Source organism: Salmo salar, chromosome ssa13 (genome assembly GCF_905237065.1).
Source record: "Salmo salar chromosome ssa13, Ssal_v3.1, whole genome shotgun sequence".
NCBI lineage: Eukaryota > Metazoa > Chordata > Actinopteri > Salmoniformes > Salmonidae > Salmo > Salmo salar.
The window spans coordinates 55154963-55299141 of record NC_059454.1 but is presented as its reverse complement, the minus strand read 5'-3'; the positions used below and the strand labels follow the sequence as shown (position 1 = coordinate 55299141).

The following is a 144179-nucleotide window of genomic DNA, read 5'->3' as shown; positions in this document are numbered from 1 at the left end:
TGCAATAGCACTACAAAAACATAATTCTTCAGGCACCCATATACAGGTTGAAAAATCCCTGTTAGGGGTATCATCTCACGCAAGACCAAGGGAGTAATCTATCTCATCACCTCCTCATGTGGAAAAGCCGACGTAGAACAAACAAAAATACAATTAAAACAACGCATAGCTGAACACAATCAGGTGTTTGAACATTGACTATCCAGTAGCAGCTCACTTTGTTGAAGCTAACCATCCAACCTCCTCCCTCAAATACACAGGCGTTGGGAGCATGTTACTCTACCAAGGAGAGTAAGTAACATTGAGATCCTACTACTACAAAGGGAGGCTTACTGGATATCCTGTCTAAAAACATTGACCCCTAGTGGTCTGAATATTGAGTTTGATCTCAGGCCCTTGTGAACAATTCTCTCTTTTAAGAACAAGTCTTATAAATTGATATATCCTTTCAACAGCTTATTTGCGTACACCTAATATGTTCCCCCTCTTATTGATGCTTATTATGCATTAAGGTTGAACCAAAAGATTACATGTAACAAATATTAATGAAATGGGAAACAATTAGATATGTGAAATTGAATTAAACAATGTCTGTTGATGCTAATATTATGTACAATATTCAATTATGTTTGTATGTGATAACAATAGCCTAGTATATTTAATATGCCATAAACCATTGTTTTTTTAAACATTTTCACTCAATTCATTCACAAGTAACTTAATCATTATGACACACCCCTCACTATTGTCATTGGTTGCACTAATTGCACTGTTTGTCAACATAACCTGTTTCAAGTATTCATGACATTACCCTGAAGACGGCACAGTGATGCCGAAACGTTGGTGATATACCCAATAAATGACTGGGAGTTTATATATGGAGTGTGCAACTCTCTTTATTTTTTATTGTTTATAGTTTATTCGCCGTTAGTCAGCACCTCCACACAAAATATTTTTTCTGGGTGTGCGCCAGCTCATGTTTTTTTAGTCACAGTTACCTTAAAAAAAAGGTTAGGGGCGTGGATCAGAAAAGCAGTCAGTATCTGGTGTGACCACCATTTGCCTCATGCAGCGTGACACGTAGAGTTGATCAGAATGTTGATTGAGGCCTGTGGAATGTTGTCCCACTCCTCTTCAATGCCTGTGCGAAGTTGCTGGATATTGGCGGGAACTGGAACACGCTGTCATACACATCAACCCAGAGCATCCCAAACATGCTCAATGGGTGACATGTCTGGTGAGTATGCAGACCATGGAAGAACAGAAACATTTTCGGCTTCCAGGAATTGTGTACAGATCCTTGCAACATGGGGCCGTGCATTACCATGCTGAAACATGAGGTGATGGCGGCAGATGAATGACGCGATAACGGGCCTCAAGATCTTGTCACAGTATGTCTGTGCATTCAAATAGCATCGATAAAATGCAGTTGTGTTCATTGTACGTAGCTTGGGGGGGGGGGGGGGGGGGTCAATGCTTTGCTGCACCTGACCATATTACCGGACAGTAATCAAGATAGGACAAGGCCAGAGCCTGAACAACTAGTACAGGTGGTTTTTGTTTCAAAAACGCAGAACATCTTTTTATAACATACCCCTCCCCATCTCACAAGAACTTTGTCGATATGACTTGACCATAATAATTGACCTTTCAATGTTATACAGTCGGAAGTTTACATACACTTAGGTTGGAGTCATTAAAACTCGTTTTTCAACCACCACAAATTTCTTGTAAACAAACTATAGTTTTGGCAAGTCGGTTAGGACATCTACTTTGTGCATGGCACAAGTCATTTTCCCAACAATTGTTTACAGACAGATTATTTCACTTATAATTCACTGTATCACAATTCCAGTAGGTCGGAAGTTTACATACACTAAGTTGACTGTGCCTTTAAACAGCTTGGAAAATTCCAGAAAATGATGTCATGGCTTTAGAAGCTTCTGATAGGCTAATTGACATCATTTGAGTCAATTGGAGGTGTACCTGTGGATGTATTTCTAGCCTACCTTCAAACTCAGTGCCTCTTTGCTTAACATCATGGGAAAATCAAAAGAAATCAACCAAGACCTCAGACCTCAAAATGGTAGACCTCCACAAGTCTGGTTCATCATTGGGAGCAATTTCCAAACGCCTGAAGGTACCACGTTCATCTGTACAAACAATAGTACACCAGTCTAAACACCATGGGAGCACGCAGCCGTCATACCGCTCAGGAAGGAGACGCGTTCTGTCTCCTAGAGATGAACTACTTTGGTGTGAAAAGTGCAATTAAATCCCAGAACAACAGCAAAGGACCTTGTGGAGATGCTGGAGGAAACAGGTACAAAAGTATCTATATCCACAGTAAAACAAGTTCTATATCAACATAACCTGAAAGGCCGCTCAGCAAGGACGGTTTGCAACTGCACATGGGGACAAAGATCGTACTTTTTGGAGAAATGTCCTCTGGTCTGATGAAACAAAAATGGAACTGTTTGGCCATAGTGACCATCGTTATGTTTGGATGAAAAAGGGGGAGGCTTGCAAGCCGAAGAACACCATCCCAACCGTGAAGCACGGGGTGGCAGCATCATGTTGTGGGGGTGCTTTGCTGCAGGAGGGACTGGTGCTCTTCACAAAATAGATGGCATCATGAGGGAGGAAAATTATGTGGATATATTGAAGCAACATCTCGACATCAATCAGGACGTTAAAGCTTGGTCGCAAATGGGTCTTCCAAATGGACAATGACCCGAAGCATACTTCCAAAGTTGTGGCAAAATGGCTTAAGGACAACAAATTCAAGGTGTTGGAGTGGCCATCACAAAGCCTTGACCTCAATCCTATAGACCATTTGTAGGCAGAACTGAAAAAGCGTGTGCAAGCAAGGAGGCCTACAAACCTGACTCAGTTACACCAGCTCTGTCAGGAGGAATGGGCCAAAATTCACCCAATTTATTGTGGGAAGCTTGTAGAAGGCTACCCGAAACATTTGACCCAAGTTAAACAATTTAAAGGCAATTCTACCAAATACTAATTGAGTGTATGTAAACTTCTAACCCACTGTGAATGTGATGAAAGAAATAAAAGCTGAAATAAATCATTCTCTCTACTATTATTCTGACATTTCACATTCTTAAAATAAAGTGGTGATCCTAACTGACCTAAGACAGGGAATTTTTACTTGGATTAAATGTCAGGGATTGTGAAAAACTGAGTTTAAATGTATTTGGCTAAGGTGTATGTAAACTTCCAACTTCAACTGTAGCTAGGAGTTTAACTTCCTCATCTTCCTCAATGGTCACACCCTTTATACACAACTTCAGCTGAGGTGTACTTCTTAGAGAATGTTTTTAAACCAAATACAATCCTTTTAGTATTAGATGTACAGTATTTAAGACCAGTTTATTAATCACCCATTCTGATACTGACTAACTGCTTATTTGGAATTTCAGTGAATTCACTGGCTTTGGGTTCTTGTGGCAGAATTGGGGTGAACTGTTGTTACTTCTCAAGTGTTATGCTCTGAACTGTGATGTTAAGCGTTTCATAGACTACTGTTATGTCTGCACCCTAACACAAGGCCATTGTGTTCTGGAACTGTTGCTTGTATAAAATAATTGTTGTGTAAACAATATGATTGTATTATCCCCTCCCACTATATAAGGAATATGTAACCGTTTACTCTTTGAGCTCCTTCCCTGACTGTGATCAGAGAGGGATCTACCTTGCAGCTACTCGTATGTTTTAAAGATTTACTATTATAATTATAAATGAGTCTCTGCCTAATCTTTGGATTGAGTTTTCCACAATAGGGTGCTGACATGTAGAGTGTGGAATAATCTAGTTTTGTGTAAGACCAGTGGCAAATCATTTGTAAAAATAGAGAAGTGTAATGACCCAAGGCTCTGAGGGACACCGCACTGTACATATTTGTTGTTCGAGAAGCTTCCATTGAAGAGAAATCTCTGGGTTCTATTGGATAAGTAACTCTGCAACCATGTGATGGCAGGTGACGTGAAGCCATCGCAAGTGAGTTTCTTCAATAACAATTTATGACCAATAACATCAAAGGCTGCACTGAAATCTAACAAGATTTCTTTTAACAAATCATCTGTCGTCTGAGTCAGTGCAGTACAAGTTGAGTGCCCTTCTCTATACGCACGCTGAAAGTAAGTAGCTGTTCTCTGAAAAACAGCATCGTATTTGGTCAAACACAATTCTCTCCATCATCTTACTAAGAACAGGCAGCAAACTGATTGGGCGACTGTTAGAGCCAGCAAAGGGTGCTTTACAATTTCTAGGCAGTGGAATTACTTTAGCTTCCTTCCACGCCTGTGGACACACACTCCTTTAGGCTTTGGTTAAAGATATAGCAGATAGGGGTGGCAATACAGTCTGCTATCCTTCTCTTTCGTTATTACTTCTATACAAAAATATGAGGGTTCACTGTTCAATGGAATTTCACTTCTAAGTTTTTCCACTTTACCATTGAAATAGTCATTGATATTATTTGCAATATCAAAAGTTGTTATAAATTACCCATTAACTTCAATAAACATTGGAGACTAATTGGGTTTTCTGCCCAATATATAATTTAGTGTACTCCAAATTATTTTCCTGTTGTGTTTTGTCATTTATCTTGATTTGGTAATGTCGTTTATTAAAATGTTTGTTAACTAAAGTCACATTTCTCAGTTTACAGTACTGTATATCAACCAAAGAGCTGAGCAGCCTGACTTGTTTGCCATCTCATTTGCATCAATTCATCATCAATCCAAAGGGCTCTAACAGTTATCACAGTTAATTTCTTAACAGGTCAACTGTCAACAATTTGCATGAATCATTTTACAAATATTTCCAATGCTGAATCTGGATTCAATTTTTCATACACATACGACCAACATAATTATTTTACATCTTCAACCACCTGCACTTTGTGACAACTGCTGATGTAAAAAGGGCTTTATAGATACATTTGACTGATTGATTGATTGATTGATTGATTGATTGATTGATTGATTGACGGACGCCACTGTGTTCATGGGGGCCGTCAATGTTGCAGATATTTTTGGTACCTTTCCCCAGATCTGTGTCTCAGCACAATCCTGTCTCGAAGCTCTACGGACAATTCATTAGACCTCATGGCTTGGTTTTTGCTCTGACATGCACTGTCAACTGTGTGACATTATATAGACAGGTTTGTGCCTTTTCAAATCATGTCCAATCAATTGAATTTACCACAAGTGGACTAAAATCAAGTTGTAGAAACATCTCAAGGATGATCAATGGAAACAGGATGCACCGGAGCTCCATGTCGAGTCTCATAGTAAAGGGTTTGAATAATTATGTAAAAAAAGGTATTTCATTTTTATTTTATTTTTTTAAATCGGGGGAGAAGGGCCTTGGTCAGGGAGGTGCCCAAGAAACCGATAGTCACAATGACAGAGCCCCAGAGTTCCTCTGTGGAGATGGGAGAACCTTCCAGAAGGACAACCATCTCTGCAGCACTCCACCAATCAGACCTTTATGGTAGAGTGGCCAGACGGAAGCCACTCCTCAGTAAAAGGCATATGACAGCCCACTTGGAGTTTGCCAAAAGTCCCCTAAAGGACTGTCAGACCATGAGAAACAAGATTCTCTGGTCTGATGAAACCAAGATTGAACTCTTAGGCCTGAATGCCAAGTGTCACGTCAGGAGGAAACCTGCCACCATCCCTACGGTGAAGCATGGTGGTGGCAGCATCATGCTGTGGGAATGTTTTTCAGTGGCAAGGACTGGAAGACTAGTCAGGATCGAGGGAAAGATGAACGGAGCAAAGTACAGAGAGATCCTTGATGAAAACCTGCTCCAGAGCGCTCAGTACCTCAGACTGGGGCAAAGGTTCACCTTCCAACAGGACAACAACCCTAAGGACACAACCAAGACAATGCAGGAGTGGCTTTGGGACAAGTCTCTGAATGTCCTTGAGTGGCCCAACCAGAGCCCGTACTTAAACTCAATCGAACATCTCTGGAGAGACCTTAAAAATAGCTGTGCAGCAATGTTCCCCATCCAACCTGACAGAGCTTGAGAGGTTCTGCAGAGAAGAATGGTAGAAACTCCTCAAATACAGGTGTGCCAAGCTTGTAGGGTCATACCCATGAAGACTCGAGGCTGTAATCGCTGCCAAATGTGCTTCAACAAAGTACTGCGTAAAGGGTCTATGTAAATGTGATATTTACGTTTTCTATTTGCAAACATTTCTAAAAAACTGTTTTTGCTTTGTCATTATGGGGTATTGTGTGTAGATTGATGAGGGGGAAAAAAAGATTTAATACATTTTAGAATAAGACTGTAACGTAACAAAATGTGAAAATGTCAAGGGGTCTGAATACTTTCCGAATGCACTGTAAACCCTTGATTGCCGATGCTATGCATTGGTCATTGAGAGGCTGTGAAGCCACTGGTCGGCCATATTGGCACTCCACAGTAGGATCAGTCTGTCAATAGGAATTAATGGAATTCTGCAGCGTCTCAATTAAATGTTTAAGTGAAAAAATTCAGTATTTTTTAAAGTATGTTTTGTTGTAATAAGGACAGTAACAGTCATCTCAAAAAAGTATACATTAAGGATTAAAGTCTCAACGTCAACAGTGAAGAGGCGACTCCGGGATGCTGGCCTTCTAGGTCGGAGTTCCTCTGTCCAGTGTCTGTGTTCTTTTGCCCATCTTAATCTTTTCTTTTTATTGGCCAATCAGAGATATGGCTTTTTCTTTGCAACTCTGCCTAGAAGGCCAGCATCCCGGAGTCGTCTCTTCACTGTTGACGTTGAGACTGGTGTTTTGCGGGTACTATTTAATTGAGCTGCCAGTTGAGGACTTGTGAGGCGTCTGTTTCTCAAACTACCGTAAATTCCGGACTATTAAGCGCACCTGAATATAAGCTGCACTCACTGAATAAAAAAAAAATATATATTTTGAACATAAATAAGCCGCACATGTCTATAAGCCGCAGGTGCCTACCGGTACATTGAAACAAATGAACTTTACACAGGCTTTAACGAAACACGGCTTGTGACAAAAATAAATAGGCTTTAACGAAACACGGCTTGTAACAAAAAATAAAAAATTAGCAGTAAACAGTAGCCTACCAAGAAAGTCATTGCTCCAGACCAAGCTCCCGTGCAGCAGCTCTATTTCCTTTTCCAACAGCCAGATCAATCGCCTTCAACTTGAAAGCTGCATCATATGCATTTCTCCGTGTCTTTGCCATGATGAGGGTGACAAAATGACTACCGTAATCAGAATGATGGGAAGTTTGAGCGCGCTCAATTTAATCTAAACAGTAAACAAAAAAGTTGTTTGACCTTAACCCGTTCGGCAATTTCATTGGTCTAATGAAAGCTTCATGCCGCCAAAAAACTGAGCACGTCACAGAATGTGTTTTTATTATTTTTTATTATTTGAAAGAGGGAAAAATCCATATATTAGCCACGTCATTGTTTAAGCTGCGAGGTTCAAAGCGTGGGAAAAAAGTAGCGGCTTAAAGTCCGGAAATTACGGTAGACACTAATGTACTTGTCCTCTTGCTCAGTTGTGCACCGGGGCCTCCCACTCCTCTTTCTATTCTGGTTAGAGCCAGATTGCGCTGTTCTGTGAAGGGAGTAGTACACAGCGTTGTACGCGATCTTCAGTTTCTTGGCAATTTCTTACATGGAATAGCCTTCATTTCTCAGAACAAGAATAGACTGACAAGTTTCAGAATTAAGTTCTTTGTTTCTGGCCATTTTGAACCTGTAATCGAACCCACAAATGCTGATGCTCCAGATACTCAACTAGTCTAAAGAAGGCCAGTTTTATTGCTTCTTTAATCAGAACAAGTGTTCAGCTGTGCTAACATAATTGCAAAAGGGTTTTCTAATGATCAATTTGCCTTTTAAATTATAAACTTGGATTAGCTAACACAACACGCCATTGGAACACAGGAGTGATGGTGACTGATATTGGGCCTCTGTACACCGATGTAGAAATACCATTCAAAATCTGCAGTTTCCAGCTACAATAGTCATTTACAACATTAACAATGTCTACACTGTATTTCTGATCAATTCGATGTTATTTTAATGGGCCCAAAACTTCTAAGTGACCCCAAACTTAACGGTAGTGTGTATGCATGTATGTATGTATGTATGTATTTATATATATTAAAAAGTTCCTCTCACTGTCAACTGTTTATTTTCAGCAAACTTAACATGTGTAAATATTTGTATGAACATAAGATTCAACAACTGAGACAAACTGAACAAGTTCCACAGACATGTGACTAACATAAATGCAATAATGTGTCCCTGAACAAAGGGGGGGTTAAAAAGTAACAATCAATGCAGCTGGTGGCCACACCAGATACTAAGTACTGCAGTGCATCTCCTCCTCATGGACTGCACCAGATTTGCCAGTTCTTGCTGTGAGATGTTACCCCACTCTTCCACCAAGGCACCTGCAAGTTCCCAGACATTTCTGGGGGGGAATGGCCCTAGACCTCACCCGCCGATCCAACAGGTCCCAGACGTGCTCAATGGGATTGAGATCCGGGCTCTTCGCTGGCCATAGAACACTGACATTCCTGTCTTGCAGGAAATCACGCACAGAACGAGCAATATGGCTGGTGACATTGTCATGCTGGAGGGTCATGTCAGGATGAACCTGCAGGAAGGGTACCACATGAGGGAGGAGGATGTCTTCCCTGTAACGCACAGCTTTGAGATTGCCTGCAATAACAAAAAGCTTTGTCCGATGATGCTGTGACACACCGCTCCAGACCATGATGGACACTCCACCAAATCGATCCCGCTGCAGGCACAGGTCTCGGTATAATGCTCAATCCTTCGACGACAAACGCGAATCCGATCATCACCCCTGGTGAGACAAAAATCGCGACTGGTCAGTTGAGATGGTCTGGTCCAGCGACGATGGGTTTGTGCCCATAGCCGACGATGTTGCCAGTGATGTCTGGTAAGGACCTGCCTTATAACAGGCCTACAAGCCCTCAGTCCAGCCTCTCTCAGCCTATTGCGGACAGTCTGTGCACTGATGGAGGGATTGTGTTCCTGGTGTAACTCGGGCAGTTGTTGTTGCCATCCTGTACCTGTCCAGCAGATGTGATACTCGGATGTACCGATCCTGTGCAGGTGTTGTTACACCTGGTCTGCCACTGCGAGGACGATCAGCTGTCTGTCCTGTCTCCCTGTAGCGCTGTCTTATGCATCTCACAGTACGGACAGTGCAAATTATTGCCCTGGCCACATCTGCAGTCCTCATGCCTCCTTGCAGCATAGCTAAGGCATATTCACGCAGATGAGCAGGGACCCTGGGCATCTTTCTTTTGGTGTTTTTCCAGAGTCAGTAGAAAGGCCTCTTTAGTGTCCTAAGTCAATAAGCTGTTAAGTGTCTTAACGACCGTTCCACAGGTACATTAACTGTTTATGGTTCATTGAACAAGCATGGGAAACAGTGTTTAAACCCTTTACAATGAAGATCTGAGAAGTTATTTGGATTATTACGAATCATCTTTGAAAGACAGGGTCCTGAAAAAGGGATGAGTTTATATTTAAAAACATTTTTTTTTTATTGTGGGTGTCAAGATGGAGGTGCAGCGGCTTCAACACAGCACCCCCTATCAGTCATCTAGTGTATATATAAAGTATTGGTTCCAGCTAGTCTCGAGCCAGACTGCTTACTTCCGCAATCATTGAGGTCTAGCTATGCAAGACTAGGTTCCAGCCACGATCGTGCTTGCCTGGAGATGTTTAAGGTTGTGGCTTATCCATCTCCCATCTTTAATAATCAAATCAGCAACACTAAAAGCTAGTTCAGTCTGCAGGTTAAAATTGGATGGTGGAATTTATTTGACATTCAGTTTTGTACAATAAAGGCGACACCAGGCAAATTTCTCACCAAACAATACAGAAACTTGACTGGAATTCAGCATTCACAGAGCATGTCGTTCTTTTTGTATATAAAAAAAACCAAAATAAGAAAGGGAAAAAAACAAATCGAAACATAATTAAATTGTAGGTCTTCAACACAAAGAAACAAAATCCCAAACAGGAAAGCATTTCAAAATGCTAAAAGAAGTCCTCTTCAAATGTCAATATTATGATGTATGTAAAATACTATTCACACTCAGCCGCTTCTCACAATTTACCTTCAAGAAAAATGTGCTAAAGCCACCAACTCGCTACAAATTAATTTAAATGGAGCATTTACAAGTTTGATCATACATAACATGTATTCATTCTCAAAACTGTAACAAATGCCCCAAAAATACTGTTGAAGGTAAATTCAGTGCTGACACCTCTCTCAATCTGTGATCTTCAACCCATCACACCTATACCTACAGAGGGCACTGAAGTGTTCACACAAGCCTCAGATCACTTCATATTGGACGGTGCAGCTTTTACACTGTATGGCAGGCATATCAAAAGTCCTTTTCATATAATATATGAACGGTTATATACACACACACACACACACACACACACATTTATAGGTCTTTCCTCGTACAAACCAAAAATATTTAGTACCTGACAAAAAACAACTTTGGAACGTCGCTATAAATGACATTAGTGCAAATGTCATAACACGTGGGCTACATATCATGAAAATAAAAGTTTCTACAGCCACCAGATGGTGACAGCGTGCAAGCCTAAGCGTGCGTATAAAGCTTCTACATCAAGTGCCTCTGTCTGTTCTCTTCAGTATATGAATGTCAAGCACACATCCGGTGAGTGTGTCTCCGACCTCCACAGCGCCTTTCCCACCCTGAGCCCTTACTTGGTAAGGTTGTTGTGTAACCAATCATCAAGCAGAACAAGTTGAGGGAGGGTGGGCCACAAGGCCAGGAGAGGGTCGGCGAGGCCCAACCAGGGTCGGAAGGAGGGAAAACACTTGGGAGTGGCAAAATAGTGAGCTAACGTTAAGTGACCTAAAGACGGGAAAAGGTGTGTGAAATATGTTGAATGAGAGTTAATGAAATCTCAAATGTTATATTTTGACTGTTTGTCTTACGCTAGATAGATGGTACAGTATAATAGCTGTCAACGGTCAAATTGTTGTTCATCTAACTCAGTGGTCTTGTTGTTAGTGCCCACCCTGAGATTGGAAGGTTGTGAGTTCGATCCCCGGCCCGAGTCATACACTAAAGATAAAAAACGGGAACACCAATGAGTCTCTGCTTGGCACTCAAGAGTTTAAGAGATCGATTGAGATTAAAGCCCTGCGATAGACTAGCGTCCTGTCCAGGGGGTGTACCTGTACATCAACCTGCCTCACGCTACAGAAATAGGAGATAGGCTCCTGCTCCTATGAGCCGTTCAGAGCACAAGCCAAGGCTCATGCAAGGCTACTTACTTATTTTGATGCTAAGTGAGAGAAATCGATGCAGATTTCTCAGTGAAATTATATGGAGGTTCAGTATGGCGTCACTCAAGTCTGTCAGATTTCATATATGAAATCCTGTAGGATTAATAACCATGAAATGTACTTGAATTAAATGAATTAACCATGAAATGTTAATGAATGACGTTTAAGACCATACTTTAAGTAACAGGCAACAAATAGATACGTTTGTTAAGGGGAAGGTGTTGGATAGTGGCAATAGGGAAAGTCCAACAGTTAACCTGTCATGGCGAAGTCGTAAGTATTAGCCACTTGAGGATGAATAGTCTTTAGCTGTGTGTGAGGAGGGGTGCATGAGCGAGGCTCAGAGGCAGCAGGGGCTGGCAGACCGTTGTAGTTCTAACTGGAGGTCAGCTGCACATGCTGTGGATGATGCTGCTTCAGGGCAGGAGGCAGACTGCTGGGGCTGGCGATGCCTGAGACATGACTCCCCTGAGCCCTGTGATGGACCTGCCTCCTCTGCCTGGCCCTCAGGCTCTGGGTCAGGGTTAGCATGGGAGGAAGAGGATCTGGCTTGGCTCTCTTCAACAGGAACACCGTTCTGAGTCACCGTTTTGTTCCCTTCAGCCACACTGGCCACTGGCTCTCCTTGCCCAGCCTCTGCTGGGTTGGGATTGGCTGGAAGAATGTCCTGGGCGGGTGCAGCGGTGGCATTGGCGGGCTGTGATTGGCTCTTCAGCTGTTTGTGGCAGAGGGGGCAGGTCTCCTGTACGTAGAGCCACTTCTTGAGGCAGCCAGCGTGGAAGAAGTGACTGCAGGGGGTGATGACGGCAGACTTCATGTCCTGGAAAGGGAGACAGAATACTGGTTAACTACTGAAGGACTACGGACAACCAGAGAAGAGCCCACTACAATGCCTGATGATGCTTTTCTGATAAGTGGAAGTATATTCCAGTACACATCCTTATTCAAACTAAACTATCATTTTTCTTTTTAAATGTTTAGGTAACTTTCCCAAAATTCCCAAGTTTTCCAAAAAACCCGGTTGGAGGATTGCCGGAATCAGCAGGGAATAAGCAAAAAATCTGGAATACCTCAACCAGGATTTCTGGAAAACCTGGGAATTTTGAGGAAGTTACCAGAATTTTACAACCCTAGTCAGAACCCATTTCATATCCCCTCTAGCCGCATTGTCCCCTTCATACCAGAAGAGGGCTATAAAACACTTTTATCAGAACAATAATGGTGCCCTCTCAAACAGCATGCACTCACACTTTTCTTAACGTACACACACCGGACACACACTCCGTCACCTGATAGCAGATAGCACAGATGTCATTGTACTGCTCCAGCTGCAGGTCGGAAGCAGTGGGCAGGCTCTTGATCTTGTTGACGGCGTCTCGGCGCATCAGGAAGCTCTGCCAGCCCAGCTGGGCGCGCAGCCACACGTTGTAGTAGGAGTGGATGAAGATGATGGTGGAGCCCATCACCGTCCACTCCCCGAACACCGTCTCAGACACGCCGTAGGCCACCACCACGAGCGCCACCAGGAACTCCAGCAGCCGGTAGGTCCCGTTCACGTAGTAGATGACGTCGTCCATGTTCTGTACGGGCTCCTTACGGACCTCCTCCACCATGAACAGGATGTAGATTAGCAGGGTGCCCAGCACCTAGGGGAGAAGGACATTGAGTGTGGGTGCTTTGTTTCACTTGTTTTGACACTAGAAGTCACTCTCACGTTGGGGCAAGCAGTTGGGGGGTCAAAGGTTAGGATCACAGGTAATATATAGAACAAAAGTAGTAAGGTTTGCGGCCTTCCTTTTTTCTATTAGAGATAGTCAATGCACCAGAACCACATTTCAACAAAATAATGTTGCTGGAATGCTGATCTTATAGGTTTCTACTACAGAAACCATTTCAGTACAATCTGAGATGGTGGGTTGCTGAAACCCCACAGGGTTTTCCATATTTCACAGGGAATATATACTCACAGGTGGCCAGGGAATAGTAGGCACAGATACGGGAGCTTACAGTCCTTACCGTGCCCGTCACATCCCCATCACGGACCTGTGCAATACATCTCAGCACTAACGGAAAAGCCATCTATCTACCTTACATATGAAACATTGCTGACATGTTCTTATGTCATTACTGCAAACAAACGGGCAAAGGATCCAGTGCACCAGTGGCTAAAAGGAACTCTTGAATTGGACAGACTACAGCATGTGTGTGTGTATGGGTGTATCCATGGCAACAGAGCTTGAGGTGTGTGTGTGTACCTGCAGTGAGGTGAGGATGCTGGAGGAGATGATGATGAGGAGCCAGAAGTCCATGTGGAAGAACTGGCAGATCATGTAGGCCATGTAGGCTGGGAAGACCAGCAGGAACAGGCACAGGCTCACGGCCCGGAAGTGCTTCCACAGGCTCCTGAACAGAGCGACAACCGACAGAGCTTTTACTAGGACAACGCCTCTGAGTGGCGTAATAAAGTTGTGTTGAACTGAATCATGTAGTTGTGGCATTTTGCACGGACTTCCATGTGAAGAGAGAGGCCTTTTTATATTATGCTACTGATCTTTTTCATTCTCGCTGTGGATGACACTATGGGCCCTGAAAGGCTTGGGCGATATAACGTATATTATTTTCAATACCCTCGCGGGGGTGCATGTTGCGCCACCACTTATAAGTTATAACAAATCCATTTATATTCAGCTCAGGTCTTCAGCTATGCATTTGGTTTGCTAACTTGCTAGTTGAGTGGCTAGATCAAGCTTCTTGGTTACAGCAGAGACATTCAATCCCCTCCTATTTTTGTAAAATATATATGATATACACTGCTCAAAAAAATAAAGGGAACACTAAAACAACACATCCTAGATCTGAATGAATGAAATAATCTTATTAAATACTTTTTTCTTTACATAGTTGAATGTGCGACATCAAAATCACACAAAAATAATCAATGGAAATCCAATTTATCAACCCATGGAGGTCTGGATTTGGAGTCGCACTCAAAATTAAAGTGGAAAACCACACTACAGGCTGATCCAACGCCTGGGCATGCTCCTGATGAGGTGGCGGATGGTCTCCTGAGGGATCTCCTCCCAGACCTGGACTAATGCATCCGCCAACTCCTGGACAGTCTGTGGTGCAACGTGGCGTTGGTGGATGGAGCGAGACATGATGTCCCAGATGTGCTCAATTGGATTCAGGTCTGGGGAACGGGCGGGCCAGTCCATAGCATCAATGCCTTCCTCTTGCAGGAACTGCTGACACACTCCAGCCACATGAGGTCTAGCATTGTCTTGCATTAGGAGGAACCCAGGGCCAACCGCACCAGCATATGGTCTCACAAGGGGTCTGAGGATCTCATCTCGGTACCTAATGGCAGTCAGGCTACCTCTGGCGAGCACATGGAGGGCTGTGCGGCCCCCCAAAGAAATGCCACCCCACACCATGACTGACCCACCGCCAAACCGGTCATGCTGGAGGATGTTGCAGGCAGCAGAACGTTCTCCACGGCGTCTCCAGACTGTCACGTTTGTCACATGTGCTCAGTGTGAACCTGCTTTCAACTGTGAAGAGCACAGGGTGCCAGTGGTGAATTTGCCAATCTTGGTGTTCTCTGGCAAATGCCAAACGTCCTGCACGGTGTTGGGCTGTAAGCACAACCCCCACCTGTGGACGTCGGGCCCTCATACCACCCTCATGGAGTCTGTTTCTGACCGTTTGAGCAGACACATGCACATTTGTGGCCTGCTGGAGGTCATTTTGCAGGACTCTGGCAGTGCTCCCCCTTGCACAAAAGCGGAGGTAGCGGTCCTGCTGCTGGGTTGTTGCCCTCCTACGGCCTCCTCCACGTCTCCTGATGTACTGGCCTGTCTCCTGGTAGCGCCTCCATGCTCTGGACACTACGCTGACAGACACAGCAAACCTTCTTGCCACAGCTCGCATTGATGTGCCATCCTGGATGAGCTGCACTACCTGAGCCACTTGTGTGGGTTGTAGACTCCGTCTCATGCTACCACTAGAGTGAAAGCACCGCCAGCATTCAAAAGTGACCAAAACATCAGCAAGGAAGCATAGGAACTGAGAAGTGGTCTGTGGTCCCCACCTGCAGAACCACTCCTTTATTGGGGGTGTCTTGCTAATTGCCTATAATTTCCACCTGTTGTTTATTCCATTTGCACAACAGCATGAGAAATTTATTGTCAATCAGTGTTGCTTCTTAAGTGGACAGTTTGATTTCACAGAAGTGTGATTGACTTGGAGTTACATTGTGTTGTTTAAGTGTTCCCTTTATTTTTTGAGCAGTATATATATATATATATATATATATATATATATATATATATATATATATATATATATATATATATATATATATATATATATATATAAAATAGTAATAGCACCCCTTATGTGCATATCTGGTAATACCCCGGTATGGTACAGAAATCTGGATACCGCACAACCCTAGGCCCTGGTCAAAGTAATGAGACATTTCCAACTCAGCCTGGAGTGTCTTACTTGTCCCGTGAGGCCCCCAGAGCCAGTACGATAGGGTCAGCTATCTCCAGCATGGACTGCAGGATGGAGGCCACCACGATGAAGAGGATGATACTGAGGAGGAAGGCTCGGTGGATGACCTGCAGCTCAATCAGACCCGTCTGCACAGCCAGGATCAGTAGCGTGATGCCCTCCGTCATTCCCCTGAGACGGCGAGAGACAGAGCGGGGAAAGAGAGAGAGAGAGAGAGAGAGAGAGAGAGAGAGAGAGAGAGAGAGAGAGAGAGAGAAAGAGATTCATAAATAATGTGGTGCTTTCAGACAAAAAAAAATAAAAATAAAATAAAAATAAAGGTTCCTCATTGTTCAAGCTATGGGTCAAATAATACACTTAACGGGCATAAACACACAACATAAAATGGGCGGGATGAGAATGCGGCTGACTGACCGATGCATGGTGTTGTCATTCATGAAGGCCCGGTAGCCCTGCAGGTAGAACTTGCAGAGGGTGAGGACGCCCAGCGCCACAAAGGACACGGTGAAGACCAGGCCCAGCAGGGAGTAGGGGGTGCTGCAGCACTCTGCAATACTGAGGGGAAAGGGAGAGAAGGGGACAGTAAGAAAACTCACTAAAACCAATTCAGAGATCATGCATGTATTTGTAATAGATGGCACGTCACATTCTCTTTGATTACAACAAACAGCCATAATAAAGGACTGAAATTGTACAATTTCAGATTACATAATGTTGTGTTGTGCAAAAGTTCAGGCAAAACAGGTCGACTTGGGTTTCCAACTTCTTGGATTCAACGAGAGAAGGGAAAAGGGTTTCTAGTGTTCTAGGAAGCAGTGCCCTGTCCCACCTGGTGAGGAAGAGGAAGAGCAACCTCTCTCTGGAGGTGGGCTTGTCGCGGCTACTGAAGTAGGTATAGATCTGCAGGGCAAACAGCACCAGCCAGAAGCACATGAAGAGGACGGGCAGAACCAGCTGGTTCCACAGGGACATCCCCAGAGCCAGCAGCCCATACACCTCAACCACCTGGGCACAGGAGGACATGGAAGAGAGGATGCCACAGACATTGTTAGCGATGAGAAATTAAAAAAAACTGACCGCAGCAAACTGATCGATTTACAGTCTTGTGTGTGAAAGAAAAGTGACAATCTCCTCCAGTCTAGAGCCAGCAAACACTTAGCAGGAGTGGAAATAATTCAGTGCCACGTAGACTCTTTTACCTGCACCAGCTCCCTGTAGGCGGTCTTGGCCAGGTTGTAGGGCACCAGCAGATTGGAGGCCAGGAAGTAGATGACCTCGAGGCCCGTGAAGATCATGGCGAAGCGGTTAATGAACACGATGGTCTCCAGGGGGACCAGGCAGAGGCGCGCCACCAGGGGGAGCAGGTGAGCAGAGAACAGCCAGATCCTCTTGGTCTGCATGACGCAGGAGCACAGGGTGCACACCACCAGCTGAGCTGGAGAGAGAGAGAGAGAGGCAGGGACACAGGAGGGACGGGGTTAACACACTGCGGGTGAACGCCCGGTCTGTAGGAACACACACCGTATCTGAACTGTGTAGTAACACGGAACAGCTGAATCTTAAAAGGGCGGGTGTTCCAAGATCTGACTTAAGAAGTCAAAATGTGCGACGCCCTCGAGGACAAATAAGGGGGGGGGATGCACCTCGAAAGCTCATTGAGGCCCGGAGCACGTGCATCTTTACCGCTACGCGCCCCATGTTAACTCTGATGACACAGTACTATAGCATGTGACTGCACTAGAAAGCTCAGAAACGTGTTATCACACGAGAAATGCGAGATGGAATGAGACATAGTGAAGCCATAACGTCAGATCCAGTCTGTCTCCAGGAGCTGGAGTGTGACGTCCCTGAGGCTGGTGACGACAGCACAGAGAGGCAGCATGTTCCCTAACACTCTAGGGACTAGGCCAAGAGGTCCCTGCCTACTGCTCTCCTGTGTTACTGGGAAAACATGAACCCTCATTGTGACCCGCCTGCAGAGAGTGTGTGAAGACTCGAGTGTCCCTAGAAAGCAATTGTGCAGTACAGAACTCATGGCTGAATGTGCGTCGAGAGTAGCCTTACCCAAACACTTGGCTATCAGACAGCTTATCCCACGTCTTTCAGAGAAAAGTAACAAGTACTTATGTGATTGAACCTAAAAAGGCCAAAGTTCAACAACTGTCCCAAGCCAAGTCAGCACACCGTGCCAAAGGGAATCATTGATCAGTCCCTCCCTCTTTGTAAAATGTTAGGGAAAGCGTTACTTAAAGTGGCACACCAGTCTCCTTTTCACCTCATTTAACACCTGATTTACTTAACAAAAAGGCACATCCCACCCCCAGCTGGTGGAGGTAGGAAACAACATCTCCACTTCGCTGACCCTCAACACTGGGGCCCCACAAGGGTGTTTGCTCACCCCCCTCCTGTACTCCCCGTTCACCCACAACTGCGTGGCCACGCACGCCTCCAACTCAATCATCAAGTTTGCAGACGACACAACAGTAGTAGGCTTGATTATCAACAACGACTAGACAGCCTACAGAGAGTTGAGGGCACTCAGAGTGTGGTGTCAGGAAAACAACCTCTCACTCAACAAAACAAAGGAGATGATCGTGGACTTCAGCAAACAGCAGAGGAAGCACCCCCCTATCCACATCGAAGGGCCAGCAGTGGAGAAGGTGGAAAGTTTTAAGTTCCTTGGCGTACACATCACAGACAAACTGAAATGATCCACTCACACAGAAAGCGTGGTGAAGGCGGCGTAACAGCACCTCTTCAACCTCAGGAGGCTGAAGAAATTCGGCTTGTCACCCAAAACGCTGACAAACTTCTACAGATGCACAATCGAGAGCATCCTGTTGGGCTGTATCACCGCCTGGTACGGCAACTGCAACGTCCTCAACCGCAAGGCTCTCCAGAGGGTGGTGCGGTCTGCACAACGCATCACCGGGGGAAAACTACCTTCCCTCCATGACACCTACAGCACCTGATGTCACAGGAAGGCCAAAAAGATCATCAAGGACATCAACCATCTGAGCCACTGCCTGTTCACCCCGTTACCATCCAGAAGGCGAGGTCAGTACAGGTGCATCAAAGCTGGGACCGAGAGACTGAAAAACAGATTCTATCACAAGGCCATCAGACTGTTAAACAGCCATCACTAACACAGAGAGGCTGCTGCCTACATTGAGACCCAATCACTGGCCACTTTAATAAATGGATCACTAGTCACTTTATACAATGCACTCTAAATAATGCCACTTTAATAACGTTTACATATCTTACATTACTCATACCATATGTATATACTGTATTTTATACCATCTATTGCAACTTACCTATGCCGCTCGGCCATCACTCGTCCATATACTTACATGTACATATTCTCATTCAACCTTTTAGATTTGTGTGTATTAGGTAGTTGTTGGGGAACTGTTAGATTACGTGTTAGATATTACTGCACTGTCAGAACTAGAAGCACAAGCATTTCGCTACACTCGCATTAACATTTGCTAACCATGTGTATGTGACAAATAAAATAGGTGGTCCAGGTAAGTCATGACATAACAAGTGGTGGGGCTTTCCTCTTTTGTTCTCTATCGTTCCTCAAGCAAGAGGGGAGGCCGATGACATCACGGATCCCCTTGAAGTTTGCAATGGTGTCTAAAAACACAAAATTGTTACAATTTTTTTTTTTTTCTTGAGTATGTGTACTTTACTGTATTTATACTTGGGATATCACTTTTCAACAGTAAAAGTGTTTTTGTTTTTTTATCACTGGAAGACGTCTAAGGGTGCTCCTGTTTTCAAATGGTCAAAGTAGCAGTGTTTAGTAACAGAGAAGGATGAATCTTCTCAGCATCTGAAACAGATCATTGCGTAACTGCCAGTCATTTCACAGGAAGGCTTCCTATTCACGATGACACTCATTTCTCACTTCTTCCTCTTTTGGACTTTCAGGTTTTCACTGAGCTCTGAAGCTAACACTATTTGTGGGCCGGCTGTATTTTCAGAAGAGGCAGAACCCACACCTCGGTAACATAAAACCTGACAGACACTAGTCGCACTACAGAACACCTGACACTCTTACGACAAGCAGCACAACAAGAAATATGTCAATGAGTGAGCAAGAAATAGGAAGCAAGAGCGCGGGGAAAGACAGAGGCCTGTCTGAGTTGTGTGCGCTCCCTTTGTACTGGAGACTGTGGTCACTCACTCTCTCACTCTGTAGAAGCACCTTTGGCAGCGAGAGAGAGCGAGGAGCTCTGCGGCAAACGGCGCCTCAGATCGTCAGATTATACAGCACCCACTGCCAACCTCCCCTCTCTCCTCAGCCGCGTACCTTCTGCTAGATCGGATGAAGCAAAGGAACACGGCCTTTTCCTTTGTCTGAAAAGGTTCTAGGGCGAATAAAACTAGCTCGAGCACTCAGAAGACCATTAGAATTGAACAATGGAAAGACAGGGAGAGAAAAAAAAACAGAGCAGACAGAGACAAAGATTGGCGTCGGATTGATAAAAGGATGTACAATTATTTTTTTATAATGTGAGTGAAGAAGTGTACAATCACCATGTTAACGCGTAAAAGCAGACTTCAGGGCGACTACAGAGTGACTCATAGATTCTCGGAAAGTGGGGTATTAGAAGTGTGAGGGTGTAAGAGGCTGGTACAGGACCTGTGAGACTGTGGCCCAGTGGGATTGTTTAGTGAGTTAACTATGAGGTTGGTAGTGAAGGTGGGACTGTGTTTAGTTACAGTGCCTTCAGAAAGTACTCATTCCCCTGGACGTACTCCACATTTTGTTGTCTTACAGCCTGAATTCAAAATGGATAAAATGTATTATTTTCTCATATATTCACACAATACCCCATAATGACAAAGTGAAAAACATGTTTTTAGTAATTGTAGCTCATTTATTGAATATGAAATACAGAAATCTCATTTACAGAAGTTTTCACACCCCTGAGTTAATACTAAGTAGAAGCACCTGTGGCAGCGATTATAGCTGATTCCTTCTGGGCAATTATATAATTATGGATTGTGCAACATTTGCCCATAATTTTTTCCCACAATTTTTCAAGCTCTGTCAAATTGGTGGTTGATCATTGCTGGACAATTGTTTTCAGGTCTTGTCATATATTTTTCAAGTAGATTTAAGTCAAAACTCTAACTCGGCCACTCAGGTACATTCACTGTCTTCTTGGTAAGCAACTCCAGTGTAGATTTGGCATTGTGTTTTAGGTTGTTGTCCTGCTGAAATCTGTATTAATCTCCCAGTGTCTGGTGGAAAGCAGAACCAGATTCTCCTCTAGGATTTTGCCTGTGCTTCGCTCTATTCTGTTTATTTTGTAAGTCGCTCTGGATAAGAGCGTCTGCTAAATGACTTAAATATTTTTTATTCTGAAAAACTCCCCAGTCCTTAACGATTACAAGCATACCCATAACATAATACAGCCACCACTATGCTTGAAAATATGGAGAGTAGTACTCAGTAATGTGTTGTATTGGATTTACCACAAACATAATACTTTGTATTCAGGACAAAAAGTGAATTGCTTTGCCAAATGTTTTTTGCAGTATTACTTTAATGCCTTGCTGCTAACAGGATGCATGTTTTGGAATGTTTCTATTCTATACAGCCTTCCTTCCTTTTCACTGTCAATTTGTTGTTTAAAATTCCCTGAGCGGTTTCCTCCTTCAACGGCAACTGAGTTAGGAAGGACGCCTGTATCTTTGTAGTGAGGGACCTTACAGATAATTGTATGTGTGGGGTACAGAGATGAGGTAGTCATTCAAAAATCATGTTAAAACACTATTATTGCACACAGAGTGAGTCTATGCAACTTACTATGTGACTTGTTAAGGAAATATTTACTTCTGAACTTGCCATAAAGGAGTTGAATAATAAAACTCAAGACATTTCAGCTTTTCATATACATTTGTAAACATTTCTAAAAACAGAATTCCACTTTGACATTATGGGGTATAGTGTTTCTAGGCCAGTGACAAAACAAACAATCTCAATTTAATCAATTTTATATTCAGGCTGTAACAACAAAATCTGGAAAAAGTCAAGGGGTGTGAATACTTTCTGAAGGCACTGTAGTTGCCTGTGAGGGTGGTGGTGAAGGTGGGACTGTGTTTAGTTCGTTACCTATGAGGGCGGTGGAGAAACGGTTCATGGACAGCGCCTCCAGGTAGAGCGGTCCCTCGTACCCGGAGTCCAGCTCACTGCGGACATAATCCCTAAAACAGGAAGACAAGACAGTCAGAGCTCAGCTCTTGCAGTCCCACCTGCCATCTTCCGTTCTCACTGGATAAACACAGAACCACGCCTCAGAGAATTCAACAAGAGTTATGCACAATCAAGGCCAGTAGAAGCCACCAATAGTCCGGAGACAGAATCATAATATGGTCAGAAAGTCACTACTGTAATACCGGTAACTGTTTTATGGAACAACTACAAAACAGAACTTCAAATTGCAACACTTAACGGCCTTTAAAATGATCTTACGAATACACGTAGCTCCTAGCTAACAAGTTGACAGGTCAAGGATTATTTTAGCTATAGTTCCTGTAGTGTGTCTCTCTCTCTCTCTCACCTGGAGACTTGGTGTCCGGCGAAGAGCAGCAGGGCAGTGAGCACGTACAGGTAGAGCTTCACCAGGTGCTGACGAGGCAGAGTCAGGAGCACCAGGCTGAGGATGTAACCTGACACACAGCAGAGACAGTCAGTCGGGACAGTGAATCGGAAGGAGAGGGGTCTGTACAGTACAGTACATGAAGTGGAACAATGCACAAATAAGGCTGTTTTTTGTTTTTTTAAAGGGACACAAATATATGTGCCTGCTTCAGCTGCTGTCGGTCTCACACATATTAAGGAATAGTTTATTAACACGGACGTCCACTACCGTTTAACTGGCATTCACTTCTTGAATAATCCGAAAACTGTTATTCCAATAATCTCAGAGGAGTTCTATTATCACGAGGACAGTGAAACCAATAATCCTGCCTGCCCTCCGCCATCTTGGTTGAGCGTGGCCTGCCTGGTTTAGTGGAGTCAGCAGAAAACGGTCCTCGGGAAAATCTCAATTGCATACTCCTCGTGTCCTCTCTCTCTTCACCTACTTCTCAAAACCCATTAGATAGGGGGGAAGAGTCAGAGGTCCCTCCTTTTGAGGCGGCAGCGAGGGGAGAGGATACGAGGAGTATGTCATTGAGATTCTCCTCTAGACAAATCATCAGGCACCAAAACGCCAGGGACTCGATTGGCCGACCTGGACCCAGCGTGCAACAGATCCACCCAGCCAATCCATCCTGGGGATTCCATTAGCAGACAGCTAACACGCCCTCTCCACCATCCTGCGCACAGACAGTGTATGTGTGTGTGTGTGTCAAACATGCAACTTAACCTGGTCAAACAATCATTAAAGGGCAGGAAGCATGACAACAACAGTGGGGGATAGGAGGCTAGTTAACCATTGAGTCTTGAAAGAGTGGTCAGTGGACTGAATCATTCTGGCATGACAACAACTACTGATATGATTCTACCTCCCATGAAAACCAAAATGATTATGATCCTCTCAGTCTAAGTGCCACGGGCCCTGACTGGAGTCAGTGTTCCCAGCCAGCGGTGTGTGTGTGTGTGTGTGTGTGTGTGTGTGTGTGTGTGGCCAAGTCAGGGTGAGCCAGCCTCACTGTGACAGGCAGCCAGGGTGACAGGGACGGGAGATTAGAGCTTTGTGTGGGCAGTTTTACCCTCCCTCTCTCCCTCCTTAGCCTGTGGCCACCACCGGATGCTGCTTATGTAATCCTGAGAGGAGGAGATGGAGCTATATTCTGCAAGCCGGCCAGGCCGTCACGTCACCGCTGTCAATAGGCTTATCTATGAGCCTCTGTTCTGGTCTGGATGCTCAGTCACAACCATCACAAAGCAGAAAACAGAGAGGTGCGGTGGTACGACGGGAGAGGAAGCACTGCTGACGATATGCCTCAAACACAATCAGAACCAGATAAAACATTGACTGAAAGAAGAAGTCCATACTGTAATCTTAAGAGTACAAGCTCTTACTTTACAGAGCCTGTGTTTGGTTAGTAGCCTAGCACCTTCCTTCAGTGGTGAATATGAGTCAGAGTGTTTAACAATGTGTGGGTGCTTTGGTTGGAGAGGCTCCTGCTCTTAGCTCGCAGCTGCACTCTCAGAACCCACGCCTCCGAGGGAGGGAGGGAGGGAGGGAGGGAGGGAGGGAGGGAGGGAGGGAGGCTACGCCCGTCAGGAACACAGCCTTAGACCACTCAGTCATTGTCACCTTACGGGTGCTGCGTTGGTACAAGCCCAAATATCTTAACAGGGCCTGAATACAAAAAGTAGAGGCCCAGTTTCCCAACAGGCCCAACTCACAGGTTCCTATCCCCACCTGACAAACTCAAGTCACGTGCTCCCCAGCCACCCCTCCAGACATGCTCACTGCTGAGGGGACATTAAGCCCTGTGTGTAGATAGTGAAAATAATGAACTGTGACTATAAAAAGGTACATTTAAAAAAAATAAATAATCCTGGGGCAAACTCTTTCACATAAAACTAATATGGCCGTCCTGGTGATATTGGCCTAGCTAGGCTTACTGACTCATGAGTCCATAGGGGAGTGATGGGCCTGACAGTATCTGTATAATGCACAGAGAAAAGCCTTCCGGCCATGGTCAGGGGTAGCAATGTGTATTAAAGGAGCACCTCCTGTTCCTTGGCCTGCGTTAGGTAAGCCAACAACACGGATGAGAAGAATTTGTTTAACAGCAGAGACAGCAATAAAACAGAGCCGTTAATCCACGGCCATGGATCCAGAGCCATTTGCTACACAAAGTCATGCACACAGGACAAAGAGTGGACTGATGTGAAATAACCATCAGTGCTGGCAGTATAAATACACTGCCCCTAATCGTCCATAAGCAAAACAGTTTGAGAAAGACTACAGCAATAGGCTACAGCAAGCGCCAAAATGATGAAAAACGCTAACAAGATGAGGTAGGGCCTCATGAGATATGAGATATTTGCTGAAACCTAGAAATACAGATAAAAGATTAGAGAATATCCTGCTCTCCCTCGGTCTGTCTTTTTCCAAGAGACATCAGCAGCACACACACACACACACACACACACACACACACACACACACACACACACACACACACACACACACACGTTCAGTCCAGTCCAGTGTTCTCTGCTGCCCAGTGTGTTCATCAGCAAATACCAGCCTCATTCTCTCACCCACCAACTTCAGCCAAGTATGCAAAGCCATTAAAAAAGACCACTGAGGTCAAGGAAAGTGTGTACACACACAGTATACATACAAAATACAAAGTTATCAAAAATTACAATAAAAATTATCTAAAAAATATGTAATTCCTTCCCGTTGATGATTAGCATATCTAGTGACTGCATTATAGTCGAGGCCTGTGAGCTGGTTATCATGGCCTGTGCCTCGTCCACTCCTTTCCCCTGGGAAGAGAAAGGCTTCTTGGAGGGGGGATGACTTCGTTCTCCTACTCCCTGCACGGGCCAGCCCCCACCCCCTCCCCCCACACACACACACACACACACACACACACACACACACACACACACACACACACACACACACTGCACACACACACACTGCACACACACACACTGCGCTAGCCCATCACACAGTGAGGAGACAGCCTTTAGCCTGCCTAAATAAGTGTCACAGTAACCAACCCTGCTGGCTGCTTTTCCCTCACAGACCACACTATCCATCTGCCTACTACACAATTACCCACCAGCCTGACCAGCTGATAACATGACCCCCCCATGCCTAGTAAAGTACACACAATGGCAAACCACAAAACAGTACACAATTCATGCATGGTGTTGGTTAAAGGAAAGACTCACCCATTTTGAACGTTATATCGTATCTGTGCATCTCGGAGCGAAGGGTGAATGCATTCAAAATGGGTGAATCTTTCCTTTAACTCTTCTGTGCACATTTCAAAGTTCATTATACCACCTTGAGCATCACGGAAAGTCCCATTAAAATACTTGGGTCTTGGATGGTATTAAAAAGCAGAGGTAAATGACAAAGGAGCTGAAAAAGTGTCTGAGCCAAAGTTTCACCATGACGACAAAGTTTTTTTTTAAAGTGTCGGACTGCAGGCAGACAGTTGCAGCAGCAGATGTCTAAGGTCAGGCCATATCATGATTTAATTATGAAACAAGCACCAGCCAACACCCTGCCTCCACTGAGCTCTTAGTGGGCCAGGCCCACTCTCAAGCAGAGCATAGACATACTGAATCAGAAATACTGTCTGTGCCCATGTCGACGTGCCATTAGAACTACAAAACTTAGGAGAAGCATGTTCACCCTTACAGTCAACGCTGACTACAAACTGTCAGACTTTATCCTTGTGTCACTGCTTTTATCCTGTCTTAGCTAAATCTACCACAAACCTAAAAGCATTTAAATGCAACGCCATTCAAGACAGTCGTAGGTTTAAAAATGCTTAGCTGAACTTAAATGATGTGCATTTATACCATGGCATTGTTGAATACTCGTTTTTAATTGGCTTGAATGGGCATTCGAAGGCGTGAATTATTTCCCTATAAAGCATTGTAAAATCCAATGGCTATAGTTCATTCTTACGTGTTCTATGTTTGAGCTGCTTTTGAAATGAAAAAGTTGAATTGTTTAAATTTGATTTTCATTGTAAGCGAGGACTGATTGTTTGGTTACCAAGGCAGCAGCTGTAGCTATCTAGTAAACTTGTTCGCTACTTCAGTGGATGCCAAACACATTATTACCGGCAAAATGAACACATTTCAAATGATAAGGTATAAGCTAACACAATGAACTCGGGGGCTCAATGTGTTCTCTGGAAAACAATGCAACATCGTGAAAGTTCAGTGCCATGACGTGCTACACACTTTCCACATCGTGCATTATTTTCCATAGAACGCATAGTCCCCTCTATTATCACTTATGTAGTCCATAAATTACATTCATATGCATGAGACCCAACCATGAAAAACTGGGTCCTAGTTTTACAGACTGCAACTGCAGTGTTATTCCTGGTCAGGGCACACTAGTGATACTGCAGCACTACAGCCCAAATAACCTATTGGCTCACACCATTTCTAGCTTTTCTTGGCCACTCCAAAAAGGAAAGTGCAAACAGAACTAATCTGACGATTACAACATCATTAAAGATATATGGGCTATTTACTGCAAATAGCATGGCTGGGTGATTTTAAACGTCATAGTCAATCGATTAATAATATAAAAAAGTCTTAGCTAAAATATTTCTTTAAGTTACAATATGTAGAAAAGTACAGAACTTTGGTGAAACATCACAGCACAGTTGAAAAATAGATGGCAAATAGATGGTGTTCAGAGATAGATGGGATGGGAGGGGTTGAATGGAGCTGATGGATGGGACTAAAAACAAACAAAAAGATAACTATTGTAAACTACACTGTGTCTGTAAAATGTATATAGTATGTATAAGCTGGAAGTAGAAGCCTAAGAGATGTTGTCCATTAGTTTACTCCCATTAGGGGAAAGATGGAAGGGTTAGGGTAAAACAAAATCATCTCTCTACACACACAACATTTTGGGGTCACTTAGAAATAGGTGTACAGAAGTAATGGTCTTCTGTACATAGGTCTACAGAAGACCATTATCAGCAACCATCACTCCTGTGTTCCAATTGCAGGTTGTGTTAGCTAATCCAAGTTTATCATTTTAAAAAAGGCCATTAGAAAACCCTTTTGCAATTATGTTAGCACAGCTGAAAACAGTTGTTCTAATTAAAGAAGCAATAAAACTGGCCTTCTTTAGACTAGTTGAGTATCTGGAGCGTCAGCATTTGTGGGTTCGATTACAGGCTCAAAATGGCCAGAAACAAAGCCCTTTCTTCTGAAACTCATTAGTCTATTCTTGTTCTGAGAAATGAAGGCTATTCCATGTGAGAAATTGCCAAGAAACTGAAGATCTCGTACAACGCTGTGTACTACTCTCTTCACAGAACAGCGCAATCTGGCTCTAACCAGAATAGAAAGAGGAGTGGGAGGCCCCGGTGCACAACTGAGTAAGAGTACAAGTACATTAGTGTCTAGTTTGAGAAACAGACACCTCACAAGTCCTCAACTGGCAGCTTCATTAAATAGTACCCGTAAAACACCAGTCTCAACGTCAACAGTGAAGAGGCGACTTTAAATGTTATATGGGCTAATATAGAAAGAAACACCAGCTTTTAAAAATGAATTTTCACCTTTTTCAGAAGTGGATTGATGCTTTTGTCAAAATATGCTGTTGAAAAGTACAAATGCTATAAATGACCACTCAAAGGGCAGCACTGGAAGAGGGAGGGGGTGGTACTGACCAACATAGTGCAGGTAGAGAGCCAGGTACTTGTACTGAAAGAGAGGGTTGTTGTTGAGACTGCTTCTCTGGATCTTCTGGAAGAAGGAGCTGACATCCCAGCGGTAAAGTACCTCCAGCAGCATGATGCTGGGGACACGCAGCCCCACGTTCAGCACCGCCTCCAGCTTGTCTTTTACCAACATGGCTCCGACGCGGAAAGCTACACACTAATATGACTGGACAGGGGGACAGAAAGATAGGGAGGAGAGAGGGAGCAAAAAGTCAGTCGTCTGAGGTGCTATAAAATGATAGCACGCAGACAAAAAAAACGGGCAAAATATACATTTGTTTTATGCAACTAGCTGTTTTTCAGAGCTTCATAGGTTAAATCAAATCAGTCATAAAATAAATACGAGAAATAAAAAAAGTACATGAGAATAAAATAAATACACAAGAATATACACAATAGTGATGGGAAGGAGGAATCGATACAGTAAGTGATTATTTTTGGACTATATTATATAAAAAAAAGAAAAAAGAAACGTCCCCTTTTCAGGACCCTGTCTTTCAAAGATAATTCATATAAATCCTTTATAACTTCACAGATCTTCACTGTAAAGGGTTTAAACACTATTTCCCATGCGTGTTCAATGAACCACAAACAATTAATGAACATGCACCTGTGGAACGGTCGTTAAGACACTAACAGCATACAGACGGTAGGCAATTAAGGACACAGTTATGAAAACTTAGGACACTAAAGAGGCCTTTCTACTGACTCTGAAAAACACCAAAAGAAAGATGCCCAGGGTCCCTGCTCATCTGCGTGATCGTGCCTTAGGCATGCTGCAAGGAGACATGAGGACTGCAGATGTGGCCAGGGCAATAAATTGCAATGTCCGTACTGTGAGACGCCTAAGACAGCACTACAGGGAGACAGGACGGACAGCTGATCATCCTCGCAGTGGCAGACCACGTGTAACAACACCAGCACAGGATCGGTACATTCGAACATCACACCTGCGGGACAGATATAGGATGGCAACAACAACTGCCCAAGTTACACCAGGAACGCACAATCCCTCCATCAGTGCTCAGACTGTCCGCAATAGGCTGAGAGAGGCTGGACTGAGGACTTGTAGGCCTGTTGTAAGTCTGGTGAGAACCTGCCATCACCAGCAACAATGTCGCTTATGGGCACAAACCCACTGTCGCTGGACCGGACCAGACAAGACTGGCAAAAAGTGCTCTTCACTGACGAGTCGCGGTTTTGTCTCACCAGGGGTGATGGTCGGATTCGCGTTTATCGTCGAAGGAATGAGCCTTACACCGAGGCCTGTACTCTGGAGCGGGATCGATTTGGAGGTGGAGGGTCCGTCATGGTCTGGGGCGGTGTGTCACAGCATCATCGGAGTGAGCTTGTTGTCATTGCAGGTATTCTCAACGCTGTGCGTTACATTGAAGACATCCTCCTCCCTCATGTGGTACCCTTGCTGCAGGCTAATTCTGTCATGACCCTCCAGCATGACAATGTCACCAGCCATACTGCTCGTTCTGTGCGTGATTTCCTGCAAGACAGGAATGTCAGTGTTCTGCCATGGCCAGAAAAGAGCTCGGATCTCAATCCCATTGAGCACAACTGGGACCTGTTGGATCGGAGAGTGAGGGCAAGGGCCATTCCCCCCAGAAATGTCCGGGAACTTGCAGGTGCCTTGGTGGAAGAGTGGGGTAACATCTCACAGCAAGAACTGGCAAATCTGGTGCAGTCCATGAGGAGGTGCACTGCAGTACTTAATGCAGATGGTGGCCACACCAGAACCTGACTGTTACCTTTGATTTTGACCCACCTTTGTTCAGGGACACATTATTCAATTTCTGTTAGTCACATGTCTGTGGAACTTGTTCAGTTTATGTCTCAGTTGTTGAATCTTGTTATGTTCATACAAATATTTACACATGTTAAGTTTGCTGAAAATAAACACAGTTGACAGTGAGAACGTTTGTTTTTTGCTGAGTTTAGATACTTTGACATTTTTCTTTTTTGCTACATAATGTTAGCTAGTGCTAAATTTGCTGTACCTGCGACAAAACACCGGTATTTTTCATCCTATAGCTTGTTCTCCTTTTTAAATAGTCAGCCAATGTGGTTTCAGTGCTTTTAATTTCTATGACTGATCAAAACTCATTTTCTCATGCTCTCTCATCTCTCTGCAGCTCTCTCATCTCTCTGCAGTGAGCAAAATGCTTGGAAAATCAAATTGTAATATCGAATTGCAATACATAAAGAATAGTGAGAATCGGAATAGATATCGTATCGGCGCATCGTGATAATATTGTATCGTGAGGTCCCTGGCAATTCCCAGCCCTAATATAATATAAAGGTCAATATCCATACCAATCAATGAAAGCGATACTGGTTACAGTTGTGTAAATCAGGGTTAAAGTGATTGAGCAGCTGAATAATTATAACAAACAGTAACAGCAGGGCAAGGCCACCCGGTAAAGGAGTTACACTTTCACTATAAAAATAGCTTTTAAAAAAAAAATTACAGTACAAATCAGGGCCAAGTACCCATATACATACGGGTTGAAAATGGCAGATTTGGGCACTGATAATCGCCTAAATTGGAACGCAGTGGCTGTACAGTAACATGCTACACATGATGTCAGAGCTCTGGCTCTGAGCTTGACAGCGCTGTATGGGAAGACGGATAGCCGTGCTGAACATGAGCACTGCACGCGGCAACAAGTTGCCCCCATCGTTCCTGCTAATTGGGCAACTTTGTCACTTTTTGTTGTCCCGAGTTAAGGAAATGCTGTAAATTAAGAGGACTATGTATTTAGAAAGATAAGACGTTGAGGATTATAAAAAATACAGCTTTGATGTCATACAAGCAGCCAAACACCCGAGAGTCCAAATGTGTACTTCACATTTCCATATCATAAAACACATGTCATGTACAGTGTCAACGTTTTTGATGTACATTTACAAGATGACATGGCGTCATACCCTGGGTTGTTCTGAACAAAATGAGCCCGGTTTGTCTATTGTGATGAAAATTCACAACAGAACACACACCTGAATGCACAAATTACAATCAGTATCTGTGAATAGACTTGTGAAAGTCGACCACCGTAAGATCGTATTTTATAATTTAGCTAGTCATGTTGGCAATAGAACAAGCTTTCAAATGATGCCCACACAACTCAGAAAGCGATTTAAAATGGCCATGTTTTTTTTTGTGTAAAAAAAAACAGTAATTGTTTGATGGCCGGAATGCAGGGCTGTGTTCCAAACAAAACAACTAAAAGTGTGATTACACTAGTTCCTTAATGGCACAGCTAGGCTATCGTAGAGTTGAAGACTCATCTTTAAGTCAAATGTGCATTGAAATTGCTTAGGAACTGTGCACACTTTGGACAGGTGTGTGACCTCTTGGAGACACCAGTTAGTCCTATCACTCAAACCATTTACTTGTCTCACATGTTAAGGAATTATTCTTATCATGTTATTGAATGTATCAAATGCAGTGAAAAGTACAGTAAATGTAAAATGCACAAACATATGAAGAAAATGTGGTCTATTTCAGAAGAACATAATAGCATATTCTGAGTCTTCCTTGTTAGGCCCTGCTCTGGCTATGCCATACAGCTGTGGGCTACACTAGTTCATTTAGCAGACAAGATTTATAGTATAGATTTATAGTAAGAATACAATTGATATTGTTCCCAAAACGATTTACAAGGGAGTGCATACATGCGGCTATTCTGTGTTTAGTGGTTAACAAAGTGACCATTTGAAACAGGTCCTCCTATATGGTTAATTTAGAGTTATTTATGCAACTTTGGTTGTGATACAAACCTTAGCCTATATGTATTTATTTATAATAGATTCTAAGGCTGCATGAACAACAAATGAAAATTTGAAAAAAGTTGCATGAAAGCCATGCGCTCTGCTCTGTTTCTTGCGCAGGCTGCACACACTTCATCAGTCTCTGATTTATAATTTGACAAGCACTTGATAATATTCTCACCCATCAGACTATTCTCAATTTAATGTGGCCTTTACATATAGCCTACTAATATACAGTGTCTTCAGAAAGTACTCACACTTCACTTTTTCCACATTTTGTTGTGTTACAGCCTGAATTTAAAATGGATTAAATGTAGATGTTGTGTCACACAATACCACATTTAAAAAAAACTTTATTTAACTAGGCAAGTCACTTAAGGAACAAATTGTTATTTTCAATGACGGCCAAGGAACAGTGGGTTAACTGCCCTGTTCTGGGGCAGAACGACAGATTATTACCTTGTCAGCTTAGGGATTTGATCTTGCAACCTTTCAGTCATGAGTCCAACGCTCTAACCACTAGGCTACCTGCCACCCCGACATAATGTCAAAGTGGAATGATGCTTTGATTTGTTTTTACAAATAATACAAAATTAAAAGCTGAAATGTCTTGAGTCAATAAGTATTCAACCCCTTTGTTATGGCAAGCATAAAATAAGTTCAGGAGTAAAACTTTGCTTAACAAGTCACATGGGCTCCCAAGTGGCGCAGCGGTCTAAGGCACTGCATCTCAGTGCCAGAGGTGTCACTACAGACCCTGGTTCGATTTCAGGCTGTATCACAACCGGCTGTGATTGGGAATCCCATAGGGCGGCTTACAATTGGCCCAGCAATGTCCGGGTTAGGGTTTGGCCGGGGTAGGTTTTCATTGTAAATAAGAATTTGTTTGAAACTGGCTGAACTAGTTAAATAAATAAAATATCTGCATGAACTCACTGTGTGCAATAAGTGTTAAACATAATTTTTGAATGACTACATCGCCTAATAAAAATATCTGTAAGGTTCCTCAGTTGAGCAGTGAATTTCAAACACAGATTCAACCACAAAGACCAGGGAGGTTTTCCAATGCCTCAATCTAAGCAGACATTGAATATGCTTTTGTGTATGGTGAAGTTATTCATTACACTTTGGATGGTGTATCAACACACCCAGTCGTCACTACAAAGATACAAGCGTCCTTCCTAACTCAGTTGACGGAGAGGAAGGAAAGTGCTCAGGGATTTCCCCATGAGGTCATTGGTGCCTTTAAAACAGTTACAACGTTTAATGGCTGTGATAGGAGAAAACTGAGGATGGATCAACAGCATTGTAGTTACTCCACAATACTAACCTTAATGACAGAGTGAAAAGAAGAACGCTTGTACAGAATAAAAATATTCCAAAACATGCATCCTGTTTGCAACAAGGCACTAAAGTAAAAATGCGGCAAAGCAAATCACTTTTTGTACCGTTTTTTTATTTTTTTTGTGTGTCGTATTGGATTAGCTCCATACACATTACAGAGTACCACGCTCCATAATTTCAAGCTAGTGGTGGCTGTACCATGTTATGGGTATCCTTGCAATCGTTCAAGACTGTGGATTTTTTTTTAGGATAAAAGAAATGACAGAATAGAGCTAACCTCTGGCAAAATCCTAGAGGAGAACCTGGTTCAGTCTGCTTTCCAGACACTGGGAGATGAATTCACCTTTCAGCAGGACACAAGGCCAAATCTACACTGGAGTTGCTTACCAAGAAGACAGTGAATGTTCCTGAGAGGCCAAGTTACAGTTTTGACTTAAATCTACTTGAAAATCTATGGCAAGACTGATAACTTTTTAAAATTGTGGCAAAAACAGTTAACACTCGAATGCATTTAGAATTGTTATTTGTTGCGCAATAGATTAGGCAAAGAGGTCAATGGACCTCAACCAAAACAATGGAAATACCATGGAAACGCATGGGGGAAAAATTCCGTGGGGGAAAGATCACGAGTCTCCTCATTGCCCCCCCCCCGACAAAATTTGCCTAATTTTGGCTACTGTTTGTGTATTTCAAACTATACTGAACAAAAATATAAAATGCAACATGTAAAGTGTTGCTCCCATGTGTTTCATGAGCTGAAATAAAAGATCCCAGAAATGTTCCATATGCACAAAAAGCTTATTTCTCTCAAATTTGGAGCACAATTTGGTTTATATCCCCGTTAGTGAGCATTTCTCCTTTGCCAAGATAATCCATACACATGACAGGCGTGGCATATCAAGAAGCAGATTAAACAGCATGATTATACAGGTGCACCTTGTGATGTGGACAAAAGGCCACTAAAATGGGCAGTTTTGACAACACCACAGATGTCTCAAGTTGAGGGAGTGTGCAATTGGCATGATGACTGTAGGAATAGTCCACCAGAGCTGTTGGCAGAGAATTTAATGTTAATTTCTCTACCATAAGCCACCATAATTTTAGAGAATTTGGCAGTACAGCCAACCGGCCTCACAACAGCAGATCACGTGTAACCACGCCATCCCAGGACCTTGACATCTGGCTTCTCCACCTGCAGCATCGTCTGAGGGGGTGCTGATGAGTATTTCTGTTTGTAATAAAGCCCTTTTGTGGGGAAAAACTTATTCCGATTGGCTGGGCCTCGCTCTCCAGTGGGTGAGCCTGGCTCCCAACTGGGTGGACCTATTCCCTCCCAGCCCCACACATGGCTGCACCCTTGCCCAGTCATGTGAAATCCATAGATTAGGGCCAAACAAATTCATTTCAATTGACTGACTTCCCTATATGAACTGTAACTTAGTAAAATTGTTGAAATTGTTGCGTTTATATTTTTGTTCAGTATATGTTGAGGTAAAAAAAATAGGACTATAAACTGGGTGGTTCAAGCCCTGAATTCTGATTGATATACCACAGCTTTCAGCCAGACTGTATACCACAGGTATGATGAAACATTTGCTTTTACTGTTATAATAAACGTAACCGGTTTATAATAGCTATAAGGCACGTCATGGGTTTGTGGTTTATGGCCAATATACCACACCCACTCGTGCCTTAAGTATAATTCTTGTCTGGATGTCAACCACAATAAAGGTTGATGTTATCGTCATCAATCAACTGCATTACAGTTAAAAATAACTGACTAGCACACTACAGATTTCTGTATGCTAACTATACTACCAGCTTATACGAACGGCATTCAGCAGTCACTTCTTCTAAACCTGAAAAAGGACAACTTCTAAATGTTATGCAGTGAAAACAGCCAAATATATTTCAAAATCTAACTTTAGTAACCACATTGTGGGCCTGTTACAATATGTCAATCATGACGGATTCGACAAATATTCACTTTGTTAGATCAAATTTGTTGAATGTGAGCCAAACCGTCATTGTAAATAAGAATTTGTTCTTAACCGACTTGCCTAGTTAAATAAAATAAAAATACCGCATCCTTCTATTCCCTAAGGTTTGCGTTTCACTGACCTCTTTTATTGCATCCATGCAGTAGCAGCTTTCTGAGGGGGTCTCACGCTGTCTGACAGGTGATAGGCTATTCCGCTTCATTTAATTCCACTACATTATGCAAATTAACCTAGACCAGACACCATGACCAGTCAAATGTATTTACGGCAGCTAACCGATTAATGGATACCCATTAACATCCCTATACCATTTGATGCAATATCTCATAATGAAAATAGAGATAATCCAAACAGACGTCCAGAAACAGAGTTACATGGTAAAAGAGTTACAGACATGCAAAACAGCAATAAAATGATCTCTGGATCGGACTTTCTAGGGCAATTTCCATAATGCAAGATTAAATGTGTGTCATGGGACCATAATGTAACAAGGGGCTGGATGTCCTTTTCAAAATGAAAAAAAAAAAAAAAAGTATGTCGATCGAAGACGTAGTAAAAGTAATTAGCTGACATAAAAAAAATAATAATAATACATTACTACGTTTAAGAGTGGAATTGTATCTATTTGCCACACAGCCAAGCATCCCAGCTTGTACCTGCATCGACCTGAAATACTGTAAGCATTCATGCCATATTGATGAGTTAGTTAGTGTATGGTCGTGATGCTTGCCTTTGCCCTTTCACGTGATCTGTAAGACAGGTTGGTTATATTTAACCGACCATGTGAAAAACATGCTAATAACTAGCGCCCAATCAAAAATGCAGTTTTTAACCAATGGGTAAAATTATCTTAATTGTGTAGATAATCCTATAAAGAAAATCAAAGGTTCAAACCTCATGTCTCTATCATAATCCGTTCAAAAATTATTGGTGTTTTTAACCCTTGTAGGATAGACGGAATTAAGGTGACTAAATCAATAGAGGCCAGAGAAACAGTGGGAAAAAATTAAATAAAATCACACCAGCTAGGCTGGATTCTGCACAAGAATTAAGGCTACTGGCTACCTAACATGTTCACTTTCCCGTTGAACTCATCTTTCTTCTCGAATCGCAGGACATTAAACAATAAGATTGATATGGATTTTGAGACATGACATCTTTTCATATTTTAGTATATCCTTTTCATATTAATAAAAAAAAAGGTTATTTTTCAAAGATTTCTCACAAAAACAAGCATATCTCTGAAATGTCAACAGAGCACATACCATAGGAGGTTAGTAGCAGCTTAATTTGGGAGGACGGGCACTTGGTAATGGATGGAATGGAATAAGTGGAACGGTATCAACATCAAACACATGGTTTTATGGGTTTGATGCCATTCCATTCGCTACGTTCCAGCCGTCCTCCCCTCAGCAGCCTCCACTGGCGTATACCAAGCTTTTTTTCCTCCAAAACCTTTTACATTTAATTCAGCTCGTCATGCTAATTTTGCTTTGAAGATGATGACCACAAAATGCAAAATACTCAAAAGTTGTTACGAGAAACCTGCACTGCTACGTCAGAGCTCTTCGGATGTATTAGGTTACGAAATCCAACTTCTTGGATAGAATGTTAACGAAATGTTAGAGAGAGACCCCACTGAACGATTCAGAACACGAATAATCATATTTGTCTTGGAAACATTTATTTTATAACATAAGGTGACATTTTATCACCAACGTGTGTTTTCACCCACTCTGGGCAGAGTGGGTGGACACCCTATAAGAGGGATGGGAAACTTTGTTGAGGGTGGGGGCCACACGGAATCTGAACTCAAGCAGGCCGCAGTGGTTTATGCAGTAAGAGCCAGTCCTAGCCTTTTGAGAGCCCCAAGTTAAAATGTTGTTTTCTCCCCCCTTGACAGCGAGGATACTTTTGATTTAGAGTCATTTCCTGCAATCCTATACATTCTGCTAAGGGTCTGAGAGAGGCTGTGCGTCCTCCATTTGCAGGCAGACACTGATGGAGTGGATATCCCATCCATTGAATTACATATAGAACTGATTCGTACGACCTCTGAGATCCCATCCCCCTGGCCCTCATTTTCAGATGGCCTTTTGAACATGCAATTATGAAACATACAGGTCCACTGTACCAAGCGTACAATTTTCTAGGTATATCACATTAATGCCCATGATGACTGGAAACGTAACGTTAGCTAACAAGACCAATTCGCATTATGCTTACATAACCGAAATGGTGTAAACTATGGTTATACAGGCACCGGATTACGTTATGTTGAGGGTTATGTTAGCACAGCTATTCAAGTCTAGCCCGACATCTAGCTAGTTACACTATATTAAATGCTTGTTGGGCTCCGAGCGTTTATGACATGAACTTTAGTAACCTCGCCAAACGAACGTTAGCAGCGGCTAGCTTACCGTAATTAGTTGTGCCCTGCAAGAAGGGTGATGAATTGTCACTTTCTCTCAATCTCATATTCCAAAATGCACCAAACTACAACTACGTACATTTGTAGGGTCGTAAAACGAGACAAGATGCTAAAAGTCAGTGGTTTAGCTAACTAGCTATGCATCACATATGTTAGCATCACATATGTTAGCAACGCAGATGAGCAGTCGGGACGAGCGAAAAACTGCATTGATGACCCGCCTACATCAATGTAACGTTAGCAATAACGTTACCTTATGTTTTTAATAATGGAAACGACCACCATGCATAGTTTAGCAAGCTAAAAAATAAAGCACGAGATCAACAGCTGCTCACGATTTAAATTAATCTAACAACAGCTGGCTAGAAACATTGCTAGCTACGCCTTATCGCAGAACTGCATGTATTGTGTCGCTAACCAGCTAACTAGCTAATGCTAGGTACTTGGCTAGCTAGCCAGCCCCTCGAGAGTCAAAACAACCCAGGTTAGCTAGCAAGCTAGCTGAGTATCCAAGTTCGCTTTATCAACATTGACCCACGGAAAAACAAAGAACCTACATTGCAAGAACGACGTTCACGACGTTAAAATGAGTTTGAGGATGCTTCTCCGGTCGAATATCAACCATTTTAACTCGGCTTCTCCCGAGTTAACGGTTGAAACGATGGGAGTTCCACCATGGATCGAGTCTTCTGCTGCCGCCGCTTCTTTTGCTTATTCTATGGTATATTGGCGTTCGCACAATTTAGTGTGCATGCCGCCACCTACTGTGAGGGATGAAAACGGAGCCTGTGTGTGTGTGTGTGTGTGTGTGTGTGTGTGTAAATAAATAAGCTAAATCAAACTACTTTTCTATTAAAAAAGTAAAACAGATCTGGAGAGCCTGGGAGGGCGAGCAGTCTTATGGTGCCGTACCCTTCGCAAGTCTTCCGATGTAAACTCCTGAAGTCCCAAAAACATTTCTGCCGCAGCCACAATAATATCGTTTATTTTACTTCTTTGACACTTGAACTATACCATTTATAACTGTGGCAATGAACACCACAAAATCAACCTTTTAACACACCGTTGACTGGCAGCAAAACCCTTGAGTGAGTAGGAGTGTCCAAACTTTTGACTGGTACTGTAAAGTGATGAAATGGATCAAGTGGTTTGTGTACACCGACTGACCCGCATGGTCGATAAGAGTGAAGAATCCCCCTCCTTCCATTCTATAGTTTTTTTTTAAGAAGAGTCTCTCCCAACTCTAATGTATTTAGTTTTTGTGAAATACCATGTAAGTGCCTTCGTGCCCAAACATGATGCCTTCTAATTGTAGTCGCTGTACTCATAATATACAGGAAAACGATCGCCTTATGGTGAGGATAACCGTGCTGCAAGCGCAGCTTCAGACGCAATCCTTAGGCAAGGGTCATTTATTAAGTGTAGGAAATGATGAAACAGCGTCTGTGTCACCAATAAGTACAGATAGTAGTATAAATCCCCTCGCACAGGCCCCACTGCTGGACAATTTTCCCATGGCTTCTGGAGGGAAACGCTGTAGGAATGCTCAACCGGTGTCGCTCATTCAGCCAACATAAACTTTAACCGGTTCTCCCCATTAAGTAACGAGTCAGAGGCCGAGCCTTCTCAGGTTTCTCCTCCACCCGCTACGGGTCTGAGCCGCCGAAGCCTCCCACCATTAGCTCTGACAAATTGAAAACTCTAGTCATTGGCGACTCCATTAACCGCAGTATTAGACTTTTTTTTAAATCATCCAGCGATCATACACTGTTTACCAGGGGGCAGACCTACCAGCGTAAAGGCTAATCTGAAGATGGTGCTGGCTAAAGCGAAAACTGTCGACTGTAGAGAGTTTAGGGATATTGTTATCCATTTGGGCACCAACGATGTTAGGATGAACCAGTCAGAGGTTACCAAACGAAACACAGCTTCAGCGTGTAAATCAACTAGAAAGATGTGTCGGCATCGAGTAATTGTCTCTGGCCCACTCCCAGTTAGGGGGAGTGATGAGCTCTACAGTTGTCTCACAACTCAATCGCTGGTTGAAAACTGTTTTCTGCCACTCCCAAAATATATAATTTGTAAATAATTGGCCCTCTTTCACGGACTCGCCGACAAACAGGACCAAGCCTGCTGAGGAGTGACGGACTCCATCCTTGCTGGAGGGGTGCTCTCATTTTATATATGAACATAGATAGGGTGCAGGCCAGGCAGCAGGCTGTTAGCCCGCCTGCCAGTTTAGTGGGGTCTGCCACTAGCAGTCAGTGTAGTCAGCTCAGCTATCCCTATTGAGCCCGTGTCTGCCTCAATCTAGGTTGGGCAAAACTAAACATGGCAGTGTTTGCTTTAGCAATCTCACTGGAATAAAGACCTCCTCCATTCCTGTCATTGAAAGAGATTGTGATATCTCACATCTCAAAATAGGGCTACTTAATGTTAGATCCCTCACTTCCAAGGCAGTTATTGTTAATGAACTAATCACTGATCATAATCTTGATGTGATTGGCCTGACTGAAACATGGCCTAATTTACCAGATTAATTTACTGTGTTACACTAGTGACCATATACCGCGAGCATTCCGCAAAGGAGGAGGTGTTACTAACATTTACGATACCAAATTTCAATTAACCCCCCCCCCACCAAAAGACTTGAGCTTCCAGACATGAAATCTATGTAGCCTACTCAATCACTTTTTATAGCTACTGTTTACAGGCCTCCTAGGCCATATACAGCGTTCCTCACTGAGTTCCCTGAATTCCTATCGGACCTTGTAGTCATGGCAGATAATATTCACATTTTTGGTGACTTTAATATTGACATGGAAAAGTCCACAGACCCACTCCAAAAGGCTTTCGGAGCTGTCATCGACTCAGTGGGTTTTGTCCAACATGTCTCCGGACCTACTCACTGCCACAGTCATACTCTGGACCTAGTTTTATCCCGTGGAATAAATATTGTGGATCTTAATGTTTTTCCTCATAATCCTGGACTATCAGACCCCCATTTTATTACGTTTGCAATCGCAACAAATTATCTGCTCAGACCCCAACCAAGGATCATCAAAAGCTGTGCTATAAATTCTCGGACAACCCAAAGATTCCTAGATGCCCTTCCAGACTTCCTCCACCTACCAAAGGACGCCAGAGTACAACAATCGGTTAACCACCTAACAGTGGAACTAAATTTAACCTTGCGTAATACCCTAGATGCAGTCGCACAGCTAAAAACAAAAAAACATTTGTCATAAGAAACTAGCTCCCTGGTATACAGAAAATTCCCGAGCCCTGAAGCTAGCTTCCAGAAAATTGGAACGGAAATGGTGCTACACCAAACTGGAAGTCTTCCGTGCAGTATCGAAGAGCCCTCACTGCTGCTTGATCATTCTATTTTTCCAACTTAATTGAAGAGAATAAGAACAATGCAAAATGTATTTTTGATACTGTTGCAAGCTAACTAAAATGCTGCATTGCCCAAGAGAGGATGGCTTTAACTTAAGCAGTGATAAATTCATGAACTTCTTTAACGACAAGATCATGATCATTAGAAAGCAAATCACGGACTCCTCTTTAAATCTGCATATTTCTCCAAAGCTCAGTTGTCCTGAGTCTGCACAACACTGCCAGGACCCAGGATAAAGGGAGACACTCACGTGTTTTAATACTACAGTATATCTCTTGACTCAATGATGAAAATAGTCATGGCCTCTAAACCTTCAAGCTGCATACTGGACCCTATTCCAACTAAACTACTGAAAGAGCTGCTTCCTATGCTTGGCCCTCCTATGTTTAACATAATAAATGGCTCCCTATCAACCGGATGTGTACCAAACTCACTAAAAATGGCAGTAATAAAGCCTCTTTTGAAAAAGCCAAACCTTGACCCAGAAAATATTAAAAACGATTGGCCTATATCGAATCTTCCATTCCTCTCAAACATTTTTGAAAAAGCTGTTGCCCAGCAACTCACTGCCTTCCTGAAGACAAACAATGTATACGAAGCGCTTCAGTCTGGTTTTTAGACCCCATCATAGCACTGAGACTGCACTCGTGAAGGTGGTAAATTACCCTTTAATGGTGTCAGACCAAGGCTCTGCATCTGTCCTCGTGCTCCTAAACCTTAGTGCTGCTTTTGATACCATCGATCACCACATTCTTTTGGAGAGATTGGAAACCCAAATTGGTCTACACGGACAAGTTCTGGTTTAGATCTTATCTGTCGGAAAGATATCAGTTTGTCTATGTGGATGGTTTGTCCACAGAGGAACACATTTCGGTGTTCCTCAAGGTTCCGTTTTAGGACTACTATTGTTTTCACTATATATTTTACCTCTTGGTAATGTCATTCGGAAACATAATGTTAACTTTCACTGCTATGTGGACGATACAGCGCTGTTCATTTCGATGAAACATGGTGAAGCCCCAAAATTGCCCTCCCTGGAAGCCTCTGTTTCAGACATAAGGAAGTGGATGGTGGCAAATTGTTTACATTTAAACTCGGACAAAACAGAGATGTTTGTGCTAGGTCCCAAGAAACAAAGAGATCTGTTGTTGGATCTGACAATTAATCTTGATGGTTGTACAGTCATCTCAACTAAAACTGTGAATGACCTCGGCGTTACTCTGGACCCTGATCTCTCTTTTGACGAACATATCAAGACTGTTTCAAGGACAGTGTTTTGCCATCTACATAACGTTACAAAAATCTGAAACTTTATGTCCAAAAATGATGTAGAAAAATGTATCAATTTTGTCTTTTGTCACTTCTAGATTAGACTATTGCAATGCTCTACTTTCCGGCTACCCAGATAAAGCACAAAATAAAATTCAGTTAGTGCTAAACACTGCTACAAGAATCTTGACTAGAACCAAAACATTTGATCATATTACTCCAGTGCTAGCCTCTCTACACTGGTTTCCTGCTAAGGCTAGGGCTGATTTCAAGGTTTTACTGCTAACCAACAAAGCATTATATGGGCTTGCTCCTACCTATCTTTCCGATTTGGTCCTGCCATACATACAGTGGGGGAAAAAAGTATTTGATCCCCTGCTGATTTTGTACGTTTGCCCACTGATAAAGAAAGGATCAGTCTATAATTTTAATGGTAGGTTTATTTGAACAGTGAGAGACAGAATAACAACAAAAATATCCAGAAAAACACGTCAAAAATGTTATAAATTGATTTGCATTTTAATGAGGGAAATAAGTATTTGACCCCTCTCAATCAGAAAGATTTCTGGCTCCCAGATGTTTTTTATACAGGTAACGAGCTGAGATTAGGAGCACACTCTTAAAGGGAGTGCACCTAACCGCAGCTTGTTACCTGTAAAAAAGACACCTGTCCACAGAAGCAATCAATCAATCAGATTCCAAACTCTCCACCATGGCCAAGACCAAAGAGCTCTCCAAGGATGTCAGGGACAAGATTGTAGACGTACACAGGCTGGAATGGGCTACAAGACCATCGCCAAGCAGCTTGGTGAGAAGGTGACAACATTTGCTGCGATTATTCGCAAATGGAAGAAACACAAAAGAACTGTCAATCTCCCTCGGCCTGGGGCTCCATGCAAGATCTCACCTCGTGGGGTTGCAATGATCATGAGAATGGTGAGGAATCAGCCCAGAACTACACAGGAGGATCTTGTTAATGATCTCAAGGCAGCTGGGACCATAGTACCAAGAAAACAATTGGTAACACACTACGCCGTGAAGGACTGAAATCCTGCAGCGCCCGCAAGGTCCCCCTGCTCAAGAATACATATACATGCCCGTCTGAAGTTTGCCAATGAACATCTGAATGATTCAGAGGACAACTGGTGAAAGTGTTGTGGTCAGATGAGACCAAAATGGAGCTCTTTGGCATCAACTCAACTCGCCGTGTTTGGAGGAGGAGGAATGCTGCCTATGACCCCAAGAACACCATCTCCACCGTCAAACATGGAGGTGGAAACATTATGCTTTGGGGGTGTTTTTCTGCTAAGGGGACAGGACAACTTCACCGCATCATTTGACGGGGCCATGTACTGTCAAATCTTGGGTGAGAACCTCCTTCCCTCAGCCAGGGCATTGAAAATGGGTCATGGATGGGTATTACAGCATGACAATGACCCAAAACACACGGCCAAGGCAACAAAGGAGTGGCTCAAGAAGAAGCACATTAAGGTCCTGTAGTGGCCTAGCCAGTCTCCAGACCTTAATCCCATAGAAAATCTGTGGAGGGAGCTGAAGGTTCGAGTTGTCAAACGTCAGCCTCGAAACCTTAATGACTTGGAGAAGATCTGCAAAGAGGAGTGGGACAAAATCCCTCCTGAGATGTGTGCAAACCCGGTGGCCAACTACAAGAAATGTCTGACCTCTGTGATTGCCAACAAGGGTTTTGCCACCAAGTACTAAGTCATGTTTTGCAGAGGGGTCAAATACTTATTTCCCTCATTAAAATGCAAATCAATTTATAACATTTTTGACATGCGTTTTTCTGGATTTTTTGTTGTTGTTATTCTGTCTCTCACTGTTCAAATAAACCTACCATTAAAATTATAGATTGATCATTTCTTTGTCAGTGGGCAAACGTACAAAATCAGCAGGGGATCAAATACTTTCCCCCCCCACTGTACCTACAAGTAAGCTACGGTCACAAGACGCAGGCCTCCTTATTCTCCCTAGAATTTCTAAGCAAACAGCTGGATGCAGGGCTTTCTCCTGTAGAGCTCCATTTTTATGGAATGGTCTGCCTATCCATGTGAGAGACGCAGACTCGGTCTTGACCTTTAAGTCTTTATTGAAGACTTGTCTCTTCTGTAGGTCCTATGATTGAGTGTAGTCTGGCCCAGGGGTGTGAAGGTGAATGGAAAGGCACTGGAGTGACGAACCACCATTACTGTCTCTGCCTGGCTGGTTCCCCTCTCTCCACTGGGATTTTCTGCCTCTTACTCTATTACGGGGTCTGAGTCACTAGCGCGTCACTTGAGTGGGTTGAGTCACTGATGTGATCTTCCTGATGGGGTTGGCACCCCACCTCTTGTTTGTGCCGTGGGGGAGATCTTCGTGGGCTATACTCGGTCTTGTCTCAGGGTAGTAAGTTGGTGGTTTGAAGATATCCCTCTAGTGGTGTGGGGGCTGTGCTTTGGCAAAGTGGGTGGAGTTATATCCTGCCTGGTTGGCCCTGTCTGGGGGTATCGTCAGACGGGGCCACAGTCTCTCCCGACCCCTCCTGTCTCAGCCTCCAGTAATTATGCTGCAATAGTTTATGTGTCGGGGGATAGGGTCAGTCTGTTTATATCTGGAGTATTTCTCCTGTCTTATCCGGTGTCCTGTGTGAATTTAAGTATGCTCCATCTAACTCGCTCTCTATCTCTCGCTCTCTCTATCTTTCTTTCTTTCTTTCTCTCTCTCTTTCTCTCGGAGAACCTGAACCCTAGGACCATGCCTCAGGACTACCTGGCCTGATGACTCCTTGCTGTCCCCAGTCCACTTGGTCGTGCTGCTGCTCCAGATTCAACTGTGATGCCTGCGGCTATGGAACCCTGACCTGTTCACCGGAAGTGCTACCTTGTCCCGGACCTGCTGTTTTCAACTCTCTCTCTCTACCACACCTACTGTCTCTAACTCTGAATGATGTGCTATGAAAAGCCAACTGACATTTAAACTTGAGGTGCTGACCTGTTGCACCCTCTACAACCACTGTGATTATTATTATTTGACCCTGCTGGTCATCTATGAACGTTTGAACATCTTGGCCATGTACTGTTATAATCTCCACTCGGCACATCCAGAAGAGGACTGGCCACCCCTCAGAGCCTGGTTCTTCTCTAGGTTTCTTCCTAGGTTCTGGTCTTTCTAGGAAGTTTTTCCTAGCCACCGTGCTTCTACATCTGCATTTCTTGCTGTTTGGGGTTTTAGGCTGGGTTTCTGTATAGCACTTTGTGACATCGGCTGATGTAAAAAGGACTTTGTCAATACATTTGATTGATGTACATATTACCTTAATTACCTCAACTAACCTGTGCCTCCGCACATTGACTGTACTGGTACCCCCTGTATATTGCCTCTCTACTGTGATTTTACTGCTGCTCTTTAATTATTTGTTATTTTGATTTTGATTATCTATTTTTTTTATTAACACTTATTTTTCTTAAAACTGCATTGTTGGTTAAGGGCTTGTAAGTAAGCATTTCAACTGTAAGGTCTACTACACCTGTTGCATTCGGCGCATGTGACAAATGCAATTTGATTTGATTTGATTTACTTTTGTCATTTTCAATTTCTGTGATTTGACTATCCATCGACTCCTCAGGGTTTTTAGGAGAGGAACATGTCATTTTCAAACTACAAAGTACTCGGCTTGTATTTCGCCGACGTAGGTTTGTGCAGTTTGTACCTAGCACCCTTCTTTCTGCCTTGCATCATCTCGCCAGCCGCCCTTTCACTCCAAAAATGTCTCCATCTCACTAGCTAGCTGGCAGTAGTTGCTCCATAGTGATGAAGCATCTATTGACCATGTGCAGCAGCTCCTTTTTATTATAAAAGAGAACTCCTTGCTCAGAGAGTTATGTTTTGAGAACTTAGGAATCAGGACAATAAACATGGTATTTCACAAATTCTTCACTGTTTGACTCAGGTGCAGATTTGGCCATCAGATATATAATGATCCTCGGGCTGATTGGGCAACGTTCAGCGGGCAATGTTCGGCCCCCCTACCAAGATGGGTCAGCATGGTTTCTGTCACACAAACTCCCATTCAAAGTCAAATGCGACATCAGCAAAGAGACCCTTTCTGACTGTCATCAGTTAGTGACAGCCAAGATCATGGATATTAAAAAATGGAAAGTTGGTACCGATAAACTTAGTAAGACCACAATTCTACATTGTCACCTCACTCAAAACATCTGATTTTTTTTGCGGCTAAAACCATGATTTGTTCAAACAGTAAATTTAGTGCATTATACTCATGATTCCTGTAATTAAAATGTCTGCTTTGCTGGGGTCTGCTGCTGTGATGAGTTAGACACTCTCCTCTCACCCCCATGCGCTCCGGAGAAAAATGCATTCTGATCGTATAACATTTCAAAATGCAATTGTGGGAAGAACACAGCGTTGGAAGCTTAGTCCCCTGATCCCTGTCAAAGAGGCGAGGGTCTCAGCTATCTGTAGGTATAATTTCAATTTCTCATCTCTCAATATTCAGCTCAATAGCAACTATTTTACAACCAAGATATTTGGTATGGTTTTGAGTTATGGAGTTGAGCGAGGGAATAGGCCAATAGGTCTCATAGGAATTAGCCTACAACTGCAACATTATTTTTTAACATTATATTTACTGTTTGATGAATACATGGCTATTAGCAGTGGGTATTATATTTAGAGTTAGTGATCTAGTTAATACAGGTCCTTGCCGTTCTGCGCCATTGGCGAGACCAAAAAAGGACGCCCCCCCGTGCAAAACTTACATTTTTACATTTTAGTCATTTAGCAGACGCTCTTATCCGACTTACAGTAGAGTGCATACATTTTTACATACTGGCCTCCCCGTGGGAATCAAACCCACAACCCTGGCGTTGCAAGCGCCATGCTCTACCAACTGAGCTACATTTTCCAGACATTGAAGTTAGGTTCCATTTAGGTTCAGTTATGTATTCGCCGGGAGTCAGAAAGCAGGTGCAGAAGATGAGTTTTATAATGATAAATACAGATAAACAAAACATGAGAAGTGTACAGAATGTGAATTGAAACAATACTACAGAGTGACTGATGGCTACTGAGGGCTAAATAAAGGGAGAGTAATACGGAAATAATGATGTCCAGTTGTGAGTAATGATGGGGAGCAGGTGTGCGTAATGATGGTTGACAGGGCCGGTGGTTAGTAGACCGGTGACGTCGAGCGCCGGATTGGGGGAGTGGGAGTAGGCATGACAGGTTCTGAATGAAAGGTGAAAAGGTATTTACCATATGTTTAAAATACTGATTTCCCAGATGTTGAAATCAGGTATGTTTTCGGTTCTGAATGAAAGTTGAAAAAACATATACTGCTCAAAAAAATAAAGGGAACACTTAAACAACACATCCTAGATCTGAATGAAAGAAATAATCTTATTAAATACTTTTTTCTTTACATAGTTGAATGTGCTGACAACAAAATCACACAAAAATAATCAATGGAAATCCAATTTATCAACCCATGGAGGTCTGGATTTGGAGTCACACTCAAAATTAAAGTGGAAAACCACACTGCAGGCTGATCCAACTTTGATGTAATGTCCTTAAAACAAGTCAAAATGAGGCTCGGTAGTGTGTGTGGCCTTCACGTGCCTGTATGACCTCCCTACAATGCCTGGGCATGCTCCTGATGAGGTGGCGGATGGTCTCCTGAGGGATCTCCTCCCAGACCTGGACTAAAGCACCCGCCAACTCCTTGACAGTCTGTGGTGCAACGTGGCGTTGGTGGATGGAGCGAGACATGTCCCAGATGTGCTCAATTGGATTCAGGTCTGGGGAACGGGCGGGCCAGTCCATAGCATCAATGCCTTCCTCTTGCAGGAACTGCTGACACACTCCAGCCACATGAGGTGTAGCATTGTCTTGCATTAGGAGGAACCCAGGGCCAACCGCACCAGCATATGATCTCACAAGGGGTCTGAGGATCTCATCTTGGTACCTAATGGCAGTCAGGCTACCTCTGGCGAGCACATGGAGGGCTGTGCGGCCCCCCAAAGAAATGCCACCCCACACCATGACTGACCCACCGCCAAACCGGTCATGCTGGAGGATGTTGCAGGCAGCAGAACGTTCTCCACGGCGTCTCCAGACTCTGTCATGTCTGTCACGTGCTCAGTGTGAACCTGCTTTCATCTGTGAAGAGCACAGGGCGCCAGTGGCGAATTTGCCAATCTTGGTGTTCTCTGGCAAATGCCAAACGTCCTGCACGGTGTTGGGCTGTAAGCACAACCCCCACCTGTGGATGTCGGGCCCTCATACCACCCTCATGGAGTCTGTTTCTGACCGTTTGAGCAGACACATGCACATTTGTGGCCTGCTGGAGGTCATTTTGCAGGGCTCTGGCAGTGCTTCTCCTGCTCCTCCTTGCACAAAGGCGGAGGTAGCGGTCCTGCTGCTGGGTTGTTGCCCTCCCACGGCCTCCTCCACGTCTCCTGATGTACTGGCCTGTCTCCTGGTAGCGCCTCCATGCTCTGGACACTACGCTGACAGACACAGCAAACCTTCTTGCCACAGCTCGCATTGATGTGCCATCCTGGATGAGCTGCACTACCTGAGCCACTTGTGTGGGTTGCAGACTCCGTCTCATGCTACCACTAGAATGAAAGCACTGCCAGCATTCAAAAGTGACCAAAACATCAGCCAGGAAGCATAGGAACTGAGAAGTGGTCTGTGGTCCCCACCTGCAGAACCACTCCTTTATTGGGGGTGTCTTGCTAATTGCCTATAATTTCCACCTGTTGTCTATTCCATTTGCACAACAGCATGTGAAATTTATTGTCAATCAGTGTTGCTTCCTAAGTGGACAGTTTGATTTCACAGAAGTGTGATTGACTTGGAGTTACATTGTGTTGTTTAAGTGTTCCCTTTATGTTTTTGAGCAGTGTATTTTCCTGCTGTTGAAAATACGTATTTTAGAGACGTTTGAAATATGTATTTTCCAGATTTTGAAATCAGGCAAATTTTGGGTTCTGAATAAAAGTTGAAAATAAGTCATTTATGTCATCTATGTTTGTGCAAAATCAAGGCTGGTCCAGACCAGACCAAATCTGAACCAAACATGGTTCAGATTTGGTCGGGACCGGACCAAAAACCAATATCCGTGGATGTGGAAATCAAGGCCGGTACAGAACTGCATCAAAAATAGACGTACAAAAGGAGTCTGTGTCGGTCCGTGCTTACTGAGGTGTAGCCTACAGTGGTGTCTGAAATGTTATTATATGAATGCTCATCTATGTGGTAAGCCTACCGTTTGTAAAACACCAAAAAACGATGTCAGGACAGGACCAAAAAAAGACGTTGGCTCGTGCTTACTGGGGTGTAGCCTACCATGTCGGCCATAGTGGAATTTTTTTAATGCCCATCCATGTGGTAGGCCCACAGTTTGTAAAAAAGGCCATTGCATTGGCTTTATTAGACTTGATTCCTGTGACTAATTAATTTGGCTATTTAAGCTCTGAATATCAGCTAGTAGCTACCCAACTTTATCAGGAGTTATCGCAAGCCTATTTGCAATGTCTTTTCTTTTTCGCTATGATCAGCTTGTCTAAAATGTTATGATACAAACTTGGAACCAATGATCATGACAATGGGGTGAAACTCCTGTTATCTCCCGGTGTCTGTGACGCCCGCTGTTTGGTTCAACGCACACCCGGTGGTGTGCGTTGAACTGTTTGTTCTTTTGAGTTTTGCTGCAGAGTCGTTACCCGACAAAGTAATGTTAGGATATATCAGTTATCACGTACAAGCTTTTGTGCCGAATCCACTACGATGTTTAGGGTGCCAAACTTATTTTACATTTTAGTCATTTAGCAGACGCTCTTATCCAGAGCGACTTACAGTAGTGAATGCATACATTTCATACAATTTCATACATTTATTTTTTGTTATTTTTTTTTTTTCCTGTGCTGGCCCCCCATGGGAATCGAACCCACAACCCTGGTGTTGCAAACACCATGCTCTACCAACTGAGCTACAGGGAAGGCTTATGATCATAATGCAGCAGTGTGTAGGAGGGCGTGGGACAAAGGGATGTGTAGAATCAGTGAAAGAAATGGAATTTGTGTTAACTGTAGGGGTGCCCATATTGCTGGGGATCGGACGTGTCCGGTGCGAGAGAGGCAGGTTGAGGTTGACAGGGTCAGAGTTGTACAGAAGGTGTCATTTGCTGAGGCAGTGAAGAAAGTAGAGGAAGATGGATCAAGGGTGAGCGATCCTAAAATGCTTATGTGAGTAGTAGACTTTTTCCAGTACAGAGTGATAGGCCTACAAATGAAATGTGCTTCAGTAAGGTTATCAACTGTACTACAGGAGTGGAACATAAATCACAGAAAATAGGTGTCGTGGTGGGAGCTGCAAGTACTTGGGATTACGAGATTATACTGCAAAAGAGTTACAGGGGTGTTGAAAGGTAGTGTCCTGTCCTCCCAGGCCGTTGGCCTGATGTAGGATCAGACAGGGTTAAAATAGTAGAATGTGTGTTGGGTTTTAATGAGTGTAGGGTTAGTTGGCAGCGTGATCTTTTTCCTTTAATTTGTATTTCAAAGTATAGTGATTTATACTCCAGTCCAGTTGGTGGCGGTAATGCAACATTATATTGGATTCCAACCGCCGTTAAACCCCACCGAAGCAGAAGAAGATCCCTTGCTAGTTGTCTCCATCTGTCGGTATTTTAGTAGTACAACACTCACAGGAAGGTGCAAACCAAGCGTGCTTGGTCACAAACCGGGCCGGGCATCATTGGGAGAAAGGAAGAATTGCTGATTAATCAACGCTGAATGAGTTTTCAGAAATCACCTACTTTATTAATTTATTCCCCATCGTAGCTAGTACGTGTTCCTGTACACAACACAAACGAAGGGTTTTGTGACACAGCGCAATTTTTAGGTATGAATACGCATCTGATTGTCTTTGCTATTCTACAAATAGCCTAGCTAACAACAGTCCATGTATGGCAGGCCCTTGAATTAGCTTGCTAGCTAGCTTGAGTGGCTAGCTGGAGCTGGATGAATGAGAGACACGAATGCAGTGTTTTGTTACTACTGCCAGCTTGTTATTCATGCCAGACAGTATGTGCGTTTTTACAATCATAATTTCATCTGCTTTTGTCTTGAGTGATTGATTAGTTGCGCATAATTGCAAGCTACCTAGCTAACGTCTAGCTTACTTACTGCATGGAATGGGCTGAATGTTGCAACTACAAAGGTGATTCATACTGATTCATTTCTGCTAGATAACCTAGTTCGCTATTTAGGTTAGGGATGGCCAAATATAGCTAACTAACATATGGAAGCTTTATTCAACTTCATTTAGAAGTTATTTTCATTGCAAAGTAAAGGAAGCATTCAATTTCCATTAGATTGCTATCCTGTCATGGTGTCTAGATGTAGGTAGCTGATGGCTTTCATTCTGCTGTCGCGCAGGTGTCTTGAGGTTTGCGCCAGCATGTCTGTGTCTGTGATCATTAAATGGGGTGGGCAGGAGTACTCCATCAGTACACTCTCTGAAGAGGACACTGTGCTGGACCTCAAGCAGTCTATCAAGTCCCTGACTGGGGTTCTTCCAGAGAGACAGAAACTCCTAGGATTAAAAGTCAAAGGTAAGACCTAGCTGATGGACTCAAACGTCTCTCGTCATTCGCCGTGATAGCCGTCGATAACAGGCTGCTTATTTTGCCGTGAGCACAGCAATGCCTTATTCATTCTCGACTTGGAAGACACCCGTGTCGTCTAAACTCCCATCGCTAGTTGCAAGTGGAACGTTTTGATTTGAGAAAAAATGGCACCATTGTGGACTTCTGCATTTGTCTGCGTTGTCTTGACAGCTAAGTCATTGTGTTAATATTTCTCTCTATCCCAGGTAAACCAGCAGAGGATGAAGTGAAGCTGGGCTCACTGAAGCTGAAACCCAATACCAAGATCATGATGATGGGCAGCAGAGAGGAGAGTCTGGTGGGTTCCTCTTCCATCCACTCCGGACAGACGTTTACCAGAAGCAATGTCCTATATTTAGCATGTCAAAGACCTAGACCTCATAACACTCAATCCCTTTGTGTTTTTTGTTTTGCGAAGGAAGACGTTTTAGCGCCTCCCCCAGAGAATGATGACGTTGTCAATGACTTTGACATTGAAGAAGAGGTGATTGAAGTAGAGAACAGGTATAGTAGGACTTTGCAGAGACAACTCATTTATACCGTAGCTCCAGTAATACAAGTAATTGATTTGGCTCGAACGTTGCTTGACACTATGGTAAGTTTTTCTGAGATGTCTCATAGTCGGTCCAATGCCTTATTTTAACTGTATGCCATGCGCTTTGCTGCTTTAGAGAGGAGAACTTGGCCAAGATAGCCCGCCGTGTCAAAGACTACAAAGTGGAGGAGATGAACCCACCCAGGGAAGGAAAGAGGCTGCTAGTGCTAGATGTGGACTACACATTGTTTGGTGTGTAGGAAGACTATGAAAACTACCCTGGGAAATGCTGTTTTTCCTGGTTAAATGCATAATTACACAATTTCAAAATGTGCATTTTTTTGTTGTTGTTGATTTTGTTTAAGAATTTAGATTATTATTGAAAGATGTTAAACCCTTGTCCTGCTGTTCTTCCAACTTTTGAGTGTTTTCCTCTGTGATTTGTTTCATTCCAGATCACAAGTCATGTGCGGAGACGGGTCAAGAGCTCATGAGGCCTTTTCTCCATGAGTTCTTGACCTCTGCGTTCGAAGACTATGACATTGTAATTTGGTGTAAGTACCAAACTCCTTGTTTTTTGATTTTGAAAAAGTAAATGGAAAGTTCAAGTTAACTCGCCCTAATTAGTTTTCTTGTTCTAGCTGCCACGAGTATGAAGTGGATTGATGCTAAAATGAAAGTATGTATTCCCTTCTGAAATGTTGATTTATTTTTATTTTTTTTGTATCTTTCTCAGTGAAAGGGAATTTTCCAAAATGTTCAACTTCATATTCAGCTCCAGCATCACCCCAACATCACCATATGTGATAATGACACGTTTCTATGTTTTGTAGTAAAAAAAAGGAGGAAGATAAAAGTTTCCATATTTTTTACTACAAAACATAGAAACGCGCAATTTTCACGTGTTGATTTTTGTGGTGCTGAAGATGATGAAAATGAAGCAGAACATTTTTGAACATTTCCTTTAACGCGTTGACACTTCTTGGCCAGAAGAGGGCAATGTTTCCCCAAAATAGTTTTCACAGCATGTAAACCTCCATTGAGAAGACTATACAAATTGAGTATCAGTGATTTAATAGCCTGTGTTGACCTGTAGTGTAGAGCATCAGATCAGATGTTGCCTTCCTGTTGTTGTGTATGTGACTGTCTCACCGTGCCCTCTGGTTTCTCAGGAGCTAGGAGTGACAGACAACCCTAACTACAAGATCACCTTCATGCTGGACAGTGCAGCCATGATCACAGTGCACACACCTAAGAGGGGTGTAGTGGAGGTGAGTCGTCCTACATTGGAGCATGCAACCTCATAAATCCCACTGATTCATGTCCCATTCTCCTGATGTAACTGTCTCCAGTTAGTCTGTCATGTTGGGTGTGTTTCAGGTGAAGCCTCTCGGGGTGATATGGGGCAAGTACAGTGAGTTCTACAGCAAGAGGAACACCATCATGTTCGACGACATTGGCAGAAATTTCCTCATGAACCCACAGAACGGACTGAAGGTAAGTTATGGTGAAACGTCCATTGATTTAATAGACCGGGTGATTATTTGCTTCAACCGCGGTTGTTGGAGACGGGCACGTATTGGAGACTGGCATTTATTATCATTCGAAGTATGGAAAGTCCAGCCCACTGCATTATGATTTGCTTTTCTAGCTCTACATGTTGCTAAGAATCAGCTATTGTCATCAATCAGTTCTATAGCCAGTTTAAAATAAGTGTATCCGCTGCATTCATTTAGCTGTGGCGGTGCGCCATGGCAAAACCATTGCTCACTACTTTGAACACCGTTCTAAAGGTTATTTAGCTATCTGTGCCACTGGCAGCCAAACATGCCTGCGCACAAAACACAACGCACCCGTCCTCAAGACTACGCCAGTCACCGGTACGGAATACATATTAGGAACTTCATCATTCCTCCTCAGACCTCACCTAGTCAAGTCTCAGTACTGAACTAGTCAAGTCCCCCCCCCTCCCAAAGGTCAGACAAAAATGTTAACTTCTAGTAATTCTACATATTTTGCCATGGGGCAGAGAGTGAAGTTTTATAGTTAAGCTCATGCTATTCTATCCCCCCCCCATAAGGCTGAGAGAAAACGTTGCAGTTTTAAAGCAAACTTATGGTTATTCTAAACATTTAACATTTTGGCATGGCTTATGTGTTTTAATATGCGATCTGAAAGTCACCAGAGCTGACTGTTTCGTTCTACAATAAAATTACCCCCGGATCCCCCAGGCGGGAGGGTGGACGAGGGATCTGTACCCCCCTGTTACAAAAATGTCCAGAAATACTGAATAATAGGGCTGGGACTTGCCAGGGACCTCATGATACAATATTATCACAATACTTAGGTCCCAATAGAATATGTGTTGGGATTCTTAGGATTCTACAGTGCCTTTGTAAAGTATTCAGACCCCTTGACTTTTTCCACATTTTGTTATGTTACAGCCTTATTATAAAATGGATTAAATAAAACTAAAAAATCCTCAACAATCTACACACAATACCCCATAATGAGAAAGCAATAACCGGCTTTTAGAAATTTGTGCAAATGTATTAATAATAATATAATATATACCTTATTTACAGAAGTATTCAGACCCTTTATTATGAGATTGGAAATTGAGTGCATCCTGTTTCCATTGATCATCCTTGAGATGTTTCTACAACTTGATTGGAGTCCACCTGTGGTCAATTCAATTGATTGGACAGGATTTGGAAAGGCACACACCTGTCTAAGGTCACACAAGTTGACAGTGCATGTCAGAGCAAAAACCAAGCCATGAGGTCGACGGAATTGTCCATAGAGTTCAGAGACAGCATAGTGTCGAGGCACAGATCTGGGGAAGGGTACCAAAACATGTCTGCAGCTTTGAAGGTCCCCAAGAACACAGTGGCCTCCATCATTCTTAAATGGAAAAAGTTTGGAACTACCAAGACTCTTCTAAAGTTGGCTGCCTTGCCAAACTGATCAATCTGGGGAGAAGGGCCTTGGTCAGGGACATAACCAAGAACCCGATGGTCACTCTGACAGAGCTCTAGAGCTCACTGAATGCCAAGTGTCAAGTCTGGAGGAAACCTGGCACCATCCCTACGGTGAAACGTGGTGGTGCCATCATGCTGTGGGGATGTTTTTTAGCGGCAGGGACTGGGAGACTAGTCAAAGCTGAATGGAGAAAAGTACAGAGAGATCCTTGATGAAAACCTTCTCCAGAGCGCCCAGGTCCTCAGACTGGAGCAAAGGTTCACCTTCCAACAGGACAACGACCCCAAACACACAGCCAAAACAATGCAGTCTCTGAATGTTCTTGAGTGCCCCAGCCAGAGCCTGGACTTGAACCGAACGGACATCTCTGGAGAGGCCTGAAAATAGCTGTGCAGCAACGCTCCCCATCCAACCAGACAGAGCTTAAGAGGATCTGCAGAGAATAATGGGAGAAACTCCGCAAATACAGGTGTGCTAGAATCGATGCTGTAATTGCTGCCAAAGGTGCTTCAACAAAGTACTGAGTAAAGGGTCTGAATACTTATGTAATATTTCAGTTTATAAATTAGCAAACATTTCTGGTGCAGGAACAGTCAACTAGTGCAAAAATAATTTTGCAATATTGTCAAAACGATAAAATATATCGTCAAATAATATCCCAATATTTATCTATCGATTTTGTAAAAAAAATATATATTACGTCACAACTGAATAACACTGTTTTGGCTTTAGAACGCATTGTAAATGTTACGAAAGGGGTGAACTAATCAGTTCTCCTCGCTGTTTACATAAACAGAATGTTTATAGAATGTTTATCGCTACATAGAATGTTTATCGCTACCATTATAGAATGGTAGCGATACAAGCATTTCCCTACACCCGAAATAACATCTGCTAAACGTGTATGTGACCAATGAAATTGGATTTGATGCTTTGAAATTCTACCGGAGCAGTCCAACAAAATCCATGCAAGCTTAATTACACTTCGCTTATTAGAGGCTGGCGTTTATTTGCTCAAATGTGATGACAGGCCACTGTAAGAGCAGCGTTTGTTTGAGACTCTGCGTTTCAATGGAAGTTTTACGGTAAGTTACCCTACCAAAGCCTACTTGAGTCTGAGTTGACCGTTATTATGGTGTTCATTTTTATCGAAGCCATTTTCAATGTTTTTTTTCTCCCCCTTCAGATTCGTCCGTTCATGAAAGCGCACTTAAACCGTGAGAAAGACAAAGAGCTCTTCAAACTGTCTCAGTATCTTAAAGAGATTGCCAAACTGGAGGACTTCTCTTTTCTCAACCACAAGCATTGGGAGAGGTAAGGTTACTGAAATATTTTTCTGCAACTAATTCAGTTTCCTGTGTTTTGCTGCTGCAATACTGACCTTTTTTAAAATGTTATTATCTGAGTGAGTAGTTGGTAGATGAAGATAGCTTTGTGACCATTATTGTGGTGTATGTCTGCAGGTATCTGTCAAAGAAGCAGAGCCAGTGAGAGCATTGTTGTGGCTATGTGAAGGGATGGTCATTCCTCAACCAGGAACAGTGCTGGACACTGAAGCTCTCACCAAACTACTACTGCCCGTTTCTGACTGGGAACTGTTTCCCATTCTATGGCTTGTTCTTTGATTTCTGTTCTTCCCCCCTCATCTCTGAAATTCTTTGTTACCTTCAGTATAACAGTTCTGTCACCCATCCATAAACCGGGAGACACACGGTAAGTACTGTACACATACCGGTACACAGTTCAATGGTTTTTGTTAGGTTTCATCCAATCGCTCATTCAGAGTAGTGACTCTATCATCTGTAGCTATATGAACATGTTCTATACTTATACCGTTGCATAATCTCTTTCTCTCCCCCCGGCTCTCTCCCTTATGGCACCATACCAAGTAGAGATGGTGAAGCTAGCACAGGAACTGACTTTTACTGAATGCACCTGACACTGAGGTAGAGTTGATCAGACAGGTTACTTAACTGACCAGTGAGGTGGATTAGGCCTCTATTAGGATGACGTCCATATGCTGCTGCTTGTCACAGAGGTCATTTCAGAAGGAGATGGAAGATGTTGTCCAACAGGCGATTTAGTTTATGTCATTGTGTACTGACATCAGCTATGCCTGCCTGGAAATAACATCTACAGTGCCTTCAGAAAGTATTCACACCCTCCACATTTTGTTGTTACAGTCTGGATTTAAAATGGATTTACATAAAGATTTTGTCACTAGCCTACACACATTACCCGATAATGTCAAAGTGGAAATCCTTTTTTATTTTTTTTACAAATTAAAAATGAAAAGCTGTATAGTCTTGAATCAATAAGTATTCAACCCCTTTTATGGTAAGCCTAAATAAGTTCAGGAGTAAAAATGTGCTTAACAAGTCACATAATAAGTTGCATGGACTCACTGTGTGTGCAGTAATAGTGTTTAACATTATTTTTGAATGACTACCTCATCGCTGTAGCCCACACATACAATTATCTATAAGGTCCCTCAGTCGAGCAGTGAATTTCAAACACAAAGACCTGGGAGGTTTTCCAATGCCTCACAAAGATTGGTAGATGGGTAAAAAAAAAAAAGCAGACATTGAATTTCCCTTTGAGCATGGCGAAGTTATTAATTGCACTTTGGATGGTGTATCAATACACCCAGTCACTAAGATACAGGCGTCTTTTCTAATTTAGTTGCCGGAGAGGAAGGAAACCGCTCAGGGATTTCACAATGAGGCCAAAGGTGACTTTAAAACAGTTAAAGTTTAATGGCTGTGATAGAACTGAGGATGGATCAACATTGTAGTTATCTACAATACTAACCTAAATGACAGAGTCAAAAGAAAGAAGCCTGTACAGAATACAAATATTCAAAAACATGCATCCTGTTTGTAATAAGGCATTGCAAAAGTAAAACTGCACAAAATGTGGCAAAGAAATTAACTCTGTCCTGCATACAAAGTGTTATGTTTGGGGCAAATCCAAGCATGGTGGTGGCTGCATCATGTTATGGGTATGCTTGTCATCAGCAGTGATTATGGAGTTTTTTTTACAAAGGCAAAATCCTAGAGGAAACCCTGACTGTCTGCTTTTCAACTGACACATGGAGACAAATTAGGACAATAACCTAAAACACAAGGCCAAATATACACTGGAGTTGCTTACCAAGATGACATTGAATGTTCCTGAGTGGCCTAGTTACAGTTTTGACTTTAAATCTGCTTCAAAATCTATGGCAAGACTTGAAAATGGCTGTCAACAACCAACTTGGCAGAGATTGAAGAATTTTAAAAAGAACAATCCAGGTGTGGATGTATTGACTCAGCGGGTTGAATACTTACGTAATCACTATATATATTTTATTGATGTAGAGTTTAAAATATATATATTTTATTATTATTATTATTATTAATTTTTTTTTAAATGTTACAATTTGTCTTCCACTTTGACATTACAGAGTATCTTGTGTAGATCATTGACAAAATAAATTACAATTAAATCCATTTTTCATCCCATTTTGTAACAACAAAATGTGGAAGAAGTCTAGGGGTGTGAATACTTTCTGAAGGCACTGTATCTTTGCGTGTGGCTAAACAGTATTTCTTTTATTATGCATTTGACTGAATTTTGATTTGAGCTGGACACTTTTGTCATATTCTCAGGCAAATGTTAAGGCCACTGAAGTTAATGAACCAAACTATACTTGTTGTAGAATGATTGAAAATAAGTTGGAAAAAGGCACTTATGTTGTTTTTGAAGGTGGGTGGGAAAATTGAAAGGCATTGTGTTAGACTCAGCACAAGCACTAGACACTAAACTCTGCTCAAATTCTCAGATTTTGTATGATGTTTATTTGGAAATAGAATTGTATTGATTTCAGTTGGAAGAATGGATATGGTTCTGAACATTGAATCAAATACATATTTGTATCTTGTTACTAGTATTCTCTTTAAGAGGCAATTGAACAGTCTTTGACAGTATTTAGGTTAATTCAATATTTGCCAACATTTTGCTTTATTGGCTCTAACACTAGAGCATCAATGCTCTCACGTCATCCCGCAAAGTTATGCAATAATCTAAAGATCAACTGCTATCAGAGGATATGAACACGTCAGGGTTTACAGAATATTTTCAACTCTGTTATTTTCTGTTTTGAATGGTCAAATATTTATTTTACAGACTAACTTCTTTGTTTTCTTGTGAAGAATATGTTTTGCCACCTTCATGTCAGGTGGCATTTTAATTTTCGTCCAAAACTTTATATAGAAGGAGTGCCTTTGATTTGATGGCCTTTTAGACCCGATGACGTGTTTCTAAACGAGCTTAGCTAGCCAACGTTGCCATGACATCTACGGGTGTGATCGGGGATTTCTATTGGAGAAGCTGTTTTAGCCTATCTTCATACTGTACTGTCTTTGGTACTATCATTTACCAAGCTGTGTGTACTCTGTCAACATGCATCTTAGGCACTGAATACACACTTGGATAACTGACATTCAGTATGTATGGTAAATCATGTCTGTTGCTGAAGCAGCACTTTTCAAACTATTATTTGTTTTAGTTCTCAGCTTGTCATATTTGTTACCTCAGTTAAGTTTGCTTCACAATCACATGATTTGTAAAAGATGAGGAAACCATCACATTTGTTGTCCTGTGAGATTTCATTTGCAGACTGTTGTACACTCCCCTATGTATACATTTGGACAGTGAAACTACAATTTTTTAATTTGGCTCTATACTCCAGCATTTTGGATTTAAGATCAAATGTTTTATATGATGCGACAGTCCATAATGTCACCTTTTTTATTTGATGGTATTTTTATACATCTGTTTTTCTTTTTAGAAATGAAAGCACTTTGTATCTAGCCCTCCACCCCCCACCCACCCATTTTGAAGGTGTCATAAATAAGGACAAATTCACTAGTGTCGTAAAAAGTTTAGTATTTGGTCCCATATTCCTAGCACACAATGACTACATCAAACTTGTTGGATGCTTTGGTTGTTTTGGTTATGTTTCGATTATGTTGTGCACAATTAGAAATGAATCAAATTCATCCAAAAAGTCTGTACAGTCAAGCTTGATGTAATTATGGCACGCTAGGAATGTAGACCAAATACTAAACTTTTGACAATTTAATACAAGTGAATTTGTCCAAATACTTATGACCCCATTCAAATGGGGGGGACTAGATGCATAAAGTGCATTCATTCCTAAACGGTAAAACAGAAAACACCTTCAAATAAAAGGTGACATTCTATACTGTCACATCATATAAAACATTTGATCTGAAATTCAAAATGCTTGAGTATAGTGCCAAATTAAAAGTTAAGTTTCACTGTCCAAGTACGTAGGGGAGTGTCAGATAACGTGAACATGTTTTTAACAAGTGGACACCGGATTCCTGTTGTGACCATATCCCGACTGTAAATAAAAGATTACACTTTTTAGAAAATAAACTTTTGTAGTCAGATTTTTACACACAGGCGTCTCGTCAGTTTTTAATTAGTGTAACCATTGTAAATACTCACCTGTTCCAAGTTCCTTGAAAAGTAATCTAAATATGATTTGCTTTGTTGATTCCGACGCAAACAAATTAAAATGAGCATGAATCGGACTGCAGTACATTTTTATTTTTATTTTGCGTCTATTCAATCATTTAAGCAAAGATCTTCATGCCACAGCAATGAAAACCGTCTTGGATAAGAGCTGAATAACATAAATAATGGTGTATTTACATTTCAGAATTTTTACAAATAAATTAAAATCCCAACAAACATGGTATACTAGCTACATTTCATAACTTGTCTTCAGTATAATGTCAAATATTTGTTTCTGTACAGTGACCAGCCTATTCCATATTTGGATGTATTGGTTGAAGCTGAGTGATGGTATGTTGTCGGTCGTCATCTGGGTTTTCTTGCCTTTTTTACAATAAAGAGACAGAAATTAGACATTTTTCTACAAATGACAATTGAATTAAAAAAAATATGTAAGTATTGAAAAGTTTTGATTTATGGGTGATAAGGAGCCATCAAACCTGTCAATGTTTCTTAGGTTTATTCTTCACCCTGTTGTACAAAGACCCGCCAGTCACAAATCTTTCATCTTTGCACAGTTTAGTGCTGTTGAATTTTTTAACACTCTTAACTACTAATGAAGTTGTGTATTAGAGGGCAGGACACAGTGAAAAAGTCTCGACTCACTCATGACGTGTCCACTGGCTCCATTGGGAGTCAACCAGGTCATCCTTTGCCCCGAGGCAGAAACAATATTTTTTGTAGCTGGAACGAACAGTGAATTCTGTTGCATTTATGTTGGTTTCACTTATAAACACCTATCAAAGAGGAGAGATGGTACCATCACCTTATATTTACATCATTTAGCAGATGCTCTTATCCAGAGCGACTTAGAGGGGCAATTAAAGTTAAGTGCCTTGCTCAAGGGAACATCACACATTTCACCTAGTCAGCGACCTTTCAGTTACTGGCTCAATGCTCTTCACTGCTAGGCTACCTGCCGCCCTACCTTAGACAGACCGGCCATGTATCACAGAGGAGAGTGTAAATCAAGACATATTGAGGATTCCAAGGATAAAATCATTGTACAGAAAAAAGTGCTTATACCTTTTCCTTAGAGTCACAGCTTGCCTCATGTTGGACCACTTTGACTCGGAATGTGAGGGGGAAGTAAGAGCATGGGCGGCTCCATGTCGCTGGGTACCCCCACTGAAATGTGTTCCCCTCCACCTTGGTGATGTCGATCTTGTCTGGCTTCACTGAGGAGGGAGACCAGACAGAACCAATATTTCTGAAGGGTTAAATTGGATGAAGTGGGGGCCATATGAATCCTATGATGTACTGAGCAACATACAGCAAGGATGAAATGAGACGGGCTGTATATTAACTTATAACCTGTATAATGTGATGTTGCTATTTCCAGTGAATGAGTGTGGAGCATGTGAATCCTGGCCTTACTGTACCTATTTCTTGGATGTAGAAGGGTGTGATGGTGTAGTCCTCTAGGAGGTAGTTAGTCCTGAAGTATACAGTGAGATGGATGCGGGACAACTCCTCAGCGAAGGGGCAGCTCTCCCGGTCCTGGCAGGTCAGGCCTTCGCCATCACTGTCTACGGAGCAGGAGATGGTGCTGGATGAGGAACACAAATATCCTGGTTAGCCTTGGAGCCCTCTATCTGAAAGAAGCCTCAGGTCCAAACATAACAAATCATAAGCTCTTCATAGGGAGTCAATGAAGAGGGCATCTGTGCTGTGTTTCAAATTCGACGCACGTCATTCATGTGACAAGATCAAATGATGTAAACACAAGTACACGAAAGCAGACTATTGTTTCTATTTACTGTCCACTGTGTGTGTTTGAAGACTTACCGTCCTACTTGGACAAAAACAGCAGCTGCTGACATCCGATATTCGGTCTTCTTCCAAGAGCAATGAAATATTCCACTGTAATTTTTCGCCAAACATCTGATGTACTCTGGGTAAAAAGATAAACCCAATGAAAAAAAAAAAATGATTATCTGATTCCCTCCCTCCTCCCTCCCTCACACACACACACACTCACCATCTTTATCTGTGTCATGTGACTTCTCCAGGACGCGTCTCGTTCTGTTGGGTGACGGTATGTCCTGCACCAGCACCAGAGTGTGGTTGAGGTAGTCTCCAGCAGGGTTGTGGCAGCTGTAGTTCCCTCCCATCATCTCCACCACTGTCACATTTATCTGGTTCCCTTTGTTTTCTAGACGCTCCTCGCCATTCCACCAGATCACCTCTGTGTCCTGGTAGTCCCCACATCGCAGAGGGACCTGCGTCTCAGTGAAGACCTTTCGATCCACCTTAACGACAAGTACTGGGAACCACATGACCCACCACTGTTTTAGTATAGCCTCCATGTTAAAATACCTTTTATACAAATGTTTGCATTTCTTTGGTGTCTCTGAAATATGAATATTATGACAGCAGAAGTTATATAATCAGAAGTAGATAGTGTATCTGTAAAGAGAAGTAGACATAGGTAGAGATGAGAGATAAATAGATACAGTCACCATTTGGCATGAGAGGCACAATGGTCTCGTGTTGACTGCTCGATGCCATATGTAGGATGAGATACAAGACGTTGAGTAGTAACATGTTCATCTGGCAGAAAGAAAATCCAGAGTACTTTCAAGTTCACGTCTGTTGATATCTATTGGATCTAAATTTTAAGGACGTTCTCCTGAACCAGACAAAGTCAAATATAGTCCAATCAATAAGCTATACTATAGTATGTGCATATCTTACCTTGATAATGAGATATAAGCAGAGTGTGAGCCTGGCTGGAGTGTAGTGCTGTCATGTGGACCCAGACAGTATTTATATATCAGTGGAACAGGAGTAAAGACAGGCACTCTGAAAATAAAAAGTCCAGCCTGCCAGGTTAGAGGAACTGACCTATTGGTATTTATTTAAATAGGATTTGAGAATGTGTGGTCAATTGAAAGGTCCAATGGAGCCGTTTGTATCTCTATATCAAATCATTTCTGGGTAATAATTAAGTACCTTACTATGATTGTTTTCAATTAAAATGGTCAAAAAGAAACAAAAACAGCTTCCCAGCAAAGAGCTTTTTCTCAAGCAAGAATTTTGAAAGGACTGTCTGGGAGCAGGGGCGTCATGCACCTGTAAAATCTGAGGGGGCACAAAATGCATGAGGATGGCTGGAGGGTGGTCCGTAGGGGTTAGGCCCCTCCGTCCGGAAGTTGGAGAATTTTGCATTTCTCAAACACCTGAAACAACTTTTTCCTGCAATCCAGAGCCATAATCATTATGCTTAATTCTATGTAAAAAAAAAACATGTTTATTTTTCTGCATATCTAAGCATACCTCTTGAGTTGTCTATCCTCCTGACTGGTGGTTATTTTTTAATGAAACTAAATATGCTTCTCTGCGTCTTATTTAGTAATCTCTTGCTTTTCTAAAGTCCACCAATCTTGCCAGCAGGCATGCCAGCTAAGATAGTTAGACAAGCTAGCTACTCGAATTTTCACATTTCACAAACTCGTATTGTGGAAATATATATAAAACACAGTAAAATCATATTTTGGACTGCACTTTAATTAAGAACTAGACTACAGAATGGATGGGGCTCTATTTTTGCCATTTCTGTGGTATGGTGACTGATGTCACTACCTGAGAGGGACGTAGTAGTGATGCAATCCATTCATCTGCCATGAGAGCGAATGACCAGGCATCCCAAGATCCCATACTGGTTTCTCTTTTTGCAGGGGCTACATCCTGGATGTGCTATCATATGACAAGTCAGGTTTGCACCCAGACTTTAGACGACATTTGTGTGAAGTGACGTGAGGACAGGAATCCTAGACATGCAGTAGGAGACTGAGACTAAAGATGACACAGAGATGAAGGGGAACTGGAAATAGTTGGGTTGAGGTGAGAATCACGTAACACTGCCTACCGAGTGTCTAACCATGCTCGAGACGTGTCATCAAGGAACTGGAACAGGGAACTGTGTCTGAGGTTCAAGCATAGCGCCTCAGGTTCATTGTGATGTAAAACATATGAAAGTATTTGCAGAGGGTTCCTGAATGTGTACCTAATAGCTATCTACTGAATAAAAAAAGAAACATCCTCTCACTGTCAACTGCATTTATTTTCAGCAAACTTAACATGTGTAAATATTTGTATGAACATAACAAGATTCAACAACTGAGACGTAAACTGAACAACAGAAATGGAATAATGTGTCCCTGAACAAAGGGGGGGGGGGGGTCAAAATCAAAAGTAACAGTCAGTATCTGGTGTGGCCACCAGCTGCATTAAGTACTGCAGTGCATCTCCTCCTCATGGACAGCACCAGATTTGACAGTTCTTGCTGTGAGATGTTACCCCACTCTTCCACCAAGGTACCTGAAAGTTCCCGGACATTTCTGGGGGGAATGGACATAGCCCTCACCCTCTGATCCAACAGGTCCCAGACGTGCTCAATGGGATTGAGATCCGGGCTCTTCGCTGGCCGTGGCAGAACACTGACATTCCTGTCTTGCAGGAAATCATGCACAGAACGAGCAGTATGGCTGGTGGCATTGTCATGCTGGAGGGTCATGTCAGGATGAGCCTGCAGGAAGGGTACCACATGAGGGAGGAGGATGTCTTACCTGTAATGCACAGCATTGAGATTACCTGCAATGACAACAAGCTCAGTCCGATGATGCTGTGACACACCACCCTAGACAATGACGGACCCTCCACCTCCAAATCGATCCCGCTCCAGAGTACAGGCCTCAGTGTAACGCTCATCCCTTCAACGATAAACGCGAATCCGACCATCACCCCTGGTGAGACAAAACCACGACTTGTCAGTGAAGAGCACTTTTTGCCAATCCTGTCTGGTCCAGCGACGATGGGTTTGTGCCCATAGGCGACATTGTTGCCGGTGATGTCTGGTGAGGACCTGCCTTACAACAGGCCTACAAGCCATCAGTCCAGCCTCTCTCAGCCTATTGCGGACAGTCTGAGCACTGATGGAGGGATTGTGCTTTCCTGGTGTAACTCGGGCAGTTGTTGCCATCTTGTACCTGTCCCGCAGGTGTGATGTTCGGATGTACCGATCCTGTGCAGGTGTTGTTACAAGTGGTCTGCCACTGCGAGGATGATCAGCTGTCCGTCCTGTCTCCCTGTAGCGCTGTCTTAGGCGTTTCACAGTATGGACATTGCAATTTATTGCCCTGGCCACATCTGCAGTCCTCATGCCTCCTTGCAGCATGCCTAAGGCACGTTCACGCAGATGAGCAGGGACCCTGGGCATCTTTCATTCTGTGTTTTCAGAGTCAGTAGAAAGGCCTCTTTAGTGTCCTAAGTTTTCATAACTGTGACCTTAATTGCCTACCGTCTGTAAGCTGTTAGTGTCTTAAAGACCGTTCCACAGGTGCATGTTCATTAATTGTTTATGGTTCATTAAACGTGCATGGGAAATAGTGTTTAAACCCTTTACAATGAAGATCTGTGAAGTTATTTGGATTTTTACGAATTATCTTTGAAATACAGGGTCCTGAAAAAGGGACGTTTCTGTTTTTGCTGAGTTTATCACAAATAAGCTAATTAAAGGTTTTCTTCATTTATACACTTCATATCATTGTGTAATTTGTTTTTGAATAGCTTATCCATGGACACTGTGCAAACCAATTCAGAGGCTAATTAACCTAATCAGAATGTATGTTTTTATGGTAAATGAAACTGTGATTGCCTTATGAAACGAGGGGGACAGAATCTCAATCTGTGTGCTCCTTTGACTCGGCCATGTTGGCTTCATATGTTAGTACCATTGGGATGCATGGTAGAGTTCATTAGCAGCAGTAGCATCCTCCCCCAGATAAGATGGCCTTCTAATTAGCCTAGCGTTGGAATGTTGATTAGATATGGCATCCGTTTACAGAGGAATGGATTACAACCATCAGACTAATTGCAAGGGAGAGGCGAGCTGAGAGCATTATAGTCTTTCCCAATGACTTACTGTAAGGTGGCGCTGTAGCTGTCAGAGGGCGTCTCTCAATGTCATACACTACAATTAATGTCACATTTTATGAATTCATAATAACAGATTACATTGTTTGGCTTTCTATAGTTGGATTCAGGGACATTATTGTCGCAGAGGATTGTATCATATCATAGGGTGAATGTGTCATGGCACGTGCTGTTTTGGGTCTACTGAGAAATAGAAAAATGCATTATTGTGAGCCCCACACCCCTGAATATAAATAGGTAGCTGTATAATGTGAAAAACAAAGAAATGTTTTTGATGTTCCTACAAACTTCCTACATCAGCTCTGGGTTTCCCTCCCCTAATACATCATACCAGGCTTTCACATGGGCAGGGAAAATTCCCCATGCTGTTTATCTGACAAATAATTTGCAGTAAAAGTATGAAAATATTACAAGGGCAAAGGTCCACAAGCTAAACAACTCATAATTTATGCCTGACAGCAGACTTTCCTCTAGCAGGAAATGACTGATGAGTTTTTTAAAAGCAGGATTAGGTCCATGGGCCGCCTCATGGACAGGAGAGTGGATGGTGGATTGCGTGCCATGGGTGGCCAGGCAAATGTGTACGTATATACACAGAATATCTAGTCTTCCTAACATGGCCATAAGGTCCCATCTCTCTCTCTCTCCACTGTGATAAAATAAAGTGATTTACTCTCTGTCAGCAGATTAAAGGAAATATGGAACCACGATCACAAAGCTGCTTCCCTGTTTTTCATTGTCTTTCCAATAGGTGGAATCCCATAGAGGAAGTGGAGGACATATCTTCCTCCACAGCTGCAGACGTAGGTCAACATCCTCTAAACCCACAACAAAACGTCAGTGTACTCAAACTCTGAACCTCGATCAGGGTCGTGGTCATTAGGCACGAAATGGGAGAAATTGGGGAGGTACCGACATTTTACAGCTTTGTCATTCTATTTAAAATCATGTTAATATTTAATATATGTTTTGGTGATAAGGCCCCACTGAGGGCCAGGATTATTACGGACACATGATAATCTGAAGTACCCTGAAGGGCCACTAGATGTCTTGTGATAGATTACATCAGATCCTTGAAAGATACCAGAATTCTGGTTTCCAGTAATATACCCTCCCTTTGCAACCCTATTCTTCACACCTGTGTGAAATAGAATCTACAGCTAGTCTTCTGTACAGGATAGGTCATATCCAAATAGGCTGGTTCTGTTCTTCAAACATGACTCTAATTCCATTCCATTTTGTTCTGCTTTCTAACTGAAACCCCCAGAGGCTCTTCTATTCCCAACAACCGGTCCAATGAAATGAGAGAGGGATTGTGGAGTACAAATGTTGGTCAATTTAATTAAAAACATTCTATTTCAAAATATGCAACTAGGTTTCTGAAATGCATTTTTCATGAATAAGTCTTGATGTGCCTTAACACACTCATACACACACACGAAGAGAGAAGCAGAAAAATGTTACTCAAATCTTAACAGCTACAGGAGTACAGGACAAGACCTCTGGTGTGACTTATGTCCACACTCCACAGTACAACCCCTAAAGACCTCTTCTTGGTATGTTCTGAGGTCTGGCTCTTGTCACCAGAAGATATTGCGCACATGAACATAGCTGTACATCCAACACTTTCTCTCGACAACCTCTCAAACATGCCTTTACCCTCTCGCTCGTTCTCTCTTATCACACACACACACACACAAATTGATTACACACTGCGCTGATAAGTATCTTAAAGTATAGTGAAGCAGAATTTCTAAACACAGTGCTGGTAAAACTTTGCGATGACACCTCATCCCAGCACATTCAGTTTGTACGTTTTCCTTTTTTTAAAGTTCTGCACCTGTAATAACTGGAAACCTACTGTATTTCCATCTTAAGCAAATATCAGGTGCATACAGACAACTGTAGAGTGAGAGTGTCAAGTTTACAAGATGGGATGTTGACTGGAGAATGAGAAGGGAACTAATCTTCCGCAGTGACGGCCTACTAACTTCACAAACCAAGTCAGGAATTAAAAAGGTATAGTCCAGAGCATGTGATTCATCTACTTAAGAGTTGACTGGCAGAGCTACATGTAATGTCTGCAGAAAGAAGCTACAGGTCAAGACTGTTACAGGTAGGATGCATAACAAAGAGAGCAATAGAAGGACAGACAGCTGACTGACTAGAAGCTACAGAGGAGATGGAGAGCAGGCAGGCAGGTAAGAGGTTCTGGAACATTGACCCAGTCCTCCAAATCAATACAGAATCATCCTTGACAAGGACTAAAATGCAACCGCAGTGAAATCAAAACAAGAGTACAAAACAATGCAAAATGAAAAAGTTGTTACTGTATATTCTTCCCCGTTCCTTATAGTTTCCCCAGATCTTTATTTTTTTGGTTGTTCAGTTTCCACTAAAAGCAAGACAAGTTTTTAAAAATAGTTTTTGTAAAAGGTTGATTTGTTAAAAGTCAGGTTGGCAGGTGGTCCTGTCTTGTGGTTGAGTCTCTTCCTGCTCCTGGTTGGTTGCCTTCAGTCGAGGAGGCGGAGTCTTCCTGTTCCGGCTGACGCACAGACACACCCCTGCTGCTATCTTAGCATGCCTTGCAGAATAACCTTGCCGTCCCGTCGAGGAGGGAGAAGAGAGAGGGAGGTAACACAGCTTAACAAACACTCAATTGTAAATAAACCCTTTCAATGACCACTCAGCTCGGCTCAGCTCGACTTGGTTCTCTAGTCCTGTTTCAGCCACTTTGCAGACACGTGTTTAATCTTCTACCTACTTAGTTCCTTCTCTCTCTCACACACACACACACACACACACACACACACACACACACACACACACACACACACACACACACACACACACACACACACACACACACACACACACACACACACACACACACACACACACACACACACACACACACTTCCACCCCTCTCTCGCTCGCTCTCTTAGACACAAGCTGGTCCTCCCATTGTGGTCCTCTCTCCTCCTGCATGGGTGCCAGACACTAGTTTTCCACGGGTGTGGGGTCCTGGGGTAGCGTGGCTGGCGTGACTGGTGTGGGGGAGGGCGGTGCCTGGGTGGGCAGGGGGGCGGGCGGCTGGCTGACGATCACCTGCACCACGTAGTCCCTGGAGATCTTCAACTCCTCCAGCTTCATCTTGTCTGTGAGTGGCCGGCCCGAGAAGAACCAGCGCTGGGTGGCCGCCGCCACGCCCTCCACCGTCTGCAGCCGGCGCTTCATGTGCTGCACCGTGTCCGTGGTCCTCACTGCCAGGCGCAGGTCCCGGCCCGTAGACAAGCGCAGGCGCAGCTGGCACTCCTGGCCCTCGCTGGGTGGCGGCTCGCTGACCTCCAGACTCTCCAGGTCACTCTTCTCCTCGATCATGTTGACAGGTGGAGACAGGCAGTAGACTGGCAGCTGGTAGCGGTTCCCCAGCTCGTCATAGCACTCAGTCAGCGCGCCTGCAGGGGGACACAGAAGGACAGAGGAACAAAGTCACTCAGTGAACAGGACAGACCATTGACTTCTGATTATTCACTCAGTCTGTCTTAGTCAGTTCAAAATCCTTCCCTCATATTCAGAGGACTGTGAATATTGTCTTTTCATCAGTTTTGCTCGATAACGTTCTAGCTATTGCATTTCTAGTGAAATTATGTTTCCCTTACTCTCAATCTCTTGCCCTCGGATCGTTTTGATAAATTATGCCATATTGGTCTTTTTTTAATGTGCATCATGATGGAATGTTGAGTTTGACAAAATAGATGAATGTGACAGAGGGAACCAGTGGAAGACTATACTGCCTAAACAGACAGACAAGTATCCCTCAGTCAACTGTAGTAGTGACACTGTGGCTGCTCCTCCTTGTGAATGGCCTGTCATGGGAAGTGAGAGTGACGAGTGAGAGTTGGAGAGAGAGAAGAGAGTGAGAGTAGGAGAGAGGGAGAATGGAGAGAAATTAAAGTTTAGTTTAGGATCCCCATTAGTTAATGCAGATGCAGTAGCTACTCTTCCTGGGATCACATAAAATGTACAAATACATAACAAAGTACAGAACAGTTATAGCTAGACAAGAAAAACATCAAATTCTAAATAAATTCAATAAAGTTACATATTGGAAAGACAACAAAAATATTATTTACACACTATTCATAAATACAGTACATATTCTTATATACAGTGCAGATAAAAAAAAAACATTCTCATCTCAATCCCCACACACACACACACACACACACACACACACACACACACACACACACACACACACACACACACACACACACACACACACACACACACACACACACACACACACACACACACACACACACACACACACACACCCATAATGACAAAGCAAAAGCAGATGACATTTTCGCTAATTAATAAAAATAAAAAAAGGAAATATTACATTTAGATAAGTATTCAGACCCTTTACTCAGTACTTTGTTGATGATGCTACAAGCTTGGTACACCTGTATTTGGGGAGTTTCTCCCATTCGTCTCTGCAGATCCTCTCAAGCTCTGTCAGGTTGGATGGGGAGCGTCGCTGCACAGCTATTTTCAGGTCTCTCCAGAGATGTTCGATCAGGTTCAAGTTCGGGCTCTGGCTGGGGCACTCAAGGACATTCAGAGACTTGTCCTGAAGCCACCCATGCGTTGTCTTGGCTGTGTGCTTAGGGTTGTTGCCCTGTTGGAAGGTGAACCTTCGCCCCAGTTTGAGGTCTTGCGCGCTCTGGAGCATGTTTTCATCAAGGATCTCGCTGTACTTTGCTCTGTTCATCTTTCCCTCAATCCTGACTAGTCTCCCAGTGCCTGCCGCTGAAAAACATCCCCACAGCATGATGCTGCTATCACCATGCTTCACCATAGGGATGGTGCCAGGTTTCCTCCAGATGTGATGCTTGGCATTCAGGCCAAAGAGTTCAATCTTGGTTTCATCAGACCAGAGAATCTTGTTTCTCATAGTTTTTAGGTGCCTTTTGGCAAACTCCAAGCGGGCTGTTGTGCCTTTTACTGAGGAGTGGGTTCCTTCTGGCCACTCTACCATAAAGGCCTGATTGGTGGTGTGCTGCAGAGATGATTGTCCTTCTGGAAGGTTCTCCCATCTTCACAGCGAAGCGCTGTGAACCATCGGGTTCTTGGTCACCTCCTTGACCAAGGCCCTTGTTCCATGATTGCTCAGTTTGGCCAGGCGGCCAAATCTAGGAAGAGTCTTGGTTGTCCCAAACTTCTTCCTTTTAAGAAGGATGAAGGCCGCACTGTGTTCTTGGGGACCTTCAATGCTGCATACATGTTTTGGTACCCTTCCCCAGATCTGTGCCTTGACACAATCCTGTCTCGGAGCTCCATGGACAGTTAATTTGATCTCATGGCTTGGTTTTTGCTCTGACATGCACTGTCAACTGTGGGACCTTATATAGACAGGTGTGTCTTTCCAAATCATGTCCAATCAATTGAATTTACACAGGTGGACTCCAATCAAGTTGTAGACACATCTCAAGGATGATCAATGGAAACAGGATGCACCTGAGCTCAATTTCAAGTCTCATAGCAAAGGGTTTGAATACTTATGTAAATAAGTTATCGTTTATGTATTTTTAAAAAATATGCCAAAATTTCTACAAACCTGTTTTCACTTTGTCATTATGGGGTATTGTGTGTAGATTGGTGAGTACATTTCTTTATTTAATCCATTTTAGAATAAGTCTGTAAGGTAACAAAATGTGGAAAAAGTCAAGGGGTCTGAATACTTGCCAAATGCACTGTAGATAGGTTCCATAATGACAATTTCCAACCCCCGTTCCATAAAACATTAACATACTATAACTGATGCACATCAAGAAATAATGGAGACAATGCAATGGAAAACGATTTTGGGTGCACTACAGTGCATTACATAAATTCATGTTCAGTTCTTTGGAAATTTGAAAGGGAAGTTAAGGAACTCCCCCGTGTGGTTATTTTTATGTGTGGGTGGGGGTAAAGTCTTCAATGAAAGTGACATTAAATGTGAAGAATGATACATCTGTTTCTCTTGGCCATAATGTAGCCTATTCATTTATATGCCATTGTAGGCTACTGTAGGCTTCCATTTGATACAATAAATATGTTGAAATGACGATATCACTGGAGTCATTGCAAATCAATGTGTCACTTGTGTAGCCTACCGGGAGATGGCAAACTGATTCAATAAATAGCCTATAACTTCAGTTTATTGTTGTTGTAGCCTTGTGTTATTATGCAATTATTAATGGGCATGTTTAGTTAATTAAATTGGAAGTTATCAAAGCTCTATCGCAATTGTCGATCAGTTGTTAGAATGTATTAGATTGACGGTAACTAGTCAGATTAGGCTACAGGTAAAACAAATGTTTTTTATTAAACACTGGCTGTTGTTGACAATAATATTTATATGAACTGAATATGGTAAAATATTTAATTCAGTGATTGAAATTATGACCCACTCGTCAGTAGCCTATTCCCGCATGCTTTTGGGAAACACAAGCACTTCTTACCTTGAAATTGCCTTACTATTCATGTTGAATAAATTAGTCTGTTAATTTGAACTAAGCAAACTGCTAAATTGTTTAGTTTAAATTGTTTAGTTTAAATTATGCCTACATATTGCCTAGGCTACTGTAGACTATCTGAAATTAGATTTAGGCCTATCAGGGGCTATAGGCTACCTGGGTTTATCTAAACAAACCATGGCAAAATTGCAATCATAAACCCAGATTTTAGTCTGTAGCCTGTGCCTATTTAAATGACAAGTCAATCTCGGAAATGGGCCATTTATAACAGTTTGTAGTCTTAACATCGGGCACATAATAACAGCACAATTGCCAGAAAACAGCCTAGCATGAATTTTTCAAAGTTTGTCCAAGTGTTTCTTGCGCAGAGATTTCAAGCTCCTCTGTCCAACTTGAATCACTCAAACTATCCTGTCGGATTTATCTATAGTTAAGCACATGCGCAAAATAGATTTATTTACAATTATAAACCTAGTTCGAGCCCTGAATGCTGATTGGCTGAAAGCCCTGTTATATGTAAGACAAAAACATACTTTTTACTGTTCAATTACATGGTAACCACTTTATAATAGCAATAAGGCAGCTCAACTCCGAGTTGCATCATACATAATAACAGCCCTTAGCCGTGGTATATTTGCCATATACCATATCCCCTTGTGCCTTATTGCTTAATCATAGCAGTCAAACTAGTTAAATCAACATTCATTGATGGAAAAGGATCTGGCGAGTTTAATAAGGGCAAATTATATTTTCTCTTGCGACATATTCAAATTCCTTTAATACGTCATGTCATAGCTCCCAACATTATTATTTTGATGAAAACCGAATTTAGCTTCTTTCCTAACTGGCTCGATAACGTTATGGAAAAAGGGTTTAATGTATAAATATGGCAACTCCTCTCTTGCTGTGAAAAAAAACAACTAATTTGGGCTAGCTTTCAGGCCTTTTGGGCAGGTTTTGCGTAGTCATTGGTCTAGAAATTTTAGCTAGACCTGGCAACCCTGTCATTGCCACGTTCAGTCTGCATGGTTACTGCAGCACATGCAACAATGCTGATATAAACAATGCTGTATCCACTTTGCGTCTTAATATAAATCCACAAGCGTTCTATAATTACACTATTAGTTTGTGTTTCTTACATCTACAAACAGCTAGTTTGTCTTTTCTTAGCGAGTTGTGGCTAATCGCTAATAAATCTACTGAATCAGAACAAACATAGCTAGCTATACAGCCTGATACCAGTGATGGTGTAGGCCTAAATCAGCATCTTGTTTGTGCAACATGATTTTCTAAACCAAAGAGGATTAGAGGAAGCATGAATATGTTAGCTGCATGAAGTAGCTAAAAGAAAACATTTAATGTAGCTCAAGATTGTAGGGTCCCGTAGGAAACACTGACCAACACTTTTGGTTCTTACCCTGTCACAATAACTCCCTGGCATTTTCATTCATTGTCATGTCAAACAACACGGGCTGCATTCCAAACATACAAAAAGACATCCTCTCCCCTCAGCCTTCAAATTAAGTGGACACTTCTAATGACGTATGATGAGTTGACACTTGCAGGGCAAGGGAAGAATGAGTGAATTTTAAATGGATAGCCCTTGGCCATAAATTTGTCACTCGTTCGTCCCACGGTTGTGTTTTCAGTCATCATGGAACCACTGGTAGCTGTTGGTGCTTTATATGCACTAGTCAACTATGATTGCATTTCATATCTTGGCTAGAAGACAACGCATCCGCAGACATCGAATGTTAGCCATCCGACGATATCAGATAAATCGAAAATTAGTGTGATGTCAGGGAAAGTTGTATGCGCTAGCTAACGTTTCTAAAAGCTAACCAAGCAAAACATCATTACTTTTACGATGTTTGTGCCGTCATGTGCATTAGTAGCACAATTTCTAACTTATTTCCATTTCTTTTTACTTAGACTTACTTGTATGTTGACTTCTTCATATTGATGTTGGTTTTAAGTTTTGGGTGACTTTTCTTAGCGGATGTACAATCATCACAAATTGAATTATGGGGCGTTTCAGGCCCAGGAGTGAACAGAATTGTACACAATCACAAACGAGGGCTGAGGGGCTTACGTTGACAACTTCCCTTGCAATGGAGGGCTGAGAGGATTCCCCCAAAGACATAAGGTGAGGGTTAGTGGAGGAGGGTGTGTCTTTTACGTGTTTGGAATGCAGCCACTGTATTCAAAGTGTCCAACACAGGAGGTTGGTGGCACCTTATTGGGGTGGACGAGCTCGTTGTAATGGCTGGAGCGGAATGGTATCAAATACAATATCATGCCGCACTACGTGGCAGTGTGGAAATGATCTCAGACGAATGCAAAAAATGCTGACATTTATGAAAATGCAGGAAATTATTTTGGGTTGAAGTTTAAGGTGCTAGGGGGCAGTATTTTCACGGCCGGATGAAAAACGTACCCAATTTAAACAGGTTACTACTCCGGCCCAGAAAATAGAATATGCATATTGTAGATTTGGATAGAAAACACACTGAAGTTTCTAAAACTGTTTGAATGGTGTCTCTAAGTATAACAGAACTCATATGGCAGGCAAAAACCTGAGAAGAAATACAAGCAGGAAATGAAAATTTTGTGGCTGTACTATTTTCATGTCATTGCCAATAAAACACACAGTGACAAAGGATTCATTTTGCACTCCTATGGCTTCCACTAGATGTCAACGATCTTTATAAAGTTGTTTGAAGCGTCTATGATGAACAGAGACCGAATGAGAAGGAAGGGAAGTTGACGTCCCTGGGATGTCGTCACTTCATTATTGCGCGCACATGCGCGTTCATGTGAGGCGAGACCTTTTTCAAAATGTGTTTGAAGACACAGGAGAGGTCGGGTTGAAATATTACTGATGTTTCACGTTAAAAATGGACCAAAAGATTGATGCTAAACAACGTTTGACATGTTTGAACGAACGTAAATAGATTATTTTTTTGACTTTTCGTCGTGACTTTTCCCTCCCGCGCCCTACATTTTGAGTAGCCTACCGAACGCGGTAACAACACGGAACAGCATGGAGTTATTTGGACATAAATTATGAACTTCATCGAAAAAAACAACATTTGTTGTGGACCTGAGATTCCTGGAAGTGCCTTCTGATGAAGATTATTAAAGGTAAGGGAATATTGCTAATGTTATTTATGGTTTTAGATGATTCCAACATGGCGGCTATCTGTATAGCCTAGTGTATTTTTCTGACCAGAGTACTCAGATTATTGCAAAGTATGCTTTCCCAGTAAAGTTATTTTGAAATCTGTCAATGCAGTTGCATTCAGGAGAATGCAACCGTTATTCTTTGAATAACAGTTTAATACTTTAACCACGTTTTATAATGAGTATTTTTTTGTAAATTCACTGGCAGTTTTGGGGGAGACACATTTTCTCAACGACACGCGCCGATGTAAAATGCTGTTTTTGGATATAAATATGAACTTGATAGACAATACATGCATTTTTGTTCTAACATAATGTCCTAGGAGTGTCATCTGATGAAGATTGTCAAAGGTTAGTGCATCATTTTAGCTGGTTTTCTGCTTTTGGTGACGCCTGTCCTTGAATTGAAAATGGATGTGTGTACTTTTTTGGCTATGTACTCTCCTAACATAATCTAACTTTATGCTTTCGCCGTAAAGCCTCTTTGAAAATCGGACAATGTGGTTCGATTAAGGAGATGTTTATCTTTTAAATGGTGTAAAATAGTTGATTGTTTGCGAAATTGAAATGATTAGATTTTTGAGGTTTTGAATTTCCCGCCATGCTAGCAATCCCGTCAGTGGGATTAGGTTACCCTCGATCCCCAAGAGGGGATCGAGGGTATGTATAAAATGTATAAAAAAATCTGAATGGAGAGAGTACCATTGAAATCACCCTAGGGTCACACACTGCTCAAAGAAAATGTAGAAGTTGTATTATTCAAAAAACATAAAATACTGTCAAAATTGGAAAGATACAATGATATTTGGACGATGATATTTGGGCCATATTGCCCAGCCCTACAAACAGCCCAACCCTCCACACACCCCTTTGAATAGCACACACAGGCACACACAGAATCTGGTTTAGCGCAAAGGCTGAGAAACAGCACTGTCGTGATAAAATGATCAAATGTGTGGTGGAGGTGAGGTGATTGACAGATGTCTCGCAGACAGTGTGCATTTAGAGATTAAAACCAGTCCTGTTTGGATAAAGGTGTCTGCTAAATGGCATAATATTATATTATTAACCTTATTTCCCAATCCCCTCGATCAAAGCTGGGATATCTGGAGATCTCTCTTTATGTCACACACTTTCTGTCCACATCATCACACAGGACTATTAAGGAAATACTAATGAATAACAAAGACTCAACGGTGTCAAGCAGGGATTCAGTTGATCATTGTTTTATGTTGGGACAGACCATGTCAATACTCTAGTCACCACTCATCATACAGAGGCTACTTGACAATATGCCACACTCAATAATGTCACCAGAATAAACAATGGTAGCAGCACTTCAGAAGTCCATAAGAATATCTGCAAGCATTTTGATTTGATGAGGATCATTAAGTACTGGCTTTCTACTATCAACAGCTCTTATTATAGGAGTACTTCATATGAGTGAGAGAGGGAGAGAAAGAGAGGGAGAGAGAGGGGAGAGAGGTAGAAAGGAGAAAGAGAGAATGAATGAAAGGAAAAGGATTGATAGGAAAGAGCAATCTTGAGGAGGGTGAAGTGTTTGTAGGAGTTGTGTTCGCAGTGATTGGAGGGGGTGTGTTACAGTTAGCACCCCAGTTCTGTCACTCAAGATTGTGTGTGAGGAGTGTGCGAGGGGCTGAGTGAGGGGGCATTGAGTGACGCATGGCTTTCTCCTCAGCGAGCAGTCAATGACAGGTAGAAGCACAACAATACAGCTTTCAGCAGTTTCTTTATCACGCCGTCTGATTTCTGACAACACTATCCACTCTAGATGCAAATCACATTCAAACAGCCTGCCTCTGTCTCTGTGCTGTGCAGTGGCAGAGCCCACCTGTTTTGAACCCTGTTTTGAACCCCACCTGTTTTGAACCCCACCTGTTTAGCTAAAAAAGAAAATGTGTTGTTGCCTGTTTTGCATGTTCTTTTGGCATTTTGTCACATATCAGTTTGCAAACAATGTAGAAATAAATAAACAGAGCTAATAAAGCTGCATACAAACATGGTCTCTTTTTTGCTTTCTTGTGTACGGCAGCTCCAAAATGCAGGTGTTTCAGCCTAGCTCAGTGCTTTCTGTGGTGGAGGAGCAGCCAGTGGAAAATACAGAGCGTAGGGGTTGGCAATTTTCTCTAGCTGCGCAGTGTTCTGTCACTCATGGGGACACTATGTCACCGCAAAATATACAGGGAAAGATAGAAAGTTCAAGCCCCCTTGGGTGCTGCCATAGATTTACATTAGAAGTGCCCATCCATGAAGGCTCAAGGTCACTGGCCTCAGATAAAATGATGTCAAATCACATTATATGTACAGTAGCTTTGATTGGACTGATCATGTCAATGTTCAGTTATGGAGATTAACTACAGCCTCTTCACTGGCAGGCATCAATCAAATCACATCAGTTTAGCTTGAAGGCCACAACCAACTGAACAAGAGGAATACCTATGTAAGGAATACCTATGTTCATTGACTATAGCTCAGCATTCAACACCATAGTACCCTCCAAGCTCATCGTTAAGCTTGAGGCCCTGTGACTGAACCCCGCCCTGTGCAATTGGGTCCTGGACTTCCTAACGGGCCGCCCCCAGGTGGTGAAGGTAGGAAACAACACCTCCACGTCGCTGATCCTGAACACTGGGGCCCCACAAGGGTGCGTGCTCAGCCCCCTCCTGTACTCCCTGTTCACCCATGACTGCGTGGCCATGCACGCCTCCAACTCAATCATCAAGTTTGCAGATGACACAACAGTAGTGGGCTTGATTACCAATAATGATGAGACAGTCTACAGGGTGGTGGTGAGGGCTCTCTCACGCAACATCAACAAAAGGAGATGATCGTGGACTTCAAGAAACAGCAGCGTGCGCACCCCCCTATCCACATCGACGGGAGAGCAGTGGAGAAGGTGGAAAGTTTAAAGTTCCTCGGTGTACTGACAAACTAAAATGGTACACACACACACACACACACACACACACACACACACACACACACACACAGCGTCGTGAAGGCGCAACAGTGCCTCTTCAATCTCCCGAGGCTGAAGAAATTTGGCTTGTCACCTAAACCCCTCACAAACTTTTACAGATGGACAATTGAGAGAATCCTGTGAGGCTGCATCACTGCCTGGTACAGCAACTGCACCACCCACAACCACAGGGCTCTCCAGAGGGTGGCACGGTCTGCACAACGCATCACCGGATGCAAACTACCTGCCCTCCATGACAATGTTTTTATTTTTATTTTTTACCTTTATTTAACTAGGCAAGTCAGTTAAGAACAAATTCTTATTTTCAATGACAGCCTAGGAACAGTGGGTTAACTGCCTTGTTCAGGAGCAGAACAACAGTTATTTACCTTGTCAGCTCAGGGATTCGATCTTGCAACCTTTCGGTTACTAGTCCAACGCTCTAACCACTAGGCTACCTGCCACTACAGAACTGATGTCACAGGAAAGCTTAAAAGCCATATCTCAGACTGGCCAATAAAAATAAAAGATTAAGATGGGCAAAAGAACACAAACACTGGACAGAGATTTGGCTTTTTCTTTGCAACTCTGCCTAGAAGGCCAGCATCCCAGGGTCGCCTCTTCACTGTTGACGTTGAGACTGGTGTTTTGTAGGTAATATTTAATGAAGCTGCCAGTTGAGGATTTGTGAGGCGTTTGTTTCTCAAACTAGACACTCTAATGTACTTGTCCTCTTGCTCAGTTGTGCACCCAGGCCTCCCACTCCTCTTTCTATTAGAGACAGTTTGCGCTGTTCTGTGAAGGGAGTAGTACACAGCGTTGTACGAGATCTTTAGTTTCTTGCCAATTTCTTGCATGGAATAGCCTTAATTTCTCAGAACAAGAATAGACTGATGAGTTTCAGAAGAAAGATCTTAGTTTCTGGCCATTTTGAGCCTGTAATTGAACCCACAAATGCTGATACTCCAGATACTCAACTAGTCTAAAGGCGGCCAGTTTTATTGCTTCTTCAATCAGGACAACAGTTTTCAGCTGTGCTAACATAATTGCAAAAGGGTTTTCTAATGATTAATTAGCCTTTTTTAATGATAAACTTGGATTAGCTAACACAACGTGCCATTGGAACACAGGAGTGATGGTTGCTGATAATGAGCCTCTGTACGCCTATGTAGATATTCCATAAAAAATGCCATTTCCAGCAACAAATAGTCATTTACAACAGTAACAATGTCTACACTGTATTTCGGATCAATTTGATGTTATTTTAAATGGACAAAAAAGTTGCTTTCTTTAAAAAACAAGGACATTTCTAAGCGACCCCAAACTTTTGAACGGTACTGTATAGCCAGCCAAACATTTTTCTCTGTTTTACTCCTGGACATGTTCTATGTGTGCAGCATAACAGGATGTGGTAGACAGTTTTTCTTTCCTATATATAAATGTAATGTGTTCTCAGGGAGAATGAGGTAAGTGATTGTGAAGGACACGGCGGTGCGGTGCGTGTTGAGACTAGACGGGACTGGAGACTAATGCTCTCCATTCATCTCTTCCCCTCAGAGGCTGCATGCTTACTGTCCTCCCACTACTACTGCCTTCCTTTAGAAGGAGAAATTGTTTCTCTTCACTGGCCACTGTACAGTACCACCTCTTCTCCTCTCATCGTCACTTATTTTCTCTAAATGGGAAAGATAAAGAGAGCGAGAGAGAGAGAGAGAGAGCTACCAAACATTTGAAAGAGACCCAAACAAATAAAAACCTTAACCAAATACAGAATTAGTGGTCATAGCCTGGCAATTGAAACTGGACACCATCAAAAAACATGGTTGGCCAGAGAGGACAGACTCATCACTGTGGGTCAGGAGAGATAGAAAGTGAAGAACACTTTCTAATCACCTGGCCCAAATATATATGAATTAAAGTTTCCTTCTTCGCAAATTCAAAATGAAAAGTTCTACATTCACAAAACAATCAAACAATGATAAACGTTGTATACTTTTGGGGGAAATTCCACAAGGAAGGAAACAAAGTGTACTATTTTCTCAATATATTAGAAGTAAGGCAATAGAAGTACCAGCAGTCATTTTACATTTTATTTGTTGAATTACATTCGAAACGTTGACCATTATTACATTTCTGTAAAGTTGACACACCTACTCATTCCAGGGTATTTGTTTATTTTTACTATTTTCTACAGTGTAGAATAATAGTGAAGACAAAACTATGAAATAACACATATGGAATCATGTACTAACCAAAAAAAGAGATTCTTCAAAGTAGTCACCCTTTGCCTTGATGACAATCTATATGTGACTGCTCTCAGTTGAACAACAGCCTATCGACTAGACAATCCACCAGTCAAATAAAATGGGGTCAGCCCTAACATACATACATACATACATACATACATACATACATACATACATACATACATACATACATACATACATACATACATACATACATACAGTGAGGGAAAAAAGTATTTGATCCCCTGCTGATTTTGTACATTTGCCCACTGACAAAGAAATGATCAGTCTATACTTTTAATGGTAGGTTTATTTGAACAGGGAGAGACAGAATAACAACAAAAAAAACATGTCAAAAATGTTATAAATTGATGTGCATTTTAATGAGGGAAATAAGTATTTGACCCCCTCTCAATCAGAAAGATTTCTGGCTCCCAGGTGTCTTTTATACAGGTAACGAGCTGAGATTAGGAGCACACTCTTAAAGGGAGTGCTCCTAATTTCAGTTTGTTACCTGTATAAAAGACACCTGTCCACAGAAGCAATCAATCTAATCAGATTCCAAACTCTCCACCATGGCCAAGACCAAAGAGCTCTCCAAGGATGTCAGGGACAAGATTGTAGACCTACACAAGGCTGGAATGGGCTACAAGACCATCGCCAAGCAGCTTGGTGAGAAGGTGACAACAGTTGGTGCGATTATTCTTAAATGGAAGAAACACAAAAGAACTGTCAATCTCCCTCGGCCTGGGGCTCCATGCAAGATCTCACCTCGTGAAGTTGCAATGATCATGAGATCGGTGAGGAATCAGCCCAGAACTACACGGGAGGATCTTATCAATGATCTCAAGGCAGCTGGGACCATAGTCACCAAGAAAACAATTGGTAACACACTATGCCGTGAAGGACTGAAATCCTGCAGCGCCCGCAAGGTCCACCTGTTCAAGAAAGCACATATACATGCCCGTCTGAAGTTTGCCAATGAACATCTGAATGATTCAGAGGGCAACTGGGTGAAAGTGTTGTGGTCAGATGAGACCAAAATGGAGCTCTTTGGCATCAACTCAACTCGCCGTGTTTGGAGGAGGAGGAATGCTGCCTATGACCCCAAGAACACCATCCCCACTGTCAAACATGGAGGTGGAAACATTATGCTTTGGGGGTGCTTTTCTGCTAAGGGGACAGGACAACTTCACCGCATCAAAGGGACTATGGACGGGGCCATGTGCCGTCAAATCTTGGGTGAGAACCTCCTTCCCTCAGCCAGGGCATTGAAAATGGGTCGTGGATGGGTATTCCAGCATGACAATGACCCAAAACACACGGCCAAGGCAACAAAGGAGTGGCTCAAGAAGAAGCACATTAAGGTCCTGGAGTGGCCTAGCCAGTCTCCAGACCTTAATCCCATAGAAAATCTGTGGAGGGAGTTGAAGGTTCGAGTTGCCAAACGTCAGCCTCGAAACCTTAATGACTTGGAGAAGATCTGCAAAGAGGAGTGGGACAAAATCCCTCCTGAGATGTGTGCAAACCTGGTGGCCAACTACAAGAAACGTCTGACCTCTGTGATTGCCAACAAGGGTTTTGCCACCAAGTACTAAGTCATGTTTTGCAGAGGGGTCAAATACTTATTTCCCTCATTAAAATGCAAATCAATTTATAAAATTTTGACATGCGTTTTTCTGGATTTTTTTGTTGTTATTCTGTCTCTCACTGTTCAAATAAACCTTCCAAATCATGTCTAATCAATTGAATTTACCGCAGGTGGACTCCAATGAAGTTGTAGAAACATCAAGGATAATGGAAACAGGATGCACCTGAGCTCAGTTTTGAGTCTCATAGCAAAGGGTCTGAATACTTATGTAAAAACAAAATTTTTTGAAAATCTTTTTTGGTTTGTCATTATGGGGTACTGTGTGTAGGTTGAATAATAACTTAATCAATTTTAGAATAAGGCTGTAACATAACAAAATGTGGAAAAAGTCAAGGAGTCTGAATACTTTCCGAATGAACTGTATATTAAAAAAATTAAATAAACGCAACATGCAAAAATGAACAATTTTACTGAGTTACAGTTCATAAAAGGAAATCAGTCAATTTAAATAAATAAAATAGGCCTAATCTATTGATTTCACATGACAGGGCAGGGGCACAGCCATGGGTGGGCATAGGCCCACCCACTGGGGAGCCAGGCACACCCACTGGGGAGCCAGGCCCAGTCAATCATAATTTGTTTTTCCCCACAAAAGGGCTTTATTATATAAAGAAATATTCAATTTCATCAGCGGTCCAGGTTGCAGGATGCACAATCCCGCAGGTGAAGAAGCCGGATGTGGAGGTCCTAGGCTAGCATGGTTACACGTGGTCTGCGGTTATGAGGCCGGTTGGACGTACTGCCAAATTCTCTAAAACGACGTTGGAGGTGGCTTATGGTAGAGAAATGAACATAAAATTATCTGGCAACAGCTCTGGTGGACATTCCTGTAGTCAGCATGCTAATTCCACACTCCCTCAAAAGTGGAGACTTCTGTGGCATTGTGTTGTGTGACAAAACTACACATTTTAGAGGGGCCTTTTATTGTCCCCATTACAAGGTGCACTTGTGTAATGAGCATGTTGTTTAATCAGCTTCTTGATATGCCACACTTGTCAGGTGGATGGATTATCTTGGAAAATGAGAAATGCTCCCTAACAGGGATGTAAACAAAATTGTGCACAAATTGAGAGAAATAAGCTTTTAGTGTGTATGGAACACTTCTGTGATCTATTATTTCAGCTCATGTAACAGGGGACTGACACTTTACATGTTGTGTTTTATATTTTTGGTTCGGTATAGAAAGATGGAGAATAGATAGATGGAGATGAGGAGGCAGAGAGAGATTAGTCAGCAATAGTAAATATATAGTTTGAGGATGCAACATTGTATCTGTCCCATTATGGCATCTGTGAGAGCATGGCCAGCGCCATTGAGGCCATCTCCATGTCATTTTTTTCTTCTACGAGTTGGTAAACAAACGCACACTTCTCTCTTTAATACATCCCCCCTCTGGAAAGCGTCCTAAAGAGCGATGGGTCTGGCCTCCCACCAGAGTCATTACACTCAGCACTACAACAGCTCCTCAATGACACCAGATGGCTGGGAACAATTGGACCATCAGAACGCCAGCCAAGGCCAGACGACAGGCCCACTCAATTACCACCATGCATCAGAGGCAGTGCTGGCATGTCTTTGAGATGCCCCTTTAATGTTCACTTGAGTGTAAAGGAGCAGCGTTCAGGGGCACACGATGCCCACAGTAAAGAGTGTTCTCTCTCTCACAGGCCCACTGACTTAACAAGATCAGCGCTGACAGAACAAGAGAGTTTCATTAATCCCCTTTAGAGACACATTGGTGCTGCTTATGAAATGACGCAGGAAAACTGGCCCTTGCCAAGTGTAATGTGTGATATTTCAGAGCTATTGAATGGAGTGTTCAGCTTGTACAGGCCTAATGGCTGCATGTCGCTACAGTACTGTAAAGCAATGAAGTCTCCATGGACTGGTTATGCTATAGCTATAGCAGCACTGACCCTTCTCATTCCCACCCAGCTCCATGTCTCAAATGACAACCTATGCCCTATTTAGTGCACTAGGGCCCATCGGAGCAGGGATCATCAACTAGATTCAGCCACGGGACAATTTTATCTTGAGTGGATGGACGGGGTGCCGGAACATAACTACAAATAATTATAGACTGCAACTTGACAGCAAGACCCCAAACAGTTAGAAAAGGACCTGCATAAACCTTTTCACATTTTCTGGCTGGTGCTCGCGTCGCCTTCATTGTTTTCATTACTACATGATAATAACTTTGGACATGGGTGAGTTTCTATCAAAGTAAGTGCTCACTGTATGTATGGAGCATAATATATGTGTGTATTCCCAAAGTGGGTGGGGTTATATCCTGCCTGGTTGGCCCTGTCCGGGGGTATTGTCGGACGGGGCCACAGTGTCTCCCGACCCCTCCTGTCTCAGCCTCCAATATTTGTGCTGCAGTAGTTTATGTGTCGGGGGGCTAGGGTCAGTCTGTTATATCTGGAGTATTTGTCCTGTCTTATCCGGTGTCCTGTGTGAATTTAAGTATGCTCTCCCTTTCTTTCAGAGAACCTGAACCCTAGGACCATGCCTCAGGACTACCTGGCCTGATGACTCCTTGCTGTCCACAGTCCACCTGGCCGTGCTGCTGCTCCAGTTTCAACTGTTCTGCCTATGGAACCCTGACCTGTTCACCGGATGTGCTACCTGTCCCAGACCTGCTGTTTTCAACTCTCTAGAGACAGCAGGAGAAGGTAGAGATACTCTGAATGATTGGCTATGAAAAGCCAACTGACATTTACTCCTGAGGTGCTGACCTGTTGCACCCTCGACAACCAATGTGATTATTATTATTTGACCCGGTTGGTTATCTTTGAACATCTTGGCCATGTTCTGTTATCTCCACCCGGCACAGCCAGAAGAGGACTGGCCACCCCTCAGAGCCTGGTTCCTCTCTAGGTTTCTTCCTAGGTTCTGGGAGTTTTTCCTAGCCACCGTGCTTCTACACCTGCATTGTTTGCTGTTTGGGGTTTTAGGCTGGGTTTCTGTACAGCACTTTGGAGATATCAGCTGATGTAAGAAGGGCTTTATAAATAAATTTGAATTTGATTGATAACCGCAGATGCGCAAGGTAACGTCACTAATTTCATAGCCTTCATGTTATACTCAATCGTGCTTATGTAACTAGCTACATTCTTCTATTAGCGCTGTAAAACAATGCTAATTGCGTCAGAGAGGTGTTAGCTTGTGTTGTCTTTTGAAGCTACCCTGGCCTTGTGTTTTCATTTGGCCTGTTTAGCATAGCTCTGCCCTGCCCCCTTGTGGAGCAACAGTTACTGTTTCTTACTGTTATATAACTCATATTTGTGATTTTGTCAATGCAATTTGTTATTTTTATAGCAGTGTTATGTTACTTGCTATATCCTGATATTGTGTTCTAATTACTAATAATTCCTCTTTATTCTGTACTTTCATAAACCAGACAACAGTATTGAACATTATTTGCCAGTATCACAACTGGAGCTGGACATCTTTGGAGCTGAAGATTGAGACCAGCGTTTGTATGCTAGTGTACACTCGTTAACAGTTTAACTAGATGAAAACACAGCAAGAAAACACACAGGACTATATGTAATTGTCGTCCACTTTATTGAAGTATTGGTGGTGGTTGAACAACAAAAACTTGTTTTACTACAAGAAAAAAAAACGGCAAGAAAAGACTGGCAACTTATGAATATGCATAACCCATATTTCATATTCATGCAGTGACTGAACAACAACTGCATTTCCACCCCCCACCTCTAAAGGCACAGTATCATAGTATCATGGCAGATCACCTGTCAGTAATTGCTGCAGATGTGCTCAATAGTACTTGAGCATATGGTACTCCCCAAAGCTCCAGCAGCTCTCTCATGAGGCCTTTGGTAGGTAATTACTTTACCTATGAGGGAGTGGGGAGGATGAGGAAGGGGAGAGGATGATGAGGTAGTGGGTAGTTGGGTGAGATTGTCACTATAATTGCATAATGGAACTGTATGCAAACTGTACGTCCAATTACAAAAAAGACCTTGTTCAGTAATCATCTGACCTGTTAATTGGCAGTGAACTGTGTGGCCATTGAGGGCAGCAGTGTCAATCAGATGGAGAAATATCTTCTTATACCACTTGGTAGTTTTCCGAGCGCATTCCACAAAGCTGTTTATCATGTCCGCCTTATCCACTGCCCCCATTTTGACGTTATAGTCAAGCACACAGTCTGGTTTGACATCTCTCTCCCCCGTCAGGTGGTCCACCTTCCCTGTGGCCGACATGGTTGCTGTATGGACAGTGGAGAGGACATGGATATCTCGTTTGTCATGCCACTTTACTGCCAGCCGTTCTTCTTGAACGCCACCTCTCTCTGCATCCGAATGCCGGCATCCCCTTCCTGTTCGACCTGACTGCGCCACAGGCCCCTGTGCTGTTGGAGAGCAGATGCTGGAAGAGTGTGGGACTGCTGTACCAATTGTCTATATAAAAAGTGTGTCCCTTGCCGAGATGAGGAGCCAGCGTGGTCATCACCCCAGACCCAGACACCCCAAGCCCCTCATAATGTTAGATGTCAGTGGTGGACCCTGTGTAAACTATAATGTCCTGGGCAAATTCTTTCTTTACGTCGCACATGACAAAGAACTTGACCCCAAACCTGGGCCTTTTGGAGGGAATATATTGACGGAACGCCAGCCTACCCTTCCATACATGGACTCATCAATGCATAGGTCCTTGTATGGCACAAAGACCCAACAAAATGTTGATGTCAGGCTGATAAGAACATTTCTTATTTTGTGTAATGGGTCATTTAGGTCAGCAGTAGCATTGTTGACAAAATGCAGGCATCGCAGCAGAACTAGGAACCGGTCTTGGGAAAAGAGGGTGGCAAAGATGGAAGATGCAAACATAGGATCTGTGCGCCAGTATTCTCTTAGGAAGTTCTTCTTTACTATTCCCATGAGAAGGACTGTCACCAGGAAGGTATACATTTCACTAATTGTGGTTGTCACCCATTTAGTGAGTTTCCCCCCTCACTCCTGGATCTCTTCTCCTGTAGCTACAAGGCACAGCGATTGGTCTCCTCTACTATGTCTCCCACCAGCTCCTCTGTCAGAAACAGCTTGAAGCCCTCTGCCTCAGAGGGAAATGGGAAGGGGCATTGCACTCCAGACTGGGACTCAAAGCAAACAGCAGGGCCAGGAGGGGTGAAATAGCTGGCGGCCTTCCAGCTACCATAGAACTCCTGTGCTTCATCCACTGTCTGTCTGCCTCCATCATCACCACCAGCATCTTCAAAAGGGACCTGGGACTTCATCAGTGGACAAGGGGTCCTCAGATTCAGGGTTCTCAATGGCTACAAGGTTGGTGGCCAGCTCCTCACTGTCAGTCACTGTCAGAATCTGATTCCTGACTTTCATACTCAGACTCATTTATAAAAATCTCCAGAATTTCCACATTTGTGAGTTGTCTCCCTTTGAAAGACATTGCTAATGCTACAGCTTAGCTCACTAGCTACATACATAAACAACAACACTGAATGGCTCAGAGTGGGAGTGAGAGGTTACGTGACTGACTGCCGGCACGCATCACTTGTATCAATAAATCACTATCAGAAAATGTTTTGTGCGGTAAGTATTTATTTATTTACTGTTTTATTCACTTTTATCTAGGTGGGTGAGGACAGTGTTGAGAGCAATTGAGATTGCTTCTTCTATGGATATGTTGGGGCGGTATGCAAATTGGAGTGGGTCTAGGGTGTCTGGGATTGTGGAGTTAATGTGTGCCATAACCAGCCTCTCAAAGCACTTCATGATTACAGAAGTGAGTGCTATAGGACGGCAGTCATTGTGTCACGAAGTCTTAAGAGTTCTTGGAGACAGGAATGATTGTGGTCATCTTAAAACATGTGGAGATTACAGACTGGGACCAAGAGAGGTTGAAAATTACTGTGAATATGCCAGCCAGCTGTTCTGTGCATGCTCTCAGAACACGCCCTTGGACATGAAGATGGCGCCGGAGGGGATGGCTGCCTTCTTATCGGCTCTTAACCAACCATGCTATTTTGTTTGTTTTTTCACATTGTTCGTAACTTGTTTTGTACATAATGTTGCTGCTACCGTCTCTTATGACCGAAAAGAGCATATGGACATCAGAACTGCGATTACTCACCTCAGATTAGACAAAGAGTTTTTCGTCAATGAGTCAGACAGAAGGGAGATACTACAGATGCCTGACCAGGCCCAGATCCCCGGCATTCGCTGGAGAAAGAAACAGATTTCGCTGGAAAAGATCAGGGTGCCTTGTGAGTGGCTAATCTGCCTTTGCCTTCCGTCCTGTTAGCTAACGTTCAATTGCTGGGAAATAAAAAGGGACAAACTGAAAGCAGGTATATCCTATCAATGGGACATTAAAAACTGTAATATCTTATGTTTCACCGAGTCCTGGCTGAACGACGACATTAAGAACATACAGCTGGCGGGTTATACACTATCGGCAGGATAGAACCGCAGCCTCTGGTAAGACACGGGGCGGGGGCCTATGCATATATGTAAACAGCTGGTGCAAGATATCTAAGGAAGTCTCAAGGTTTTGCTCATCTGAGGTAGAGTATCTCATGATAATCTGTAGACCACACTATCTACCTAGAGTTTTCATCTGTATTATTCGTAGCTGTCTACATACCACCATAGACCGATGCTGGCACTGAAACCGCACTCAATGAGCTGTATAGCACCATTAGCAAACAGGAAAACGGTCATCCAGAGGCGGCGCTCCTAGTGGCCGGGGACTTTAATGCAGGGAAACTTAAATCAGTTTCACCTAATTTCTATCAACATGTTAAATATGCAACCAGAGGGAAAAAAATTCTAGACCACCTTTACTCCACACACAGAGACGCATACAAAGCTCTCCATCGCCCTCCATTTGGCATATCTGACCATAACTCTATCCTCCTGATTCCTGCTAACAAGCAAAAATTAAAGCAGGAAGCACCAGTGACTCGGTCTTTAAAAAAGCGGTCAGATGAAGCATATACTAAACTTCAGGACTGTTTTGCTAGTACAGACTGGAATATGTTCCGGGATTCTTCTGATGACATTGAGGAGTACACCACATCAAGTCACTGGCTTCATCAATAAGTTCATCGATGACGTCGTCCCCTCAGTGACTGCACGTACATAAACCAACCAGAAGACATGGATTACAGGCAACATTCGCACTGAGCTAAAATTTAGAGCTGCCGCTTTCAAGGAGCGGGACTCTAACCCGGAAGCTTATAAGAATCCCGCTATGCCATCCTACGAACCATCAAACAGGCAAAGCGTCAATACAGGACAAAGATCGAATTGTACTACACCGGCTCCGACACTCGTTGGAGTGGCAGGGCATGCAAACAATTACAGACTACAAAAGGGAAGCACAGCCGAGAGCTGCCCAGTGAAACAAGCCTACCAGACGAGCTAAATAACATCTATGCTCGCTTCGAGGCAAGTAACACTGAAACATACATGACAGCATCAGCTGTTCCCGGACGACTGTGTGATCACGCTCTCCGCAGTCGATGTGAGTAAGACATTTAAACAGGTCAACATTCACAAGGCTGCAGGGCCATACGGATTACCAGGACATGTACTCTGAGCATGCGCTGACCAACTGGCAAATGTCTTCACTGACATTTTCAACCTCTCCCTGTCCGAGTCTGTAATACCAACATGTTTCAAGGAGACCACAATAGTCCCTGTGCCAAGAACACTAAGGTAACTTGCCTAAATGACTACCGACCCGTAGTACTCACGTCTGTAGACATGAAATAATTTAAAAGGCTGGTCATGGCTCACATCAACACCATTATCCCAGAAACCCTAGACCCACTCCAATTTGCATACCGAAACCAACAGATCCACAGATGATGCAACTCTATTGCATTCCACACTGCCCTTTCACACCTGGACAAAAGGAACACCTAAGTGAGAATGCTGTTCATTGATTACAGCTCAGCATTCAAAACCAGTGCCCTCATAGCTCATCACTTAGCTAAGGACCCTGGGCCTAAACACCTCCCTCTGCAACTGGATCCTGGACTTCCTGATGGCCCACCCCCGGGTGGTAAGGGTAGGTAACAACACATTCGCCACGCTGATCCTCAACACGGGGGCCCCTTAGGGTTGCATGCTTAGTCCTCTCCTGTACTCCCTGTTCACTCATGACTGCACGCCCAGGCACGACTCCAACACCATCATTAAGTTTGTTGATGACACAACAGTGATCACCGACAACAATGAGACAGCCTATAGGGAGGAGGTCAGAGACCTGACCGTGTGTGCAAGGACAACAACCTGTCCCTCAACGTCATCAAGAAAAATAAGATGATTGTGGACTACAGGAAAAGGAGGACCGAGCACGCCCCCATTCTCGTCGACAGGGCTGTAGTGGAGCAGGTTGAGAGCTTTAAGTTCCTAGGCGTCCACATCACCAACAAACTAACGTGGTCCAAGCACACCAAGACAGTCGTGAAGAGGGTACGACAAAACCTATTCCCCCTCAGGAGACTGGAAAGATTTGGCATGGGTCCTCAGATCCTCAAAAGGTTTTACAGCTGCACCATTGAGAGCATCCTGATGGGTTGCATCACTGCCTGGTATGGCAGCTGCTTGGCCTCCGACCGCAAGGTACTAGAGTGTAGTGCGTAGGGATGAAACGGTTGCCGGATTCACGATAAACCACTGTAAAATTCCCGACGGTTAATATTACATTTTCAAATTTGAATTATCATTAAAACCGTGTTTGATTATCGCGGTTTGAAAAACTCACAGTAAATACTGTCCAGCATCAACCAAAGTTAGCAACAGTCTGACGCAGGCGCAGCATGCAACCTGGGATTTGTTTTGTATGAAAACATGGCGGAAGGCAGTGACAGCGATCGGGAGATTTTTCAGCATTCTAAGAGGACCAAATCTGAAGTGTGGTCGTATTTTCTTTTTTTTCAAGAGTGCTGAGGGAAACTAAACTGAAGATGGTCCCACTGTCTGCAGAACATGCAACAACAACAAAAAAGCCACTGCGAAAGTAGGCAACACTTCAAATCTCGAGTCGTCTTCGTGACCACCACCCACTACTTTATAGCGAATGAAAGGCAAGTTAACTTTTAGCACAATGCATGATGTGGGGACTTCGGAATGGGGGAAAATGTCATGGTTTGTCTGTCTAACTTCCTAATAGCTTGTCAAATATGTAAACTGAACCTTTCAGTGTTCCCTACTCTTCTAAAAACACAACACGTTGTTCTGCTGCTGTATGCGTCGTGTGTCTGCAGACTATTCAATCATTGCACACGATAACACGTTATGTAGTTTAGTTCACCCACCCAACATATTTTGTTCGTTTAAAATCCGGCAGTCGTTGACTTGGTTGTAAAAGTGTTCCAACAGGAGAAACACTATAGACTCCTATACAAGACTGTATTTATGTCTATTTCTGGGCTCATTGCAATTATTTCTTAAGTTGAAGTCAGAAGTTTACATACACCAAAGTATGATCTTTGTCCCCATGTGCAGTTGCAAACCGTAGTCTGGCTTTTTTACGGCGGTTTTGGAGCAGTGGCTTCTTCCTTGCTGAGCGGCCTTTCAGGTTATGTCGATATAGGACTCGTTAGGACAGTCCTGTAGCATAATCTCTGATTTTGGTGACCATTTCTCAAAGGAGCGAGTCACAGGTACTTCCGGTTTGAGTTTCTGCTTGTAAACAGGAAGCAGGATCCGATTTGCCCGGATGAGGCAGGGCCTTCTATGCTTGGTTGTGGGTAGAATAACAGTGATATAGGACTTTATCGCCCTTAGTGGCGCTGGAGACACGTTGATGGAAGTTTATTTTTATTTAACCGGTTAGGCCAGTTGAGAACAAGTTCTCATTTACAACTGCGACCTGGCCAAGGTAAAGCAAAGCAGTGCGAGAAAAACAACAGAGTTACACATAAACAATAACACAATAGAAAAATCTGTGTACAGTGTGTGCAAATGTAGAAGAGTAAGGCAATAAATAGGCCAGAGGCGAAATAATTACAATTTAGCATTAACACAAGTGATAGATGTGCAGATGATGTGCAAGTTGAGATACTGGGGTACAAAAGAGCAAGAAGATAAATAACAATATGGGGATGAGGTAGTTGGGTGTGCTATTTACAGATTGGCTGTGTACAGGTACAGTAAGTTGGGCATCATGTGTCTTAGTGACGCAGAATTAAAATCGCTGGCAACCAGAACAGCAGCCTCTGGATGTAGGTTTCCTTGCTTGTTTATAGCCTTGTACAGTCCATTAGGTGCCAGCTTGTTATTTTTCTTATCCTGAGGTAGAATATGTCTTGTGATGCAGTGTGATATGCTCCCTGCACTGCAGCGCTGGAATGTTTATTATATCATAATGCCATAGACTCCACAGAAGGGAGGACTGTTGTAGTGTGGGAAAAGTTTCCGGTGTTGTAGCGAGGGGACTGTTTCTGGTGTTGTGGGGGGACTGTTTCTAGTGCTGCTATAGCGTGAATGCCCTGTGTGTGTGTGTGGGGGGGGGGGGGGGGTCTGCTATTGTGTGAACTCATCATGAAGTAGGGAATTGTCATAGTGTGATTACAGGGTGCAGTGGAAGACTGTTTCTAAATCAGGCAGTGCTGTGGCCTCCCAGCGGGGTACTGTATTTGATGGTGGTGGTGAGGTGCTCTGTGACACACCTGTTCTGCTGACACTCAGCAGGCGAAACAGGGAAAGTGCTGACTTTTCAGCTAGCAGTGTCTCACAACCTGTCTGAGTGTGTATAGCTGTTAAAACACACACACACACACACACACACACAAAAGAGGCTGCCCTACAAAAGGTGCTCAGGGGCACAAGGGCTGTGCTCTACTCTCACTTTCAGCTTTCACATACTAACCGCCTGACTGGTGGGGGGGTTAGTATAACAACACTAAATTACTCACAACTATTTATATTCTGAATGATTGATATTCAATATTACAGATGAGGGGCTTGAGGCCATGGTGAATTTGATTCAGTTACAGGAAAGGGGAGTCACAAGAAGAGATCACTAGCTGTGGCTGCGACACCTGGAATAGATCACTAGCTGTGCCTGTGACATCTGGAATAGATCGCTAAAACACTTTTCTCATAGGAATAAGTCATATTTCCATCTGCTACGACACACCCCCAAAAATATCAGCCCTTCTTCTTCACAGCAAACGTATGTCTGTGGCCTGAAACGATAGTGACTGAGTCAGAGCTTCGGGCCCAGACCCCTTCATTGCTCTCCTCGAGATGTAGAGCAGTCTGCTGCTCATCCCTTCCTCCAGGGGGTGTCAGAGCGGATGATAGCAGAGCAGAGCAGGCAGCTGGTGTCCTGGGCCCCTCCTGGTTCACACTGACTGCAGACATCAGAACCATAGCCTGACCTAGACATATAGAGTTGAAGTCGGAAGTTTACATACACCTTAGCCAAATACATTTAAACTCAGTTTTTCGCAGTTCCTGACGTTTAACCCTAGTAAAAATTCCCTGTCTTAGGTCAGTTAGGATCACCACTTTATTTTAAGAATGTGAAATGTCAGAATAATAGTAGAGAGAATGATTTATTTCAGATTTTATTTATTTCGTCACATTCACAGTTGGTTAGAAGTTTACATACACTCAATTAGTATTCGGTAGCATTGCCTTTAAATTGTTTAACTTGGGTCAAACATTTCGGGTAGCCTTCCACAAGCTTCCCACAATAAGTTGGGTGAATTTTGCCCCATTCTTCCTGACAGAACTGGTGTAACTGGTTTGTAGGCCTCCTTGCTTGCACATGCTTTTTCAGTTCTGCCCACCAGTGTCAGACAGCAGGGATGGAGGGGGGGGGTGCTGGGTTGTTCAGGTGGAACTCAGAATCATGTCTGGCATATCATATCACAAGACTTTGTAGTTCCAGCTGAGATCCATCCACTCATTGTAGATCAGACCCCGTATCAATAAAGCCTCTCAGAGTAGGAGTGCTGATCTAGGATCAGGTCCCCAACCAGTCAATAATCTTATTCATTATGATCTAAACTTAAAAAAACTGCACTCCTACTCTGAGACGCTTTGTGGATACAGGCCCATGACTGGCGTGTCTAAAAGAAATGCACAGTAGCGGCAAACTGACACTGGAACACTGTCAACTGACCCTCTCATAACCAAACATGTAACCCATATCGCAAACTGATCACATCACCCGTATTATGTTCATGAACTAGCAGTCAGAAATGTTGATAGCTACTGTAGTAATAGAAGTATGTTGACAAAACAAAGGAGGCCTGAATCTATGAACCTGGCAGTCGGACAGCAATGCCAGAGGAGTGCTGATAGGGAGAGATTCTATATTGACTGAACCCTGGTGATTGATTTTCCTTTGTGTGTGAGAGACCGAGAGAGAGGAGAGAGAACTGTTTGTGAGATTTCTCCCTCCCTGCCTGCCTGTCTGCCAGTGATTGCAATGTACTAGAGGGGTGTGTTTTCCCCTGCTCTCTCAGGAGACATTGACCGCAGGCCTCAGGAATCCACAGCTGCAGCACCACAGCACCACATTAATGCAGCCAGCCAGCCCAGCTAATCTACCTCTAATCTGGACCAGGGGAGGGGGGGATACACAAGACTAATTTACACCAACCCAGTGACACCCAGTCTGAGACAAAATGGCAGACGATTGGCGGGGGAGATAACGATGTTTCAGTGTATTATGGAGTGACCGGGGGCCGTGAGAGAGAATGGGCTCAGGAGAGGAGAGGTCTACAATAACTCAGGCCAAATCCATGTTCAAAAAAGCAGCACTCTTGTACTGTGGGTAACCTTGCTGAGAGCTTCCCAGACACCATCGAACAGCTTCAACCATGTCATGTCACTGGTCATATAACCAGACATATAGAACAGGCAAAGCGGTGGCAGTGTTTTTCCACCTCATGAAGGGCCTGTATGTTTATTAGGGCTTGGCGATATGGCCTAAAAATCAAAGTTTTCTAATTTATGAGCAAGTCACAATACACAGTGCATTCGGAAAGTGTTCAGACCACTTTACTTTTTTACACATTTTGTTACGTTAGACTTATCCCCCCCCAAAAAGCCTCAATCTACACACAATACCCCATTATGACAAAGCAAAAATAGATTTTTCAGAAATGTTTGCAAATGTATTAAAAAAATATAAGAAGAGGAATATCACATTTACATAAGTATTCAGCACCTTTACTCAGTACTTTGTTGAATGACCTTTGGCAAAGATTACAGCCTCGAGTCTTCTTGGGTATGCTTGGCACACCTGTATTTTGGGAGTTCTCCCATTCTTCTCTTGCAGATCCTCTCAAGCTCTGTCAGGATGGATGGGGAGCATTGCTGCACAGCTATTTTCAGGTCTCTCCAGAGATGTTCAACCGGGTTCAAGTCCAGGCTCTGGCTGGGCCACTCAAGGACACTCAGAGACTTGTCCTGAAGCCACTCCTGCACTGTCTTGACTGTGTGATTAGGGTTGTTGTCCTGTTGGAAGGTGAATCTTCACCCCAGTCTGAGGTCCTGAGCAGGTTTTTAAAATCAAGGATCTCTTTGTACTTTTCCTCAATCCTGACTAGTCACCCAGTCCCTGCCACTGAAAAACATACCCACAGCATGATACTGCCACCACCCTGCTTCACCGTAGGGATGGTGCCAGGTTTCCTCCAGACGTGACGCTTGGCATTCAGGCCAAAGAGTTCAATCTTGGTTTCATCAGACCAGAGAATCTTGTTTCTCATAGTCAGAGTTTTTAGGTGCCTTTTGGCAAACTCCAAGCGGGCTGTCATGTGCCTTTTACTGAGGAGTGGCTTCCATCTGGCCACTATACCATAAAGGCCTGATTGGTGGAATGCTGCAGAGATGGTTGTCCTTCTGGAAGGTTCTCCCATCTCCACAGAGGAACTATGGAGCTCTGTCAGTGTGACCTTCAGGTTCTTGGTCACCTCCCTGACCAAGGCCCTTCTCCCCCGATTGCTCAGTTTGGCCGGGTGGCCAGCTCTAAGAAGAGGTGGTTCCAAACTTCTTCCATTTAAGAATGATGGCCACTGTGTTCTTGGGGACCTTCACTGCTGCAGAATTTGTGTTGTACCCTTCCCCAGGATCTGTGCCTTGACACAATCCTGTCTTGGAGCTCAACGGACAATTCCTTCGACCTCATGGCTTGGTTTTTGCTCTAACATGCACTGTCAACTGTGGGACCTTATATAGACATGCGTGTGCCTTTCTAAATCATGTCCAATCAATTTGATTTACCACAGGTGGACTCAAATCAGGTTTTATAAACATCACAAGGATGATCAATGGAAACAGGACCTGAGTTAATTTTCGATTTACATAGCAAAGGGTCTGAATACTTACATTACCAGTCAAAAGTTTGGACACACCTACTCATTCAAGTTTTTCTTTATTTTTACTATTTTCTACATTGTAAAATAATAGTGAAGACATCAACACTATGAAATAACACATATGGGATCATGTACAGTAGTAACCAAATGTGTTAACCTCTCTGGGGTATGTGGGACTCTAGTGTCCCACCTGCGGGACACACTGTCAACAGCCAGTGAAATAGCAGGGCGCCAAATTCAAAACAACAAAAATCTCATAATTCAAATTTCTCAAACATACAACTATTATATCCCATATTAAAGATGCACTTCTCGTTAATCTAACCACATTGTCCGATTTCAAAAAGGCTTTACGGTGAAAGCATAACATTAGATTATGTTAGGACAGCACCTAACAAGAAAAACCACACAGCCATTTTCCAAGCAAGGAGAAGTGTCACAAAAACCAGAAATACAGCTAAAATTAATCACTAACCTTTGATGATCTTCATCAGATGGCACTCATAGGACTTCATGTTACACAATACATGTATGTTTTGCTAGATAAAGTTAATATTTATATTACATTGGCGTGTAATGTTCAGAAATGTTTTGCCTCCCAAAACTTCCGGTGAATGAGCACATCAATTTATAGAAATACTCATCATAAACGTTGATAAAATATTAAACTGTTATTCAAAGAATTATAGATCTACTTCTCCTTAATGCAACTGCTGTGTCAGATTTCAAAAAAACTTTACAGCGAAAGCACACTTTGCAATTATCTGAGTACAGCGCTCAGAGACGAAACCAAACCCGCCATTTTGTCGAGTCAACAAAACTCATAAATAACATTATAAATATTCACTTACCTTTGATGATCTACATCAGAATGCACTCCCAGGAATCCCATGTCCACAATAAATGTTTGTTTTGTTCAATAAAGTCCATAATTTACGTCCAAATACCTCCTTTTGTTCGCGCATTCAGTCCACTACTCCAAATGCAGAAAGCGCGAGCAAATGTCACGACGAAAAGTAAAAAAAAAACGATGTATAGCATCAATCTTTAGGACGTTTTTAACATAAATCTTCAATAATATTCCAACCGGACAATTCCAATGTCTTCAGAAAAGAAAAAGCAGCTAACGCTCACGTGAGCGCGCCTCTGAGCTCATGTCATTTTCTCAGTCATCAACTTCCAGATCCTCTTGTTCGCTCCATATTCACAGTAGAAGCATGAAACAACGTTCTAAAGACTGTTGACATCTAGTGGAAGCCTTAGTAAGTGCAAAATTAACCCTAAATCACTGTACACTGGATAGGGAATCACTTGAAAAACTACAACCCTCAGATTTCCACACTTCCTGGTTGGATTTTTCTCAGGTTTTTGCATGCCAAATGAGTTCTGTTATACTCAGAGACATCATTCAAACAGTTTTAGAAACTTCAGAGTGTTTTCTATCCAAGCTAATAATATGCATATCCTACCTTCCGAGCCTGAGTAGCAGGCAGTATCCTAATTTGGGCACGCCTTTCATCCGGACGTCAAAATACTGCCCCCTACCCTAAATCAAACCATAATTTATATTTGAGATTCTTCAAAGAAGCCACCCTTGGCCTTGACAGCTTTGCACACTCTTGGCATTCGCTCAACCAACTTCACCTGGAATGCTTTTCCAATAGTCTTGAAGGAGTTCCCACATATGCTGTTCCCACAAACGGACAATAAAAAAAAAAAACGTTATACTTGAGATACAGGCATTCTCTTTCTCTCCCCATCTCATCTTCTCTCTATCCCCCTCTCCTTCTCTTTCTCTCTGGGCTCTGTGTTGGGCATTGACTTAAAGGTGAGCTCACCCTGTCTGCCACTGTACAGATCAAACCACTCTCCCCTGCTGTCTCTAAGGCTCAAATTCAAACCACTCCCAGAGCAGCGCCAAGGCAGGCACCACACAAACCTTTTAGCAGTGTGTTTGGTGAGAGACCAAAAATATGAGTAGAGGGTGGGGAACCTGACTTCAAAGCAGAAGTCAAAGAGAAGGAGAGCAGAGGGCAGGCTAATATGGACAAACTAGGCTGACCTTAACCTCGATGGCTCATTCCATCTATTCTACAGTATCTCAGCCTGCCGGCCGGCCTCTGACTCTTTGCAGCAGTGTAACTTCAGAACAGGACAGTTGGACTATCTTCATAGAGCTAATTGGTTCTGTTCAACAGCCGGCCTCACAATCTGCAAGGCTGCAGGGGGACGAATGGATGTGTTGGTCTGTCTGTCTCTGTGTGTGTGTGTCTGTCTGTGTTTGTGTCTGGGAGGAGGGATTAAAGAGACTAATGTACTATTCTTCTCAACAGACTGACAGCTTCAGCTGGTAGGGAAGTATATAGAAGCGGGGGCCTGCTGCCTCGCATGCAGAGAAATTGGATGACAGAACTGACTGAAGCAAAACAGAGATGGAGACAATGTAATGGTGTGACGAGATAAGAGAAAGGAAGGCCTCAAAAAGACTCAGGAAAGCCAACCGGCATACCACCCAGCCAGCTTTCCTCTGAAGTTAAACAGGATTGGGTCTGATCGAGAGACCACCCGTGAAGATACAGTAAGGTTGGAGAACCAGTAGGGGACACTCTTTCCTCTGCTCTAAGGAGAGTCCAATGCCCCAGGGTAGTGACAGGGACCCTGCCCTGCAGAGTCCTTAGGATGAGATGTTAAACCGAGGTCCTGTGGTCACAAAAGATCCCGCGGCATTTCTCTCTCCAAAATGGACACCACGAATCAGCCAGGTGTGTTAAGCCGTCAGCATGCTTCAGCTAGCCGAACAAGTGTGCTTACACTCCCTGAAAGGACCTTCACTTGAAAAACTTGAGAAAAAAGCAGCAATAGTACTGTTTGTCCATTTTGAGAAGCCGTAGCCAGTATACACTTCCTCAAAATAGTCAGAAAAGTATGACACGGATGGTGTGCAGAAAAAGAGGGCTGTGTGTGTGTGTGTGTGTGTGTGTGTTGAATCATCGTGACAAACGTAGAACAGATAGATTACTAGAGCTGATAGATGTGTCATGTCTGCTATAGAGAGATGGTGTGTGTGTTTCATACCGTGAGGCAGTGTTATACTATAACAGTGAGGGGACAGTTGAAAGAGGGCAGGGGTCTATGGAATGTGTGACGTATCATGTGGCAGTGTTATGTTACAGGCTAACAAAGAGAGGGGGCAGATAGACAGAGCTGATAAAGGAGTAGATATGTTTGGTGTGTGTCGTACCGTGTGGCAATGTTATGCTGGCCCCGTCGATGATGGCCTGGGCCAGTTCATGGTCGTTGCTCTCGAAGGCCTGGGCGGCGGCCCTGAGTGCGTCCCAGATCTCCTTGCGGCCCTCGAAGGCGGGCGCAGTGTCCCAGAACTCATCCCGCTTACTGCGCAGCTGGCCGTCCGTCATTGGATAGTCACTCTTCCATTTGGGCTTCTCTCTCTTCAAGGCCTGGTTACGCCCAAGAGCCACTGAGAAAGAAAGAGTTATACATTTTTTTGTGTATTCATTTCTTATGTACAGTTGAAGTCGGAAGTTTACATACACCTTAGCCAAATACATTTAAACTCAGTTTATCAGAATTTCTGACATTTAATCCTAGTAAAAATTCCCTGTCTTAGCTCAGTTAGGATCACCACTTTATTTTAAGAATGTGAAATGATTTATTTCAGCCTTTCTTTCATCACATTCCCAGTGGGTCAGAAGTTTACATACCCCCAATTAGTATTTGGTAGCATTGTTTAAATTTGGGTCAAACGTTTCGGGTAGCCTTCCACAAACTTCCCACAATATGTTGGGTGAATTTTGGCCCATTCCTCCTGACAGAACGGGTGTAACTGGTTTGTAGGCCTCCTTGCTTGCGCACACTTTTTCAGTTCTGCCCACAGATTTTCTATAGGATTGAGGTCAGGGCTTTGTGATGGTCACTCCAGTACCTTGACTTTGTTGTCCTTGGATGCCACCCGTTAGATAAAATACGGAACGGTTCCGTATTTCACTGAAAGAATAAACGTGATAGTTTGCGGATTCGACCATATTAATGACCTAAGGCTCGTGTTTCTGTGTGTTATGTTATAATTAAGTCTATGATTTGATAGAGCAGTCTGGCTGAGCGATGGTAGGCAGCAGCAGGCTCGTAAGCATTCATTCAAAACAGCACTTTACTGTGTTTTGCCAGCAGCTCTTCGCAATGCATTGCGCTGTTTATGACTTCAAGCCTGTCAACTCCCAAGATGAGGCTGGTGTAACCGATGTGAAATGGCTAGCTAGTTAGCGGGTGCGCGCTAATAGCGTTTCAAACGTCACTCGCTCTGAGACTTGGAGTAGTTGTTCCCCTTCCTCTACATGGGTAATGCTGCTTCGAGGGTGGCTGTTGTCGATGTGTTCCTGGTTTGAGCTCAGGTAGGAGCGAGGAGAGGGACGGAAGCTATACTGTTACACTGGCAATACTAAAGTGCCTATAAGAACATCCAATAGTCAAAGGTATATGAAATACAAATCGTATAGAGAGAAATAGTCCTAGAATTCCTATAATAACTACAACCTAAAACTTCTTACCTGGGAATATTGAAGACTCATGTTAAAAGGAACCACTAGCTTTCATATGTTCCCATGTTCTGAGCAAGGAACTTAAACGTTAGCTTTCTTACATGGCACATAATGCACTTTTACTTTCTTCTCCAACACTTTGTTTTTGCATTATTTAAACCAAATTGAACATGTTTCATTATTTATTTGAGGATAAATTGATTTTATTGATGTATTAAGTTAAAATAAGTGTTCATTCAGTATTGTTGTAATTGTCATTATTACAAATAAATAAAATAAAAAATAAAAACCGGCCGATTAAATCGGTATCGGCTTTTTTTGGCTAAAACTAGAACACGCTGCCGGACACGTCGATTCAGAGCGTCGCAAACATGCTCAATGGGTGACATGCAGTCCAGGTGAGTATGCAGGCCATGGATGATCTGGGACATTTTTGGCAGCCATTGAAGAGGAGTGGGACAACATTCCACTGGCCACAATCAACAGACTGATGAACTCTATGCGAAGGAGATGTGTCGTGCTGCATGAGGCAAATGGTGGTCTCACCAGATACTCACTGGGTTTCTGATCCACACCCCTACCTTTTTTTTGGTATCTGTGAAATCCATAATGAATGAATTTCTCAATTGACCGATTTCCTTATATAAACTGTAACTCAGTGAAATCTTTGAAATTGTTGCATATTTTTGTTCAGTATAGATACTCAATGTCCTTCAGGCTATAGGGAAATTCTACTTCCACCATTAAAATATAAAACCGAACAGGGTCTCGGGAGGAATGATCATATGGTATTAACAGGTCCTTTCACTGAGCCAAATCAAAAAGGGACACACTTGGTTAAAACTCAAAACGCACAATCCTTAGTGACAATGATTTCTATATAGGTGCAGTGTATGCTTCTCCCTCAGATTCCTATTGCTATGATGATCAGTTTGATGATCATGTCCAAAAAGAGAACAACTCGTTTCAAGCGGAGGGAACTGTGCTTTTGTGTAGATAATATAATACTAAAACCGTTTCTGAACTTGAATGTGTAGACCCAGAGGGTTATAGATATATATTTGGACATCCCTCCATATACCCGTCCCATCACTAGTAATAGAAATAGCCCAGACCAGGTAGTGAACAAAAATGGAAAGGAGTTGGTGCATCTACAGTATGTCGAGCCTTAGTACTGTATTTTATTAATGGCATGATTAGAGGGGATTGTTTGGGAAGGTTCAGCTACTGCTCAGCTCTTCGGACCAGTGTGGTTGACTAAGCAATATCAGACTTGGACCCTTCCTCCATTAGGGCATTCACTGTCGAACCACCGACACTGTCTGACCACTGCCAGTCTTTTTGAAAAAAGACTTCTCCACCCAAAGACCACACAAACAGAGCCCTGTTCACTGATTCATGTAAATCAAACATACATATGGGCCCCTGACAGTTCAACACACTTAAAACACAGCATTGCGCTGCCTAGAAATTACAACCTGTATCAGTGATTTCCTTTCAACTATAGTCAGCCCAAACCACCAACATAAATTTGGCTGTAAATAAATGTAATTAGATTATCATAAAGCAGCCACAAAACCCGATTTATGCAAAAAAAAAATGTTCTAATTGGAAACCTCAAAAAAGAAAAATGATTTAATGCTGAATGTAATCTCATAAGGAAAAAAAATTGATCTTTATCAAATAGAATATGTCACCAACCACAGGATAGAGATGTTCGGAGTATTTTGAGAAATCTGAAAGAGATTGAAGAACCCATTGATGGAAACCAGTTCTGAATTAAATGGAATGGTCTAAATGGAAAACAGAGGAATGACCTAGCCATTCAAAATGGCAACATTTGGAAGATTTATTTTGAAAATCTCTATGGAATAATACCATCAGACGACCCCAAAAATATGCAAGAAAAATCTCAGCTCCTTTGAACGCACAATTAAAAACATCCAGAACCAAATTGAACACCAAATTACACAGGCTGAACTGTCAAAGAATATACAAAGCCTGGAAAGGCATGTGGTCCTGACAGCATCAGGAATGGAATGCTTAAACACAGTACTACTGAGCTGCAGGAGAACTTATTAAAACTATTCAACCTGGTTTTGGAGAGTGGCTGCTTCCCTGATATTTGGAACCAATGGGCTCGTAACCCACATATATATAAAAAGGTGACAAACTAGACCCTAATAACTATAGGATACTATGTGTCACTAGTAACATGGGGAAACTGTTCTGCTGTATTCTCAATAACCAAATACAGACCTTCCTTACACAACATAATGCTCTCAGCAAAAGAAAATTGGGCTTTCTACCCCAAACACAGAACAGACCACACACACACAAAGCATGTTCATCAGAAAAGCAGAGGAAAAGAATTTGCATGTTTTGTTGATTTTAAGAATGCTTTTGATTCCATATGGCATTATGGATTATACTACAAAACCCTCCAAAAGGGGAAAAGTATACAACATCATAAAATCAATTTACTCAAACACATATAGTATTAAACAAACACATGTAGTGTTGAACAATAAAATAAAATAGTTTTTTGCACAAGGGCGAAGGGTGAAACAAGGGTGCAGTTTAAATCCAACCTTGTTCAAGGTCTACATCAACGAACTAGCAGTGTTGTTGGACCGATCTGTAGCCCCTGGACTCACCCTCTACGCAGATTACCTTGCCCTACTGTCACCAATAGAGCAATGTCTACAGGAACAACAACACTTTGGGAATACAGCATCAACTGGGCAATCAACATATCAACTTTCAGAAAACCAAAGTCGTGATTTTCCAGTAAAAGGCGAGGAATCAGAGCAGTAGATACTCCTTCAAATTAGGAAATACCATGGTTGAACATACCAAACTACCTTGGACTAAAAATCCGTGCCTCTGGTGGATTTGGTCTGGCAGTGAATGCACTAAAAGAAACAGCCCGCAAAGCATTGTACTCCATAAAAATACAATTCTCAAAAATCCTATCCAATTTTGGTGCAAAATATTCAATAGTGTAATTTTAACTTTTGCGCTATAATGGAAGCGAGGTTTGGGGTTCAACCCGTAATTACGATTATGAGCATTGGGAGAAAAACCCAAAAGAAAATCTACATACAGAATTCTGCAGAATAATCTTAAATATAAAAAAGAAAATACCAGATAATGCATGCAGAGCGGAATTCGGAAGATTCCCTTTATAATTGTAAATATAAAGAAAAGGACTAACATTTTGGCACCATTTGAAATGAAGCCCCCAAAAAATCCTTACAATTCAAAGCACTAGAAACAAAAGACCTGAACCCTGAAAAGAGTCCCCTATGTCAGCTGTTAAAAACACTAAACAAAACTATTTTTCATACACACACGGAAATCAAATCCCATTGTTACAGAAATAAAAACCTATTTGACAAATTGGGAAAATTACACAAACACACAGAATAAACTCAATTGCTATTTGGCCTTCAAAAACCCCTACCCTGGCCAACAGCTCTGCACCCTCCGCAGCAACTCGAATCCCACCGTACCTTCTCCGCTTTGCAATCTGGTTTCTGAGCTGGTCATGGGTGCACCTCAGCCACACTCAAGGTCCTAAACGATATCATAACCACCATCGCTAAAAGACAGTACTGTGCAGCCGTCTTCATCGACCTGGCCAAGGCTTTCGACTCTGTAAATCACCACGTTCTTATCGGCAGACTCAACAGCCTTGGTTTCTCAAATGACTGCCTCGCCTGGTTCACCAACTACTTCTCAGATAGAGTTCAGTGTGTCAAATCGGAGGGCCTGTTGTCCGGACCTCTGGCAGTCTCTATGGGGGGGCCACAGGGTTCAATTCTCGGGCCGACTCTTGTCGCTCTTGCTGCTGGTGATTCTCTGATCCACGTCTACGCAGACAACACCATTCTGTATACTTATGGCCCTTCTTTGGACAATGTGTTAACACACCTCCAGACGAGCTTCAATACCATACAACACTCCTTCCGTGGCCTTCAACTGCACTTAAATGCTAGTAAAATTAAATGTATGCTCTTCAACCGATCGCTGCCCACAAACGCCTGCCCGACTAGCATCACTACCCTGGACGGTTCTGATTTAGAATATGTGGACAACTACAAATACCTAGGTGTCTGGTTAGACTAGACTCTCCTTCCAGACTCACAGTAAGCATCTCCAATCCAAAATTAAATCTAGAGTCGGCTTCCTATTTCGCAACAAAGCTTCGTTCACTCATGCTGCTAAACACACCCTCGTAAAACTGACTATCCTACCGATACATGACTTCGGTTATGTAATTTACAAAATAGCTTCCAACACTCTACTCAGCAAATTGGATGTAGTCTATCACAGTGCCATCCGTTTTGTCACCAAAGCACCATATACTACCCACTACTGCGACCTGTATGCTCTCGTTGGCTGGCCCTCGCTACATATTAGTCGCCAAACCCACTGGCTCCAGGTCATCTATAAGTCTTTGCTAGGTAAAGCCCCGCCTTATCTCAGTTCACTGGTCACTATAGCAACACCCACCCATAGCACGCGCTCCAGCAAGTATATTTCACTGGTCATCCCCAAAGCCAACTCCTCCTTTGGCCGCCTTTCCTTCCAGTTCTCCGCTGCCAATGACTGGAACGAATTGCAAAAATCACTTAAGCTGGAGACTTATATCTCCCTCACTAACTTTAAGCATCAGCTTTCAGAGCAGCTTACCCAATCACTGCACCTGTACACAGCCCATCTGTAAATTATCCCACCCAACTACCTCATCCCCATATTGTTATTTATTTTTGCTCTTTTGCACCCCAGTATCTCTACTTGCACATCATCATCTGCACATCTATCACTCCAGTGTTAATGCTAAATTGTAATTATATAGGCCATAGTGGCGAAGTATTGCCTTACCTCCCTAATCTTACTACATTTGCACACACTGTATATAGATTTTTCTATTGTGTTATTGACTGTACGTTTGCTTATCCCATGTGTAACTCTGTGTTGTTTGTGTCGCACTGCTTTGCTCTCTCTTGGCCAGGTCGCAGTTGTAAATGAGAACTTGGTCTCAACTGGCCCACCTGGTTAAATAAAGGTGAAATAAAAAATAAAAAATGTAAAAAGAGAATACAAATTGGCAGAATAGTTCCACTGTCAGAAATACAAAACAGAGACAGCTCCTGACCAATCACAGTTTCAATGAGCACCAATTGGCTATAGAAAAAAGGGAGACACAAAATGACATGGCTACCCAAAGAGGAGCGTCAATGTGGTCACCGCACGACAGGGGAGGTAGAGACAGAGATGCACTTCTTCCTCTACTGTGACAAATACTCCCAAATAAGCTAATTTTTTCTATAGAATATCTCAAACCAATTCCCAACTGTGCATTTACTAATGACAATAAGCTGGGAATTATTCTGGGTGAGGTAGAAACCGCAAATATTACTTCCAGATATGTATATGATTGCCATGGTCATGGGATGTCCCTCACGCTATTAATTCACTGAAGTATTTACATTTTATATAACTTACAAGTAATACATAGTGTAACCATCATCCATGTACAGTTTATTTATTTGCTAGCCATTCTTTTTTAAATAATTTTTATTTTATTTAATTATCAATGGAAGACTACACAGTACAACAGCAGTAGTGTTGTACCTGTATACATGATTATATATGTACTATTATTACTACTACTGAAAGGAACTGTATTTCATTAACTTCATTGCATTGTAGTGTATTTACTGAAATGCTGTACCACTATACTGCTTTGGCAATATCTACAAATTGTATGTCATGCCAATAAAGCAATATGAATTTTAACACTTGAATTTGAGAAAGGGAGAGAAAGAAAAAGAGCAAAAGAAAAGGTGAGCAAAAAGAGAGCGAGAGAAATCGAGAAAGACAGAAATGGCAGCAACAATTAAATGCTAGCAACAATTGGACATCATAACATTCTGGAAACATTCAGTATAGCAATTGCAGCCTATTTACAACTTTGCCTGTTCTACAATTTTGCTTAAATTCCACCGAGGTCAGCTAAAGCACGATTTAATGGTTTATAAAACGACTATTTATATCCATAATAACTTTGCTATCATGTTGCTGAAGTAGGCATCTGGTGCACATAAAGTGAGTGAGCTACTGTGTTGCACAACTCCTGCCTGGCTGTTTGCATTCATGTAAAGCTGTGTGAGAGAGAGAACAAAGAGGGTAGAGACAGACAGAGACCCTCCCTCCCTCCTGTTTTGGAGACTGACTGAACTTAAATCATTCCATCCCTCCCCTCCGTCTGCTCTGCCACACACACACACACACACACACACACACACACACACACACACACACACACACACACACACACACACACACACACACACACACACACACACACACACACACACACACACACACACACACACACCTGCCAGTGTGTCAACAGTCAGAGCCAACAGCTCAGCCCCTGCAACATGTTCATGCATGGAGGCACACTGTAAACACAGAGCTCCATCCCAACAGTCATGAGCCATGTCTTCCTATAGGGGGGTACAGGGAATAGCCAGCCCTGCGTAGGCTCTATACAAGTAGATCACCCTTAAGCACAGTGCTATCAGCAGATCCACACACTGGCTGAGCCTGAGCCCTCATCAAACATGGAACCCCTGAGAGCCCTGGGGGTGAATAAGGTGGCAGGTAGCCTACCGGTTAGAGAGGCCAGCCAAAAACCGGAGGGTTGCCAGTTCAATCCCGGGTCTGACCGGAAAAATGATGGGAAGTGAGCTGGCAACCGGAGGATTGTGGCAGCCCCTTGCTCCAACCTGTATATGTATCGTATGTGTCTTTTAGAGGGGTTGGGATAAAGCAGAAGTGGTTGGACCTTGTGTACAATTGACAAATAAATTGAACTTCATCTTAAAAACAGCTGGTTTTAGGCCTGTTCCACAGACAGACAGGGCTGCCATCCAAGCCAAGATCTTAGGCAGCCTTACATCAGCGGGCTGCCACTCCTGACCCGCCCCAGAGCCTGTGGAAAATAGAGGGGAGGTCGGGAGAGGAAGGTATACTGGGGAAAACATCTGTCTGCTATTATTCAACACCTCGGCTCTGGGACTGACAAACAATAGCTAGAGCCCTGCGCTGACACAGAGAGAGAGAGACAGAGAGAGAGAGAGAGAGAGAGAGAGAGAGAGAGGGAGAGGGAGAGAGAGCCCTGCTCTCCTTGGGTGCTGCTGCTGGTTCCAGCCACATGTACCAACAGCACATAGTCTCACAGTCTCCCTCACAGCACAGCAGACATGTGTTCCATTACCGTTGCCATGGGCCCCCGGCCACAGAGAGGCAGGCTGATGTGAGTTGTTTAATGGGGACTTAGCTTATGGCATTATCAGAGAGCAGCATCCATAGGTTTAGTGGTCTCAAAAAAACACAGCCTCTGAGGTTAGAGCTGGGAGACAGTCATCTGCGCGCACACCACACACACACTTTGCTGTGCTAATAGGAGAGTTGGTGGATATCCCTCAGTCTGAACACAGTTTGCAGCGTTCCCAGTGAGTGAGTGAGTGAATGAGTGAGACACCGGGCCATACATTGGCAGGCCACTCCACATGCTGTACATCAATAATTCAGCCATAGGCGATGAATCAGCGCACCTTTCTGCCCTTCCTCCTAGTTGACACAGAAACAACTCGTCTATACATTGACAGAGAGAGAGGACAGCAACACAATTAGACCCAACCAAATCATGAGAAAACTTAAATATATTACTTGACACATTAGAAATAATTAACCAAAAAAACAGGAGCAATCTATAATGCTATTTGGCCCTAAACAGAGAGTACACAGTGGCAGAACACCTGCCCACTGTGACTGACCCAAAATTAAGCAAAGCTTTGACTATGTACAGACTCAGCGAGCATAGACTTGCTATTGAGAGGCCACCGTAGCCAGACCTGGCAGGCTATGTGCACGCTGCCCACAAAATTAAGTGGAAACTGATCTGCACTTCCTAACCTCCTGCCACATGTATGCCCATATTAGAGACACATATTTCCCACAGATTACACAGACCCACAAGGAATTTGAAAACGAGTCCAATTTTGATAAACTCCCATATTTATTGGGTGAAATACCACAGTGTGCCATCACAGCAGCAAGATTTGTGACCTGTTGCTACAAGGGCAACCAGTGAAGAACCCCATTGTAAATACAACCCATATTTATGCTATTTATTTTCCCTTTTGTACTTTAACTATTTGCACATCACTACAACACTGTATATAGACATAATGGCATTTCGAATGTCTCTTTACTGTTCATTTTTTGTTGTTTATTTCACTTGCTTTGTCAATGTAAGCATATGTTTCCCATGCCAACAAAGCCCTTTGAAATGAGAGAGAAATAATGAAAGAAAAAAAGTTAGTTACAAAGATATTACAGAGCGAGAGAGGAAGCAGATGTAAAGTGCTAAACAGAGAGTAGCAGTAGCATTAAAATGGGGGGGGGGGGTCAATGCAAATAGCCCGGCTAGCCATTTGATTAGCTGTTCAGGAGTCTTATGGCTTGGGGGTAGAAGCTGGTAAGAAGCCTTTTGGACTGCAGAGAGAACAGTCCATGACTAGCGTGGCTGGAGTTTTTGACCATTTCTAGGGCCTTTCCCTGACACCATCTGGTGTAGAGGTCCTGAATGGCAGGAAGCTTGGCCCCGGTGATGGACTGGGCAGTACGCACTATCCTCTGTAGTGCCCTGCGGTCGGAGGCCGAGCAGTTGCCATACCAGGCGGTGATGCACCAGTCAGGATTGCTCAATTGTGCAGCTGTAGAACCTTTTGAGGATCTGAGGACACATGCCAAACCTTTTCAGTCTCCTGAGGGGGAATAGGCGTTGTCGTGCCCTCTTCACAACTGTCTTGGTGTGTTTGGACCATGATAGTTTGTTGGCGATGTGGATACCAAGGAACTTGAAGCTCTCAACCTGCTCCACTACAGCCCTGTCGATGAGAATGAGGGTGTGCTCAGCCCTCCTTTTCCTGTAGTCCACGATCATCTCCTTTGCCTTCATCACGTTGAGGGAGAGGTTGTTATCCTGGCACCACATTGCCAGGTCTCTGACCTCCTCTCTATAGGCTGTCTCGTCGTTGTCGGTGATCAGGCCTACCACTGTTGTGTCATCGGAAAACTTAATGATGGTGTTGGAGTCGTGCTTGGCCACGCAGTCATGGGTGAACAAATTTGTACAGCTGTTATTTATAAATAGACCGAGACCCCATGTCTTACCGAGGTGAGTAATCGCTTTCCTGATATCCAGAAGCTCTTTTCGGTCATAAGAGAAAGTGGCAGAAACATTATGTACAAAATAAGTTACAAATAACGTGAAAAAAAAACACACAATAGCACAATTGGTTAGGAGCCCGTAAAAACGTCAGCCATCTCCTCCGGCACCATTTACTAGCAAGTTAAACTTAGGGGTTACGCCACGAAAAATATAAAAACACATACTAAGAAATCTCTTGCTGCGTTTGGTAGAAGCAGATCTAAAATGCTTCTCATTGTAATTTCTGCTCTGCATCAGACTCATTTTGTGCTTCAGTTGAACTTCTCCACTCAGATGAGAATTCACAAATGGGCATTTATCAGCAGACAGTGCTCTGACTTTCCTCAGCGTAGCCAACCTACTTTTCTCCTGTAAAATTCAAGATGAACTTTAAGCAAAAGATTAGGAAAAGTAGCCGGCGACATTATTTATATGATAAATATTCAAAATATGATGGTCATGCATCGTTTTTGCAAAGAAATCACTGCTTTTCCATTGTAAACTATTTTACTTGTGTGGCTGCCAGCCAAATAGCGTAGCACTTCTGCTGTCATCTGATGAAAACGAAGCTATTTTCTGCTGGATGTGTTGCACTAACGTATTTTCTTTACGTGCCTGATCACCCTATTGAAGCAAAAAAATGAAAATAAACACTTGGCTTTCAATATAAAATGCAACCCCTGTCAATACGCAGCTGGACCTGCTCCCGTTTTCACCCAGTGTGCTGTTTACAAACTATGGTAAGCTTCATAATGTGAAAGGTGAAATGAAGAACGTGATCTACTGTATCTCCTAACGTATTGCACAAGTTGACTGCAGGCATTTACTTAAAATGTAGCTACAAATATAAAAATGTTTTAAAAAACTTCAAAGAAATAGTTTCAACGGTATTGAAAAACCATCCAATGGCTATTTCCAAATACCCCGGTACACAGAGACTTCGGAAAGTTTTCATACCCCTGATCTTGTTTCACATTTTGTTACATTACAGCCTTAAAAAGCTTCAATCTACACACAATATTCCATCATTTCAAAGCGAAAATAGGTTTACATTTTTGAAAATGTATGAAAAATAAAACAGAAATAGCTTATTTACTTAAGTATTCACACCCTTTGCTATGAGACTCAATTGAGCTCAAGGAATTGTGCGTAGAGCGCCGAGACAGGATTGTGTCGAGGCACAGTTCTGGGGAAGGGTACCAAAATGTCTGCAGCATTGAAGGTCCCCTAGAGGCCTCCTGAGTGGCGCAGTGGTCTAAGGCACTGCATCGTGGTGCTAGAGGCACTACTACAGACCCTGGTTAATTCCCGGGCTGTGCCACAACCGGCCATGGCCAGGAGTCCCTTAGGATGGCGCACTATTGGCCCAGCGTAGTACGGGTTAGGGGAAGGTTTGGCCGGTGGGACATTACTTGGCTCATCGCGCTCTAGCGACTCCTTGTGGCGCGTCGGGTGGCTGTCACATTGTTTCCTCCGACATATTGGTGCGGCTGGCTTCCAGGTTAAGTTGGCTGGTGTTAATAAGGAGTGCGACTAGGCGGGTCATGTTTCAGAGGACGCATGACTCCACCTTCACCTCTCCCGAGCCCGTTGGGGAGATGCAACGATGAGACAAGATTGAAATTGAGGGAAAAAAGGGGATAAAACCCCAAATATTATATAATATATATATATATATATATATATATATATATATATATATATATATATATATATATATAAATGGATGCAAAAGGGACTCATTTCATGGAATGACCCTACTACCCCCACAGCTACTACTAATACTTCCACCACCATCATAACAACTAATACCACCACCACTACAATAACTACTACCACCATAACTTTTACTACCACTACCTTTTACTTCAGTTCCTCATTCAATATTAGTTCCTTTGTTGTGTGAGAGAGCCTGCCTGCTGTGTTCCCTGCCTGCGGGGCTTTTAGATGAAAACAATAGATAAGTGATTCTTCATTCGAAAGAGAGGCCAGGTTTACACTCCAACTGCAGACACAAAATCCATGCTCTGATTAGCATCATAGGCGTATTTCCTGTTCAGTGACTAATGTACTGGAAGTGAAATAAGATGGGCGGACACATTAATCAAATTTATCAGAGCCACCGTTGCATTTACAAGTGCTGTTAGTAGGGTTGCAAAGGGTCGTGATACTTTCTGGTAATTTCCATGGGTAGTTAATTTGTGGAATTTTGCATAAACCATTTTTTGTGGGATACACGAGGCAATTTCAGGTCTTGTAGCATATTTTGGTTAAACTATCCCCAATTCAATGGAATTGCAACCCTCTGCATGCCCATGTGCACTCTTCCATCACATGTGCAGTGCACTCTTCCATTACATGTAGAGCTGATTCTCAAGATCTTGCACACTAATGAGATGCTATTGAGCCCACACTACTACACTGTCCGAGCCAAGGACTACAGTTGAAGTCAGAAGTTTACATACACCTTAGCCAACTACATTTAAACTCGGTTTCACAATTTTGGCCCATTCCTCCTGACAGAGCTGGTGTAACTGAGTCAAGTTTGTAGGCCTCCTTGTTCGCACACACTTTTTCAGTTCTGCCCACACATTTTCTATAGGATTAAGGTCATGGCGTTGTGATGGCCACTCCAATACCTTGACTTCGTTGTCCTTAAGCCATTTTGCCACAACTTTGGAAGTATGCTTGGGGTCATTGTCCATTTGGAAGACCCATTTGCGACCAAGCTTTAACTTCCTGACTGAGGTCTTGAAATGTTGCTTCAATATATCAACATAATTTTGCTCCCTCATGATGCCATCTATTTTGTGAAGTGCATCAGTCCCTCCTGCAGCAAAGCACCCCCACGACATGATGCTGCCACCCCATGCTTCACGGTTGGGATGGTGTTCTTCGGCTTGCAAGCCTCCCCTTTTTCCTCCAAAAATAATGATGGTCATTATGGCCAGAGGACATTTCTCCAAAAAGTACAATCTTTGTCCACATGTGCAGTTGCAAACCGTAGTCTGGCTTTTTTATGGCGGTTTTGGAGCAGTGGCTTCTTCCTTGCTGAGCGGCCTTTCAGGTTATGTCGATATAGGACTCGTTTACTGTGGATATAGATACTTTGCACCCGTTTCCTCCAGCTTCTTCACAAGGTCCTTTGCTGTTGTTCTGGGATTGATTTGCACTTTCCGCACCAAAGTACGTTCATCTCTAGGAGACAGAACGCATCTCCTTCCTGAGCGGTATGACAGCTGCATGGTCCCATGGTGTTTATACTTGCGTACTATTGTTTGTACAGATGAACGTGGTACCTTCAGGCATTTGGAAATTGCTCCCAAGGATGAACCAGACTTGTGGAAGTCAACTTTTTTTTCTGAGGTCTTGGCTGATTTATTTTGATTTCCCCATGATGTCAAGCAAAGAAGCACAGAGTTTGAAGGTAGGCCTTGAAATAAATCCACAGGTACACATCCAATTGATTCAAATGATGTCAATTAGCCTATCAGAAGCTTCTAAAGCCATAATATTTTCTGGAATTTTCCAAGCTGTTTAAATGCACAGTCAACTTAAGTGTATGTAAACTTCTGACCCACTGGAATTGTGATGCAGTGAATTATAAGTGAAATAATCTGTCTGTAAACAATTGTTGGAAAAATGACTTGTGTCATGCACAAAGTAGATGTCCTAACCGACTTGCCAAAACTATAGTTTGTTAACAAGAAATGTGTGGAGTGGTTGAAAAATGAGCTTTAAATGACTCCAACCTAAGTATGTCAACTTCCGACTTCAACTATACATGCTTTCTGGTAAGTTTTGATTACAATATTGGGTGGGGTGAATATATATTTTTCCATGACATACATGATTTTCTGTTAACTAGTAAATAGTAGCCTACAGCAAAGTGTGTTTAAATCATTTCTAACTTAACAACTTCTGCTAGTTAGTTTTAGCTTGCTTGAGCCTGCTAACTAAGGAGTGTTAATTCACCCGTTTCCATACGCGTTTCATTTTAAAACATTTATCTTACAAAGGAGTTGTTTAACCTCTCTGGGCTAGGCGGGACGAATTCGTCCCACCTACGCAACAGCCAGTTGAATCCCGTGGCGCGATTTTCAAATACCTTAGAAATGCTATTACTTCAATTTCTCAAACATATGACTATTTTACAGCATTTTAAAGACAAGAGTCTCGTTAATCTAACCACACTGTCCGATTTCAAAAAGGCTTTACAACGAAAGAAAAACATTAGATTATGTCAGCAGAGTACCCAGCCAGAAATAATCAGACACCCATTTTTCAAGCTAGCATATAATGTCACATAAACCCAGAAGACAGCTAAATGCAGCACTAACCTTTGATGATCTTCATCAGATGACACACCTAGGACATTATGTTATACAATACATGCATGTTTTGTTCAATCAAGTTCATATTTATATCAAAAACCAGCTTTTTACATTAGCATGTGACGTTCAGAACTAGCATACCCCCCGCAAACTTCCGGGGAATTTATTAACAATTTACTAAATTACTCACGATAAACGTTCACAAAAAACGTAAATTATTTTAAGAATTATAGATACAGAACTCCTTTGTGCAATCGAGGTGTCCGATTTTAAAATAGCTTTTCGGTGAAAGCACATTTTGCAATATTCTCAGTAGATAGCCCAGCCATCACGGCTTGCCATTTAGACACCGACCAAGTTTAGCCCTGACCAAAGTCAGATTTACTATTACAAAAGTTTGATTACCTTTGATGTTCTTCGTCAGAATGCACTCCCAGGACTGCTACTTCAATAACAAATGTTGGTTTGGTCCAAAATAATCCATCGTTATATCCAAATAGCGGCGTTTTGTTCGTGCGTTCCAGACACTATCCGAAATGGTAAATCAGGGTTACGAGCATGGCGCAATTCGTGACAAAAAATTCTAAATATTCCATTACCGTACTTCGAAGCATGTCAACCGCTGTTTAAAATCCATTTTTATGCCATTTTTCTCGTAAAAAAAGCGATAATATTCAGACCGGGAATCTCCGTTTAGGTAAACAGAGGAAAGAAAACAAAGCTTTCGGTCGACGCGGGCACGAGCCTGAGTCTCACAGTACTGTAACCAGCCACTACCCAAACGCGCTACTTTTTTTTCAGCCAGAGCATGCAAAGCCACGATTCAGCTTTTTGCCGCCTTCTGAGAGCCTATGGCAGCCGTAGGAAGTGCCACGTAACAGCAGAGATCCTTTGTAATGGATAGAGATGGCAAAGAAGGCCAAGAAATGGTCAGACAGGGTACTTCCTGTACAGAATCTTCTCAGGTTTTGACCTGCCATTTGAGTTCTGTTATACTCACAGACACCATTCAAACAGTTTTAGAAACTTTGGGGTGTTTTCTATCCAAAGCCAATAATTATATGCATATTCTAGTTACTGGGCAGGAGTAGTAACCAGATTAAATCGGGTACGTTTTTTATCCAGCTGTGTCAATACTGCCCCCTAGCCCTAACAGGTTAATCTAACTGCTTAACTATTCATGTAATTGTAGTTGGGGTTTTAAAAAAAAAAATCCTAATCATTACAGGAAAATGCCACGGGCACCATCTGATGTGTGGAGACATTTCACTGCATCTAAAAGCTGTGTACATTTGCAAATACGGTGCCAAATCTGTGTGAAGAATGCAACAAAGATGCAGAATCATCTGGCCAAGTGCATCAAGTTCCCTCAGCGCTCACAACAAGCAACATCTGACAAAAGTCCCTCTACTTCTATTCGAGGTGAAAATTATGAATCAGACACCTTATCGATAGCAACAGCTCATGGTCCTCCTGGAATCAGAAGTTGACTCAATGAAGCAATGTAGCCAGAGAAATGATGATGAATGTCTTGCTCGAGCTGTGTATGCAACTGAGGTGAACCTCTGATGCTCATAGGCAATGTGTAATGGAAGAGATTTCTGAATGTTCGTCCAGCATACACCCCTCCAACCAGACATGCTTTATCTACTCATTTGCTGGATGCAGAGTTCAACAGAGTTCAAGTGAAGGCCAAGCAAATGATAGAGAAAGCAGACTATTGTAATCATCCCTGATGGGTGGTCAAACGTTCGTGGGCAAGGAATAATTAGACACAAGGGACAACAGACACACCGGTCTCTACATTGCAGATGAGCTGAAGGCAGTCAATGACCTTGGATCACAGAAGGTATTTGCACTGGTGACAGACAATGCTGCGAACATGAAGGCTGCTTGGTCTTAAGTGGAGGAGTCCTACCCTCACATCACAACCATTGGCTGTGCTGCTCATGCATTGAATCTGCTCCTCAAGGACATCATGGCACTGAAAACAATGTATACACACTACAAGAGAGCCAAGGAAATGGTTAGTTATGTGAATGGTCATCAAGTTACAGCAGCAATCTACCTCACCAAGCAAAGTGAGAAGAATAAGAGCACCACATTGAAGTTGCCCAGCAACACCCATTGGGGTGGTGTTGTCATCATGTTTGACAGTCTCCTGGAGGGGAAGGATTCTCTCCAAGAAATGGCCATATCAGTCTGCCAACAGCCCTATCAAGAGGATCCTCCTGGATGATGTATTTTGGGAGAGAGTGGTAAGCATGCTGAAACTCCTGAAACCTATCGCAGTAGCCATTGCACGGATTGAGGGAGACAATGCCATCCTGTCTGATGTTGACTCTGCTTGCCAATGTAAGATAAGAAATCCATACTCCCCCTGCCCACTTCACTGTTGCTCCAAGCAGAGGAAACTGCAGTTCTGAAATACATCAAAAAGCGTGAAGATTTCTGCCTGAAGCCCATACACGCCACACCGTACATGTTGGACCCCAAGTATGCTGGCAAGCGCATCCTGTCTGGTGCAGAGATCAACAAGGTCTATGGTGTCATCACTACCGTGTCTCGCCACCTTGGCCTGGATGAGGGCAAGGTTCTTGGCAGTCTGGCGAAGTACATTTCCAAGCAAGGGGTTTGGGATGGAGATGCAATATGGCAGTCGTGCCAACATATCTCATCAGCCACCTGGAGGAAGGGACTTTGTGGATCTGAGACTCTTGTCCCCTGTTGCCTCCATCATCCTCCAAATCCCACCAACATCAGCCACCTCAGAGCACAACTGGTCCTTGTTTGGAAACAAACACAAAACACACAACAGGCTGACCAATACAAGGGTTGAAAAATTGGTGGCCACCCGGGCAAATTTGAGACTTTTTGAGCCTGACAACGAGCCATCCTCAACAAGGTTGGAAAGTGACAGTGAAGATGAGGCCTCAGAGTCTGATGTTCAAGAGGTGGACATTGAGGAGGTCGAGGGAGAAGACATGGAAGCCTGAGAGGAAGACAACCAAAGCTTTAGTTTCTAGACTATCATTTCACAGATGTATGTTGAAAACGTTTTTTTTGGGAGATGCGATGGATCATTGGGGATCATTCAATATTCCCTTTCTTTTGTTGTTCAGTGAAATCATCCCATGTGAAGAGTCAACTCATTTAAAAAAAAATATATATATATTTCTATTGGAAGGATTTAATCATTTGCAATTATGTCTACTTATGATAAGGTAAAAGGTTTATGTTTGTCTCCATATGATATGGTAAATATCCAATGCAAAAAACATCTACATTTAAATGGTATTAATATTAATTTGCATATATTTCCATTAATTCCCATATGTTCCCGTTAATCCCAACGGAAAGTTTCCACCTCTGAATATTCCCCAAAATGTGCAACCCTAGCTGTTAGTCACCCTGGGCAGAGCAGGCATAGCCCTCCACCCCGGACCGCCAGGCTGGAACATAGAGTACCGATCACAACAGAACCATCTCAACAGTATGGACAGAGATACAGCTGCATGGGGCATGGGCTGGACTCAATAAACACAGGTTAACAACACCTCTAATACACAGCAGGGGCCCATATGGGAACAGTCTGTGACCTTAAGAGGGCCCTGACGTAACATGCCTGTAAAGAGTATCTGAGGCCACGGACTGACTGACTGGCAGTGGTGTAGTGAAGGAGGTACTAGGGCCTAGGGAGCTGTAGAGATCAGAGAGATGGGGTAAAACACCATTCACATTGGGCCTGGCAGGAGTAAAGAGCAATTACTGTTAGACACCAGTGTTTCTTGGAGATAAAAGCATGTGGTTTAGACTAAATACATTGTGTTCCACTTAAAATAGACCTGGCCAACATCTGTGCCCCCTAGCATGGACGGAATGAACACTCTCCTAGAGGACGCAAGATGGCCAGCTCAATAGTAGAAATGCCGACACTCCCACAGACATCTAAACCCTGAACAACAGAACAGCTTCTGATCATATGCAATGGAAGTATCATTACTGAAACACAAGAAGTACTAAAGAATATGCTGTGCAGTTACTGTGCCATGACCCACTGAATTAGACATGCTTTTGCAGGATTAGAACATGTGAATTGAATTTTGACCAAAATTCCAATTGAGAACCATCTGGAATAAGCTCCAATTAAATCCCAGCTCCTGTGTGGGTAAGGATAATCACAATCTATACTAAACAAAATAAAACACAACATGCAACAATTTCATTTATTTTACTGAGTTACGGTTCATATAAGGAAATTAGGCCGTAATCTATGGATTTCACATGACTGGGCAGGGGCGTAGTCATTGGTGGGCATGGAAAGCCATAGGCCCACCCACTGGGGAGCCAGGCCCAGCCAATCATAATATTTTTTTCCCCACAAAGGGGCGTTACAGAAAGAAATACTTCTCAGTTTCATCAGCTGTCCGGGTGCCTGGTCTCAGACGATCCCGCAGGTAAAGAAGCCGGATGTGGAGGTCCTGGGCTGGCGTGGTTACACGTGGTCTGCGGTTGTGAGGCCGGTTGGACGTACTACCAAATTCTCTAACAATGTTGGAGGCGGCTTACGGTAGAGAAATTAACATTAAATTATCTGGCAACAGCTCTGGTGGACATTCCTGCAGTCAGCATGCATTCCTGCAGTCAGCAGCAATTCCACGCTCCCTCAAAACTTGAGAAATCTGTGGCATTGTGTTGTGTGACAAAACTGCACATTTTAGAGTGGCCTTTTATTGTCCCCAGCACAAGGTGGACCTGTGTAATGATCATGATATGCCACACCTGCGAGGTGGATGGATTATCTTGGCAAAGGATAATGTAAACTAACTGTAAATAAATGTGTGCACAAAATTTGAAAGAAATAAGCTTTTTGTGAGTATTGAACATGTTTGGGATCTTTTATTTCAGCTTATGAAACATGGGACCAACATTAGGGTTAGATGACAACGTCACGAAAACAATGCGCACGCTTCAATGGTGCAGAAGTCCGTGTGTTGTGAGTCTGGGTGGCTAGATAGCAGCTTCTCGTCATTGCTGCTAGCTATGTGGGAAATTGTAGGTTGCCCATTTCAGTTAGTGTCATCTTGTTCTTGATACCTTGTCTTGATTTGAGGTCTTTTGACTTCAATACTAATATGGCAAAAAAAGAAAAACTGCTACCTAGCTAACCAAGACCTGTAATGATGTATTTGAGAGACAAGTGCTCATTGTGCAAGCTTATGTTTTCAATAAACATTGGAGATGACGTAGTTTACATGTTGTCAACCATCAAAGCCATCCCAGTCAGTTTTGCTCCATATCTAAACAACCAACCCGTCAATGGTCAACTGTAGGCAGGCTATTAGCGCATCATCCACTGCCTTGTTTTTATAAAATGAACCGAGAATTTAATCCGGACACATTTTGTTAATGAGAATTTGGGGTGAAAATGTAACAAATTCTGCCGAAAATTTAACATTTATTTAAAATAAGACACTTTCCCAAAAACTACACATCTTAGTACTCAGAATGATAGTTGATTTTTGCAGATGCATCATGGTTTTGTAACTCAATCTGCTACAGACATCTTAAAACTGCTTTCATGAGAATCACACATTTTCTCCGAGGCAGGTCGTAGCCTACGGGTCTAATGTGTGGATCATGTCCTTGAAGGCTTTCTTTCCCACCGTTTAGATTGAAACCATTTATTTTGTTATATACGCCTATTTGGTAACAGCGTCTGTGCACTTCTTCCACCGGGTGCTGTGCTTTTTGTAGTTAATTGTTTACAATTTTCAGCTGTGATGTAGATGGGGTTGGCGAAAGCGGTGGTGAGGGCCCTGCCCCTGCGCTCGTGGTCCCTTACTGTGCATAGGTCAGAGGGTGGTCCCTGAGGTGGGAGCGCTGATTTGATGTATTCTTTTGCTGTTATTGCCTTCAGGAAAACCACCTCTGTTAAATCATTGGGTTCCCCTTTCTCGTTGGGTCTAAAGCCAAAAAGTATCCAAATTGGGGCAGTGGCATTTTTTGAGCCATTTTCCCTCCTTTTCTTCCCCATCTCTCTTATTTAACTCAAAAGGTAGAAGAGTTCACTCCTTTTATCACCCAAAATGTTAGTAGGCTATATCCGCCGAAGCATCTATTCTATGAGAATATTTCCGAATGGTACTCTGAAGTATCCATTCTAACCACCTACACCCACGAAAGACATTGTGACTTCTGGGAAAGTTAACCTGTTTGGGCTAGGGGGCAGTATTGAGAATTTTGGAAAAAATATGTGCCCATTTTTAACTGCCTCCTACACCAACTCTGAAGCTAGAATATGCATATTATTGTTCAGGTTTGGATAGAAAACACCCTAAAGGTTCTAAAACTGTTTGAATGGTGTCTGTGAGTATAACAGAACTCCTATGGCAGGCAAAAACCTGACAAGGTTTCATGCAGTAAGTGGCCTGTCTGACAAGGAGTCGTGCGTCTTGCATCTGTTTATTGAAGAGTAAGGATCTTAGCTGTAACGTGACAATTCCCAGGGCTCCAATAGGCTCTCAGAACCCGGGAAAAACCTGAACAATGACGAGGCAGCCTCTGGCTGAAACAGATTATCGCCTTATCCAAGTGGCCGATCAGAGGACCATTGAATGAGGCGCGTGCACGATTCGCCCCCGTGGAGAAATTTCATTCGGCTGTTTAGCTTATTGCAGATTCCCGGTCGGAATATTATCGCTTTTCTACGAGATAAATGGCATAAAAATTGGTTTTAAACAGCGGTTGACATGCTTCGAAGTACGGTAATGGAATATTTTGACATTTTATGTCACGCCATGCGCCATGCGCACGACCGTTATTTACCATTCGTATAGTGTCTAGAACGCACGAACAAAACAGAGGATATTTGGATATAACGATGGATTATTTGGGACCAAACCTACATTTGTTATTGAAGTAGAAGTCCTGGGAGTGCATTCTGACAAAGAACAGGAGAGGTAAGAACATTTTTCTTATAGGAAATAGGATTTTGGTGAAGGCTAATCTTGCCGGGTGTCTAAATAGCTAGCCGTGATGGCTGGGCTATGTACTTAGAATATTGCAAAATGTGCTTCATCCTAAAAGCTATTTTAAAATCGGACATAGCGAGTGCATAGAGGAGTAATGTATCTATAATTCTTAAAATAATTGTTATGCTTTTTGTGAACGTTTATCGTGAGTAATTTAGCAAACTGTTGGTAAATTCCCCGGAAGTTTGCGGGGGGTATGCTTTTTCTGAACGTCACATGCTAATGTAAAAAGCTGTTTTTTGATATAAATATGAACTTGATTGAACAAAACATGCATGTATTGTATAACATAATGTCCTAGGGTTGTCATCTGATGAAGATCATCAAAGGTTAGTGCTACATTTAGCTGTGGTTTGGGTTTATGTGACATTATATGCTAGCTTGAAAAATGGGTGTCTGATTATTTCTGGCTCGGTACTCTGCTGACATAATCTAATGTTTTGTTTTCGTTGTAAAGCCTTTTTGAAATCGGACAGTGTGGTTAGATTAACGAGAGTCTTATCTTTAAAATGGTGTAAAATAGTCATATTTTTTAAAAATTGAAGTAATAGCATATCTAAGGATTTGAATAACGCGCCACAGGATTCAACTGGCTGTTGAGTAGGTGGGACGCTTGACTAATTGATCAGTTATTAAAATATCCGAAGAGTTATATTTGGAAAATTATAGCGTTAATCTTAACATTTTCCGTGGTGCCCCGACCGCCTAGTTAATTCATGTTTACATGATTAATCACGTAATAATTAAACCTAGAGAACTGATTTGATATAATAACAGTCTACACATTTAATGATAGTCACAGACACGACACTCACCTCAGTAAAAGGCACATGACAGCCCGCTTGGAGTTTGCCAAAAGGCACCTAAAGGACTCTCAGACCATGAGAAACAAGGTTCTCTGGTCTGATGAAACCAAGATTGAACTCTTTGGCCTGAATACCAAGCGTCACGTCTGGAGGACACCTGGCACCATCCCTAAGGTGAAGCACGGTGGTGGCAACATCATGCTGTATTTGGGTATTTTATTAGGATCCCCGTTAGATGTTGCAAAAGCAGCAGCTACTCTTCCTGGGGTCCACACAAAACATGACATAATACAGAACATTAATAAACAACAGCTCAAGGACAGAACTATATGTTTTTTCAAAAAGGCACACAGTCTACCGTGTGGTGTTGTGCCACGAGGCGTTGCTTTATCTGTTTTTTTAAACCAAGTTTGCGGTTCACTTGACCGATATGAGATGGAACGGAGTTCCATGCAATAACATCTAATACTGTATTCTTTCTTGAATTTGGGGACTGTGAAAAGACCCCTGGTGGCATGTCTGGTGGGGTAAGTGTGTGTGTAAGTTGACTATGCAAACAATTTGGGATTTTCAACAATGTTTCTTATAAAAAGAACAAGTGATGCATTCAGTCTCTCCTCAACTCTTAAAGAAGAGACTGGTATGCATAGTATTTATAGTCAGCCCTCTTATTACAATGAAGAGCAAGACGTGCCGCTCTGTTCTGGGCCAGCTGCAGCTTAACTAGGTTTTTCCTTGCAGCACTCGACCACACGACTGGACAATAATCAAGATAAGACAAAAACTAGAGCCTGCAGGACTTGCTTTTTGGTGTGTGATGTCAAAAAAGCAGAGCATCTCTTTATTACAGACAGACCTCTCCCCATCTTTACAACCATTGAAGCTATATGTTTTGACCATGACAGTTCACAATCTAAAGCTAACGTCAAGTAATTTAGTCTCAACTTGTTCAACAGCCACAACATTCATTACCAGATTCAGCTGAGGCCTAGAACTTAAGGAATGATTTGTACAAAATACAATGCTCTTAGTTTTAGAGATGTTCAGGCCCAATATATTACTGGCCACCCATTCCAAAACAGACTGCAACTCTTTGTTAAGGGTTTCAGTGACTTCATTAGCTGTGGTTGCTGATGGTTATATGCTTGAATCATCAGCATATATAGAAACACATGCTTTGTTTAATGCCAGTGGTAGGTCATTGGTAAAAATAGAAAATAAAGAGTGGAAGGCCTAGAGAGCTGCCCTGCAGTACACCACACTTTACATGTTTGATATTAGAGAAGCATCCATTAAAGAAAACCCTCAGTTCTATTAGATTGCAATATCTTGGATTCAGAGCTATCTGAGGTTGAAAAGCCATAACACATGTTTTTTCAACAACAGGTTACAGTCAATAATATCAAAGGCTGCACTGAAATCTAACAATATAGCTCCCACAATCTTCTTTTTAAAAATGTATTTCAACCAATCATCAGTCATTTGTGTTAGTGCAGTACATGTTGAGTGTCCTTCTCTATTAACATGCTGAAAGTCTAAACAAATTAACAGAGAAATAGCATTGTATTTGGACAAAACTTTTTCAAGAGCTGGCATCAAGCTTATAGGTCTGCTGTTAGAATCAGTAAAGGCCGCTTTACCACTCTTGGGTAGCAGAATTACTTTGGCTTCCCTCCAGGCCTGTGGACAAAGACTTTCCTCTAGGCTCAAATTATAGCTATGACAGATAGCTGACTCTACAGCCACTCCTACCATCCTCAGTAGCTTTCCATTTAAGTTGTCAATGCCAGGAGGTTTGTCATTATTGATCGATAACACTTTTTCCACTTCTCCCACACTAACTTTACAAAATTAAAACGTGCAATGCTTTTCTTTCAAGATTTTTTGATGCATGAATACGATGGCTCAATGTTTGCTCACTTTGCCAATGACGTAATCATTCAAATAATTGGCAACATTAAATGCTTTTGTGATGAATAAGCCATCTGATTCGATGAACGATTTGAATTTTCCAATAATTTCATTTAAAGTACTCCAAAGTTGTTTTTCTATCATTCATCTTGGATTCATAATACAGTTTAGTCACATCATTTCTCAATTTGCAGTAAGTCAGCCAGTCAGATGTGCAGCCAGACTTAGCCACTCCTTTTGCCCCATCTCTTTCAAGACAAACAGTTTTTCAATTTCTCATCAATCCAGTTCTAACAGTCAGTTTCCTAACAGGTGCATGTTTCTCAATAATTGGAAGAAGCATTTCATAAATTCCTCAAGTGCAGCATCTGGATGCTCCTGATTAATCACATCAGAGCAACAAATATTTTTAACATCATCCACATAAAAGTCATAGCAAAATCTTTTGTATTATCTTTGGCTTTCCTGGATATAGTCACTAAATTGTGATAACTGCATCCAATGGGTACGGATACAGCTTTAGGACAAAGTTCTACAAATGTGATCGATACATGTGAATGATCTTGTTCCTGTAGTGTTTGTAAACACCCTGGTAGTTTGATTAATAACCTGAACCAGATTACATGCACTGGTTACAGTGAGAAGCTTCCTCTTGAGTGGACAGCTTGATGAAAACCAGTCAATATTCAGGCCCCCAAGAAAGTAGACCTCTTGGTTTACATCACATACTATCAAGCATTTCACACTTATTACATTTACATTTACGTCATTTAGCAGACGCTCTTATCCAGAGCGACTTACAGTAGTGAATGCATACATTTCATACAATTTCATACATTTTTTATCTGTGCTGGCCCCCCGTGGGAATCGAACCCACAACCCTGGTGTTGCAAACACCATGCTCTACCAACTGAGCTACAGGGAAGGCTATTATTTAGATACTGACTGTTAGCACTTGGTGGCCTATAGCAACACCCCAAAAGAAAAGGCTTTAGATGTGTCAGGTGAACCTGCAACCACAACACTTTAATAACACTTGACATATGATCTTCTCTAAGCATTACAGGGATGTGGCTCTGAATATATACAGCAACACCTCCCCCATAAGCATTTATGTCTCTTATATAGATGTTATATTGCTACTGCTGTATCATCAAATGAATTATCTAACTGAGTCTCAGAAATGGCTAATATATTAACGTTATCTGATAGCTAGTTATTGATTTCATGAACCTTATTTCTAAGGCTACATATATTAATATGGGCTATTTTCAGCCTTTCCTGGGTAGCTTCTCAGAGATAGACATAATATGGAAAAGAGAAAAAGCAAGAGAAAAAATATATACATTTCAGCAGTGTGTGTCCTGCGGAGTTCAGCAGCTACAGTGAGGGAAAAAAGTATTTTATCCCCTGCTGATTTAGTACGTTTACCCACTTACAAAGAAATGATCAGTCTATAATTTTAATGATATGTTTATTTGAACAGTGACAGACAGAACAACAAAAGAAATCCAGAAAAACACATGTCAAAAATGTTATAAATTGATTTGCATTTTAATGAGGGAAAGAGGTATTTGACCCCCTCTCAATCAGAATCAGAAAGATTTCTGGCTCCCAGGTGTCTCTAATACAGGTAACGAGCTGAGATTAGGAGCACACTCTTAAAGGGAGTGCTTCTAATCTCAGTTTGTTACCTGTATAAAAGACACCTGCCCACAGAAGCAATAAATCAATCAGATTCCAAACTCTCCACCATGGCCAAGACCAAAGAGCTCTCCAAGGATGTCAGGGACAAGATTGTAGACCTACACAAGGCTGGAATGGGCTACAAGACCATCGCCAAGCAGCTTACATTTACATTTTAGTCATTTAGCAGACGCTCTTATCCAGAGCGACTTACAGTAGTGAATGCATACATTTCATAAATTTTTCCCCCGTGGGAATCAAACCCACAACCCTGACGTTGCAAACACCATGCTCTACCAACTGAGCCACACGGGTCCCAGCTTGGTGAGAAGGTGACAACAGTTGGTGCGATTATTCGCAAATGGAAGAAACACAAAATAACTGTCACTACGCTGTGAAGGACTGAAATCCTGCAGCGCCCGCAAGGTCCCCCTGCTCAAGAAAGCACATATACATGCCCGTCTGAAGTTTGCCAATTAACATCTGAATGATTTAGAGGACAACTGGGTGAAAGTGTTGTGGTCAGATGAGACCAAAATGGAGCTCTTTGGCATCAACTCAACTCACCGTGTTTGAGGGAGGAGGAATGCTGCCTTTGACCCCAAGAACACCATCCCCACCGTCAAACATGGAAGTGGAAACATTATGCTTTGGGGGGGGGGGTTTTCTGCTAAGGGGACAGGACAACTTCACCGCATCAAAGGGACGATGGACAGGGGCCATGTACCGTCAAATCTTGGGTGAGAACCTCCTTCCCTCAGCCAGGGCATTGAAAATGGGTCGTGGATGGGTATTCCAGGATGACAATGACCCAAAACACATGGCCAAGGCAACAAAAGGAGTGGCTCAAGAAGAAGCACATTAAGGTCCTGGAGTGGCCTAGCCAGTCTCCAGACCTTAATCCCATAGAAGATCTGTGGAGGGAGTTGAAGGTTCGAGTTGCCAAACGTCAGCCTCAAAACCTTAATGACTTGGAGAAGATCTGCAAAGAGGAGTGGGAGAAAATCCCTCCTGAGATGTGTGCAATCCTGGTGGCCAACTACAAGAAACGTCTGACCTCTGTGATTGCCACCAAGTACTAAGTCATGTTTTGCAGAGGGGTCAAATACTTATTTCCCTCATTAAAATGCAAATAATTTTATAATATTTTTGACATGCGTTTTTCTGGATTTTTTTGTTGTTATTCTGTCTCTCACTGTTCAAATAAACCAACCATTAAAATTATAGACTGATCATTTCTTTGTCAGTGGGAAAACATACAAAATTAGCAGGGGATCAAATACTTTTTTCCCTCACTGTATGAACCCATTGGCTTGGCTCTCTCATCCCTTCCGAGCTTCTGGGAGGGAGGGTGGACAATGAGCCTGTGGGATGTTTTTCAGCGGCATCGACTGGGTGAGAGAAAGATGAACGGAGCAAAGTACAAAGAGATCCTTGATGAAAACCTGCTACAGAGCGCTCAGGACCTCAGACTGGGGCGAAGGCTCACCTTCCAACAGGAAAACGACCCTAAGCACACAGCCAAAACAACACAGGAGTAGCTTCGGGACAAGTCTCTGAATGTCCTTGAGTGGCCCAGCCAGAGTCTAGACTTGAGCCCGATCAAACATCTCTGGAGAGACCTGAAAATAGCAGTGCTCCCCATCCACCTTGACAGAGCTTGAGAGGATCTGCAGAGAAGAATGGGATTAACTCCCCATATACAGGTGTGCCAACCTTGTAGCATCAGGGCCTCCCGAGTGGCGCAGCGGTCTAAGGCACTGCATAGCAGTGCTAGAGGCATTACTACAGACCTGGGTTCATTCCCGGACTGTGCCACAGCCGGCCGTGGACAGGAGTCCCATAGGACAGCGCACAATTCGCCCAGCGTTGTCCGGGTTAGGGGAGGGTTTGGGCTTTACTTGGCTCGTCGCGCCCTAGTAACTCCTTGTGGTGGGCCGGGTGCCTGCAGGCTGACCAGGGCGCCAGTTGAACGGTGTTTCCTCCGACACATTGGTGCAGCTGGCTCCCAGGTTAAGCTGACAGATTTTAAGGAGCGCGGTTAGCGAGTCATGTTTCGGAGGTTGCATGACTCCACCTTCGACTCTTCCGAGCCCAACAGTCCTATGGGCACAACGTTGAAGATAACTATTTAAGATGTGCCAAATAAATTGCATCCAGCTCAGGGCTCCAGCTATGAATTTGGTTTGCTAACTTGCTAGCCAAGTGGCAAGATCAAGCTTCTTGGTTAAAGATCCCTGTTGCCTAAATTGTTATGGGTGTTAAAAGAAATAGCACCCCTTATGTGCACTTCCGGTAATACCGTATGGTACAGAAACCGTATGAAAATCTGGATACCGCCCAACCCTAGATTGAACCCCACCCTGAAATGTCAGACTCAACACAGAGTAATTAAAAGAAATACAGTCACCATTTAAAAGCAGAGGAAATGTGGATAGCTCATCCCTCATTACAGCACTTCATCTTGGCATGATTTCCAATATTGATTGTCCCGCCAGTCTTGCAACTGAACTTAGCCCCAATCAGTCCCACTATGAGATGATAGTATGAGGGCAGTCAGGAGGACACCTGGGGACTAACATGCCTGCCAGTGTGACCAGTACAGGACAGCAACAGGGGACAGTCCCACTGATAGAGGCCTATTACATGACGAGAGACACTATGGCAAGAAGTTAATCCTAAACCTGACCAGGAGAAACTCCAAACCCAAAGTGATAGGAAAATCTCAGTGCTCTAGAAATGACAGACTGAGATACACCTAACATAAATCCTGTATGTATGGTCTTAGAAAACCATATATGGAGACATCGATATAGAATATGACTCTGGCCTGGTCATAGCTGCTGTGGGTCATGATGACAGTAAAACAGGATGTTGGTAGTGGTACATGAGGGGTTTGTATCTTCTTGCTCTCCCGACTAATGATTATTATGACCAGCAATAGCGGCTGCTGTCCCAGTCTGAGCAACAGGCCGGGGGGGATTACAAATACACCGGAGTTCTATTTCACTGGCTGTATATTTTCAACACAACGTTGTCGCAATGACGACTGGGCCGCACAGGTGAGGCAGGGATGGCGTGAGGAGGTCTGGAGATGCCACACACACACACCAGGGTGCCTTGCTCAGCCAACGGGAGTTCCTCAACAATAGTGTGAACTGACTTAGCTATTCATAAATCATACAACGTAGTTAAACATTTTTTTTTAAATCAAATTGTATTTGTCACAAGCCAAATACAACTGGTGTAGACTTTACGGTGAAAAGCTTGCTTACGAGTCCTCCTCAACCATGCAGAGTTAATATTTTATTATTTTAACAAGAAATAAAATACACAAGAATGGAGCAATATACAGGAAGTACTAGATCAATGGACAAAGGTACAAGGTATTTGAGGTAGATATGTACATGAAGGCAGGGTAAAGTGATCGATAATAATAAGAGTAGAACAGAGCAGCAAATGAGTGTAAAAGTGTGTCTCAAGCTAGCCCCAAGTCGTCATACATCTAATTTTTTTCTTGTGCATTTTGCCATTTGCCTCATGACTCCTGAAAGCTTTGTTGACTACGAACTTTCTTTACCCAACCGTGGGACAGACTATGTTTGTTCCCACACTTGGGACTCTATTGGTTACACAGACATTTGGTCTCCCATCCCGTTCTAACCACCTCTCGCCGGCTTTGTATTCATGTTACCTGATGAAATTGCTATACAATATGATCTTGTTGCCGCCTGATGCACATTCAGATGTCATAAATCAGCACTGCAGAGCTCTCCCTGTCCTATGCCGTGCCTTGATTGTATTACTGTTGATGATATCTGGAAATGTGCATGTACACCCTGGCCCATCTACTGTTGCTAGCCCCAATTCTGACTTGTGCTCTGATATCTGCTTCACTGACTTCTGCTCCTGTAAAAGCCTGGGTTTTCTGTATGTTAACACTAGAAGCTTATTACCTAAAATGGATCAATTGAAAGTGTGGGTTCACAGCTCCAATCCAAATGTGTTGGTCATTACTGAGACGTGGTTAAGGAAGAGTGTTTTAAATACTGATGTTAACCTTTCTGGCATAACCTTTTTCGGTAAGACAGATCTCCCAAAAGGTGGGGGAGTGGCAATCTTTACCAAGGATCACCTTTAGTGCTCGGTTGTCTCCACCAAGTCTGTCCCCAAACAATTTGATTGCTGGTTTTAAGTATTAAACTTTCAAATAGCTCTTTGTTGACTGTTGCTGGGTGCGATTGTCCTCCACCAGCACTGGCCTGTACCATACCTGCCCCATGCTCTCTCCTGGCCCCTTACACCAAGTCTGAATTTGTCCTGCTAGGTGACCTAAACTGGGACATGCTTAATAAACCACCAGACAAATCCTAAAGCAATGGGACTCCCTAAATCTTTATCAGATTATTACCAATCCCAAAGTATGACTCCAAAACACCCAGAAATGGCTACTCTTGATGCTATCCTCACAAATAATCCTGATAGGTATCAGTCTGGTGTTCTCTGTAATGACCTTAGTGATCACTGTTTTACAGCCTGTTTGTAATGGCTGCTCATTAAAACGACCTGTCCTGATTTGTCATAGACGCTGGCTAAAAAAACTTTAATGAGCAAGCCTTCCTTCATGAACTGGCCTCTGTAAAATGGTATAGAATCAGCTTGATCCCATCTGTCAAAGACACTTGGACCTTCTTTTTTGATATTTTCAGTGGTATTGTTATCAAACACGCCCCCATAAAGAAAATGATTATTAAAAACAGGTTCAGCCCCTGGTTTGACCGTGATCTTGCAGAGTTACTCCACCTCAAGAATTCCATTTGGAAAAAGGCTCGGCACACGCATACTCAGGCTGTCGTTCAGGCAAATGAGAAATAAGTGCACTTAGGCTATCCGGAAGGCTAAAGTTAGTTACTTTAAGGAGCAGTTCTCTCTCTGTGGGTCTAACCTAAAGAAGTTCTGGAAACAGTTAAAGACCTGGAGAATAAACCCTCCTCCTCACAGCTGCCCATGTCCCTTAATGTTGATGTGGTTGTTATGACAAGAAGCACATGGCTGAGCGCTTTAATCACCACTTCATTGAGTCAGAATTCCTATTTGACTCAGCCATGCCTCCTTGCCCGTCCAACATTTCCTCATCTCCCACCCCTTCTAATGCGACTATCCCTGATGCTTCTCCCGCTTTTTCCACTGCCCAACTACAACATTTCTCCCTGCAGGCAGTCACTGAGTCCAAGGTGCTAGAGGAGCTCCTGAAACTTGACCCCCAAAAAAACATCAGTCTCAGATGGTTTAGACCCTTTCTTCTTTAACCTGTTTGGGATAGGGGCAGTATTTTCACAGCCGGATAAAAAAAACGTACCCGATTTAAACTGGTTACTACTCTTGCCCAGAAACGAGAATATGCATATAATTAGTAGATTTGGATAGAAAACACTCTAAAGTTTCTAAAACTGTTTGAATGGTGTCTGTGAGTATAATAGAACTCAAATGGCTGGCAAACCCCAGCGAAGATTCCAAGCAGGAAGTTCCCTGTCTGACAATTTGTAGTCCTTCTGTTGCATCTCTATCGAAATTACAGCATCTGTGCTGTTACGTGACACTTTCTAAGGCTTCCATTGGCTCTCTAAAGCGTTCAGAAAGCTGAATGACGTGTCTCCTGTCTCTGGGCAAAGTACAGCAGCAGAGTTTGTAAGTGGCCTGCCTGGGGACAGTGAGACTGAGATGCGCGTTCACGAGACTTCTCCATTTTTTTCTTTCACTCTTTGAATGAATACAACGTTGTCCGGTTGGAATATTAGTGCTATTTTACGAGAAAAATAGCATAAAAATGTATTTTAAACAGCGTTTGACATGCTTCTAAGTACGGTAATGGAATATTTTGAATTTTGTTGTCACGAAATGCGCTCGCACGTTACCCTTCGGATAGTGACCTGAACGCACGAACAAAACGGAGGTATTTGGATATAACTATGGATTATTTGGAACCAAAACAACATTTGTTGTTGAAGTAGAAGTCCTGGGAGTGCATTCTGACGAAGAACAGCAAATGTAATCCAATTTTTCTAATAGTAATTCTGAGGTTAGGTTGTCCCAAACTTGGTGGGTGTCAAATTAGCTAGCCGTGATGGCCGAGCTATGTACTCAGAATATTGCAAAATGTGATTTCTCCGAAAAGCTATTTTAAAATCTGGCATAGCGTTTGCATAAAGGAGTTCTGTATCTATTATTCTTAAAATAATTATGTATTTTGTCAACGTTTATCATGAGTAATTTAGTAAATTCCCCCGGAAGTTTGCGGTGGGTATGCTAGTTCTGAACATCACATGCTAATGTAAAATGCTGGTTTTTGATATAAATATGAACTTGATTGAACAAAACATGCATGTATTGTATAACATAATGTCCTAGGAGTGTCATCTGATGAAGATCAAAAGGTTAGTGCTGCATTTAGCTGTGGTTTTGGTTTTTGTGACATATATGCTTGCTTTGAAAATGGCTGTGTGATTATTTTTGGCTGGGTACTCACCTGGCATAATCTAATGTTTTGCTTTCGCTGTAAAGCCTTTTTGAAATCGGACAACGTGGTTGGATTAACGAGAGTCTTATCTTTCAAATGGTGTAAAATAGTCATATGTTTGAGAAATTTAAGTTCTAGCATTTTTGAGGTATTTGTATTTCGCGCCACGCGATTCCACTGGCTGTTGAATAGAGCCCATAGAAGTTAAGGTTGCTGCCCCTCTCGTCGCCAAGCCTATCTTTTTAACCTGTCTCTCTTTTCTGGGGAGGTTCCCATTACTTGGAAGGCAGCCACGGTTCGTCCTTTATTTTAAAGGGGGAGATCAAACTGATCCTAACTGTTATAGGCCTATTTCTATTTTGCCATGTTTATAAAAAGTGTTGGAAAAACTTGTCAATAATCAACCTACTGGCTTTCTTGATGTCTATAGTATTCTCTCTGGTATGCAATCTGGTTTCCGCTCAGGTTATGGATGTGTCACTGCAACCTTAAAGGTCCTCAATAATGTCACCATTGCCCTTGATTCTAAGCAATGTTGTGTTGCTATTTTTATTGACTTGGCCAAATCTTTTGATACGGTAGACCATTCCATTCCTGTGGGCCGGCTAAGGAGTATTGGTGTCTCGGAGGGGTCTTTGGCCTGGTTCGCTAACTACCTCTCTCAAAGAGTGCAGTGTATAAAGTCAGAAAATCTGCTGTCTCAGCCACTGCCTGTCACCAAGGGAGTACACCAAGGCTCAATCCTAGGCCCCATACTCTTCTCAATTTACATCAACAACATAGTTCAGGCAGTAGGAAGCTCTCTCATCCATTTATATGCAGATGATAGTCTTATACTCAGCTGGCCCCTCCCCGGATTTTGTGTTAAATGCTCTACAACAAAGCTTTCTTAGTGTCCAACAAGCATTCTCTACCCTTAACCTTGTTCTGAACACCTCCAAAACAAAGGTCATGTGGTTTGGTAAGAAGAATTTCCCTCTCCCCACAGGTGTTATTACTACCTCTGAGGGTTTAGAGTTTGAGGTAGTCACCTCATACAAGTACTTTGGGAGTATGGCTAGACGGTACACGGTCCTTCTCTCAGCACATATACAGTGGGCAAAAAAGTATTTAGTCAGCCACCAATTGTGCAAGTTCTCCCACTTAAAAAGATGAGAGAGGCCTGTAATTTTCATCATAGGTACACTTCAGCTATGACAGACAAAATGAGAATTTTTTTCTCCAGAAAAATCACATTGTAGGATTTTTTATGAATTTATGTGCAAATTATGGTGGAAAATAAGTATTTGGTCAATAACAAAAGTTTCTCAATACTTTGTTATATACCCTTTGTTGGCAATGACACAGGTCAAACATTTTCTGTAAGTCTTCACAAGGTTTTCACACACTGTTGCTGGTATTTTGGCCCATTCCTCCATGCAGATCTCCTCTAGAGCAGTGATGTTTTGGGGTTGTCGCTGGGCAACACGGACTTTCAACTCCCTCCAAAGATTTTCTATGGGGTTGAGATCTGGAGACTGGCTAGGCCACTCCAGGACCTTGAAATGCTTCTTACGAAGCCACTCCTTTGTTGCCCGGGCGGTGTGTTTGGGATCATTGTCATGCTGAAAGACCCAGCCACGTTTCATCTTCAATGCCCTTGCTGATGGAAGGAGGTTTTCACTTAAAATCTCACGATACATGGCCCCATTCATTCTTTCCTTTACACGGATCAGTCGTCCTGGTCCCTTTGCAGAAAAACAGCCCCAAAGCATGATGTTTCCACCCCCATGCGTCACAGTAGGTATGGTGTTCTTTGGATGCAACTCAGCATTCTTTGTCCTCCAAACACGACGAGTTGAGTTTTTACCAAAAAGTTATATTTTGGTTTCATCTGACCATATGACATTCTCCCAATTGTCTTCTGGATCATCCAAATGCTCTCTAGCAAACTTCAGACGGGCCTGGACATGTACTGGCTTAAGCAGGGGGACACGTCTGGCACTGCAGGATTTGAGACCCTGGCGGCAGTGTGTTACTGATGGTAGGCTTTGTTATTTTGGTCCCAGCTCTCTGCAGGTCCAGCTCCACTAGGTCCCCCTGTGTGGTTATGGGATTTTTGCTCACCGTTCTTGTGATCATTTTGACCCCATGGGGTGAGATCTTGCGTGGAGCCCCAGATCGAGGGAGATCATCAGTGGTCTTGTATGTCTTCCATTTCCTAATAATTGCTCCCACAGTTGATTTCTTCAAACCAAGCTGCTTACCTATTGCAGATTCAGTCTTACCAGCCTGGTGCAGGTCTACAATTTTGTTTCTGGTGTCCTTTGACAGCTCTTTGGTCTTGGCCATAGTGGAGTTTGGAGTGTGACTGTTTGAGGTTGTGGACAGGTGTCTTTTATACTGATAACAAGTTCAAACAGGTGCCATTAATACAGGTAACGAGTGGAGGACAGAGGACCTCTTAAAGAAGAAGTTGCAGGTCTGTGAGAGCCAGAAATCTTGCTTGTTTGTAGGTGACCAAATACTTATTTTCCCACCATAATTTGCAAATAAATTCATTAAAAATCCTACAATGTGATTTTCTGGAATTTTTTCCCCTCATTTTGTCTGTCATAGTTGACGTGTACCTATGATGAAAATTACAGGCCTCTCATCTTTTTAAGTGGGAGAACTTGCACAATTGGTGGCTGACTAAATACTTTTTTGCCCCACTGTATAACGTTAAATCTAGACTTGGTTTCCTCTATCGCTCGTCTTTCACCCCAGCTGCCAAACAAACCCTGATTCAGATGACCATCCTACCCATGCTAGATTACGGAGACATCATTTATAGATCAGCAGGTAAGGGTGCTCTCGAGAGGCTGGACGTTCTTTACCATTCGGCCATCAGATTTGCCACCAATGCTCCTTATAGGACACATCACTGCACTCTATACTCCTCTGTAAACTGGTAATCTCTGTATACCCATCGCAAGACCCACTGGTTGATGCTCATTTATTAAACCCTTAGGCCTCACTCCCCCCTATCTGCAGCCCTCATCCTCCAACACCCGTTCTGCCAGTAACATTCTGTTAAAGGTCCCCAAAGCACACACATCCCTGGGTCGCTCGTCTTTTCAGTTCGATGCAGCTAGCAACTGGAACAAGCTGCAACAAACACTGGACAGTTTAATCTCAATCTCTTCTTCAAAAACTCAGAGACTGACAGTTGTGGCTGCTTTGCATGATGCATTGTTGTCTCTACCTTCTTGCCCTTTCTGCTGTTACCTGTGCCCAATAATGTTTGTACGATGTTTTGTGCTGCTACCATGTTGTTTTTCTAGCGTGTTGACATGTTGTGTTGCTACCATGCTGTGTTGTTGTCTTAGGTCTCCATATATGTAATGTTTTGTCTTTTTATAAAAAAAATTTAATCCCAGCCCCCGTAGGAGGTCTTTTGCCTTTTGGTAGGCCGTCATTGTAAATAAGAATTTGTTCTTAACTGACTTGCCTAGTTAAATTTAAAAAATGGTGTATGCATGTGTGTTTGTGTTGGTATGCTTGTGTGTGTGTGTGTGTGTGTGTGAGTGCGTATGTAGTGAATGTGTGTGGATTGTGTGGGAGTGTCAATGTAGTGTGTACTGTATATGGTGTGTATACTGTATATAGTCTAGTGAGTGTGTGTAGGGTCAGTGCAAGAGTCAATTAATGGTACCCAAACTATTTTAGTAGTCTGGCTTTTTAGCAATCTTATAGGTTGAGGGTAGAAGCTGTCTCAGAGCCTGTTAGTTCGGTCCCTAGCTTGGTGATGAGCTTGAGGGGACTATGGTGTTGACCGCTGAGCTGTAGTATGAACAGCATTCTCACATAGTTTTTTCCTCACTTGTCCAAGTGGGAGAGGGTGGTGTGAAGTGCAATTGAGATTGCGTCATCTGTGGATCTGTTGGGACGGTATGCAAATTGGAGTGGGTCCAGGGTGTCTGGGATGATGGTGTTGATGTGTGTCATGACCAGCCTTTCAAAGCACTTCATCATTACAGATGCGAGTGCTACAGGGCGATAGTCATTTAAGCAGGTTAAGTTAGACCTCTTGGGAACAGGGCGCTCAGCTTGAAACGTTGGGATGCTTTGAGAAAGGGCCTTGGTATTCAGTCTCAGCCTTGTGATTGTTAACCTGTTTAAACGGTTTTCTCACAATTGGCCACAGAGAGAGAGAGAGATCATAGTCATTCGGAAAAACAGGGGCTTTCCAGTCTTATATTCCTCAAAGCGAGCATAAAAGGAATTTAGGAGTTGCCCAGTGACGCAGTTGCCCAGTGACGCAGTTGCCCATGGCTGGGTTTCCCTTTGTAATCAGTTATTGTATGCAAGCCCAGCCATGAGCGTCGGAGCCAGTGTAATAGGATTTGACCTTCCTCCTATATTGTCCTTTTGCACGTTTGATGTCTCGGAGGTCGTAGTGGGATTTCTTGAACATGTCCTTGTCCCATTCCTTGTAAGCGGTAGCTCTAGCCTTTAGCCCCGTGTGGATATTGCCTGTAATCCATGGTTTTTGGATTGGATACATTCTTATAGTCACTGCAGGGATGACATCGTCTATGCACTTTTTGATGAAGCCTGTGACTATTGTGGTAAACTCCTCAAGGCAATCGGATGAATCCCGGAACATATCCCTGTTTTGCTAGTACAGACAGTCTTGAAGCCACGCGTCTGCTTCAACCGACCACTTCCGTATTGAGCGTATCACTGGTACTTCCTGTTTGTAAGCAGGAAAATGGAGTCATGGTCAAATGCTCCAAAGGGAGAAGTGGTCTTTAGCGCCCCTAGTGGCAAAGGAGACTTGTTGGTAGAAGTGAAGTAGGACGGTTTTAAGTCTCCCCGTGTTGAAGTCTCCGCCCACCAAAAACATTGCCTCTGGGTGAGCGGTTTCTTGTTTGTTTATGGCCCCATACAGTTCGTTGAGTGCCAGAGTGGTGTTGGCTTGTGGAGGGATGCAGACAACAGTGATAATTACAGATGAGAACTCTCTTGGTAGATAAAAAAGGTCTGCAGCTTACCATGAGGTATTCTATATCAGGTGAGCAAAAGCTCAAGATTTCCTTCACAATTGAAGCAGAACACCAGTTGTTCAACTTCCCCGAAGCGGCCGTTCGATTCTGTCGCTGCATGAAGAATCCACTGAGTACTACGTGCATAGCGCTATCAACCAGCCACGTCTCAGTAAGACATAATATTGCAACTTTTCAAGTCTCGCTGATGGACAAGCTTTGGTCGAGAGTCTCCCATCTTATTCTCGAGTGACTGGACATTTGCCAATATAACTGAGGGGAACACCATTTGATTCTCTCTTCGCCTCAATTTCACCAGGACTCCACCTTGTCTACGCCTGCAGCGTTTTGGTAGCCCATGGAACAAAGGAATAGGGTCTGGTATGAACAGTGGAACAGCTGAGTCAGAGTTGTAGTTGTATTTGAAGTAGAAATTGAGGTTAGTAACTGTCGATCTGATGTCGAGAAGTGCTTGGTGGTCATATGTGATAATAGTATGGACTGTACAAAAAAAGTAAAGATAAACACAAAAGTCACTATATAGCAAAGTTGGGTTGGAACTCGTAAGATGTCGCCCTTCTCCGTTACTGTATCGCATAGGGACAAGTAAACCAAATATCTTGTTTGTATTTTCCTAGGGTTCTAAGCCCACGTCGAGACTTCCCAGTGATCGCTTGACAGAACACAACCTTTCTTCTTAGGTTTTTGCCACAATAAATGAAATTCAAAGAGTAGTTTGGACAAGTTTTTCTGACTAGATTACAAATCTACCACCTTCCCTCAAAGTCCCACCCACGGTGATTGATTTGGTAGAGTTTCAGACCTGCCACTTTGACTCAAACATCCCACCCACAGTGATTGATTGACAGGCCAAAGTGTTAAAGGGATAGTTCACCCAAATTCCAAATTGGTTTCCTTACCCTAAGTGTCCACAGCCGCAGAGTAAATAAAATACATAATTTGAAGAACAAAAATCATTGTGACAATTCATATCTTGCAGTAAAACTCTAAATATGGCTTTAATCTCAAGAGAAGACAGGTTTAATGGTAAAAAAATGTAATGCTCAAATAGGCCTGGACGATATCCAAAACACCACACTGAATTCAGTCATATTAAATGATAAAAGTCACATCTTTCTACTCAATACCACAACTCATTTTTACCAATCTGGGAGATAAAGTCGTTAAAGTAGTATTCAATAATTTAGCTCTGTATTTCGGATGGAATCAAGGCATTAGAATGTACCAGAGGCCACTAAAATAGAGCTCATTCTGCTACATGGTTAAAACTATCATTTTGATCTCATGGATGGTCAGTCCTTACATCCATAGCTCTGTCTATGAATTTGAGAGTGGTTTTATTTCTCAAGCCCCTCCCTCAGCTATTTACCAAAACGAGTGATGGCTTTGTTGTTGTTTGAAGTCTGGATTTGCCCTTTAAATTTAAAGAAATAAGACATTTATTTAAAAACTTGTTTCAAGAAATCCTAGAATATTTTGACAACCCTGTTTGTAAACTTTCAATTTATATAAAACTCACCTGTTTATATTTTTCAGTGACTAAGACAGATGTCTCATGGTAGGGTGGGATATGGAAAGTAGGTCAACTTTGAGCACCTCCATCTCCTGAATGTTTTGGCATTCTGGTACAAAAAGGTCACTTTCTGACCACTTCTACCATGGACAAACATGTTTGGAAGGTTCTGTCAAATCAAAAAGGGGTGCAGTCTGAATGTGATTGAATTCATATAAGCCTTTTCCTTGATGAATCACCATTTTTCTCTCTTCGTCTCTCTCTACTTTACATTATCATGTAGAATCTTGACAGTTGCAAGTTACATTAGCTCCACAAATGTTCAGCAGTGTACAATTGGTTACAACACAAATGTCACTAGCCTGGGTGCATGCCAGTCTGTTTCTGCTCTCTTGCCAACTCCTCATGGCAAGGAGTGAAATGTTAGCTAAACTAACTGGTACCCAGGCTAAAACTTTGCTTCCTGGTTATAGCAATATAACAGCGTGGGCCTAATAACATGTGGTAACACAGTGATCCCAAGACACTGTAGCATTGGGAGGCCCACCTCAGGGACAAGTGCATTGCCTAGGTGTGCAATGCAAACATGAAGAAGATCAATACCTGTTATCTATGCAAGGAGACAACATTTACACTTCTTCTTTGTGTGCATGTACAAGCCTCATCCCCTCAACCACAAACTCAATCAAACCATGTTACAATCATAACAAAAACAACGTATGCAACATCAGACACCGGAAATCCCGACTAGGTGAGGAAATAACAACGTGAAGTAGGGACCCGAGGGTCGTAGGAGACCAACCAGCAGATTAATACCAGTCTCTCATTCACAAAGCCTTGGATACAGTGTGCTACATGAATCAACACGGTGGCAACATAAAACCATTAACTATGCGTCACTGAGATATGCAGATATTGGTTATGGTTGAATACAGGGATAAAGTACAATTAATGGAGATGTAAACGGGCCAAGCGGTGGCGTTATCTCGCAATCTAGACCCACCACCACCGGTCTTTTTGGTGCAACTCCCCCATCCTCTTCAGTCCTGCAGTTAGTTGAGAATAAAAATTGTACGCTCCCCCACTTTAGAATGTCGACCCCCAAGAAAATACGTATAAAAATGAAACCGAATTAGGCTATAGGATTGCAAAAATGCACCCGAGAACAACAAAGCATTATTGTTTGTGTTTACTATTATGATTTTATACATTCTTGAGCCAAACCGTGACCCACATTTAACGTATTATGTAGCAAGATAGCTAGCTAGCATGCTAACCGGCTGGCTAACTACAACATCAAACGCCTTCATTCAAAGCAGACAAATGCAGTCATTGAACACCGAACAGTAGGCAATTTCAAGATCATAAAATGTTGCCTAGCTATGAAGCTATTAGCACGAGGCCAGATGGGCTATCGAGCTGATAGTCGTGGCCGCCACGATGTTCTAGGCGGCTGCAATAAAGGAAGACATGGGGAGGCAAGACGCATGAAATTGGCATGTACCAAAAAGCACCAACTACAGACCAAATACCACCCCGACGTTATGTAACCTATTTCCTACCTCCAGTTCCGTCAGAGTTTTCGTTTAGACTGCCTGAAGAATCATGGTGACTGCCCACACAACCACCCATGGATGTTTTAACTGCGCTACCCCCGCAGACCCTCTAGTTTTCTTTTCCCCCTTCCTCAACTCTTCATCTCAGAAAATAAATTGACAGGGCGCGAGCATCAGCTGGGAAGAGGCGGAGTGAGCGCACATCACAAGGTGACTGCTTCTCACTAAGAAAAGGGGGGGACTGAGAAAGGGAGAAATATAGGTAACGAATGGGCGGGTGAGAGGGGAGGACAAGGGAGAAGACTTTGGGAAACCACTCAGCATAGTGTAACTGAGATGAGAACAGGTTCTATCTATTAGGTCCAACTCCAGGTGTCATTAAAAAAGAACCTCCCCACCTTAAAACATATTTTCACATGACCCTCCCCTTCTATGGTAAAAAATAAATAAAACAATTGCACACCCTCCCCCTTTTTATTTAACTAGGCAAGTCAGTTAAGAACACATTCTTGTTTACAATGAAAGCCTACCCCAGCCAAACCCAGGCCAATTGTGCACTGACCTATGGGCCTCCCAATCACAGCCAGATACTGTATGGATGCCTCTTGCCTTAGACCCCTGCACCACACGGGAGCCCATTGAATTAAAGGTGCTTATTTACATTTTTGCATTGTAATGATAATATATTTGGCGGAATGATAGTGTTAAACAGTATTACTTACCCGCCAGTGTTGTGATTGGTTGTGATAACCACCTATTGATTTCTCCCGCCAGAGCAGCATCTGTTGTCAAAATCGGAAAGCTGTTCTGCCTTTGTGGCTGTGTTATCTAGTGGAAATCATTCTATAATTTACTGGATGCTAAAATTCTACACTGTTTACTCAATTTCAGTTTAGCCCAAATGATTATGGCACTAGATTGCAATAAAAAGCAGTTTCAGGTGTTTTAAAAATGCATCCTCACGTACATTGTGCCCCCTCTAAAATAATGAGTGCATGACGCCCCTGACTGTGGCGACCCTGTGTTTAAATGTGGATATCGACTTTTCCACGTAAGCTTGCTTTTGTGGCACTGTCGATGCTACGCAAGGCTATGGGCCAGAAGGGTAAAGGTTCGCCGACCACCATGAACAAGACTCTCCCTGTCTGTCTCATTACAATACAATCAGAGATGATTGCAAATAATTATCAGATAGGGGTGAATCAGATTTTGATGCTATATTTATAATTATAGAAAATATATGCAACTCATTTTCTTTTAACAGGTTTCTGTGCCAATGCACCACACACAACCAATAAGCAATACATACCTCCATACCGATTACCTACTTCGGGCACTTCAACATCATGGTTTGAGTTTTCAACACCACAATCGAATAGGCCTAGAGTGTATCAATCTCGACAAACAGAAAGTACACATTTCCGTTGGACCTTGCATGCAATCGACCAATAAAGTGATCTTGATCTTAATGTCTCTTTCCTTTCCTCAAATGACAGGTGCATAGTTTGGATGCTAGAATTGTACATGTTAAAGGTTAAAGGACAAATAGTTGGGCTATATTGAGGCGTTATGGTTGTAGGTGCGCGAGGAATAGCCGCTCGGGTCAGAGAGGAGGCAGATTGCGCATCCTGAATAACTGGGCCTGCTGGTAACATAGGCCTATGGGGGCACATTTATTATAGGACGACTTGAGAGAATGATGATACACAATGGACA

At 42.8% G+C, this 144179-nt stretch overlaps 4 protein-coding genes across 7 annotated transcripts; 1 reads left to right on the top strand and 3 right to left on the bottom strand.

The window, feature by feature from the left end:
• Positions 1 to 9845: 9845 nt before the first annotated feature.
• On the bottom strand, positions 9846 to 38622 carry LOC106567439 (RING finger protein 145). 2 transcript variants are annotated; one of them, XM_014136687.2, is made up of 11 exons: positions 38451 to 38622; positions 28285 to 28501; positions 22488 to 22596; positions 22040 to 22131; positions 17103 to 17338; positions 16733 to 16908; positions 16318 to 16458; positions 15892 to 16074; positions 13641 to 13788; positions 12675 to 13031; positions 9846 to 12205 (listed from the first exon to the last, which is right to left on the bottom strand). In XM_014136687.2, exons 2-11 carry the CDS (start codon positions 28466 to 28468, stop codon positions 11726 to 11728), a joined length of 2106 nt encoding a protein of 701 aa, XP_013992162.1. In that variant the 5' UTR covers positions 28469 to 28501; positions 38451 to 38622; the 3' UTR covers positions 9846 to 11725. The 2 variants fall into 2 exon arrangements, with proteins under 2 accessions (XP_013992162.1, XP_013992163.1); XM_014136688.2 differs by lacking the exon at positions 38451 to 38622 and adding an exon at positions 37883 to 38167.
• A 12643-nt stretch (positions 38623 to 51265) lies between these two features.
• On the top strand, positions 51266 to 61215 carry LOC106567438 (ubiquitin-like domain-containing CTD phosphatase 1). 2 transcript variants are annotated; one of them, XM_014136686.2, is made up of 11 exons: positions 51266 to 51487; positions 52024 to 52199; positions 52460 to 52551; positions 52672 to 52757; positions 52925 to 53040; positions 53244 to 53342; positions 53430 to 53467; positions 53961 to 54059; positions 54169 to 54285; positions 56957 to 57084; positions 57234 to 61215. In XM_014136686.2, the coding sequence occupies exons 2-11, from the start codon at positions 52046 to 52048 to the stop codon at positions 57259 to 57261; spliced, it is 957 nt and encodes a 318-aa protein (XP_013992161.1). In that variant the 5' UTR covers positions 51266 to 51487; positions 52024 to 52045; the 3' UTR covers positions 57262 to 61215. The 2 variants fall into 2 exon arrangements, with proteins under 2 accessions (XP_013992161.1, XP_013992160.1); XM_014136685.2 differs by having other exon boundaries at positions 54145 to 54285.
• A 153-nt stretch (positions 61216 to 61368) lies between these two features.
• Positions 61369 to 64215, bottom strand: LOC106567437 (interleukin-12 subunit beta). 2 transcript variants are annotated; one of them, XR_001320071.2, is made up of 9 exons: positions 64054 to 64215; positions 63819 to 63909; positions 63338 to 63622; positions 63145 to 63250; positions 62739 to 62905; positions 62383 to 62534; positions 61963 to 62040; positions 61797 to 61827; positions 61369 to 61680 (listed from the first exon to the last, which is right to left on the bottom strand). XR_001320071.2 is itself a non-coding variant. In XM_014136682.2 (9 exons), the coding sequence occupies exons 2-8, from the start codon at positions 63907 to 63909 to the stop codon at positions 61800 to 61802; spliced, it is 960 nt and encodes a 319-aa protein (XP_013992157.1). In that variant the 5' UTR covers positions 64054 to 64214; the 3' UTR covers positions 61369 to 61680; positions 61797 to 61799. The 2 variants fall into 2 exon arrangements, 1 of the variants encoding a protein (XP_013992157.1); XM_014136682.2 differs by having other exon boundaries at positions 61963 to 62093; positions 64054 to 64214.
• Positions 64216 to 68609: 4394 nt separating this feature from the next.
• Positions 68610 to 142713, bottom strand: LOC106567436 (ubiquitin domain-containing protein 2). The gene is made up of 3 exons (XM_014136681.2): positions 142470 to 142713; positions 101467 to 101703; positions 68610 to 70752 (listed from the first exon to the last, which is right to left on the bottom strand). Exons 1-3 carry the CDS (start codon positions 142537 to 142539, stop codon positions 70295 to 70297), a joined length of 765 nt encoding a protein of 254 aa, XP_013992156.1. The 5' UTR covers positions 142540 to 142713; the 3' UTR covers positions 68610 to 70294.
• Between the last annotated feature and the right edge of the window lie 1466 nt (positions 142714 to 144179).

What these genes read in the sequence shown, in the direction of transcription:
- LOC106567439 (XM_014136687.2), bottom strand. Translation starts at nt 28,468, where the DNA reads ATGTTGGTAAAAGACAAGCTGGAGGCGGTGCTGAACGTGGGGCTGCGT. An exon ending in TCTCTACCTGCACTATGTTG is followed by an intron (nt 22,597 to 28,284) that starts GTCAGTACCACC and finishes GCTGTGTGTCAG; the next exon opens with GTTACATCCTCAGCCTGGTG. An exon ending in CTCTTCCTCTTCCTCACCAG is followed by an intron (nt 16,459 to 16,732) that starts GTGGGACAGGGC and finishes CTTTCCCCTCAG; the next exon opens with TATTGCAGAGTGCTGCAGCA.
- LOC106567438 (XM_014136685.2), top strand. Translation starts at nt 52,046, where the DNA reads ATGTCTGTGTCTGTGATCATTAAATGGGGTGGGCAGGAGTACTCCATC. An exon ending in GCAGCAGAGAGGAGAGTCTG is followed by an intron (nt 52,552 to 52,671) that starts GTGGGTTCCTCT and finishes TGTTTTGCGAAG; the next exon opens with GAAGACGTTTTAGCGCCTCC. An exon ending in CTAAGAGGGGTGTAGTGGAG is followed by an intron (nt 54,060 to 54,144) that starts GTGAGTCGTCCT and finishes GTCTCCAGTTAG; the next exon opens with TCTGTCATGTTGGGTGTGTT.
- LOC106567437 (XM_014136682.2), bottom strand. Translation starts at nt 63,909, where the DNA reads ATGAACATGTTACTACTCAACGTCTTGTATCTCATCCTACATATGGCA. An exon ending in TGTGCCTCTCATGCCAAATG is followed by an intron (nt 63,623 to 63,818) that starts GTGACTGTATCT and finishes TGTGGTTCCCAG; the next exon opens with TACTTGTCGTTAAGGTGGAT. An exon ending in GTTTTTGTCCAAGTAGGACG is followed by an intron (nt 62,906 to 63,144) that starts GTAAGTCTTCAA and finishes TTCCTCATCCAG; the next exon opens with CACCATCTCCTGCTCCGTAG.
- LOC106567436 (XM_014136681.2), bottom strand. Translation starts at nt 142,539, where the DNA reads ATGGGTGGTTGTGTGGGCAGTCACCATGATTCTTCAGGCAGTCTAAAC. An exon ending in AAACTCTGACGGAACTGGAG is followed by an intron (nt 101,704 to 142,469) that starts GTAGGAAATAGG and finishes TTTCTTTCTCAG; the next exon opens with TGGCTCTTGGGCGTAACCAG. An exon ending in CAGCATAACATTGCCACACG is followed by an intron (nt 70,753 to 101,466) that starts GTACGACACACA and finishes GTCCCCCTGCAG; the next exon opens with GCGCGCTGACTGAGTGCTAT.